Genomic DNA, 144,179 nt, shown 5'->3' on the forward strand with positions numbered 1-144,179 from the left:
TCGGGACGCATCACCTGTTTTGTCCTCGGTGACGTACCGATCACTGATGTGGCCGGCCAGCAGCTCGCACTCCGCTGTTTTTGTGGTTGGTAGATCTTTTAGAACTGCAGTTCAAAGGTAACTCATAAGGTGAATATATCTGGACCCAGGTAGCAGTTTCTCTTTAGGATTGAGAGGAGATGCAGGAAGATAATAAACAGGCAGGACAGAAAAATAGTCAAATAAAAACAAGTTAGTTTTTGTACCTGCTGGTTGCAACAAACAGACACCATTGAAGGTAATCAGAAGTGAGGAACAGAAAATGAAATAATTATTTTAATGTTTAGAGCAGCAGGAACTCCGAGAGGCTGCAGGCGCATCAGTGAGTTTGCGGCCGCTGCGCAGGGGGAGGGGGGAGAGGGCTGAAGCAGGGGGAGGGGGGAGAGGGCTGAAGCAGAAACTACCGTTGTTAAAAGAAATGTGTTTAACTTTGAAAATGTGGACGCAATTTTAATCGTGAAAAACTCCAGCGAACCATTAGTTCATTTTGCTCAAATAGAAATAGAGGCCTGCCTCTAATTCTGGCCCTCCTTCCAATAAAGGCCTGGAGCTTGATGAGCTCGAGTCAAATACAGGCCCGGGCCTCTATTAGAGGAGTTACGGTATTTTTAACGAGAGGGTGATATTGTGCATGCTGGTATTTGTGTTAAATATGTTGGACGTAAGATTACTGGTCAGTTTACAGATAATGAGAATAGCAGTCTTGCAGGTGTATGCATATCTTTGCTTGTTGTACTTGCTTGTATTCCGTTTACCATTGGGTCAGTCATGCAATCAGAGACTGTAAGTTGCAGGGTACTTTTTAAAAAGTCTCGCTGGAATAGTGCTGGTGAACTGTTCTTGACTGCTGAAGCCAACTCCCTTCAAGCTATTGTGAGAAATTATGTTGCATAAATTCATCAACAGATTAAAAGCATCTACTATGTGTTGATTTTTCTGTTGTCAAACATTCACTTATTGCCCTCCGCTATCAGTCTAAGCTCAGTAAACAACTGTACAGCTGTCGTAGCACATGCAGGTTATCTTTATGTGTTTTATATAGTACCTTTGTAGTTTTTATAGGTTTATATAGTCACTTTCTTTAAATATAAACTGAACCTTGAGTCTGCAATAATGATTATCTACCTATCTACATTAAGGATTTGTGTTTACAACTGCACATCCTTTAATGCCGTAGACAAACATAATAAGTGGAGTAAGTGATCCCTATCGTAAAACACCCAAGAGTGCTAACACCAGATATAACTGACAGATTCATAACTGGCAACAGCCTTGAAACTCACAGAACGCCAGTGAGAAAGTGATATTTTTGCTTAAAAATGTGGACTGTAATACCCACATTTGACCACAGGATGTTAGTCTTCCAAACTGCACCTTTAAACGTTTTATTTACAAAGTATTTTTGCTTTAAAGTATGTTACTGTGTTATGATGAACAACTGAAAGCAGTTGCATAACCTAACAAATCCCAGTGCTAATGCTGAGTTCAAATATACACTTGTGTTAGATGGTGCAATTATCTCTGACCTGTTCAATAACCATTTTATTACTTTGGTTAAAGAACTAACGTGCCAATTCACCAGGAAGACGACCCCTATATCAACAGAGGATGACCTGTTTGAGAAGAGGGAAGTGGCTTCTGCCACCCTTTTTAAAGTTATAAATAATCAAAATCTTGCTAAAGATATGTGCAACCTAGACTCTGCATTCTTAAAAAAGAATAGTATTGTCTTTGCCACCCCCTTACTCATATAATTAATGTATCCATCCAAACAGGTTAGTTCCCGGATCGCTGGGACCAGCCGCTGGTGAAACCCATCTTTAAATCTGGGAACACACAAGACCAAACTAACTATAGGCCTATCAGTCTCTTACCAATCATGTCAAAAGTCCTGGGGAAAAAAAATTCTGACCAGCTCCTAGAATATTTATTAAATCATAACATGCTACACCCTCTTCAGTTTGGCTTCAGACAAAATCATTGAACAGAAAAATCTGTCTCTTATTAGAACAGTTCAAACAATCACTTGATGAAGGAAATAATGTATGTGTTGTGTTTCTGGAATTGAAAAAAGGCCTTTGACAACATATGTCAGGATCTGCCCCAAGCCCTCTGACTCTTGGTCTCGTTTACCCCTAATGAGTTGTTTGTTGGACTCAACTGCCCCTTGTTATCCTACTCATGTGTTTCTGGCTATCCTTGTGTATTTAAACCCCCTTCATTGCACTTGTCCTTAATCAGATCATTGTTGTGTTTTCACCCTGTTACGTTGCTCCTGTCGTATTGTAACGTCCAGAAAGGGTCGATTTTGACCTATATATTGACCTACATAGTGACCGGTCATCTACAGAAACAATTCCCCAATCTAGGTGGATTTTCTATTCGATCTTCTAACATCCAGAAGATTCTGCAGTGCTTGTTGACATTCCATGAAGACAAGATTGTCAAACTAGGTCTCCAAACAAATGCCTGTCCTCTTTTCTCAGACTGCTGGATTCCACACTCTGAATAAAAAGTGAACTTTTACAACTCATAAGTTAAATAATCATATGGTTGAATGAACCAGATGTTAAATGAAATGTTTGAATAATCTGTGCCTAATTCAGTGAAGTTGAAATGAATATTGTCTTAGAATGATCCATTTATATCTTATGATCAGTACTGGTTATTTAACAAGTTCGTCATTATCTACACTCATACACGATGTTCATTAGATGCAAATTAAGGTTAAGGTCGCCTCACATAAAGTTTATAGATTCTTTATCCACAGAACTAGAACAGCTTGTAACTGGAAGGTGCGGTTTTCTGAGGGATGTTTGGTAAAGCCTACAAACATATCAAATTCTGATTTGCCAGAATCATAACAAGTGGATTATTAAAACGAGAATGACTTCCCGAGTTATTCAGTTTGGAGCGGAACTCTGAAGTGGCCGATTCAGAACCAGCCTCCTAGAGACACCTTTCTCTTTGACACACAGTCAAACCTGTTGGCACACCGCCAGCTGACACAGCCATACGGCTCCTTAAGAGCACATCCGTGTTAGATGCAACAAACCGTCCTGCCTGTTGTGACCTGGAGACTTCTCAAGACCGGACTGGTTGCACTGCGGTTAATCTACAAACTTCGGTGCCTTGAGGTCCACCCAACTTCCTGATATTCCGGATCAGACCGGGGATCTCCGATCAGGGTTTGTAAACACAACAGATTGCGTCTGATGTTGTTTTATTAATAATCAACTCTCTAGTTTATAGCAGACAACAAATTATTTTACACCCAGAATTCACAATCTCTTTCAGATACAAAGGTTCTGATACACATTTACTTTACACCACACCACCTAAAACTCACATTCCATATACACTACATCACATATCATTATTCATAGCTTGTCTTGTATTATCATTAGTTTAGAAAAGAATAAAATTCCTTTTAACTATATACTTGACTCTGCCTGAATTAATACGAAGTGTGTTTATGGTCGCTGAACAAGCAAAGAATCCTAAACTCTTCTGGTTAAACATTCGAAGATCAATCAGGTTGATCTTTCACATTTATATGGAAACATCACATCTTATTGGTCATAATTAAATATGCAGTCGTTGCACTATAAAGTGTGACTGCTACAGTGTCATCCTACCTGCCATTATTCATTAAATCCATTTTTTTTACTTGATCTGGCATTTACTGGATTTCTGCCTCCTGGTCCAGCTCCACCGCACATGGGTCCACCACCATCTACACTGCACCATGACACCATATACCATAGTATATTCATATCAAAACTCTTCTCTTTCCATTTCTCAAAGCGCTCGGCCTCTTGGTTTCAATCATATTTACAGAATTGGGAACAATGTGCCATTATCAATAATTGTAAGTCTAATCTTCCAAAAATTGAAACTGGCATCCCACAAGGAACACTACTAGGTCCTATTCTTTTCAATTTATATATCAACAACCTTCCAGACGCATCTCCTGAGGTCAGTCTACAGATGGATGCAGATGACGCTACTGTCCGTGTATCTGGCAAAGATTGCGACAGTTTAACGACGATTCCGCTTGGCTACAGGATGAATTCTTAACACACAAAAAAAATTGTATTTGCTCCTCCATAAAAGATTCTGCCACAAACATCTTGAAAACTTCTATAAATGGAGAATTAATTGGAATAATTTTAGACTCTCAGTTAAATTTTAAGTCATGCAAAAAAAAAAAAACTGCAAGGTTTTCAGAAAAAATGTTATCTATTTTAAGATCATAAGATACTGCCAGAAACCAGAATGTGCACGGATGTTTTTAAATTCTATGATCTTCTCTCATTTGTCTTGCGGAGCTACGGTATGGTCACAGACTAACCAGACCACACTTAAACCTCCGGAGAGCCTTCATAACAGGGCCCTGAAGATTCTAGACATAAAGTGTACCATCATCGTAACATACTGTTAAATTACAGCCTTTTAACATTCATAAATTCTATTCATTTTGAGTTTTTTTTTATGAATTAATGGAATGGCACCAAAACCCCCGTGTGGCTAAGCTAACGAGCTGCACAAGAGCAGCCTGAAAATTGCAAGGTACCGTACCGTAAAACCACCTTTGCCCAGACTACACTGTCAGTGAAAGGTGTAGGGCATTGGGATATGCTTCCCATCAATTTGAAATCCCTCACTAGTTTTTACTCTTTTAGAAAGCAAACCAAATACTGGCTGTCCCGCATTTCATAGATTTAACTGTTATTTGCCTTTTCCTTTGCTATAATTTTTCTGTCTTAAACTGATTATTTTATTGTACACATTTGTTTTATTTCTTCTTAATTTATGATTATAAAAGTCGATCTAGGGACAAATGCTGCAAATTAGTGTGAGCGAAGGTCATTTTGCTACAAATGGGGCTGGGATTTGACTGTTTGTTTGTACTTGTATCTGTCCCTGTTGAAGCAAACGAAATTAAAACAAAATTAAGATAAAATAATATAACTAATTCTGCATATTATAACATTTCGATTCTATGTTATATTTGTATCAAAAATTAGGCTATTAAGTATTTCATTCTGGGGCTTCTCTATATCAGCTTAAATATCCGATGTTTCTTGGTACTGAAGTGTTTGGATTTTGAGCTAAAAGGATGATTAAAGATGATGTGGGGCTTTTTATCTCTGGATTGACATTATTATCTTTATCAGAGCTCTGTAAATTGCAGAGTTAAAAAAATATGAAGTACTTGCACAAAACACACGTTTTTGTGGATTTCAGATGAATGAAACATCTAAAATCCTGACTTTTATTTAAATTAAGCTTTAGAGTTTGATTTTGTTGTTAAAATGTGTGTGTGTGTGTGTGTGTGTGTGTGTGTGTGTGTGTGTGTGTGTGTGTGTGTGTGTGTGTGTGTGTGTGTGTGTGATTGGCTTTTTAGGTGGAAGATTAAAGAGCGGATAACACCCTGAACATTGACCCTGGAAAGTCAGCATCAGAAGATCGGTTAAACCATAACCTGTAGACGTCAGGACCCTAAAAAGGATACTTCCCTGTTGATGCTGACAACTCTTCAAAAGAAGCATTGTCATGACTTAAGCTGAGGATATTTGTAAGTCAAGTCCTCCTCCTCTGAAGACTAGAGACACCAGGGTAAGCGGTTAGAAGCATGAGGTCAGCTGGGCTCATCTGGATTCATCACGATGCTGCACTGATCAGCTGAACTTCCTAAATTTTCCATGACCAACTTTGACTTTAACAATATGCCGCTAGTGAAAGGAAACAGAGCCAGGACCTTCGCCATCTTGTCCTGTGGCATTACTTTTACAATGCTCGTGTTTAGCTACACTTTCAGTGATCCCTCACTCGATTTCTTCAAATACGCTTCTCGGCTCTCAGATAGCTTCTTCTCCAAAGGACTGTGTGCCTGTCAGCAATGCATCGCAGAACTGGAGGGTGACCCATGGTTTGCAGAGCACTTCAATCAGTCCATCCACCCTCTGATGACCAGGGAGAACAGTATCCTCTCAGAAGAGACCTTCAGGTGGTGGCAGGTGAGACTCAAGAGGTGTACGTTTTAGATTAGCAGTGTTGACATACGGAGGATAAAAATAACAGAACATGTAGGCTCAGCTTTGAAAACAGAATCTGGATCTGAGTTAGAAATACCATGAACTGAGGAGATCACATGCAGATCCAGTTCTTCAGAGAGCATTTTTGTTTATTTTTGCGACATTGATTGTTTCAAATCCATAGGATTCTCACCAGGATCAGCTTGTGAACACAATGTCCGCACACATTTTATGTGTGTTTAGCAAAAGTAATGGAGGACAGGGAACTGGATGTTTTTTTCCACCACCTCTTTTTCTGTAAATCTGCAGAAAAGTTGAGATATGTTTTCAATCACAACTCAAATCCTCGAGTAATGCCAAAGAATTTCAGTCACTTAAGTTGTTCGGCAGACAGGCTGCAACCTGAGGCCTAAGTGAGACAGTAAGAGCAAGGAGCTGTTTTTGGTGCTGTCAGATCCTGCAGAGGAGATTATAGAGCACAAATTGTTAAAAGAACAAACTTTCAGAAGGTGCAGATTGCTGGTCTGAGTGCACAAGGTGGAAAAGAGTTGCTGAAATCAAAATGTATTATGCACGTGTGCGTCAGAATTATGGGAGAATCACAATGGTGCAATGGAGTGAGTGGAAGGCAGAAAAGTCACACAGAGGGAAATAAGTGTGTCTTTGTTGACAGTCTTCTTTGGCAGAAACTTTTGATTTGCAAAGGGCTAAAAGCTGCTTAAGCAAATCTGCAAAACAAGCTAGCTTTTAAACACAAATGCAGTCACGGATCCCCCCACACACACAACCCCATGGCCATTTTCATGCCTGTACGTCCACTGGATACCAATAGGGAGCATAAGTCTCCTCCCTTTCCAGTCGGCCCATGGGTCCCCAGAAGAATGAAAAAATGAATGCAAGTCAACTAGAGCTATTTTCTAATTTGCTTTGCCTTACGCCCTGGATCGCACACATGTTGTACTGCAATTTAAATGAATTTAGTATTTTGACCACGCCAGTCACGTACTTTGAGATTTAACAGCTTGTAAAAGTTCGTAATTAGCATGACTACACACCAGAAATCAGTATGTCGCATATGTAACATCACCACAGAATCTCCACTCCTCTAGCATAGCTGCTACTTACCAAATGGCCAGATTCATGGTGGTTCTTTCCTCCTGTGGAAAGGATTTGAAGTTTGCTGAACTTACAGCCATTATCCCTATGTTTTCTCCCTGTCTGATTTGATAACATCACTTTTGTGAAGCGTATTTGTACACGAAAAAGCTTCTGTCAAATTCACGGACATGGTATGTGAAATCCATGGAACATAACATGCGGATTTATAGCCCCATTGACTTTCATTCATTTTTTCATTCTTCCAGGTACCCATGGTCCAGAAGTAGATGGGCGTGACTTAGGCTCCCTATACCTGTACTGCCAGAGGAAACGAGATAGTGATAAACACCAGTCGCAACAAACATCTTTTGTTGTCCGTGACTTCAAACGGTGTTTTTCTTTTTGGGACTCTGGTAGTTTGTCCTAAAGTTGAAGTGGTAACAGCCATCTGTTTCTCCTTCTCTGATATTATTGAGCGAACCTCTCACACCAGTGGTGTTCTGCTGCTAGATGAGCCTGCGTATAATGAGTGGAGGACCCAGGTAAATGTGGAAGTGCAGTGGTTCGGTAAGACGGACAAGCGTATGGTCCAATCATTGTTTTTGGACCAAGCCGTGTTATAGAGCTCTGGACGTCACGTGACTCTCAGAGAGTAGACGCCATGTTGGCAGGCAACAAAGGTAAACAAAATGAACGGGATTGGCTTGGATTTTACTCCGTCGGAGTTTACTTCACACTTTAAAACCGAAGAAATTGTTTTATATAGTCAGAAATTAAATAGACTAAACATCTCCGACCCTTACCGTGCCCCTGGGATACTTTTTAAAAACGCCAGAAGCTGTCGGAGCGGACTTCTTACCGGACCTGGCCGGGGAACACCTTGGGATTCCCCCAGAGGAGCTGGCCCAAGTGGCTGGGGAGAGGGAAGTCTGGGCCTCTCGACGCTACTGCCCCCGCGACCCGACTCCGGGTAAGCGGATGAAAATGGATGGATGGACAAATAACACAGATTTACACGTTAGTAGTTTAAATAGAATGCTGTGCTGTTTGAATGCATAAACTGAACGCCAAGAGAAATCACTAGTCAGATTTTTTTTCCGTGAATAAAATAAATATGTCAGGCAGGAGCGTCTCAGGATCTGTCTGAGATCTGTCTCGGTGAGACAGATAACAGCAATCCAAAGTGCTTTTTATGTGTGATCTGACAATTGATCAACCATTGCTTAAAAATGAAATACAGCTTAGCCGGTTAGTTGCTGTGATCATAAAACACGTAAACGGCAGCACGCAGAACTCACGAGGCAACGTTTTACGTGACGTTTACTTGTTGCTATGAGTAATAAGACAGAAAAAGCCACGCCAAAATAAGTTTAGGAAGCCCACTAAGAATCATAATAAAAGCATTTAAAATCAATACCATACACAGCTCCATATGATTCTACTGATGCATCTTCTGTAGTTGAGGGATCACTTCGTGTGCTTGATTCATCCTGCCTGGCTGCTATGGATATTGTCGCTCCATTAAAATCAAGTCAAAAGAAATCCAAGCCAGACCCATGGCTGAACTAACAAACTCGTTCCTTGAGGCAAAATTGCAGGAGACTGGAACGTAAATGGATAAAAGAAGGCTTACTGTATCCTTTGAGGCCATGAGAGAGGCTTGGTCTCAGTACCAAAGAGCAGTCAGAGGCGCGAGAAATCGATTTTTTGCCAACATTGTCACGGCTAATTCAAACAATCAACATGTGTTATATAAAACCATAAATGCAGTGCTTTCCCCAGTTCAAAAACTATTTTCCTCTGCGTCCAGTGACTTGTGTAGCCAAATCCTGCAGTTTTTCTTAAATAAGATTACTGTAATCAGAGCTCAGATTCACCAAACCAACCATGTTGCTGATTCATTTATCCCCTCTCACGGGCAACTTCAAAGCTTTCAGCCCATCTCTCTGGCCTATCTAGAAAAAAACTGTTGCAGCCATGAAACCCTCTGGCTCCCCAGATGATGTTATCCCACCTCGTCTCCTGAAAGAGGTGTTTCCTTTAATTAGCCATAGCGTGCTAGGCATTATAAATAGTAGCTTGACATTGGCTGAAGTTCCTCGTGCCTTTAAACACGCTGTTCTACAACCTATCCTGAAAAAACCCGGCCTTGATCCCACCAATTACTCTAATCTCCGACCAATTTCCAAATTACCGTTTTTATCTAAGGTCCTTGAGAAAATAGTCTATGCACAGTTGGTGAACCATCTAAATGAATATCAGGTAATGGACATCTGTCAGTCTGGTTTCAGAAAACAGCACAGCACTGAAACTGCTCATGTTCGGGTGTTTAATGACTTTTTTCTGGCTTTAGATTCAGGTTTCCATGTGGTTCTGGTACTTTTGGATCTATCTGCAGCATTCGACACGATCGATCATGACATTTTGATCACAAGACTTCACACTTGGGCTGGCATTTCAGGCACAGCCCTAGATTGGTTTAGGTCATACTTTTGTAACAGGTCTGCTAGGGTCATGTTGGATGGCTGTTCATCCGAGTCACAGCCTCTACGTTGGGGTGTCCCACAAGGTTCAATACTCGGCCCGTTACTGTTCAACCTCTATATACTGCCCTTAGGAGCCATTTTCAGAAAGCACGCTGTCTCATACCATCTTTACGCTGACGACTGTCAAATCTACTTTTCATTTAAGCCAACTCAATCAATGAAAGTTCTGTCTGATTGTATCCTTGAGGTCAAGCAATGGCTTGCTGACAACTTCCTCCATCTCAATGACTCCAAAACTGACTTAATCGTTTTCAGTCCTAACAGTACCATGGCGACTCATCAACCTGACCTCAACTATCTCTCACCTAATGTATCCTCTGTAATCTCCAACCTTGGAGTAAAAATGGACCAGGCTCTGAAGATGGATGCCCAGGTCAATAACACAGTTAAATCATGTTTTTACCAACTAAGACGCATCTCAAAACTAAAGCACATCCTGAGTATCCGTCTTCTGAAATCGGTGGTCCACACTTTTATCACTTCAAGGCTGGATTACTCTAACTCCTGCTTATATGGCATCAGTAAAGCAGCTCTCTCTAGACTTCAGCTGGTCCAGAATTCAGCAGCTAGGTTGCTGACTGGAGCTGACAGAAGACAACACATTTCTCCAATTCTGAAATCTCTCCACTGGTTGCCCGTGCAGTTCAGGATAAATTTCAAAATTATGCTTCTCACTTACAAATCCTTGAACCATCAAGCTCCTCCATATCTGTGTGAACTTGTCCATTACTACAACCCGCCGCGTGCTCTCAGGTCTGAAGATAAGCTCCTCCTAGCTGTTCCGAATGCACGTTTAACAAGCCGTGGAGAGAGGGCTTTCTCTGTCTGTGCACCCAAGCTGTGGAACGCATTACCACTGCTAGTGAGGCTAGCACCAACAGCTAGCATTTTTAAATCACGCCTGAAAACTCACTACTTCAACCTAGCTTATACAACATAATTATGAACCTCACTTACATCTGCATTGTTTAAAAATGGACTTTACAATATCAACTTCCGTATTATTGAGGTTCTTTTTAAAAATGTTTTTCTAATTTTTATTCTCCCTGTGTTTTATTGATTTTTAGCTGTTAGTTTTGGGAATTTTGTTGTATTTCTTTTTTATCTTTTATCTGTGTTCGACATGTTTGTATATCGCCTGTTTAATTAACCAACATTTTTAGTGTACAGCGCCTTGTTTGGTTGTAATGCCTTGTTGAATGCGCTTTATAAATAAAATTGGATTGGATTGGATTGGATAATGTATGGTCTCTAAAATGATGCAAAATGTGAAACCGTGCACATTCATCACTGTCTCACAAACTACGGTGCCTATTTTCAATCATTCCCACTTAAAGTGGCTCTGGAGTTGTGGCTGTTTCTGACGCCTGCCTTTGCTCTGTTGCCAGTGGTTACAGTCGGAGACGCAGCCGGCAAACTTCAGCGAAGTGGTGGAGGAGCTGTTCCAAGTCATCCCTGATGAGGTACTTTACATGGACGCCAGCCCTGATCGCTGCAGGACCTGTTCTGTGGTGGGGAACTCTGGAAATCTGAAGGGGTCCCGTTATGGCCACCTCATCGACTCCAGTGATTTCATTATAAGGTCATGTAACTCTTGCACTTGCAGCCCGATTTTAAAAGTTAACACAGTTGCAGTAATCTTTGGGCTGAGATTTCTAAGTTTGTCTGTTTCAAGAACATTTAAATATGGTGAAATTCGGAGACTCTGAACGTGAAACGGGCCTTTAACAAACTCAGATAGGATCTGTTGATCCGAATGTTTTGAGCTGAAACTAACCCCTCATGGTTAGCACTCATACCGTTGGTTTTTGGTCATTGTGTTTGCAGATGTATTTTCAGGTACAACTTTCAGTGTAGCCAACCTTACTCTTACTCATTATTTTAAGTTACATCCCAGATGTTGTTGATGCGTGCTGATTCCTCTTTGCAATTCAAGACCTCTGGAACAAGTTACCCCCACAAAAGTGCATTTAAAACCCCGCTTTTAACAAGTAGAAACTGACACTTTTTCCTTTATTTTAATGGTTTTTTTTTTAACTTTGTGCCTTTATCCTATTGATTTTATTCACCTACATGTTAGATTTTGTTTCCTTGTTTATATTGGCATTTTTCTTTGTGATTGTAACATTATTATCCTGACTTTTGTGCAGCTTTGTTGTTTTAGAAATTCTGACCTTTGTGTAATTGAAATTTTTAAATAGTACAATTTTACTTCTCTTTTGTGTCACTGCAGCACATACCGAAGCAAAGTTAAAGTTAGATGGGACGTAGCAAAGAAATAAAACTGGCTTGCTAAATCCTTCAATTAAGGTTCATGTGTAGAGTGGCACATACATAACAAGTTGTAATTTCTAACAAACAATTGCATGGATAAGCAAATGTGACTCCGTCAGGCTTCATTATGATAGCTAATTGACATAAACTGCACAGGCCTTTTGAAAATGTACACACACTCAGGGTTTGTGAAAGACAGCAGTAACCATCGACACAATATAAGCAGTAACACCAGAAGACTGACAAGCATGAATGGAAGAGAGAGCACTGAAATACTGCTGACCTTTAAAACGTTAGCTGGTTATTACATGCTGTGTGATCTAGCCGCACACTGAAGAGCACGGCTGTCTGACGAAACACCACTAATGTTTGGAAGTTTGAAGTAGAAATGAAGTAGAAGAAATGGAAAAGTAAATTGTGTTTACAGGAGTGTTCTTCTTTTTTTTTTCAGAGCTAACACTTCATTTAATAGGACATTCAATATTATATTTTTATTACCAGATGCTAAAATTAGAGGAATTTTTAGTTAGAAATTGTAGAAATGTACTCATGCACAGTGAATCCCAAGTGATTAAGTATACAGAATTGTCATTGAGTTAAAGGTACAATAAGTAAGAATTTTACAGTGAAATAATTATGAAGCAGTCCAAATGTCTCAATCATGGTGGAAGGAAGGTTACATTTAAACAGGTTTTCTTTTTCTCTTTTTAAAAAGGCAGAAGGGTGACATAATCGTTGTTTACAGTTGGTCCTGCCTCAACACTCTCTGATTCCATAGCCATACATGTGAGTCTGAGGGATTGCCAAGTCTGTGTTGGCAACCATGCAGCACTGGCATTTGGATTTGGAAATTGGCATCGGCCATCAAAAAGCAGCAGAGTTGTGGAAAAAAACATGGTAGCTAGTAAAAGGAGCAGCCCAGAAGTTATTTCTTGTATGCCTAAGAAGTCACAGCATCCTTTTCCTTTTACTCTAATATCGGACTATATATATATATATATATATATATATATATATATATATATATATATATATATATATATATATGTATGTATGTATATATATAGACCCGAATATAACACAATGTTTTTTTTTCATTGAAAATAATTTTAAAATGTGGGGTTGTCTTATAATTGGGTCTAACCATTACATGCCCGTAACAGCAGAGGACACCAGGATGTATGTTCTTAACAGGAGAAAAAAATGGAGACGAGAGGTCCGGCGCAGAGCGGACCAAAAGTGGGGCAAGTTAACAAGCTATGAGGCAGAGTTATGCGAGTTTTAAGATGACAGTGGCCAATTAAGCAGAGGCGTCAAACATTGCATGCATGGATGTGTTGGATGTCAGTGAGGATGACGTTCTGGGAGGAGTCGGCAGGTGTAGCGATCAGATAGTACACCCCACAGCAGCATGAGTGAGAATGAGAGTGAGTTGTAGGAGTTGGTAAATGTAGTGCTTTAAAAGCTTAATATATTATCTTTACTTATGACCAATAAGCTGTGATACTCTATATAAATGTAGAGTATCAACCTGCTTGGTCTTTGGATGTTTAATCAGAAGATTCTAGGATTCTTGTTTATTCAGGGGTTGTAAACACTTCATCTTGATTCAAGAAAAGAGTCAGGTTTATAAAAGTATGGATTTATTTTCCAAACAATTAAAACATGACACGTTAACTAATATTTACTGTGATGGATGGATCTAGGTGGATGAAATATGATGTATGGTGCTTATGTGTGAATATGATGTTATCCGAACTTACTTATCTAGAAGAACTGAGTTCTGGGTGTAAAAGGGAAGAATTTGGTTTGCGTTAAGCTATGAAGTTGATTCTCATCAAAAAGCATCAGACGCTATCTGCGTATCTACCTCACCCTTTAGAAGACCCCCTTGTGGATCCGAAGGTCAGAGAGGTCGGATGACCTCTGGCACCGAGGTTGTAGAATACCGTAGCACCGACCCTCCAGTCCAGAGATGTTTTCCGGGTCACAACAGGTGGATGAAACCGTTGCGTCTAGATGGACTCTTAAGGAGTTGGAACAACTCTTTTATATGGACTAGAGGCTAACTTTGAGCTAACAGTTCTAACAGTGAATTAAATAAACATAGATCTAAATAAATCTCAAGCTACTTTTTTCAATTAATGTGATATTACAGTGAAATGTATTTATCTACCAGTTTACTGTTAAGTAAGTACATTTTATTTATACAGCACTCATCACAGACAGAATCACAAAGTGCTTCACATAGATCAAAACAAAGTCATAAAACCATATTGATCTTAAAACAGAAATAGATTAAAACCATAAAAATAAAGTCATAAAATAACTAAATATCATAAAACAAACCTTGGATGACTCATCTTCTCCCATCAGCTAGCATCTTTTGGTGCTGATCCATATCTGGCTGCAGTTGTTCGCGGACTTGTTTGTTTTGATACATGGACTGTAGTACACTAATTAGACCAAATGATGTCACTCTTACTTCATACACCTGTAATCATTGGAATTGTTGTTCTGGAGAATAATCTTGTCTGTCAGACTGCTAAAGTTTGGATAAATACTATTTTGGAAAAACAAAGACGCTCCTCCTTGAACCGTCACCTTATTGTGGTGGAGGAGTTTGCCCTAATGATCCTAGGAGCTATGTTGTATGGGGTACTTTGTGCCCCTGGTAGGGTCTCCCATGACAAATTGGTCTTAGGTGAAGGGTGAGACAAAGAACGGTTCAGAGGACCTTTCATGGATGAACTATCAAGGAGTCAGAGTACCCGGCCCGGAGGGTTACCGGAGTCCCACCCTGGAGCCAGGCCTGGGGTTGGGGCCTGTGAGCGAGCACCTGGTGGCCGGACTTTCGCCTATGGGGCCCGGCCGGGCCCAGCCCGAAACGGATACATGGGCTCATCCAACTGTGGACCCACCACCCGCAGGAGGAACATGAAGGGTCCGGTGCAATGTGGATCGGGTGGCAGACCAAGGCGGGAGCCTTGGCGGTCCGATCCCCAGACAAGGAAACTGGTTTTTGGGACATGGAACGTCACCTCGCTGGCAGGGAAGGAGCAGGAGCTTGTGGCAGAGGTTGAGCAGTACCGGGTAGATATAGTCGGACTCACCTCGACACATAGCGTTGGCTCTGGAACCCAAGTCCTTGAGAGGGGTTGGACACTCTCCTTTGCTGGAGTTGCCCCGGGTGAGAGGCGGAGGGCTGCGGTTGGCTTTTTGTTAGCCCCAAGACTCTCTGCCTGTGTGTTGGGGTTTACCCCTGGGGATGAGAGGGTAGCTTCCCTGCGCCTTCGGGTCGGGGAACGGGTCCTGACTGTTGTTTGTGCTTATGGACCAAATATCAGTTCAGAGTACCCACCCTTTTTGGAGTCCCTGGGACGAGTGCTAGATAGTGCTCCATCAGGGGACTCCATTGTCCTGCTGGGGGACTACAATGCTCAAGTGGGCAATGACAGCATGACCTGGAGTGATGTGATTGGGAGGAACGGCCCGCCTGATCTGAACTTGAGTGGTGTTTGGCCATAACGAACACCATGTTCGAACATAAGGATGCCCATCGGTACACTTGTTACCAGGGCAGCCTAGGTTGCAGGTCGATGATGGACTTTGTAGTCGTATCATCTGACCTGTGGCCGTATGTTTTGGACACCCGAGTGAAGAGAGGAGCGGAGCTATCGACTGATCACCAACTGGTGGTGAGTTGGATCAGATGGCAGGGGAAGATGCCACGTAGCCCTGGCAGACCCAAACGCATAGTGAGGGTCTGCTGGGAACACCTGGCAGAAGAACCTGTCAAGACGGTCTTCAGCTCCCACCTCCGGCAGAGCTTTGACCGCGTCCCGAGAGCAGTGGGGGACATTGACTCCGAGTGGGCCTTGTTCCACACTGCGATTGCTGAGGCGACTGTTGCTAGCTGTGGTCGCAAGGTGGCCGGTGCCAGTCGTGGTGGCAACCCCCTTACCCGCTGGTGGACACCAGAGGTTCGGGGAGCCGTCAGGCTGAAGAAGGTGGCCTACAGGACATGGCTGGTCTGTGGGTCTCCAGAGGCAGCAGACAGGTACCGGATAGCCAAGCGGGGTGCAGCAGTGGCAGTTGCCGAGGCAAAATCTCAGGCGTGGGGGGAGTTTGGTGAGGCCATGGAGAAAGACTATCGATCGGCTCCAAAGAGGTTCTGGCAAACTGTCCGGCACCTCAGGAGAGGGAGGCATCAACTCGCTCACACTGTTTACAGTGGGGATGGGGAGCTGCTGACGTCAACTGGGGCTATAGTCGGATGGTGGAAGGAATACTTTGAGGAGCTCCTCAATCCCACCTATGCGCATTCCGAGGAGGAACCAGAGCCGGGAGACCTGGGGATGGACTGTCCAATCTCGGGGGCAGAAGTTGCTGAGGTAGTCAAACAACTACACAGTGGCGGAGCACTGGGGGTGGACGAGATTTGTCCTGGGTATCGCAAGGCTATGGATGTTGTAGGGCTGTCGTGGTTGACATGTCTCTGCAACATTGCGTGGTCATCAGGGGCAGTTCCTGTGGAGTGGCAGACCGGGGTGGTGGTCCCCATCTTTAAGAAGGGTGACCTGAGGGTGTGTTCCAACTATAGGGGGATCACACTCCTCAGCCTCCCTGGAAAGATCTACTCCAAGGTACTGGAGAGGAGGGTCTGATCGATAGTTGAATCTCAGATTCTCAGTGTCGGAGTGGGCTGCAGCCCTGTACGACAAAAGGAGCAATGTGGTTTTCGTCCTGGCCGTGGAACTGTGGACCAGCTCTATACCCTTGCAAGGGTGATGGAGGGGGCATGGGAGTTTGCCCAACCAATCCACATGTGTTTTGTGGATTTGGAGATCACCGTGTCCCCAGGGGCACCCTGTGGGGGACGCTTCAGGAGTATGGGGTGGGTGGCTTTCTGTTAAGGGCCATTCAGTCCCTTTACCAGAAGAGCGTGAGTTTGGTCCGCATAGCCAGTAGTAAGTCGGACCTGTTTCCGGTGAGGGTTGGACTCCGCCCGGGCTGCCCTTTGTCACCGGTTCTGTTCATTACCTTTATGGACAGAATTTCTAGGCGCAGCCGTGGTGTGCAGTGTGTCGAGTTTGGTGGCAGGAGAATCTTGTCTCTGCTTTTTGTGGATGATGTGGTCCTCCTAGCTTCATCCAGCTCTGACCTTCAGCTCTTGCTGGGTAGGTTCGCGGCCGAGTGTGAAGCGGCTGGGATGAGGATCAGCACCTCCAAATCTGAGACCATGGTTCTCGACTGGAAAAGGGTGGCTTGCCAACTCCGGGTCGGGAGAGAGGTCCTATCTCAAGTGGATGAGTTTAAGTATCTTGGGGTCTTGTTCACGAGTGAGGGTAGGAGGGATCAGGAGATTGACAGGCGGATTGGTTTTGCGTCTGCAGTGATGCGGACGCTGAGCCGATCTGTCGTGGTGAAGAGGGAGCTGAGCCAGAAAGCCAGGCTCTCAATTTACCGGTCAATCTACGTCCCACTCCTCACCTATGGTCATGAGCTTTGGGTAATGACCGAAAGAATGAGATCGCGGATACAAGCGGCCGAAATGAGTTTCCTCCATTGGGTGGCTGGGCTCAGCCTTAGAGATGGGGTGAGGAGCTTGGATATTCGGGAGGGACTCGGAGTAGAACCGCTGCTCCTCCAGATCGAAAGGAGTCAGTTGAGGTGGTTTGGGCATCTGGTCAGGATGCCTCCTGGACACCTCCCTGGGAAGGTGTGTCGGGCATGTCCTGCCGGCAGGAGGCCCCTGGGTCGACCCAGGACACGTTGGAGAGGTTACATCTCCAATCTGGTCCGGGAACGCCTTGGGGTCCTGCCGGAGGAGCTGGTGGAGGTGGCCGGGGAGAGGACGGTCTGGAGCTCCCTAGTTGGGATGCTGCCCCCGTGACCCGGACCCCGATAAGCGGAGGAAGACGACGACGACGACAAAGAAGCGATGGATTCACCAAAGTGTCGAGGTCTTGTAAAAAAGCCCAAATAAATCAGCCCTCTACCTACCGGTTTGGTTAGAACTAATCTAATTACCTCAAAACCATTCAGAGCAATCTACAACATGTATGAAAGTAAATTTTTATAACCTTTCCACTTCAAAAGATCTGAACAACAACTTTAACATTTACTGCGCTAACTGAGGCCTGTAGAGTCCAGGATTAAGCCTTATGGGGTTTTTTTTCACTTTCTCCGAGTAAAAAACACATTCAAGCCTTTCAGTGAACTTTACAGAAGTCCACTAATGGGAAGATGAGATTATTTTGATTTTTTTTATTATCATGAACTCATATATAAAACAGCTTGAATGTGGGGTAAAATAAATTTTACCAGAGATTCTGCTTACAACATCTTTTTTCCTCTACTGTCATGAAAGATGAGTGCATCATACCATGTGGGAGTCAGTGTCTTTCCCACTTTGTCAAGTGACAGAAGGTGGGAATTGAACCACAGCTCATATGACTACAGGGCTCTCAAATTTCATCAAAAGTTATGAGTTATGTGGGAGAGTCAGTCTGCTGGCGTTGGAGTGACACATTATTTTATGCATTTTGGCCACAATGGCCCCTCTGCTCCACCCGACACTCCTAATTATTTTTACCACCTTAAATCTTTTCAGTTTTAGTTCCTGACTGTAACTGACCACCAGACAATGTATTACTCTGGCAAAAGATAAATTAAGCTAAATTAGACCCATTTCTTTGATTTTACAAACACATAACAGCCTGTATATTAGGCCAAGGCTAACTCTGGTATGATGCATGCAATGGTGACATTTATGTTTGAAATTGTACATGGTCCTTAAAGGTTTATTATGCAAAGATAACCTTTTTCATACATTTGTGCTGCTATGTGGGTCTCTACTGCTTCGATAAACACTCCAAACATGAAAAGAAATGTCCATCCATTTTCCATCATTGTTGGATTTTAGGAATGAAGTACTTAAAACAAGCTACTTCAAAAAGTCCCTGTTTGTGATGTCATAAGCAAAGAAGGTGGAACACAACCCCCTCTCACCTGCAGGAGAGCAGCTCTAGTCCAAGCCCCTCCCAGATGACACTTCTCATTATAAAGCAGCCTGAGCAGAGATGGGTGGGCGTGGCCAGTTTTTCTTAAAGTAACAGAGCCCTGAAATGGCTCATTCTGGAAGGTGCTGAAAATGCCAAGGATCAAAGTACTGGAATCGCCTTATGTGAGAGGGATTTAGTGCAAAGAACTTCATGAACATGTTTGGTGTCAAACATAAGACTGTTAAAACTTAAGAAAAAAGTCACAATATGTCCCCATTAGTAAAAGTAGTAACAGAATGGATCAAAATATAAAGTATTTGACCCCAAATAGGCCCTTGAATAGCACTGCTCACATTTTATACAGGAGAATAAGGACCCCCTCCTAAATGATAGACCTTGTTCCATTTGGTGTACATGTGGTGGTCATCCATGACTCAAGAATTTTTTGGTATTTAGTTATTCTGTTTAATAAAACAGTTGTGTGCATTACTAATCATTTGGTGAGCTATTTGAATGCAACAAACCTGCATGAAGACATAATACTTAAATCCAAACAAGCCAGCCATGTTTGTGGTAATAACAGCTGAGCATATGATGAATAGTGAGCTGCAGTACCCAGTCAGGTCTGTCAAACCATCAGACATTTGCATAAGGATGCCAATTAACCAGCTGTGGAATGCTAACCTAATCAAATGAGGCCTGATAATTAAAGTCTGTGCTTCAGAGATTATGCACTAATGGATTTTTTGTTATTCAAAGACACTTGTGTTCTAGCTTTGACATGTTGGCGCTATTCACCATTATTCATCCGTCTGAATTAAACTCTTTTACAGAAAACAATTCATCAGAATATACTCTGAGTTTCGTGTTAGGGCCTCTCAACGCCTCAGCCTAAATCTGATAAAACAAATGGAAACAGAAAAGCTTTCACTTGAGCTGAAGATGGATATGGCACAAAAGCTCAGGCCTAAATTAAATAGCTCTATAAGACCTTGCTGGTCTATTCTGTTTCCTGACTTTTTGGATATTCTGTGCATAAGTTGTCTGGTTTGAGTTTTAGAGAACCAGTGAATCTGTTTTAGTTTGTGGTGAATCCATTAGGTATAAATCTTCTAGTGCCATAGAATAATATTGATCCAACCAATGTGAAATATGTACCTTCTTGGAGAAGTTTACACAAACTCCTGTGTGATTAAGTGAACAAATCATCAACCAGTTTATTTGTTTATTGTCATTATAGGTGGTAATTGTGCTACCATTTATCCCTGTTGTAGGAAAGACTATAATGTGAAGATGTTTAGTCATTAGATGTTAAATAAAGACAAAAAATTGTATGTCTAAATATCTGAATGTGAGACTCCAAATCCTGTCTTCTGAACATTATCCACCACCTGACTTCTACATACTCAAACTGGTGCACCTAAGCTTTTTTTCCCCAGAGAATGACTTACAAGTCATTCATTTCTACTAGGGACTACTGCAAATGTAATAAAATACAAATAAAGTTGACCTTTAACTCTTTTAAATATCTTCTTTGTTTTTAGACCTCTGCTCTGTCTCGTGGAGGAGCTAATTTGTGTGCATCTGTGTGAAACACACCGCAACTCGGCTCCCATCGTTCATGTTTATGAGCCGTTCTAAAGAATTGGTTCATTCGCGAACGTCACAAATCTACTATTCATAATTTGTGTAAAACTGTCCTTACATGGTATGCTGTTTTAGTGACCTTCTCATTTACACCTCGTCTGGAACAGATAAACACCTCGTCAGTTCACAGCATGGAAACTGGAAAACATCCATTCCAAACTTGATTTAAATGAGTAGGCCTATTGGTGTCACGCTGCCCCCTTCACAACCCTCGTCATCCTTCGGGGAAGGACCACACACCCACTCAGGCCAACCGAACTCCACTACCCAGCATTCCCAGTGCCAGTCTTCCAGCCCACGTCACCCGCCACATCTACAGAAGGAAGTACAGCTCAACGCCAAACCACTCAGTCATCATTCTAACCGAACTGTGCTCCGAGTTCCGACCAGATCCAACCCGATCACTCAGCCCGTTCTGACCAGATCAGCACGTGCTACTCACCCTGCCGACTCAAAGTAAGTCAGCTTGTTACCTTTTGGAGCCCCCATGCTCTCCAGTCATTATATGGTTGATTCCTAGATCAAAACCGCGTGTCAGTCTGCCCGGCGTCAGTCACTCTGCGCTTGGGTTTAAAAACACGCTACATCCCGAACTTTCGCTCAGGTTCAGCTCAGCTCGAGTCAAGCCTTACAGGATGACTGAGTCTCGTATTGACCCAGCGGAGTTTGAGTCCTTGCGATCGCAGGTGGCCCAGATGGGAGTTACTGTGGGACGCCTAGCTGACAAGGTGGATTCCATAGCCACAGTAGTTCTCCAGCTTTCCGCTGCGCAGCAGCAGCAACCCTCCAGGGAACGGGAGCTACCGATTCTCAGCCTCCCGGAGAAGTGGGGCAGGACGCACAGCTCCCCTGAGGGAATGTTAGCCACACTTGCGATGACTTTTGAGTGTCAGCCCCACAGCTATGCCACAGCTTGCTCCCGCGTGGCGCTACTCACCTCCCTCCTCACCGGCCGAGCTCAGGAGTGGGCTGCAGCCCTGTACGACAAGAAATCAGAGGCCTGCAATGACTATGACGTTTTTGTGGCCGAACTGAGGAGGGCTTTCGTTCCCCCCAGCGGCGAGATATCGACGGAGGCCCAACTCCTTCAGCTCCTACAGAGGAGTCAGACTGTAGCCCAGTACACGTCCCGGTTCCGAACTACGGCTGCCAAGTTGCAATGGGGGGGATGATGCTCTGAAAGCAGTCTACCTTGAGGGCCTCTCCCCTCGTATCCGAGACGGGATGATAGGGAGGGAGACCCCAGAGACCCTGGACGAGGCGGCCGACCTCGCTCTTCAGATGGACCTGCGTCTTTTTACCCGTCGATCTGCTGAACCGCCTGTAACGACGACCTCAGCACCAGCCCGTCCTTGCCCAGTCAGCTTGTCCCCTGATGAACCCATGCAGCTGGGACACCTGAACCCAGAAGAGAGAGAGAGAGAGACGCTATAGGGAGGGGCTGTGCGCCTACTGTGGTGCTCCTGGCCATCGGCGTATTACCTGTCCCCTCCGGCCGGGAAACGCAGACTCCAAGTAGGCAGCAGCAGAGGGGTCCTACTTGGAGTAACCGGAGCCCCCTCGACCCGCACCATGCTCCCCGTCACTCTTCATCTTCCCCAGGGACCTGTCGAGCTGGAGGCACTCCTGGACTCCGGAGCAGCCGACTGCTTCATGGATCAAGATCTAGCCTCTCGACTTCACGTCCCCCTGTCCTCCCTCCGCCAGACCATTCCCGTCACCTCCGTGGATGGAACCCCTCTCAGACCCTATCCAATCCGCCAAGAGACGGTCGATCTCCGCATGGACATACTTCCCCACTCCGAGACTCTCCGGTTCCTCATTGTGACAGCTCCTTTGTCCCCCCTGATCCTGGGTCACTCCTGGTTCCTGCGCCATAATCCCCAGGTCTCCTGGTCGTCTGGTCGGGTGCTTACCTGGGGTGCTGCCTGCCATTCTCATCGACCTCCTCAACCCGACTCAGAGCCTGGCCACCCAGTTCCTGAGGACGTCGACAGTTCACAGTTCCCTTCCTGTTACCATGACCTGGCCCAGGTTTTTTCGAAGAGTCCTACCACCATATTGCCTCCTCATCGCCCTTATGACCTGGAGATAAAACTCCTGCCCGGTTCTGTTCTATCGCGGGGCCGCTTGTACTCCCTGTCCCCAGCAGAGACTCAGGCCATGGATGCCTATATCGCAGATGCTCATCAACATGGGTTCATCCGCCCTTCCACCTCGCCAGGAGCCGCGGGGTTTTTCTTTGTGAAGAAGAAGGAAGCGGGTCTTCGACCCTGCATTGATTATTGGGGTTTAAATTGGATCACGGTCCGAGATCGTCACCCCTTGCCCTTGATGATCACTGCCCTGGAGGTAGTATCCCAGTCCACCATCTTCACCAAATTGGATCTGCGCAGTGGTTACAACCTAGTCAGGATAAAGCAAGGTGATGAGTGGAAGACCGCCTTTATCACCCCTACAGGCCACTGGGAATACTTGGTGATGCCTTTTGGCCTATGCAACAGCCTCGCAGTTTTCCAACGCCTGATCACGGATGTCTTGAGGGACATGTTGGGCAGATTGGTTTTCTTATATCTCGATGATATGTTGATTTATTCCCGAACCCTAGAGGAGCACATCACACACGTCCGAGCAGTCCTTTCCCGGTTGTTGGAGAACTCCCGGTTGTTGGAGAACCGGCTCTACTGTAAGTTGAAGAAGTGTGCCTTTCACCAGGAGACCATCTCCTTCCTGGGGTTCGTCGTCTCATCTCATGGTTTCTCAATGGACCCCCAGAAAGTCCAGACGGTGGCCCAGTGGTCGATACCCACTTCCCTGAAACAGCTTCAGAGCTTCCTGGGGTTCTCGAATTTCTATCACCGCTTTATACACGGTTTCAGCTCCATCGCAGCTCCTCTCACTGCCCTAACCAGATCGTCCAACCAGATCCACCCATTCCGTCTAACTCCTGAGGCCACACAGGCTTTCCACACCCTGGTCCACCGCTTCACCACTGGTCCCATCCTCGTGCATCCGGATCCAACAAAACCTTTCGTAGAGGAGGTGGACGCTTCTGAGGTGGGGGCAGGGGCGGGCCTTTCCCAACACGGTCCCGACTCTAAGCTTCATCCCTGTGCCTACTTTTCTCGTAAATTCTCTCCAACCCAAAGTAATTACAGGGTAGGCGACAGGGAGCTCCTGGCCATTAAATGGGCCTTGGAGGAATGGCGGCAGTGGTTGTTGGTACGCCGGACCCATTTACCATTTGGATGGAGCACCAGAACCTCATCCACATCCAGAACGTTCGACAACTCAATCTCCATCAAGCCCGCTGGGCACTGTTCTTTGAATCATTCCACTTCCACCTGGCCTACCATCCTGGTTCAAAGAATCTGAAAGCTGATGCCCTTTCCCGCCGTTACACCCAATCTGCAGCCATCAGGGAACAGCCACCCATTCTACCAGCCCAGAAGTTTATCACAGCTCTCCACTGGCCAGTGGAGGATGCCATCTGGGCGGCCTTGCCCACCAATCCTGCACCTGCTAACGCGCCCTCCGACCGGCTTTATGTGCCTTCCACCAGCTGCTCTGAAGCCCTGGCCTGGGTGCATGCCTCCCGCCTTGCTGGTCACCAAGGTGAGACCCGAACCCTCCAGTTCCAACGACGTGCACTATGGTGGCCCTCTATGGCCAAAGATGTCCAAGAATATGTGGCCACCTGTCCTACTTGCGCCCGCTCCAAGACCCCAAACCAACCCCCGACTGGAGATCTACACCATCTCCCAATTCCACACCGACCATGGTTCCACATCGGCCTAGACTTTGTCACGGGGTTACCTCCTGTCAACCAGCTCGAGACCATCCTAACCATCGTGGGCAGATTCTCAAAAGCGGTCCCCCTAGTGGCTCTTCCTGGCCTGCCCACGGCCAAGCAGACGGCCGAGATCCTCCTGGAGCAGGTCGTGCGCCTCCATGGGTTTCCCCAGGACATTGTCTCAGATCGGGGACCCCAGTTCATGTCAAGATTCTGGAGGGCTTTCTGTCGGCTGGTTGGTGCCAGCAGTAGTCTCTCCTCTGGCTACCAGCCCCAAACTAATGGGCAGTCAGAGCGTGCAAATCAGCAACTTGGTCGGTACCTCTGCTGCTTTGCCTCCTCCCAACCAACCACTTGGCCCAAATACCTCTTGTGGGCGGAGATGTCCCACAATCTCCACGTCTCCTCGGCCACTGGTCTCTCCCCGTTTGAGTTGTGTTACGGATACCAGCCCCCTCTATTCCACCACCAGGAACCAGAGACGGAGGTCCCCACTGCCCAGACCCTGGTCCGGCGTTGCTGCCTCGCCTGGGTTTGTGCTCGGGCGGCCATCAAGCGAGCAAACACCGAATACTCTCGCCAGCATAAACGCCGCCACCGGACTGGGCCACCGCTTCAACCTGGCGACAAGGTATGGGTGTCTACCTGGAACATGTGCCTGCCCTCTGGCTCCTGGAAGCTCGCCCCATGATTTTTGGGACCCTACCCTATGGAGAGGGTCATTTACCCGGAGGCGTATCGTATCCGCCTGCCCAAGCCTCTCAAGGTCCATCCCGTCTTCCATGTGTCCCAGCTAAGACCAGTACGGACCTTTCTCCTCGCTCCTCCTCTGGATCCCGAGCCTCCGCCTGGAGGGGTTGGCAAAGATGGGCTTTTCACTGTGCGGCGCCTGCTGGACACCCGTCGCCGTGGCAGGGGTTGGCAGTACCTAGTGGATTGGGGGGATTACGGCTCGTAGGAACGCTCCTGGGAGCCAACGAGTGCAATCATGGACCCCTCGCTCATCTCGGACTTCTGGGCCCGCCGCCCTGGGACTTCTGGGGCCGTCCCTCCGGTGGGGGATCCTGTCACGCTGCCCCCTTCACACCCCTCAACATCCTCCGGGGAAGGACCACACACACCCACTCAGGCCAACCGAACTCCACTACCCAGCATTCTCAGTGCCAGTCTTCCAGCCCACGTCACCCGCCACATCTACATAAGGAAGTACAGCTCAACGCCAAACCACTCAGTCATCGTTCTAACCGAACTGTGCTCCGAGTTCCGACCAGATCCAACCCGATCACTCAGCCCGTTCTGGCCAGATCAGCCTGTGCTACTCACCCTGCCGACTCAAAGTAAGTCAGCTTGTTACCTTTTGGAGCCGCCATGCTCTCCAGTCATTATACGGTTGACTCCTAGATCAAACCGCGTGTCAGTCTGCCCGGCGTCAGTGACTCCGCGCTTGGGTTTAAAAAAACGCTACATCCCGAACTCTCGCTCCGGTTCAGCTCAGCTCGAGTCAAGCCTTACAATTGGGTCTTGTCTGTGAGGAGCATGCATGCTCTCTACCTTTGAACACTTTTGATAGCTTAATAACATTTTATTAATCATGAATGCATGTTTTATTGAGACTACATAGTAGTAGTGTTACGTCACAGCAAGGTTAGTGGTTAAAACTGACTACAGCCCTGCAGCACAGAGTTAGCATGGTGCATGTGTGGTATTCTCCTGGTTTTCCTCCCACAGACCAAAAACATGCATATTAGTTTGATTGGCAAATCTGAATTGTCACTAGGTGTGAGTGAAAGTGGGAATTACTGTGACTCATGGGTTTCCATGTGTATCCCAGTGATGAACAGACAATCTGTCAAGGGCGTCCTCCACCTCTCACCTGGTGACTGCTGGATTAAAAATACCAGCTCCCTGCGATGCTTAACAGAAGAAGCGTCAACCAAAATAATTAACATTTTGTTTGTGATGCAGTCCTGTTTCTTTTTGTTTGTTGGTTGTTGATCTTTTCATCAAGCTTTTCTTCAAGCTGTAAAGCATTGGTCTAAACCACAACCGTAATCGTCTACACAAGGATGGTTTCAGGAATGTCAATGAATTGTGACATTTTGAACTTGTCATCAGCGATAAATAGCCTTTTGCCAATAATGTTTCTTGCAAGGGGCTGTTCTGACAGCCCCTGGCTGTAAATGTCATGTTGTTTTATAGCCGTCATCCCACGCTCGGTAATGAGGAAGATGATGCTACTCAGACTGCATGCACATATGAAAGGCTTTCACTTAGGAAGGGGTCAGACTCATGACCCTTTCTTGTGCCACTTCCCATTTCTGACCAGAGTTAAATGTTATTGTCAAACTGTATTCTCAACATTTACTGTTTCAGTTTAAAAGGAAATTGTTGGATGGTAATAGGGATGCCTTTGCTAGCCTGCCATGTTGTAATAGTTAGGCAGTAGATGCTTGTGGATTTTAGAAAATTGCTTTTTGGGATTTTGAAGCATCAGAAGGCAGTTTGAGTTTTTTAGATTTTTTTGCACTTTAGAATGATGATTGGGCCTTTCCATCAAACACGTAACTGGGCCTTTCCACTGGTTGTGTCAGCGTTGCGTAACATCGGCAAAGCGTAGTTCGGAAACTTTTTTTTTAAATGTAATGTGCAGATGTTCAGATTCTTAATTAGCAGAGGTGTGGACTCGAGTCATTATTTTAATAACTTCTGACGACTTGTTAAAATCTATAAAGACTTACAACTTGACTCGGACTTGAACACCAATGACTTGTGACTTGAATCGACTTGCATCTGTTGACTTGATGATGACTTGAGCATATTTGATATTTCAGCACAAAAGTGGCCCGACATGGACAAAAATCATAAATCGTTATTGGTTCTGGGTTTGATCTTGTACTGCTAAATGCAGCAGCACTTTGTTTATTATCTATTTCCGTTGCACTTTCTGCTTGTTTGAGCAAATAAATGAAGCTTTAAGAAGCTTTATTTCTGGGATTTATTTATCATCATTGTCAATAAATTGAAGGTTGACAGATGACTTGATTATGACTTTAAAATTCAAAGTTAAGGACTTGGACTTGACTTGGACTTCCACATCATTGACTTTGGACTTGACTTGGACTTGGTTGTCTTTGACTTCGACTTGACTCGAGACTTGACTGGAAATACTCGTTACTTACTTGTGACTGGCAAAGCAGTGACTTGGTCACACCTCTTTTGATTAGTTAAAATTGTACATAATTTCCTGTGAAACCTCCATAGCTGAGGTAAACATAACAGACAACTAAACCACATACATGCTGTTGTCTTTCTCGTTGGTTGTTATCACATGAGCTGCCAGAATCACGAATGATCTGGCAATTCTACAGTCATTTCGTCACATTGTGGGACAAGCTACATGGAGTGCTCCTGTTGGCAAGGGGGCTTGCAAGTAAAACGCATCTGTTATTCTCCACTAATGGATCCAGTAGAAAGATGGGGTAAAACACGTTACCTTTTTGGTGACATTAAGACGAGGCAATAAAAGCAATTGTACATGTGACACAAAAATGACATACCGTAAATCCTCTAATACAGGCCCGGGCCTGTATTTGACTCAAGCTCATCAAGCTCCAGGCCTTTATTGGAAGGAGGACCAGAGATAGAGGCAGGCCTCTATTTCTATTTGAGCAAAATGAACTAATGGTTCGCTGGAGTTTTTAACACTTAAAATTGCGTCCACATTTTCAAAGTTAAACACATTTCTTTTAACAACGGTAGTTTCTGCATCCTACTTCAGCCCTCTCCCCCCCTCCCCCTGCGCAGCGGCCGCAAACTCACTGATGCGCCTGCAGCCTCTCGGAGTTCCTGCTGCTCTAAACATTAAAATAATTATTTCATTTTCTGTTCCTCACTTCTGATTACCTTCAATGGTGTCTGTTTGTTGCAACCAGCAGGTACAAAAACTAACTTGTTTTTATTTGACTATTTTTCTGTCCTGCCTGTTTATTATCTTCCTGCATTTCCTCTCAATCCTAAAGAGAAACTGCTACCTGGGTTCATATATATTCACCTCATGAGTTACCTTTGAACTGCAGTTCTAAAAGATCTACCGACCGCAAAAACAGCGGAGTGCACGCCGGCCGCATCAGTGATCGGTGCGTCACCAAGGACAAAACGGGTGATGCGCCCCGATCCACAGCAGCGAAACGCATCAGGCACAAATAAAAGAATAAAAGATGGAAAACATAAAAGGAAATGAGCCGACATGAACGATTGCGCTTTAAATTAGATTTTGAGGTGGCGACACCTGATTTGATAATGTTACTGCGGCCGTGCTCAGGACGCAGATGTCTGGAGCGTGTCAACAATCAGAGCTTTGCATGCGCAAGCTGGTTAAGGTTAGGATGGGGGTGAGGGGAATGTTAAATTGCAAGAGGGTAAAGGTCACAATTTGGTTAAATGTCCGTTTTACGGCGGGTGTCAGTACCGACGCTCTGGCACAGCGCGTTGCCTCCCCGACGTGCAGGAGCTTGTCACCTGCTGACAGCAGGCTGCTGTCTTTTCCGTTGACTGCATCTTGCCGGTTATTATTACGTGACAGTGACTAGTCGATGACAGGCATAACAAGTCACTATAGAGCGGTGAAGTCGACTAGTTCATACAACCCCTGCTACTGCTCCCCAGAGTGTTCTGCAGCATAATCAGCACGTTCTCTTTGAACTTGATATAAAAATTTTGCCTCCTCTTCGTCTCCGCACGGTTAAAGTTACCCTCGCGGTCTATCACTGGCAAATCAAAAGTGAGACGATGACACAACCGCCCCCCGTACTTGCTTGTTACCACATTCCACCCGGCCACAATAAAAAACCGGCCATTATTCACCTCCGCCGACACCGGCCAAAATATGATACCCGACAGTTAATTAAATACAGGCTAATATTAGAGGGTTTACGGTAAACTCTAAATGTGCTACCATTTCCATCCCTGCAGAATGAACCAGGGTCCTACACGTGGCTTTGAGGAAGATGTAGGAACCAAAACAACTCATCACCTCATGTACCCAGAAAGTGCCATCAACTTGGACAATACCACCAGTCTGATACTGGTCCCTTTCAAGACTCTGGATTTGCAGTGGATCATTAGTGCTCTGACCACAGGCACTATAAAACAGTAAGTGTACTACAAGACCAAATAAAGTCAAACTTTTCAGTTTTTTTAATCTTAAAAGGAAACAATAATGTCCATTTCAAAACCACGAAGAATTAAAGTATAAAAGTAATATAATAACTAGATTTCTGAAAGGTGCAGCACATGAGGAAAGTATCTTAGTTCTTTAGCAAGGCGTGATAGATAAAACACCAAAGGTGTATTCCAAAAAGAAGGATCAACTAACTTTTGTTCTACTTGTGAATTCTGAGTTTACTGACTTCAATGTGCTCAGTCTTAAAGTATCTTTACCTTGAGTTGATTCCATCATCAATGAATGCCACATACCTTGATTCTTTGTCACAACCACATGAAAAAGGCAAGAACAGCTATGAAAAATAAAGTAGCATGCATAAAAACAGCCCTAAGGAGTGAAGCTGCAATTGCTGCATGAATCAAAGTTTGAATGCACAACCTCCATTGATTTCTTTATCTACACCTCCAGTGAACTCGTGGTGAAAATGAAAAACGTGGATTTTCATGAAGGTGTAACCCCTCAGGAGAATAGCAGACTTGGACCCTTTTTAAAATGAAGTATAAAAATACAATTCAGAAAGATAAAACTTGGTTATCTTTGACCCTCAAGACTCATCAAAGTTTGAGAGTCAGATTACATTTGTTGGTGCACGAGTGATTCACATTTGTGTTCATTTAGTCTGCAGCAGCACCTCTTGTCTGTCCACTTTTTGTTACACTTTTCTATTTGAATTTTCATTCTGATCAAACCAGGACAGATCAATATAATTGGTTATTCAGGTAAAAGGTAAGTCAGCTTTTCTGGGCAGACACCTCCCCTGGCTCTTTGTTCTAACCTTAACCCTCCCACTGTCTTTATGGGTCACGCCAGGAGTGAGCACCACCTCACTCTTGCCACATGGACCTCAAGGGGTAATCCATCAACCCTGCTCAATGGTCAGCTTTCCTCGCGGGGTCACACCCATTAGGACAGTGGGAGGGTTAAGGACACTTATGTAGTTATGAATTGTTAATGTTAACCCTAACCCTAGTTAATAGCTAATGTTGGGAACGTTAATAAATGGATCCTTTGTTGATTAATGTTTAATAATGCACTAAGTAACTTTAATAAGGAAACCCTTATTGTAAAGTGTTATCAATCAGTTTTTTATATAAGAGTAAATTAAAGTCATTATGGAATACTTTTGCTTCAATATCAGTTGGGTTGTTGGGAAAAGTGCAACATACTTTAAACGCCTTATTATTATAATTACCAGTAGTAGGAGTAGTAGGAGTAGTAGTAGTATCAGTAGTAGTAGTAGTAGTAGTAGTAGTAGTATCAGTAGTAGTAGTAGTAGTAGTAGTATCAGTAGTAGTAGTAGTAGTAGTATCACTTGTAGTAGTAGTAGTAGAAAAGATAGCGTATTAAAATTAGTACCTTCATTAAAACTTGCAGTTTACAGTCCTATCCATTTGTACTGCACCGTACTGGAGAGCCAATGGGCGGCAAGGGCCAATTTTATTTATTGACTGCTGTTATATTGTTTTTTTTTTTTTTACAAAATAGAGTTCCGTTTAAAAAAACTACATTTTTAAAGGTTATTTTGTATTTTAGGTTACTTCAGACCCTCTTCATGCTATAATCACTTTTAATTTTTCCCCTTTAGCTGCTTCATTTCCAATTAATTTTTAGCATTAGCTTGATTACTGGACATCCAGCAAAAAATAATGTAGCCAAATAATGCCACAGCCAATAAATCCATCAACTACAACATGCACGGTGAAAGTCTCCAGGCAAATGTTTGCCAGTAATTGTGCAGCTGTCCCTCTGCCAAAGCAAGACATGGACAGAGTAGCATAAATAACCACAGCACTCACTACTGCTTTCACATATTTCTATCAATTCCTTCAAATAATACAGAACATGTTATTATTTATCACCAAAGTGGCATAAACCATAAGGGCAAAATGATGCCTCTTTATTTTTCCTACTGCGAACTGAAGGCATACCTGGAGATATTTTTATGCTAAGTATGGGCTCCCCTCAGGTGCTTCACATACTTCTACTTAAATATTTAGTGTCTTCCCTAACAGCTTCAGATGCTCTCGTGTGAGGGAGGGTGGAAAATGTAAAAATGAGAAGAAAAAGTAACAGATTATTGGATGACACCAAATACCTTTTATGTTGCAGCACATATTTACCTGTTATGTCAAAGATAAAGGCAAACAGAGACAAGGTGAGGACTTCACACACATGCACACACACTTGTATTTATATGTTTGGTGGATCTCCATTGCCTTCCATTCATTTTAGTGACTCCACTATGCAACCCAAACCCATATCCTAACCTTAACCAATGGGGTTCCATTCCCAACCCTAACCTAAACTGAAAGTTGATTCACATCATACCTCTAAAACCAAACTTTAGGGTGCTCAGCATTGTGTGGACCAGCAAAATGTCCCCGCAATGCAGAAATATCCACATTTTACAGGTTAGAGGTCAAATTAGTCCACTTAAACATATGAAAACAAGTACACACACACACACACAAATACACACTGTGTTTCTATCTACATAAAACTTCCTGTCATAATGTCACAATGAGGGTTTTTGTGCTATATTTATAAGCAATTCACCACATGGTGTTGCTGTTGAAATTAAAATGTATGTTTTCCTTTGTTTACAGGTGTTGATTTACAATCCAACATTTTTAAAATATGTCTACGAGTCCTGGCTTGAAGGTCATGGACGATACCCTTCAACTGGCTTCCTGGGTTTGATGCTCGCTGTTCACTTATGCGATGAAGTAAGCTTGTTTTTCCACTAACTGCTCAGTTCCTGCTTGGATAACAAAAGGCCTGTTTCTACTATCGGACCTTCACAACTTGCGCGTGTCTCCATTTTAGCGAGCCGACGTAAAGGACCATTTTTACAGCATTTGAAAAATTGTGTCTGGTGAAGCGGAATTGAAGGAAAACAAAAAGCAGAGTTCACTCTGCTTTAAAATCACAGTTACTAAACTCCTAACACCGAAAAATGCGGTGGAAATTCCCTTAAAACTATGAAATTCACAGGGCTGTGTTGTCTTACAGAGGACCGTAATAAAACAGCACTTCTTCTGGTCATTGAACACCACATTTTACATCCCACAGCCGCTCAATCGGTCCTCCAATTGGATTGAATTATGGTGTATTTTGACAGAATAAAACTATTAATGGTATCAATGAACGTGGACACTTTTTGGTGCTGATCAGTGACATCACTCACTACCGAAGCATTCTCGATATGCTGACGTCCTAGCAAAGTCTTGAAAGGGGCGATTTTGTATGGAGACGCAGCAGCTGATAAGATTGACCCATCTTGTCTCGCTGTCACTTTTCTCCCTCCCAGAAATTTTCTGGAACTCCTTTAGTTGAAACACAGCTTAAGAAAGTTCTGATGTGTAAACTAGTGGCTGAGAAGAAAAGCTACATTTGTGGTGATCATAGTAACTGTTTTTGTTAACCTCGGTGGGAGCCCTCTGCCCCAGGGGCGGTGGTCAGCTGTGGCAGCCTGGGTTCTTTCTGGGTGTGCCTGGGTGGAGGTGGGGGTGTCCGCCCTCCCTCCCCTGGGCGCCCTGTGTCGGTGCCTCGGCTGCTGCTGCTGTGGATCTGCTGTTGTCGGGGCAGATGGCTCCCCTGATGGCATTTCTTTAACTTAGCTTGTCTGGCTCATCTGAGCTCAGCCCAGTGTGTTCGGTTTTTCATCTTATGTCTTTGAGTGTGTGTGCTTGTCAGATGATGAGTGTAATGGGGGATATTATTGTTATATTGCTTTTATATTTATGGGGAGGGAGAGAATGTGGGTATATGGGGTCATTTTAATTTGTAGAGCACTTTGAGTTGCATTTATTGTATGAATGGTGCTATATAAAAAAAGGTGGATTTTTTGATTGATTTGATTTGTCTCGCACAGGTCAGTGTGTTTGGATTTGGTGCTGACCAGTATGGAAACTGGCACCACTACTGGGAGAAGAACCATATGGCTGGAGCTCACAGACACACAGGAGTCCATAATGGAGATTATGAATATAATGTCACCTTGTTACTGCAGGACAAGCACAAAATCCAAATGTTTAAAGGCAGATAACAGCAAGCGAGAGACAGCAACTGGAAATGAACTTTTTTTTTACTTTTTTGGTGTCCTCAGATGTTTTTTTAATCCAATTTCCTTTTAATTGCATAAATTGCTAAATAACAAATGTCATTTTCATTACATAAATCTTTATCATCAATAAAACAGTTCAGTGAAGTGGATATAGGAGCACTGCCTCTTTTCAGAAATCTAAGATGCATCTGGAATTAAGTAAAGTAGGAATGAAAAAACGTGATCTTTGCCAGGAGGCATTTTGTAATTAAAGGTTGTGGCACTGTGCCCATTTAAGGCTTGTTAGCTAATGGTCACTAAAAAAAATAAAAAGCTCTTCTGTCAGCAGCAGAAAAATAAAGTGCCACATTATGCTTTTAAAATAGAGAGTGGGAGTTAGTGCTGAACGTAATACCTAGGTGTTTGACTAATGGGATTACCTTTAATCAGATCTACGTTGGGGAAGGTTGTTGTTGATTTAGCATCCAGCTAGTAGAAGCTAACCATTAGCATTAGCATCTCCACCACACATCAGAACATTTTAAGGCTTGTGTTATTTATTGAGATAAAACATCACTGTTGTAAAGAAAACAGAGTTAGTGGTAGGGTCGTGTTGCTGTTACCCCGGCTTTCCACCGGAGCCGTCAGCAGCACGTTACTGCAGCAGCACGTCAGAGCTGCTGATAGGGACCGCTGTGGTCAACAGAACCTTTTCCACCGGAGCCGTCAGCAGCACGAGTCGGCCGCGTCTCAAAAGCAGCATGTCGCGGCCCTTACCCCGGGTTTCCACGGGAGCCGTCAGCAGCACGTTACTGCAGCAGCACGTCTTGCTTGCGTAAGCTGCTGCTTGGCCCTTCCCACGAGACGCGAAGCAGCAGGGGAGCAGCTGTCACCGACAGAGCACGAAGTCACACGAGTGACTTCATCAGTAAACACAACAACAAGCAGGAGAAAACTACAACATGGTTTGTGTTTTATGTTCTGTCCGTTTTATAATCGCCAATATGGACCTGAAAAACAAAGGAGACCGCTAGCTAGGTGATAACTTCTCACGGGGACGCACAGTTAGTAACCTTTTTTTAAAAGTAAGGCAACCGGAAGGCAGTACGTTCTTTATTCTGAAAATCTCTGTAGCTTCTCTCCATTTCCGCGTCAGATTTCCTGTCTTTCCTTCCCCAAAAATGTCGAACTTGACCCGTTTCAGAGGCGTCGCGCTTAGAAAATAGAACCGGCGCGTAAAGGCCGCGACATGCTGCTCCTGAGACGCGGCCGACTCGCGCTGCTGACGGCTGCCGACGGCTCCAGTGGAAAAGGTTCTGTTGACCACAGCGGTTCCTATCAGCAGCTATGACGTGCTGCCGCAGTAACGTGCTGCTGACGGCTCCGGTGGAAAGCCGGGGTCACGCGCCGGTTCTATTTTCTACGCGCGACGCCTCTGAAACGGGTCAAGTTCGACATTTTTGGGGAAGGAAAGACGGGAAATCGGACGCAGAAATGGAGAGAAGCTACAGAGATTTTCAGAATAAAGAACGTACTGCCTTCCGGTTGCCTTACTTTAAAAAAAGAAGTTACTAACTGTGCGTCCCCGTGAGAAGTTATCACCTAGCTAGCGGTCTCCTTTGTTTTTCAGGTCCGTATTGGCGATTATAAAATGGGCAGAACATAAAACACAAACCTTTTGGTGCCATGCTGTAATTTTCTCCTGCTTGTTGTTGTGTTTACTGACGAAGTCACTCGTGTGACTTCGTGCTCGGTCGGTGACAGCTGCTCCCCTGCTGCTACACGTCTCTGGTGGGAAGGGCCAAGCAGCAGCTTACGCGAGCAAGACGTGCTGCTGCAGTAACGTGCTGCTGACGGCTCCGGTGGAAAGGAGGGGTGAAGCAAGATATCTGAATATCAGGAAATAAGACTAAATCCTGCTGTTTTCTGCGCCCCACTCCTCTGGCTAACTTCTACTTTCTGAAATAGGAGCACAGAAGTTTTTTAAAGTGATCCTTTAAGCAGGCATTCATCCATATCAATATTGGGGAAAAATGAGTGAACCTGGTCTTTGACATTTTTGGCTTTGAGGGATGGGGAAAGTCTAGAAGATGTGAAGCGCAGTGAAGGAATCTTTTCATTAACATTTCAAAAAGACACATTTAAAAAACACTACAGGTTAAATAAATATGGGATGTTTTTGTTATACAGTTTATTATGAACACCTAGCATGATATAGCCTACACACGGATGCCTTACAAACAAAGTGCACGTGATATATGGGCACTGCGACAAACATTTCATGGATATAAAGTGCCTTTACTGATGTTATTATCCCATCCAAATGCACTGTATTATATTTTTTTGTATTAAATGTATTTTGCAGTTAGCAATGTTTACTAATGTATGTTTGTTTCCAGGCTATATGTTTAGAGAATATTTTTGATGATTAGTGCAGTCTAGGCCATTTTAAAGCTGCTAGCTAATCTACAGAACAAGCTAGGTTTTGAACACAAACACGGAACGCTCACCCCTCCTCTCGGGTATCTTTTCTGAGATGCTTCTGCCGGAGCCAGAAACCCACAATGCCAGAGGAAAAGAGAGCGCTAAACACAATTTTTTTTTAGGTCCAAACGTCTTTTGATGTCCATGACTTCAGATGGTGTTTTTGTTTTCGTGACTCTTAATAGTTTGTCCTAAAGTTGAAGTGGTAGCAGCCGGCTGTTTCTCCTCAATATTATTGAGCCGAGAATGTCTCACACCAGAGGTGTTCTGTTGCTAAATATTTATGTAATAATGTGAGGACCCGGGAAGTGCAGCGGTTTGGCGAGACCAACAATCAGATGGTGTAATAGTTGCTTTTGAGCTACCGGTATGTTATTAACGTAGGTTTTTAGACAAATGCGGGAGAACTACTTTTTTTTTGTTTAATCTCCACAATATTATAGCTGTACTGTGTTAGAATGTTGTTAATAGGAATGAAAAAATATTTTAAGCTAATCTTTTTCCTAAATTTGTTTTTCATATTTCTATAGCAGCTTTAAGTTCATTTTAGTTGTAAATGAACGCCACTATGTGTGAGTCAGGCTTGAACATGTAACTTGCTATTATTCAGTGTGTGGTGCAATACCTGTTTCCACATTCCTATTTTTACCTATGTATTCTTGGTATTTCAAAGTTGCCTTTTTGCTTGGGTGCTGTAACCTCACAGGCCAATGGTTTGATCCACGTGCCTTGAATATTTGTCATAATCCAGTCTGAGAGAGTAAAACTAGACTTTAACATTTGACCTATTTTATCTGCCAAAGGTTATAGTATGCCCAAAAGGCAGCATTCATTTTTTCATTTGTTTTACAGAGACTGCTGTCATCTAGTGGACAGTAACGTGATTTTAACACACATAATGGTTTTTTTTGCTGCCATATGTTGAATGAACAAAGGTGCAAATTATCTTAACCAGTTAAAGGATGCACAGTGGCGTGCCATTCTCAGTGTTGTCTAACTTATCGCTGTTGTTCACTGTAGAAATAAAATATTTTCCCCTTTACTATAGTTGTTATTGAGCACCTTAATTGTGTTATTTATTATTATTTATGTTAGGAAGTCATTCTGAATGGCATAACAGGCAATGTTAAGATGAAAAGTTCAACGTGTTGGCCAATCAGGCCAATCAGTTTTCTTTACATCAGCATTAAAAATAGCTTTAATTTAAAACAATATAGCAACTGTTGGTGTAGCAATAGCATTTCTTTTTTTATTTTAATTTTCATCTTTTTAAATCCACAGTTATTGGTAGGTCTCTTATTTCTAAATGGCACTAAGCAATGTAACACTGTAAACCAATGACTGACATTAAGGGTTATTATGAGGTAAATAATGCATATAAGACTGCAGGATTCTATTCATACCTGTTATTTTTATAGTTAAGCTTCCAGGCAAAATACATCTCTCATAAAATTTTCAAGAAGTCTAGTCTACCGATTATATATGTACAAGCTCACTATAAAAGTGACACGTTATGTTTTTTTTTCAGAGTACCCATTTGATTTAATATTCTTCATATAGGTTTCTTTTTTGCACATTAGATATCACGTTCATAATCCATTATGCAACACAGACAGGGAGGTGTCTCATGCATGACTAATTCATGCTGGAGCTTGGCATCAAGCCTGAAAACAGAGCCTGAGCTACAGGGAGCCATACATGCCAACAGAATGAACAAAGAAAGTTCTGCAGCATATGGCATCATGGAGCTTTCATCTCAACATCATGAAGTTGGCCTGGAATCATCGGAAGAGGTGGAAAACAATTCAAAACTGAACATCCTTCTTTGGATGCTTGGAAAAAGTTTCTTGATTCTATAAAGTTCAAGTCTATAAACACAGTGACTGAATCTGAAATATTATGCTGTAAATAAAATTCATGAGAGCAACACTCTTCAATTCATGATGAACAGCCTGTTCACAATTCTTTGGAGATAAGTGGGGCATCTGGGACCTCGTTGGTTATTTGTTCAAAGCTTCCTTCTGTCAGCCAGGAGCCTGGGTTCCTGAGAACCACCAGTTCATTGCTACATGAGATGGTCACAGCCTCATGTGAGGCAAGAAGCAAGAAAAATATATCTCAGCTTATTTTCTCATTCTTATGCTGAGAAAAACCAACCCCAATAAATTCCAACTCTTTGCCAAATCAAACACAAGGACCCAAATCAATATCCCTCATCCGTTTATGAGTGTAAATGTGCTTATCTTTCATTTACAATTTCCTGTTAACTAAATTATCATTAGTAGTAAACAAATAGCTGCATTTTGATTAGTAGCTTAAACGGCCTACGTTCCTTTTTTACGTAAAACGTTAAAACTGATGACGCGTCACGTGACACGACGTTCACCTCGCAGCAGCAAAACACGGAAGAAGTCCGCCCATCTGGGAAAAAACCCCCGATGTCTTCCTTTTAGCCCAGGTAAGTTGCGTCCTAAAACCACCTAGTAAAGGTCTAATTAGCGTATTCTGTAGTTGAAACAGACATGTTTACTTTAACACGTCATGTAAACAAACAAGAGCTACAGGTTTCACTTTCGACAGCAGCGCAAACCCACGAGTTCAGTTCGAACTGTGGCTAAACTACACCTTAAATGAAACTGCGCCACACACACGGGTTTGATTAAATGGGTCATGTTTCCCGTAATCGTTAAAAAATAACGGTAAAAGTTTAGTAGTAATGGAGATTCGAACTTCCTGTAAGGCAGCAGCACCTGCTAGGCCCGCAGTCCTGGGTTACCGCTAATAACTTCATGCGCTTTAATCAAAATATCTGAGTTTTAGTTTGAGATGAAACTGATTCTGAAATGACGAATAAGTGTTTATCTGCTGACTTAATTATGGACAAAAGTAAACTTGTCTATTGCAAGTCAAGGTTCAGTTCATTTATTTATGAATAATTTTTCACAATAGAGAACAAAAAGAGTCCTATGCTCTTTCCTCCTCTGGTGTTTGTGACAGCTGTCATCTGGTGACAGGCTGGGGACACCCTGGACACTGGACAGGTCTCTAGTCCCATCACAGGGACACTCAGAGAAAAACGACCGGGAACTGCACCTATAGGGACAACTTAATAACAGTTATCCTAAAACTGGGGTTTGCAGGCCATAGATTGGTGTTTGTGAGAAACTTAAAGCATTGGCGTTCCTAGGGATGGGGCACAGGGGCACTGGCCCTGCTGATATCTGACTGGTGCCCTAAAGTGCCCCTATCCTGTCACTTATATGTCTTTTGCCCCATGATCAGATTATAGTTGGATGCAATTTCAAGTTCACATGCCAGTGGTGCTAATGAGGTAAATACTCGTTTCCAGCTGGAAATACTGTGTAAGAATTTTGGACAAATATTTGGCCCCTCCATAAATTTGGTGGCCCCTTGATGGCTCCATACCCAGAAAATTCTTAAACCTGCTAGTTGCGTAGTGGGCGGTGAGGACACACTGCGTATGCACCTCCTGGGTAGGGTTGAGCATCGACTGGAACAGGGACTAACGGTCAGTTTTTCCCGGAATCTTTTAAAAAAAAATTATTTCAATTCCTAGTTTTGATTCCCAGGCTGCCGGACGGAAGATACATCTGCGGCTGATCTCCGTGAAGAAACATCTGCAATGTAAACTTTGCATCCTGCAGCGAAAAATATTGCATGGAGGAAGCTTGTTAAATTGCATCAACACAGTGGATTTACCACGAGTTTTAAAGAACAAACTCCGGGCGGAGTGAGGTGAGTTTGGCTCACTGCAGAAATAAAAACACAGAGCATCAACTGTCAAATGCAGCCACTCACCAGCACCCGTCTGTGTGAGCGTGAGCCAGAAGGCTGGGCAATAACCTGTAAAATAATCAAAGGTGGAATATGGAACATTTAAATAAAAAGCAATATATTTTAAACGATTTGCTCCACGGGGCATTTAGAGGTGTGCAGAGTGAATGTAGTTTTTCTATTAAAAGCTATATTTAAAAAAAATAAATTATCAAATTTTTATTTTGTCAGGCACGACACTGGGTTAATGTTTATCTACCAGCCACTAGAGGGCACCGTTGTGCTATAGAGTGGAAGAATATTAATTTTAAATAACAAAAATAAATATTTGTACATTTACAGGTAAACGACTTAGATGAGCTACGATAATCACACAATAACATTTGTAGGGCCTGCTTGAAAATATATTTATGCTTTGCATAGTCCACACTCTTCCTTTGAATTGTCAATGTTGGTAAAATGTGTCCAAATTTAACTCATGTCCTCACCTTTCTGTAGCCTGTTTTTTCTCCCCTTTCACACCCTCCTCCCACTGCTCTGTGGGTTTACACCAGTACCTGTCTGCATGCGCCGCTCCTCCCCTCCTGCTCGCTGCAGACCAGGAACAGAGCCAGGGCTCATCAAGGAGTTGACCAATCACGGAAAGAGAGAAAGGGAGCGCAAAAGGAAACAAAAGTCAGACTCGGCTCCTCCGAGACGGAGCTGGCTCTGATTGGTCACTTAAAATTACCGGCTCTCTGTTTCATTCGCCAACGACACATCACTAGTTCTAACAGTAAATACTAGGGATGCGAATCTTACAACTCACGATTCAGGTCGATTCCGATTCTCTGAGTGACGATTCGATTCAGAATCAATTCTCGATTCTCAATCAATTCTCTTAGTAACAGGTCCACTAGAGTGTAGACTAGAGTGTGTGTCAGTGTGTCTGAAGGAGCGGTTAAAAGAGAGATATGTGAAACATTTAAACTAATAAACAGGTTTTCTAGCATACAGTAGCATGTATTCACATAAACCAGTAACATTTATCACTGAACACAAGACTAATAGGCACTAATTCGTCTTAACAAGCGCCAATTATGCACGGTGCTGCCGGCATAAAACAACACACAAACTAAACAGGATAAAACCATTTCAACATTATAAAACATAATGGAACTTACTTTGTTCTCATAAACTGCACACAGGACAATAATAAAGGCAGTTAATGCCTGAGCAATGGTGCGTTTAGAGATGCTCGGAAATACGACAGTTTGCATAACGGCAACCAAACTAAATAGGATTACTATGTCAACATTATAAAACGTAATGGAACTTACTTCTTGACTCTTAAAACACATACTGAATAATAGGATAGGTAAGACTGTCGTATTTCTACAGACTGCAGTGCAGGAGCACACAGAGCAAGCAGCTAATGCTAGCGCTGGCTCCAGCAAAGATGTGTTCAGGATCACTCAGGAATATGGCAGCTAACATATAGGCTTTCCGACAAAATCCATTCTTGAGTTTTATGAATCGATTCTGAATCTTTATAAGTAGGAATCACCATTCTGATCTAAATAGATTTTTTTTCAGGCACTTCTTGTAAATACTGTTGTAAAATAAACGTATTAGTAGAAATTAGTCCTTACCCTGTACTGAACATGATGCTGGCTCGTCACTTAACGTGTCAGCAGTGGACCAACACCCCGACAGCTGGAAAATGTTTCCTGTTGTTGCAGCTACACCTCTAAATACTAGATGTCCCCAGAGTGTTCCTGTTCTATATTCCACCTTTCCACAGTTCTCATACTTGAGCTGAGAAACAAACACACTGATTGTGCTGCAAGTCTTTTTCTTTCTTAAAAACATGTTTTAGTCTAAATGAAGGTGATGTTATTGTTCATAGAATTAAAATTCATGTTGAAGTTCAGATTATTTCATCAAGTGGTTAGCTAGCTCATTCAAAACATGTCAAGTTTTGGGATCCTGTCACTTGAAAGAATTGGAATTGATAGAAAGTCACACAGTTGCTGCAGATTTGTCTGCTGCACATCCATGATGATCTCTCGTTCCACCCTGTCCCAAAGGTGCAGCTTCTGAGTACCTGCTCGGGGGTAGGTACTCCGAACGGCCCGATGGAGTAGCTGAGTGAATCCTTCAGTTAACTGACTCTGATTGGTTGTAACTCGGTAGGAAATGACATCAGCAGATGTCGTCCAAGACAGTCAGCATTAGTAAAATTAGCAGAGTTGCTGGTGAAGCAGAATGGAAGAAAATGAAAAAGCTGTTACTAAACTTTCGACACTGGAAAAAGCAGGAAATTCCCCCACAGACTTAACTCATTCACTGCAAATGACGACTAAAGTCGTCATTTGCATTTTTTTACTGTTTGAGCATCGGAACGAGCCCCCGCACTGAGAGAACAAACATCTCAGCCCTGAAGCCGATCTTCATCCGCATACGTCACAGATCACATGATCAGGAAGCAACACATCCATGTGTTTGGAGATCGTTTTGGGCCGTTCCTGTAAAAAAAAGTGAGGCGCGAACCGGAAAAGCGTCTGCCGATCACAATTCGATAACGGATTATGAAAGAACGGATAACGCTCGAAAAACGCGGCTTCTTCCTGATGTAAGAGGTGAGTCTCCTCTTTGTTTTGGTTGTTTTGGCGTCGACATCATCCTAGCGCGCAACGTCCTGTGACTCTTAAAAAAACAGTAAAAACAGTGAGAAACGCTGGCAGCGAAGGCCGTTAGTGATCAGGAAACGGCTGGCAGTGAATGTCTTAATTAACTGGGCTCTGTTGTCTCAGAGCGCTCTAAAAAACTGCGCTTCTTCTGGTCATTGAACACCACATTTTGCATCAGACAGCTGCTCTCATCCTCTTGGATTAAATCATGACATACGTCGATAGAATAAAAGCTTTTAATGTTATTAATGTTACTGCGGACACTTTTTAACGCTGATCGGTGACATCACTCACTGCCAACGCAGTCGCGATGTGCTGACGTCTGTGAAAAGTTCTGAAAGAGCTGAATTTGAATGGAGACACAAGAGCTGAGGGGACTGGGACGTCCTATTTCTTGGTCAAATTTCCTGTCCCAGGAATTATCCTGTAGTTCCGGTAATGGAAACACAGCTATTGTCATGTTCAAGAAACCAGTCTGAGATGAATCGAGTGTTATGACATGGCGCATTATCCTGCTGGAAGTGGCCATCAGAAGATGGATAGACAGTGGTCACAAAGGGATAGACATGGTCAGCAACAACTCTCAGGTAGGCTGTTGCAATGATGATCAGTTGGTGCCAAGGGGCCCAAAGTGTGCCAAGAGAATGCCCCCCACACCATTACACCACCAGCAGCCTGAAACATTGTTACAAGCCAGGATGGAGCCATGTTTTCATGTTGTTGACGCCAAATTTGGACCCTACCATCCAAATGTCACAGTAGAAATCGAGTCTCATCGGACCAGGCAGACTTTTTCTAATCTCATATTGTCCAATTTTGGTGAGCCTGTGTGAATTGTAGCCTCAGTTTCTTGTTCTTAGCTGACAGGAGTGGCACCTGGTGTGGTCATCTGCTGCTGTAGCCCATCGGACTCGTGTTGTGTGTTCAGAGATGCTCTTCTGCATATCTTAGTTGTAACAAGTGGTTATTGGAGTTACCCCAAAATTCCACTATCTCCGCTCCGCCCCCTGCTTTCCGCTGCCGCTCGCTTCCGAACTCCAATTATACTGGTACCGGCTCTACAACGGCTCCGCTCCGGTGCGGAGACCTGAGGTGCGCAAACAGGCGTGCGCGGGATTTTCGAGATCTTGCGATACAGTCCGAGCAATAAACGCGGAAGTTAGATCCAAACACCCGTTGTGTGGGAGAAGCATCGACATGAACTGTTTAATCTGCCCATCATTTGTGTTGAGAGATCAGCAGTGTTTGGATCAACAAAGGGTGACTACTTTGATAGTGGAAACTGTATTTATGGCTTACTTTTGTGCATTTAAACTTCAGCCGCCATTGATAGTTGTTAAAAGTTGTTAAACCTGTGCATATGAAACAAAAAACGCCTTTTGTTTATCGATTTATTGTGAAAAACGGAAATTGTGCTTGCTCCCTTTCCTGTTGGGCCGTTGTGATTTCTGTCCATTGACTGCGGAGGTGCTCCGGCGTCCGGCAAAAATAGAATCGATCCTATTTTTGCCGCACGGCCGCAGCAGTGGAACAGCTCTGATTGACTACAACGGGACCGATTGTGCTGCGGAGTTCGTGCCGGAGCGGAGCGGAGATAGTGGAATTTTGGGGTTACTGTTGCCTTTCTATCAGCTCGAACCAGTCTGGCCATTCTCCTCTGGGTGGATTACTGATTGTGTTGTAAAGCACCTTGGGGGGGTTGTAGAATCCTAAGGCACTATACAAATACAGGCCATTTACTGTTTAAAGTACCCAAAAAAACAGAGAATACTGTAATAACTGCAAACTTTTTTTAAACCAATGTCCTTTCCTGGTGGTTTTTACTCATAAATCAGGATTTTAGTTGTGTTAAAGTACAGTTTTAATGTTGAAACCAGGTAAAGTAAAGTGGTTTGACTGAAAGATTATGTCTCTGTGTTTCTAAGGATGTCTGTAGAAAGCCCAGAGGACAGGACGGTGGAGGTCCTGCAGCTGCCTGAAGGATTAGACGAGGAGCTGCTGTTCCTGTACTTTGAAAATAAGCGGCGCTCCGGGGGAGGTCCGCTTGAATCGTTGAAAAGAAAGGACAATCATGCTGTACTGGTGTTTGAAGAGGCAGAAGGCAAGTCACATTTACGACATTTTTTAAGTGAAGTCAAATGTGATATTTTTATTTGACATCAGAACACACACAGCCATCCCTGGGATGTAATATTCCTACGCTGCAGTGGTAGGAACAGAACACTGAGTAACGGCGACAAGAATGTTCATTCACCTTGCATTTCCTTTATGTTTTGCTTCACATGGCTAACGTTTATTACAAAAAGTGTCGTTTTTGGTAGATAAAGTTCTTAATTACAAAATGGATTTTTGAATTAAATAGTTGCCAGTGTCCAAACGGATATGCAGGCAGGGCCAGATCTGCTTTGCCCTGCGTCTGATGATGATGTCACACTACAACAATGCCACTTGAACAAGCTATGGTCCATTCCTGTGAGTACCCGACCTCGCCAGTCCACATAGGAGTGCTAAAGCCTGCCGCACACCAGAGCACAAAACGCTTTCTCCGCTCACATGATTCCAAGATGTATTCAGATGCAGCCCCTGCCCTGTCTGCGTGTCAGAAAAATAAACAACACGGTACCTTGTGGATTGATGGGCCCACTGTGTCCACTACCCTCTCAAAGGGTTAAGGATCCAGGCGGTGGTACTGTTGGAAGCATTCAAGGCGCATCTCTTGGAGTACATTGGCATAAACTCCTTGCCTAGCTTCTTGTTTGCAGCCACCGTACCAATACTTCCCTAACTTTGAAATGACGATGGCGGAGACGCCTCATCAACAAAATAAGTAGAGGCATTTCCTCCGTTTCCAGCTCTGTTTTGTTTATTTTCTGATATGCAGACAGGGGGCTGCCATCTTTGGGTCATGTGAGCAGAGAACGCGCTTTGATTGGCCACTAGAGTATTTCAGCTCAGCCAGCAGCTCACGGTGAGTTTTTACTCCGTGTGAGGTGGAAAATTTCAAACCGTTCAGATATTCACCTCAGCGTCTCATGAGGTGGAAAACTCAGTGAAAATCAGGCACACACGGCGAGGTATCTGCTGAGCAAACGGTCATCTGAGGCCGTTTGCTCTCGTGTGCGGCAGGCTTGAGACTGGACATGAGCAGCTGTGAATTCGGATGGTCTAGCCATAGTATTTATTTCTACCCCTACCTCAGCATTTGTCTTGTCGCTTAGCAACCGGGACGGTACTAAACTAAAAGGGACTCTTACCATTTCAATTGAACCTGCTTTTTAATATACTTACATTTAAATTTGTAATCCTTTTCCACTTCATCCGCCATTATTACAAGAACAGGATTCTCCTGTTTGGCCAACAATGAATTCTGGGATTCTGCTAACAAGGACACACCAAACCTGTCCATGAAATTCGGGGGAAACCAGGGCACATTGATGAGAGTGTCCTTCGTATTTGGACGGCCTTGTCGTGTCACTGTAACGTAATCAGCCTTAAAATGCTGAATGACTCTCAAAACAACTCATACTTGTGAACTTGTGCATGTATGTATAAAGTCATTCCTCTGGTTGTTTGTACAGGTGTTGAATTCTTCTGTTTACCTCAACTGTTATTGTGTTTTACTGATGCTAGTTGTTGAATGATATTATTAAAATGGTGTCAAATAACCCCCAAAATGTATTTTCATGTGAGAAAATAAATGTGCATGTATAGATTATTTAGTTTAATTTATGGTGAGCAGTCTAGGATTTGTTATTGGACCAAATGTCAGTTGCAAAGGTAATATAAGTCACCCATGCTTTCTTCTAAAAGGAGCTACAACCCAGAGCAGCTCTGGTTACCAGAGTTGCCGGATTACATGCTAACACAACTCCCACAGTCTTCAGACCAACAAAAATCGTGCAGACTTCCAGCCGGTTATGTGAAGTGATGTCATCGACAGGCACAACAGCCCGAGCAGATCTGGTTCCTGCGTCGGTAAAGCGCCTGTAGAAGGTGGTTTTGTCACCGCTTGTGGCTGTTTTTCAGCTGATGCTGAAGGGAGATCTTGCCCAAATTCATGAAATTATGAAGGCAGAAAGGTACTAACATGTTCTAGTCTGCTGTGCATCTCAGAAGTTTGACTTGAGCATGACATTGTTTCCAAATTAGCCAGTGCAGTAAAAGTGAGTCTGGGTGGAAAGTCCTTAAATGGAACAATGTCAGTTGTTGCATTGGCCCTTAGAGCTCAGCCCATTGACTTGTCCATCCATCCATCCATTTTCATCCGCTTATCCGGAGTCGGGTCGCGGGGCTAGTAGCCTAAGTCAAGAGGCCCAGACTTCCCTCTCCCCAGCCACTTGGGCCAGCTCTTCTGGGGAAATCCCAAGGCGTTCCCTGGCCAGGTGAGAGACCTAGTCCCTCCACCGTGTCCTGGGTCTACCTTTAGGTCTCCTCCCGGTTGGATGTGCCTGGAAAACCTCACCAGGGAGGCGACCCCTGTATCCGTGATCTCGTTCTTTAGGTCACTACCAAAAGCTCATGACCATAGGTGAGGGTAGGAACGTAGATCGACCGGTAAATCGAGAGCTTCGCCTTCTGACTCAGCTCTCTCTTCACCACGACTTGACTTGTATATTTCTAAAGTATAAACTCACACAGGATGGTAAAAACTTTTAGCACACTAAGTTAAAAAATACCGTCCACGTTTTAAAATTGCTAAATGGTCTTTCAAACTCCTCTTTTCTGATTTTCTTGAATTGAAACAGTGCAGATTTTAACTACGTGTGCAATTTCTTTTGTTTCTGCTCTGATGATCTTGGCAGCTGCAGCCAGAGTGCTGTCTAAAGGGCACCATGTTCTGCTCAACACTGAGCTGAGCGTCAGAAAGTCTCCATCGAAGGACAAGCGCAGACTGCTGCTGCGGGGAACCAACCCCGACACCAACACGGAGATGATAGAGCTCTACGTGGAGAACATGATGGACCTGAACGTCACAGACTACACTCTGGTCACCTGGCCAGGGAGAGATTTCATCCTCATTCATTTAAGCCAGCCCTTCTCAAAAGGTCAGTGAGTGAGTGAACACCATATAAGGTGTAATGAATTAGATTACATGTTATTTAATGAACCATAAGGCGTGGAATTCCATAGGAAATATGAAATCCACCTTACAGATCTGTGAGGTTATTTAAACCAGAAGATTGGAACTTTTTACAGATGATGTTTACAATAATACCTGGTATTTTTCCCTCATCTGCTACCAGATGGTAACAGTAAGTTTGGCCTACACTGACATGATTGCTCTACCCACTGGTAAGACCACCCCCAGTTCACAGATTCCCTGACAGAGTAGTACAAAAGCAGATGCCAGATGAACCACACACCCACCCCAGCTCCAGGATACCCAGACAACAGTATTGCCCTAACTCATTAGTAGTGATGCACCGATATGAAATATTTGGGCCGATACCGATATCCGATATTAAGATCACTGTTATGGCCGATAACCGATATTTGCCGATGTCGATATACTAACATTAAGGCTTCTAAAATCAGCAGATGTTGTAGAGAATGAAAACTATTAAAGGTGAATTTACGTTTTTATGCACACACACCACACACATTTACGCTTTTGAGATGATTTCATTCACTGTTCACATGACTAAACAATTACACATCACCCTCTGAAACAGGCAAACAAATAAAGACGAGATGGAAAAAATACTGGTTGTTAAAATCGGCCCGGTTTTTTTAATCGAAGCAATGCCGATATGTTTACAAATGACTAACATCGGCCGATACCGATGTTGATGTCGATATATTGTCCATCCCTATTCATTAGTGATGTTCCGTTCATGAATTGTTCATCTTGTCTTCCAGTAACAAGACAGATTGGATGCTTGAATCAAGCCTAGTCTATACATAGGATCAAAAATGGTATTTTCAACTGTTCTCATTAGTGATGCATCGATATAAAAATTTTGGGCCAGTGCCGCTATTAACACCACTGTTATGGCCGATAACCGGTATACTGACATTAATGCTTCTAAAATCAGCAGATTTCGTATAGAATGAAAATTATTAAAGCTGAATTTATGTTATTATGCACACACACAACACACACATTTATGCTTCTGAGATGATTACAGTCAGTGTCACATGACTAAACAAATACACATCACACCCCCACACACTCTCTGAAACAGATAAACAAAAGGAAACGAGATGGAAAAAATATTGGTTGTTAATATCGGCCCAGTTATTTTATCAGGCCGATAACGGTATGTTAAATAATTACTAACATCGGCCAATACCGATATTGATGCCGATATATTGTGCATCCCTAGTTTTCATGGGACTTTTCTTCCTTGGGAGCGCATCGATTTTTATGTCGCTAATTAATTTTAGACTCATTGAATCTACTGGGATTACAATTCTGAAGTTTGGAATAAATCTTATTGGAGAAGTTTGTGCTGCGGTCATCCAACACTGGTAAAATGGCTTTAATTTTTTTAAACAACTAAATCTTCCCTGAGTTCTCAATAAGTGGATGTATGATTTTTGTTTTTCAGATTTCCAATCTCTTAGCACAAAAATCTCCAAGAGAACACTGGATGGGGCGATGGTAACTCTTGAACAGATGGAACAAACTGACTCCATTATAGTGGAGAACCTCCACCCTGGCACCACACCAGACCTGCTTACTTTGTACTTTGAGAGTGAGAGGGGTGGGAGTCAGATGGTGAAGAATGTCACTGTGCTTTCAGAGGGCACAGCAAAGGTGTCCTTTGCTGATTATGACTGTAAGTTTGTGCACTTTGTAACCTTAAGAGCTTTTGTTTTCCTGACATTTCTGTTTTAAACAAATTGTGTTCCTGTTCGACAGCCGTGGACAGTGTCCTGGATCTTCCACATCAGCTGAACAACGCTGAACTCGTAGTGAAGCCTTACTTTGACTTTCTCCAGGCTGCACAGAGTTCAGCAGATCAAGACGTAAATATTGACTCCCAAGAAGTTCTAGAGGACAACTCTGAAGAAGTCAACAATGTTCAGATGCAGACCAGTCCCCTCCTAGCTGGTGCTGACCAGTCTTCTCTAGCTTGGACATCAGACATCTTTGACTCAGCCTCTCCAACAGCCTCAGAAGCTCTGGCTGCCGATGTGGCTGCAGAACAGGAAGTAGTTGAAGTGATGGAGGGTCAAGATGAGGAAACCGAGACACCCTCGTGCCACATTCCCATCACAGACCCAATAAAAATGGCTTTGTTCCAAAACAGCTCTTTTCAGCAAGACATGCAGAAAGCTAACCCAAGTGTTAGCATTGAGATTAAAGATGGTGGCTTGCACATTGCAAGTCCAGACAGAGGTCATCTCCAACAGCTAAAAGATACAATCTCACAATTTATCAGAGACATGAAAGAGACTCAGTTTACCCTTGAAGTGGAGAAAGCTGAGTTCCTTGCAAGAAAAGATGTGAAGGAGCGGTTATTACAAACCATAAATACAACCGTTTCACGTACGTTGTATTCTGTGTCCGATTCTACCGTTACTGTGGCATCCCTGTCCCAAAACACCGCCGACCAGGCATGTGCCTTTTTAAAATCCCAAGTGTGCCACTTCAGCGTGCCGGTGGATGTGGAGCAAAAGTGCATTTTGGAATGTAGAGAGTGGAGTGCGTTTCTGCAGACTTTGTGTTTCACTTCTGCAAAGATGTCAAGAGAAAGAGGGACCATTGATGTCCTGACTCTGAAAGGAATGGAGGATGAGAAGCAGGCTGCAGTTCTGCAGTTTTTGACTACCCCCATTGAAAGGGATACTGTCCTGCCGATGGAGCCAGGCGTGCTGAAATACATTCAGATTCACTGTCATCAGCTGTTGGCTGACATGGAGCAAGTGTCGATATTTCCACTAGAAGCTGAAGATGCTTGTGGATTAAAGGTAGGAGCGTCAAAGTATTACTTTTGACTTTATTTCCAAATTGCAAGTCAAGTTTTTTGATCAATAAATTTTTTCTGCTACCAAATCTGATAGATCCATGGCCCCGCAGTTGCTTGCCAAGTAGCCGAAGAAGTCTTGCAGGGTGTGCTCTCCTCCATCTGCACACGAACCATCACAGTGAATGTTCCAGGAGTGACTCGGTTTTTAGATGAAAAGGAGTGCAGGAGCATAATGAATGAGATGGAGACCAAGTTTCAGGTCTACATCTGTCAGAAGTATGTGCCCTGGGAGCCCATAGCAGACCAGGTAAATGAATCATGAAACTAAACATTGGTTTGTAATTGTGGGTTTTGCAGTAAGCTGCTCCTGGCTTTCCCTCAGCTGGCCCGGAATATTGTTTGCCATTCATTATAATGAGCTGTCTGCCTTCAGGCCTTTTTCATTCACTTTAGCTTCGGGCCAAAAAGGACTTGCCGTTTTTTGCAGTTGTTTGTTGCTTATATTGGTCCTAGCATCGTCCAGTTGCACGAGGAGACAGTTTGACCAACAACCGTAGATTCCGCCCCACGACTTAAAAAGCAAATTGCAGGTTAAATTTTTTTTCTAATTTATATAAAATGTTGTCCAAAAATACAATTTGAAATGCTTATTGTGGATAATTCATTTTCAAATACATAACAGCAGAGCTTTTCTAGTAAAAGTGGCTTTTCTCAGCAAAGCTTCTAAAAAGGCTCTTTTTTCTAAATGTGAACCTCTGACGTAACTAAAGGGAGTTAGAAGTAGAGCCCTGCACTGAAGCCCTAGGCCCTCGGGTCGGCCCAGCCCAACGGGCCGGGCTTCGGGCCAACAACTGTGCAATTACCTCGGACACGGGCCGGGCCGGGCGCCTTTATTTTTAATCGAAATCATTAAAAAAAATTAAAACACTTAAACGCAGCAGTAGAGCCCTGCGCGGGACTGTTTTCTTCATCCCGCTCCTGCCCGCTCCCCCTGAATTTCTGACCATTACAGCCTGCAACCGCAACGTGTGTTACACTCCCGGCCTCACCTGCAGCGTGCATGTCTACTCCCGCCCGCAACCGCAAAACTCGGAGAAATTATTACCTCACAATAAAAGAGATGTATTGAGTTTGCGTCCTCAACGTGTCATTTTATAGGTTATCCGCTTTCACCGCAGCTCTGCGCTCCGTTTCAATCAGGCTGTACAGCAGGATTTCCCTTCGTAGCGATATTTTCTCTAACTCTGATTGCTTCATGCTATAGATCGCTGGAAAGCTGCTTTTATGTACTTTTATGAACCGTTGGAATTATTTGAATCTGATCAACCATTCAAAAGTTATAAAACGGAGTATTTTGAATGACAAACTCGCACGTCTCTGAATCTGTGTTGTGATTCGTTGCGCTCAAGACAGGGAATCCCGGTGGCTACCGTAATGTACTGTATGTGCACGGAAAGCCCAATTTTTTATCTTTTCAGCACTTTTGGAATTTTAATGATATTTTGAACTAGAGCAGGGATCGGCAACCCGCGGCTCTTCCATCCATCTGCCGATGTGCTTGTAAAATAATGAATGGATATTTAAATAAAATGCTTTATATTTTACTGAATTAATTTTATATCTGTAAGTCAATTCTATGTAAAGATTGTCTGTGTAAACCTGAACAGGTCCAACCCAGTCTTACTGTGAGTCCGTGTTGGGTCACTCTTGTGCGTAATCATAGGCGCTTATGAGCTGAAGAGGATGTGAGATTCTGGGCTTCTCCTCAGACGGCTCCTGGATGTGTCGCCACATTGGAGACAGGAACAAGCGCTATTCAGCCAAAGTTTCATAATCAGGGAACATTTTCTAAGTGGCAAGTCTCTCTGAGAGACAGGGTTTGGAAAACACTCGCTTCAGTGGGAGGAAGCTTCCCGCTTGCGCTTCTGCGACGCTCGGATCCTGCACGTCTTTTAACACATTGGTCAGGATTGACGCACTTTGTTTTCATTTAGTTGGCTAAAAAAAAGTCGGGCTCGGGCCGGGCCAGCGAATCCTGAAAACCTTTTCGGGCCGGGTCGGGCTGTGGCTCCACCCCCTCGGGCCGGGCCGGGCCGGACACGGGCTCAGATTTTAGGCCCGTGCAGGGCTCTAGTTAGAAGCTAGGCGCTGCCTCAACTCAGTGTGGAGAGTGGCTAGTTTTAGAGTAGAGGGGTCATGTTTTCCAGTCATTGTGTGTGTTTACTAGTTTTGGATTGTGTTCATGTTGACAAACTCTAGTTTGTGAAGGCTGTACCAACTCCAGCGTCTCTGGACATCGAGTCCACGGGTTTCCAAATAAGAGAAACAATGCTTCTATGTTCGTGCCTGAGGGCGTTTTGTGACTTTTGTAGCCCACATCGGTCGGTACCGGGTCAGGGAGGTTCACGCTGGGCTCCAGAGACCCGTGGTGGGGTTTAGATAATTAAATGCATATTTCTGGAGCTCGGATCACTGTTAGAACCAGGTCAGAACCGACCACCAGAAGAGACGCACGGCTCAGCAGGCCAGTCGAGCTGGTTTCTGAGTCGGATCCAGCTCACAGAAGCTCGCATGAGCTCCAGAACCAGATGAAAGGTGTCTCTCTCCCTCTCTCTAAGTGCTAAACTACGTCACATGAATGGATATTAATGAGTATGAGACAGCTGACAGACGCTCATTAGTATTAATATTATATTAACTGACCGATACTATTTTAATTGTCTGGTACATGATAGTAAATGTTTTAGTAAGTAAATTTTATTTATGTAGCACTCCTCACAGACATAGAATCACAAAGTGCTTCACATTGATCAAAACAAAATAAAACTAAGTCATAAAATCAAAATGCTCTCAAAACAGAATCAGATTAACGTCAGAAAAAATAAAGTCATCAGTGTTTCCCTTACATAGGCGTAGCCGTGGCGGCCCGCCACGGCTGAAATCCCAGCGCGACGCCTACAAGATCCCAAGTTGTATTTTTTTTTTTTTTATTTGCGCCGTTTTCCGAAGAAGCAGCGGGAACTACAGCTGGGGATAAGCCGGACACTCGTTTCAGGCTAGTATCCGGTATGGATAAAGCATTTTTGACGAATACGAGCATGAAATGAGTAAAACTCGTAAATATCTGTAATCGTGCTGAAGGAAAATCCTCACTGGGTAACTGACTGCCTTCACGCTCTGTGATTGGCCAGTCACATAGAGCGCCCGCCCCTCCCTACGCGCAAAACTGCAGCCGGGAGCTCAGTCCGTCTGCCCCCCCCCCCCCCCCCCCCCCCACACACACACACACACACACAGTAACGGATCTCTCTGCTTGCTTAACTGTGGCTCACGTTTCTTCAGTGCTCCCTAGGTTTTCTTCAGCTCGCCTCTTTTTCGGTTGAATATTTAAAGTTACTTTTTTCGTAACGTACGTGGTGCATTTGACAAGACAGAGCTAAAAACGGCTCATGCTGCATCGGTCACTGCCTGCGCTCCGGTCGGGTTTTTTTTATTTATTATTATTTTAACTCTCTGTCCCTCTCTCTCTCACACACAGACACCTCAACATCAACATATAAATATTGGATAATGGGTTTCCATAAGCTCCAATAACACGTTTTTGAAGATAAATGGGAGGTGGCCACCACCGCCATTTTGACCGTGTCACAGGTTCCATCAAGCCCAGACAATTCCACAAAAGGGAAGAGAGGTGGAGTTGATGGTGGGGCTGTAAGGCTGGGATCAACTGACGACACCCGGTCGAACTAGCTACAAGCTAACCTGAAGCTAACCCAAAGCTAACGTGGAGGTGGGAGCTAAGCTAACGGAGGTAGCAACCTAGCTACAACCGGAGTTAACTGTGCACAACACCAGAGCTTCTGAGTCAGAGATACGCCGGGCTGACCGCTGGGTAAAACCGGGTGGAACACAGAGGTCTCCCGAAAGCTGCTGAAAGCTGGCAGCCGCACAGCAGACAAGCGCCGCTGCGATCTGAGATGTGCAGAGCTGCCGCTGGGGAGAACCGGCTTGAAAGGTTTCCATCCCAGAGCTCCACAAGCCGGCAGCCCGCGCAGCAGACAGAAGCCGCGATCAGACAGAGATGCGCCGAGCTGCGGGGAGGGGAGAACCGGTTGGAAAACCGAGGTCTCCCGAGAGCTCCACAAGCCGATAGTCGGAACCCAGCTCCACCATCATTTTATATTTCAACCCATTTTCTAAAGTGCAGCATTGTGTTAAATGCACTGGGTTTTACCCTATTACATTTAAATTTCATGGTTAAAGAGCAAGTCACTCCAAATCACCATTTCTTTTACTGATAAACTATATAAATGAGTGTTCTTGGGATCACATAGGCCAATGCGCACTTGCGAACTATGGAGTCTCGTACATTAATGTTCTAAAATAAAATGTTTTATTTTATTTTAATTACCTTAAAAGACTCAAAGTCTCTTTTTACACTTTATATTTATTTAATCAGGATCGTTGTCAAGTCGACGCCAGAAACAATGAAACACAACTTGAATATTAGAGGAACAACAAGGCTTTATTCAACCAGCATTCATACAAGTTATCAATCATGAACAAAACATTTCTCTTACCGTTGCTTATGGGTGGAGAGCTGAACACCCCAGTTAGAAAACGTAATCCATGATAACACATGTAATCCAAGAACCTCGTCAGGTAGAATCCTTCAAAACAGCTCTAACCGCTCTGAGCTCTGCTCTGCTCCTTATACATTCCCTGATGTGCGTGCAAAGCTGCACACCTCCACCAGGATTACCTTGATTACATCCTCATGATCACATTATGTTCGGCTCTCCTTGATTACATCCTCATGATAAGTGTGATTGACAAACAGTAGTGATCAATAACTTGTATAAAGCAATTATACAACAGATGACAAGTTCATTTTTATTACATTCCACTCTTGAACTTTTCATCTAATTTATGTAACATATCCATCACCATTTCCCCATCAAAACCAACGTCATTTATAACATACCTTGTAGTTCCACTTTAATTTTCATCGTAGTCTTTGCATTATTACCCAATTTATTTCTCTTCTTAATCGAATAACATACCAACAAATAATAAGATTACACAATGTTAGAATGCTGATTATAATTAATGCTGCAATCATAGGTGGAATTAGCACTTTATTAGCGGTACTCGACATGCCTGTAAATATATCCCACCAATGATGAGCGGAAGCCTGTTCAATCAATGTAGCAACATGTTTTATTTCCCCTTGTGCCACAAGAGTAGACGCCATGAGCCTGGAAAGGTTGGACCTATGAGAGTCAATCAATTTTGCCACTTCAGTGGAACCATCCAATGCGCATTTGAATCGTTCCAGTGAGAGTGTCCAAGGGGAGTGTAAAACCTCCCATTGTATCTTAGTCAGCCGACTAGATACAGTGTAATTACTCAACCAATAGGTCACGTTATTCCATTCCCACATATGTATACCCTTGAGACAACCTGAAAAGGGAACTGAAGGTACCTGTGGGGAATTGGTCATTGTAGCCACGCATAAGGTGTTAGGACCCACCTGCCAAAACTGTTCCTCTGGGGGTGTGACCGTCCAATCACAGAGTACGACCCTTGAATCAGTGAAACATGGATTGCTATGTCCTTTTACCAATGGGCAGGCTAAACCCTTATCAGTCTCATCACAGTGTTTTACTTCATATGTTCGATTTGTTTTAACATCCCACCACTCTCCACTAACATGGAGATACCAAAACCCTTTAGTGGTTATCACCGGCAGTATCTGATATCTACACACAGTCATTACTGATGTCATATTATACTGATCCCAGTATCCAGTACACATAGATTTATTACAAATCGTCATTTCTGCATGTAGCTGTAGCCATAATGAACTACTGATGTTCCATAATGTTCGCCATGCATGATAGTTATTACTCATTACCTGTATTTGAAACCTATTTCTCTGTGTCTCAGCATGAATAGTCTGCAAGGAACAGACTGTCCAATTACCTATGTGTGACAAATTATGCAATGCATCATAAGTTTCATTCCAAAGCTTTAGATTCCATTTAAATACACTTTTCCACACATCACTTCCTTCTAGCTGACTAGATACAGTCGAAGGCATCCATCTTGCAGTCTTGGTGACAGCTTGTGCGGTGTATTCTCCAGTGTTGGACAGCATAGTTCGTGTTACCTCATTGTTTGCTGTGTTAGCCAGACCATACAAAGTTCCAGTTCCTCCTAGCACGGTGTCATACCATGCTCGCCTCCTCCTGTTGCAAGGCGGAATAGGAGGGAATTTCACAGTCCATCGCACATATTCGGCTACCCTTATTTGTCCCATTTGTTGACAAGTGTGAACCAGGGGAGCTACAGCTGTCTGCGTAGCTCTAGCTGTGTCGGGCAGCACCCAGAATATGTACAAATAGGCGCGTCCTCCTGTGATTACAGTTCCATTCCTGATCCGGAAATCGCGATCAACCTTCATACTCCAATTTGTGCCATTTTGTATGCAAGTACCATTCCCCTGATGGTATGCACAGATGCACGCTGCAGAATTAAAGGTTACTGTTGATCCTTGAACCAACACCCCCGGGCTGATCACCCTTCCTCGGATTTTAAGACATCCTCTGCACCGGTACATCTTACCGGTAGATGTTAGGTTTCCCAAGTAGCAAGCGTCATTTGCTCTGCATGTGAATGTGCCTTGAGTGCGGTTGGACATACTGCTAACCAATTCCAGATGGCCCATGACCCCTTCTTCCAACACTTGTCCTTCCGTGAGCCCCCAACAGAAATGTGCCCTCAGTGCGATGACAGCGAGGACATGGAGGACGATGACCAAACATCCGACACCACCAGGTCCGCGGAGCCCATCCATCGCCTCGACAAAGGTTCAATCCTTTTGTAGGGGAAGGGGACCCAGTCAACCACCGTCACTCAGACACCCGCCTATGGGATACATACAAAACTGCAGATAGAATGACAAGCATTAATTTTCTCTCCTGTAACATTTGTTTATCGGAATATTAATCCATTTTTCCTCTCCGGGGAACAATACACTTACCACAGCATCTTTTCCCTGTGCAATAATCTCTCCAGCTCTGGGAGGACCATTGAGCTGCTCCACCCACACTTTTGCCCCCGCAGTAAAGTCTGATGATTCAAACCCAGTTTCACCCCTCTGAGTGATAGTGGTAGGTTTAGTAATCTCTTCAACTTTGGACATTACACACCGTTTGATTACTAACTGAGCTATCTTGTCTCCTTTTTCCAGTACCAACGGTTCTTTACCTGTATGCTGACACACCACACCTATTTCCCCTTGATAGTCTGAGTCTATTACCCCAGCTAAAATGGTTAGACCCCTCAAAGCTAAACCACTTCTTGGACACACATGAGCATAAGTTCCTGGTGGACATTGTATTCCCAATCCTGTTTTTACCACTGTCACTTTATTGGTTACTAAAGTGATGCTTTCCAAGATTTTAAGATCTAATCCCACAGAGCCCGCAGTTGCTCTAACAGGGAGTTCTGCCTCAGAAGTTAGTTTCCACATTCGTATAGGAGGGTCAGTAGAAGTTGTTTCCCTTCCTGCCCTGGCAACCATTAGCATCAGTGGAGTAACTCCATCCCCCACGGGTCTGTTATTTAACTGATGTACTGCCCTAGTCAGATTTTCTCTCCATTTGTCCAAAGAATTAATAACCGATAGTTTCCTTAGTTTCTCTTTCAGTAACCCATTCATTCTCTCAATGAGTCCACTAGCTTTCGGGTGATATGCTACATGATAGATCCATTCTACCGCGTTGTTCTCTGCCCATTCTTTGACCTTATTTCCAGTGAAATGGGTACCATTATCAGTCTGAACCTGCAAAGGTAGTCCATAATAGGTCTCTATTAATGACAGACATTTCAATGTAGCCTCCTGATTGGCGTTATGACACGGATGCACCACCAGTACCCCTGACACCGTATCCACGGCTGTGCATGCATACTTACAGTTTTTACTTTTTGGCAATGGTCCAATGAAATCAATCTGCCAACACTGTCCCGCTTGTTTACCTCGATGTATCTGTCCCTGTATATGTCGAGGGATTCTCTTTTTCTGATGTTGACAAGGTTCACAATCTTCTATGGCAGTTTTAATATCATCAATGATGAGATCTATTCCTCTGTCCCTCGCCCATTTCAATGTTCCCTGCACACCCCAATGTCCAGCAGTAACGTGAGCCCATTTGGCTAATCCAGGACTTGATTGTCTTACAGCCTGAATTTTCACTATCTTATCTACAGTCTGATTATGCAGGGATTCAGGATCATTGTTATTAGTATGAGCATCCACATGTAATACTGACACAGGAATATTTTGGCATTTCTCCCAAATGTCCTTCCATAGGTCAGCTCCCCAAACCTCTTTTGAATGTATCTTCCATTGTGTAGCATGCCAAGTTGGCATCCAAGTTAACATTCCTTGGGCTACTGACCAGGAGTCAGTATAAATACTTACTCCCTGCACCCCAGCCGTCATTATTACCATGTGTACTGCTTTCAACTCCGCCCATTGACTACTCTTTCCTGTCCCTGTGAGTTCCATAACTTGTTGTGTACCAGGGTTAAATGCCCCAGCCTTCCATTTCCTGGTTCCTGCCACATATTGACAGGAACCATCAGTGAACCAGGCTCGCTCCTGCTGCTCTGGGGTGAGTTCGCTCCATCTTACCCCCAGTTTCACAGGAGAATCCTGGATTGGTTTTACCTCAAAAGGCACTTCATCCATTTCTGGAACGTCTGCCACTTGCTCGTGGAGCATTGATACTCCTTTTTCTACAATGTTTCCCTTTATTTTATCAGGATTGCCATGAATTACCGAGGCCTCCGCCCCAGTGTCAACCAATGCCATTACTGTCTGTACTGATTTTTTCCAATAAATCTGTAATTCCACATGTGGTCTGATATCATTTATTGACCATCCTGAGGCACTGGCAACAACCTGAGCTTGACCTTCATCCTATTCATCATCATGTTCCCTTCGGTGCTGTTTTTTCTTTCTACGCTTCACTGCCGCCACCTGATAACACTCATCTGAACTCTCCTCCTCTGAAGATTCCTTGGGAGGGGCGGAAGGTTCAGCAGGCTTCGACGCCACCTCCCTGATCACATTCTGCAACATTCCAACCAATTCTGACACAGACATCCTGTCGTCCTTTTCAGGACAATGTCTGAACTGACAATGGACCTTCAGTCCCATTTGGCTGCATTTCTCCATCAATGCATTAGTGGGCAATCCATCAATCTCCTCAAACGGCACTCCCGCTTGTCGCAGTGCCCTCCACAGATCTGTTCTAGAGGGGCCCATTGCCCCCCCTTTACGACCCCTTGAATGTGGATCAATCCTGGGTTTATTTTCAGTTCTAGCTCCCTCTCTCCTCGTCTCAGACCAATCACCCAGCGTGGTGAGTTCGCCAAGACGATCTTTTATCGCGGCAAAAGTCTGGTCTGCCGCGCCAAACAACAAGCTGGTCACCATGGGTTTATAATGTGGTGGGGCATGTCTGATGAGGTGATCTCTAGTTGCCTTAGAGATGTTACAGTCCACCACTCCAGCTCCCCCGTTTTGAGCCACTTGCTCTCTAATAGTGAGTCTGGTGAGCCGCTGAATGGCATCTCTCACTGTCTGCCATTGCCCTTTAATCTCAGACCAGTCCGCCGTGGTAGGATAGATTACATGACATGCCAGAGCATATGCATCCCCCACATTGAAATCTTCATCAGCTGGCAATGCCCGGACTGTAGCCCGGTATTCAGCATTTATCTGTGCATCAGTACTTAATCCTGAAAATCTCATGGCATCACCGGCATCTATGGCTATATCACACGCGCCATCCTCCATAAGGCGATTAAGCCAGGAGTCAGTTGGTTCGCCTGGGCGCTGTTTCAGCTTCCCATTCATGTGATTTAACTCATCTTGTGAATAATCCTCTAGCGTTGTTAGCAGCCTAGGGGCGGGTTGTGGCTGCTGTTGTAACATCCTTCTTATATTACCCGCCTCATCGAGTTCCGGCCGTCCCTGATCATCCACCATATCTACCAGTATTGGTGGAATAATTTGCTGTTCTCGCCGACGCCTAGTAATAGGTCTTTGTTCTGACATCTTTATCCCCTGTAATGATGGATACAAGGGCTGAGGTGGTGGGTCAGGTTTAATCGCCCACTCCTCCTCCTCATCATCCCCCCAAAGATCCCCGTTCCATTTCTCTGGGTTCCAATCTTCACCAACATTCTTTACAAACGCCCGGATCTGAGCAGGACCTGTTCTACGAGGTCGCTTCTTTTCCTTCCTTTGCGCTCGAGACACAAAAGTCAGCGTTTTATCCAAAACATTCTGAGCATGCTTTAGCTCTTTCCCCATCACACACACTCTCTGCTCAAACTCTGAGCATGATTTCTCAACTTCTTCAGCATGGATTTTCTCCTGCGCCGCTCGCTCTCTACAACTGCTCAATTCTAACTCCTGTTTTTTCCATGCTTCTGCAAAAAGCCACATCATATCTCTCACTCCTGCCAGCGGCGCTTTTTTTTTAACTTCTATCCGCGTCAAACGGTCCAGCACCACGGCGGGGCTGACCACTCCATTTAACTCTCCCCACGGCCCAGGGCGTCCACCGCGCTGCCTTAACATATCACCAATGGATCGGAACTCCTCCGTTTCCCAGCCGGGAATCGGCACGGGAATCGGCGTTCCCTCCCCAGAAGCACTCGGCTCCTTTTTGCTTCTCCAAAAACACTTCATTGTTGCTGGAATAGCTTGACTGATCCTGTTCGTGACGCCAAAAATGTTCTAAAATAAAATGTTTTATTTTATTTTAATTACCTTAAAAGACTCAAAGTCTCTTTTTACACTTTATATTTATTTAATCAGGATCGTTGTCAAGTCGACGCCAGAAACAATGAAACACAACTTGAATATTAGAGGAACAACAAGGCTTTATTCAACCGGCATTCATACAAGTTATCAATCATGAACGAAACATTTCTCTTACCGTTGCTTATGGGTGGAGAGCTGAACACCCCAGTTAGAAAACGTAATCCATGAACCTCGTCAAATAGAATCCTTCAAACAGCTCTAACAGCTCTGAGCTCTGCTCTGCTCCTTATACATTCCCTGATGTGCGTGCAAAGCTGCACACCTCCACCAGGATTACCTTGATTACATCCTCATGATCACATTATGTTCGGCTCTCCTTGATTACATCCTCATGATAAGTGTGATTGACAAACAGTAGTGATCAATAACTTGTATAAAGCAATTATACAACAGATGACAAGTTCATTTTTATTACAATTAACCGCGTGCCCATGAACTGAACTGTATGGCCGGCGGAGATATGCCCTTTTATCCCCTCACGGGTGCCCCTGTTAAGCCCATGGACCATGGACTGCCTGATCCCTGTCCCCATGGACTGCCTGATCCCTGTCCCCTTGTGGACTGCCTGATCCTTGTCCCCTATTGTCCCCTTTTGTCCCGTCATGGAATCAACCGCCCGCCGGCCTCCCTCCTTCTACACTGCTACCTCCTGCATGGACGACGACATCATTGCGTACCACCTGCGTGGGTGGCTCCTCTTCGTTATGCGCGTGGGGACTATCCCGTTTCCTGTCCCCTCTTGTTCTTTTGCCTGACCAGGATCCAAGACCAAGACAAAGACCAAAGGCGACCAGGATCCAAGACCAAAGACCAAGTCAACCAACGTTCCTGAGGGACGAACCCATCTGTGCTTCCGACGATCGAGCTCTGGCGCGATCCCCGAAACCAAAAGGGGGAATGTTGAGGGTCTGCCCTCATGAGAATATTACTATGCGGTGATTTCTCCAAAAGACTGTGTCATCTGCGCTCTGAAAAAGCAGATAAAAAGAGAATAAAAGAAAGCACCAAAAGAGACTTCATGTCCCATGATTCTTTGCACCCGGAAGCAGCGTGATGACGTCACCAAAGCGGCGTCGAACCCCGGAACACAAGTTCTGAACATGAGCTGGAACCCACACAGAGTCCAGCCCGCCGGACAGCCGAGTCTATAAAAGAGAGACAAAACGAAACTCAGTTCTCTTTTGTTCCAGGAATTTCTTCTGGTTTGGACAGAAACGCTCGCCTTTTGCCTCCGGACACGTGGGCGCAGGCCGAGCTGTTTGAAATCAACGGAGAATGTCATCTAATCCGTTTGAACGACGAGGGACGTCTGGTTCGCTCAGAGAAGAGTTTTTTCCTTTTTTCTCTATTTCTCCTCTCCCGTTTTCTCATAGCCAAACAAGCGGTCAACCGCGTGATCTGCTTCAAAATAAGAGACGGTTTTTTCTATTTCCCGTACCAAAATACGCCCATCGGATCATCTTAAGAGTAAGCCGTTTTGTTTTTGTCATCGTTAATATCTTAAGTTTTATGCTGTGGCCAGGCTGACAAACTAAATACGCACATTTAATAAAGATATAGGCTACGCATTGCAGACAATAAAAACATAAAGTTGTAAGCATTAGAATTATAATGAACACATTAAAGAACATTGAGAAATGTTCTTTATTTGTCACTAGAATCTCAAATCTTTAAATTAAAATGTAACTGCTTTTTATCCATTTTCAGCCATTAAGACACTCAATATAAAATAAGACTACTTATAAAATTATTTATATATACAGGTGCTGGCCAGTAAATTAGAATATCATCAAAAGGTTGAAAATATTTCAGTAATTCCATTCAAAACGTGAAACTTGTACATTATATTCATGCAATGCACACAGACCAATGTATTTCCGATGTTTATTACGTTTAATTTTGATATTTATAGGTGACAACCAATGAAAACATCAAATCTGGTATCTCAGAAAATTAGAATATTCTAAAGGCCAATGAAAAAATGTTTGTTTCTCTAATGTTGGCCAACTGAAAAGAATGAACATGAAAAGAATGTGCATGTATAGCACCAGGGGTGGACATTAACTTCAAAACCAACCGGCCAGCCGGGCCGGTAACTCTGAATATTTACCGGCCCTGCCAAGAATCTACCGGCCCGCTGGTCAGCTGCCAAAACGAGTCAAAATAACAACTGAACCGTTTTAAATGATAATGATGAGATTCAACTGGCAGAAACATTTGGTTCACACCATAGGCTCTCTCTCTCTCTCTCTCTCTCACTCACTCACTCACTCACTCACTCACTCACTCACTCACTCACTCACTCACTCACTCACACACACACACACACACACACACACACACACACACACACACACACACACACACACACACACACACACACACACACACGAGAGAGAGAGAGAGAGAGAGAGAGAGGAAAAGAGCTGAGGAAATGGAGGAAAAACTACAGCTGAGCCGAGGCGCGCCTCGACTGGGGGGCGCGCCTGATCCGAACTGAGCAGCGGCCGAATTTCGTGAGCGATTCGCTTCTCAGCGCTTCCGCGGCCGGTGTGTCCCCGGCGTAAACGCCGGCTTTCAGCCACTCCCCCTGCTGCTTCCGTCTGCTCTCGTCTGTTTTCCAGGCGAGCTGCTGCTCAACTCGAACACGGTCATTCTCTGCGCCTCCCGAGAGAGGATTATAAGACACCTTTCGTCAAACATTTTGACAGGTCTATTGTTCTTTGACCTTTCATTCCTATTGTTCATTTGACCCTTGACCTTGCCCCCCCTTCCTATCATTAATCAAATGGACAGGTGTATTGTTCAATCTTTGCCCCCCCTTCCGTATCATTAATCAAATGGACATGTGTATTGTTGATCGTCCAGATGGTTTAGACCCCCCACGCCGCATCATCAATGGCGTATTGTTGAACGTGTCCAGATGGTCTAGATCCCCCACGCCGCATCATCAATGGCGTATTGTTGAGCGTCCATGATATCCCACGTCATAGGCTAATGTGTGTAATGGTGTGTGGTTTCTTTTTGTGATAGCCCATCGGTTCCCACAGCCCCTCCCTTCTGAGTGTAATCCTATTGTGTTTAACTCTTTAAAAGCTCAGATCTGTCCGAATGGTGAAAAGCCGAGCTCTAAGAAAAAATGATGAACCACGAGGAGCTGAATGAAGCACCAGGCCGCGCTGAAGAAGTGTCTACTACATCAGACGCTTCAACTTCAACTCAAAAAGTGAAAGAAGAGAGCGTGGATATACCGCTGTCAAAAACCATGCTTTGTGAAAAATCCATCGCTATACATCAGATGCCGGCTGGAATTGGTGCCCCCCGCAAATCTACATTTTACATCTGCAGAGTGCAGGTTCCTCCTTTCGGCGGTAAAGAGATCTTGGAGCAAATATGGCAGTTGGAACCTTATGGCTATAGCGGTAGTTTTGGATACCGGTTCAGCTACGACACTAAGGAACTGTGTTTAATCCAAGATGTGGCTGAGGGCGAACCTCTTAAATCCTATTTATCAAACTCACCAGCGGTTCTCTCCTACAACGATTGGGCTGTGCTCAGGCTGGCTGTTCCACGCAAGGTGCACAGAGATGATCCTGAGAGACCTCGTCCGCCAGTCAATCGCAGCGGGCCGCAAGCTCTTCCAACGTTGGATGAAATCCAGAACGCTGTGACAGCATTCAGCGCTTCATGGGAGGGGGAAGAGGATGCTGATGGAGAGTGGATGTTCAAGGCCTCGGTCCGTGTGAGAGGATTTGAGCTCTTTTTTGTGCTGGAGAATGTGCATTCTGTATGCGGAATTTACCGCCTTCTACAGGTTGTACCTTTCGAAGCCTGGTGTGAAGAGAGAGGATTATAAGACACCTTTCGTCAAACATTTTGACAGGTCTATTGTTCTTTGACCTTTCATTCCTATTGTTCATTTGACCCTTGACCTTGCCCCCCCTTCCTATCATTAATCAAATGGACAGGTGTATTGTTCAATCTTTGCCCCCCCTTCCGTATCATTAATCAAATGGACATGTGTATTGTTAATTGTCCAGATGGGCTAGACCCCCCACGCCGCATCATCAATGGCGTATTGTTGAACGTGTCCAGATGGGCTAGACCCCCCACGCCGCATCATCAATGGCGTATTGTTGAGCGTCCATGATATCCCACGTCATAGGCTAATGTGTGTAATGGTGTGTGGTTTCTTTTTTGTGATAGCCCATCGGTTCCCACAGCCCCTCCCTTCTGAGTGTAATCCTATTGTGTTTAACTCTTTAAAAGCTCAGATCTGTCCGAATGGTGAAAAGCCGAGCTCTAAGAAAAAATGATGAACCACGAGGAGCTGAATGAAGCACCAGGCCGCGCTGAAGAAGTGTCTACTACATCAGACGCTTCAACTTCAACTCAAAAAGTGAAAGAAGAGAGCGTGGATATACCGCTGTCAAAAACCATGCTTTGTGAAAAATCCATCGCTATACATCAGATGCCGGCTGGAATTGGTGCCCCCCGCAAATCTACATTTTACATTTGCAGAGTGCAGGTTCCTCCTTTCGGCGGTAAAGAGATCTTGGAGCAAATATGGCAGTTGGAACCTTATGGCTATAGCGGTAGTTTTGGATACCGGTTCAGCTACGACACTAAGGAACTGTGTTTAATCCAAGATGTGGCTGAGGGCGAACCTCTTAAATCCTATTTATCAAACTCACCAGCGGTTCTCTCCTACAACGATTGGGCTGTGCTCAGGCTGGCTGTTCCACGCAAGGTGCACAGAGATGATCCTGAGAGACCTCGTCCGCCAGTCAATCGCAGCGGGCCGCAAGCTCTTCCAACGTTGGATGAAATCCAGAACGCTGTGACAGCATTCAGCGCTTCATGGGAGGGGGAAGAGGATGCTGATGGAGAGTGGATGTTCAAGGCCTCGGTCCGTGTGAGAGGATTTGAGCTCTTTTTTGTGCTGGAGAATGTGCATTCTGTATGCGGAATTTACCGCCTTCTACAGGTTGTACCTTTCGAAGCCTGGTGTGAAAAAATAAATGAAGTGGAGGATCGTATTACTTCATTTTTTCGTACCAGCCGCTGTTGGAACGACATTCTGACAGTGCGAAAAAAGCTGGAGTTCTAAGACCTGCCTTAGGAGGAGGAGGAGGAGGAGGTTGCATCATCATACCACGCCCCCCATCCAGCACTAGTTATAAAGAGCTTACAGTTAGAAACCATTTCATCCAGACGATCTAAGCATCAGCATGACGGGGTTCTACAATCAGACGACCCTTAAAGACCTTTGGAGCCCACCACCGAGCTGGGTACTAACGGATTCATCACCACCGAGATACAACACCAGTCCGAGGTCCAGATCGCTACCATCACCACCACCGCCGAGATACAACGGCAGTCCGAGGCCCGCATCGGCCCCATCGTGTTTTCCAGAGGATAACCTACCACGACTCCCCACCATCATGGAGGTTCCGGAGAACGTACCATTCAGGCCCTGGGTCGATGGGGCTGATCCACCTTTGGTGACATCAAACCCTGAGCCGCCGCCAGGTCATGAGGAGGAGGAGGATGTGCAACCCCTCGACATCCAGAGCACCGATGAGGAGCCTCACCGTCTGCCTGACTGGGTGTTTTCAGAAGACAAAGTAGACCGTGTGAAAATGGGTCTTCTTCACTTGGTCAACATGGCGATCAAAGCTCACTTACCAACCATCTGCCACGGATGCAAGATCGATCACCCCAGTCAACGGCAACACGAATGTCTTTACGTAGCTGAAAATGAATTATTTTACGATTTTCACTTTACGGACATTATTCGCAGGGTTTTAACACCTAAACTGATTCCGGCTCTTCAAAGTTTTCTCAGTCTGCACGGCTTCCAGCCTCTGGACACTGAGATTCTGTTCACCATGGCTGTGACGCAGCTGCACGGATTCAGGGCTGTGATGCCCATTCACAAAGACATTTTTCCGGTGTACGATCGCCTGTCCAAAGCTGACCTGGACGCGCTGTCCGGGGTGGTGATGGAGTGAGCGAGCTGCGGAGGGTCTCTTCTACAACTTTATTATTATATTTGACGACAGTATGATTAGATTTTAGCTCTGACGGTAGCGTCATTAGATTTTAGTTCTGATTAGACTGTGTGATTTTATTCATTATATTTGACGGCTGTTTTTTACGGTATGATTTTATTCATTATATTTGACGACTGCTGTTTTTTACAGTATGATTAGATTGTGTGTACAATTTATGAAATAAAAAGAACTAATGAAAACAAATATGCATCATTTTTGCCAACCATTCATCAGAGATGGAGGAGGTGATGAAAAAGGTTTATTTTACACCAGAACATCAGGGTAGTTACGGTGGTGTGGAAAGGTTTAGAACCGGTTTACAACAAGATATTGGGGAGAAAGTTTCATCGGATAAGGCTCGCGATTTTCTCTCAGAACAAGACGCCTATACACTTCACAAACCTGCAAGAGTTCATTTTCCGAGAAATAAGGTTTTTGTCTCAGGGCCGCTAAAACAGTTTCAAGCTGACTTATGCGACATGCAGGCCTTGTCAAAATCAAACGACGGCTTCAATTACCTATTAACCGTCATAGATGTATTTTCAAAGAAAGCCTATGTACGAGCCCTGAAAAACAAATCGGGGAAAGATGTTACAGAAGCTTTTGCTTCAGTTTTGAAAGACAGCGGTGTCCCTAAAAAATTGCAAACGGATTCCGGTAAAGAATTTTTTAATAAGAAATTTGAAGCCCTCATGAAGAAACATGAAATTGTGCATTTTGCCACAGCCAGCAGCGTAAAGGCCAGCGTTGTGGAGAGATTTAACAGGACTCTAAAAGGTAGAATGTGGAGATATTTCACAGCCAAAAACACCCATCGCTACATAGATGTAATTCAAGATTTGGTGAAAGGTTATAATCATAGCTACCACACTTCTATCAAAATGGCCCCCTTTGAAGTTAACACGGAAAATCAATGGCAAGTGTTTCGCAACCTTTACGGGACCACCGCACCGAAGCCTGCAAAGAAAATGAAGTTTAACAGGGGTGACGTTGTGAGAATTTCCAAACTCAGAGGTGTTTTTGATAAAAAATATGAGCAGAGTTTCACGCACGAGCTGTTCACAGTAGACCAGTGTCTTCATCGAGCACCGCCGGTTTATAAACTCAAAGATTTTGATGGGGAAAAAATTGAAGGGTCATTTTATGAACCCGAATTGCAGAAAGTAAACTTATCGACCGAACGATCCTTCCACGTTGAAAAAATTTTAAAGCGCAGAACTTACAGAGGCCAGAAGCAAGTGTTTGTTAAATGGCTTGGATGGCCTCAAAAATTTTCCAGTTGGATTAAAGCCTCAGACCTGCACGACGTTTAAAAAACAGATACAATAAAAAAATTGATCTGAGACAAGAGGAGGGTTTTTATATCACATTGCCCTAACGCCAGTAACGAGGTGTTTAAAAATAACACGATTGCCAGTTACAGAACCGATCTAGCCCGTCACATCAATCTCAATGGCAGGTGGCAAGTGGGACTGTCTGAAATCACTTACGTGCACTCGTGGTTTAATTTACCGAACGATCGTGCGTTTGTTGAATGGCGACGAGTGAAAGAACCTAAGAAAATCAACAGAGCTCCGATTACTCCCGGATATTATAAAGCTATCCAAACACTTAGAATGGAATGTGAGACTGCTATGAGAAAGATTGATCCTGATTTCTATCTCATTCACAGATTCCCCGACCCCATTCTCAAATATCAGATCGGTGATGAAATAGAATTTAGATTTTTAGCGCCTCTGGCCTATCTGTTAGGTTTCAACGCGGGTGAGTGGTTGACGCCTGAAGGTACTTCAGGCTTCGATGAACCTATCAAATCGGCGCCTCACCCACCCGATTTAACAGGCGGTCTATATCAATTTTACTGCTACACGGATGTCGTGACCGAGCAGTTGGTCGGGGACGTCTTTGCGCCTTTATTACGTACGGTGAAAGTTGAAGGGACCTTCGGTCACACGGTCACTCATGTGTTTAATCCTGTGGATTACATCAGCGTTTCTACGAATCATATAGAAAGCATTCATATCGAAATAAAATCTGATCAGAATGAGCCGATTCACTTCTTATACGGAAAAACAACGGTGAGGCTTCATTTCAGGCCCGCACATCAGAGAAATACAATAATATAACGCTCGTGAAACAGGGCGAGAGAGTCAGTTACACTCGTACGTCTTGCAGACATGATTTATCACCTGCAGAGAAACGATCCCAACCGTTTTATCAATTATTACGTCACTCAGGCCGGTCATGGTTTACCAGGTTTTAGCGGTGTTCCTTATATGTACGGACGTGGCTTTGGATCGATATTTTCAAGACTGTTTCGATTCATATCACCTTTTGTTAAAAAAGGATTTGCTCTGGCTAAACCGCATCTCAAAAAGGCCGCTACAGGAATCATGTCAGATGTGTTAACGAGAGCCGTCGGTAAAATCAATGACCCTAATGCCCAAGAGGGGTCAGGCCTCATGGTTCTGTCGAGGCGTGTTCGCAAAAGACCCCCCGGCAGGCGTTTAAAGACATCTACATCACGAAGCGACCGACGCATCAAACCTCCAGTTACAAAACGCAAGCAAAAGAGGAAGAAGTCTCGCCAGACGGGCTCTGATATTTTTTAATCATGTCACTGCTCCACAGCAAATCGTCAGAATGTACGCTGAGTGAACTGGATCTCTTCACCGTACCCATGACTCAGTTGTCTATCGAAGATAAGATCTACAGCGAAATTTTACCCATAGCGGCCCTGACGGACGGCGGGCCTGTAGAATTTTTTGTCCCCGGAGATGGAGAAAAATATTTGGATTTAAACGACACTCTTCTATTTTTGCGGGTGAAAATTACAAACGATGACGGCAGCCCGCTAGATGATGGTGCTGCCACCGGTCTGATTAATTACCCGATAAACACGATTTTCTCACAATGTGACGTGGTTCTCGGCGATCGTCTGATTTCACAGTCCAGCGCCACGCACCCCTACAGAGCGATCATCGAAACCCTGCTGAACTTTTCTGAAGCGAGTTTGAATTCTCAATTCAGCGCGGGATTGTTCTTCAAAGACACCGCAGGCGCGCACGATTCCACCGTTGTAATTAACGGACGCAATTTAGGCCTTAATCAACGAGCGACTTTTACAGAAAACTCCAGAGAAGTGGATCTGATAGGACCCCTGCATTCTGATATATTTTTCTGTGAAAGACTTCTTTTAAATTCCGTCGATCTCAGAATTAAACTGACACGCGCGTGTGATGCGTTTTGTCTGATGGGGGCGCGTGATTCCACCTACAAGCTGAAACTCCTGGGTGCATCGCTTTTTGTGAAGAAAGTTAATATTTCACCCGCCGTACGTTTGGGTCACGAGTCTGCTTTACTAAAAGCAAACGCCATGTACCCGCTCTCACGCGTGACCGTCAAAACTTATTCCATTCCACAAAATTCGAGGATATGTAATCTGGAGAACCTCTTTCTCGGCGCCATTCCTAAATATATCGTCTTAGGATTAGTGGATCACGAAGCTTACACAGGACGTCGAGATCTTTCGCCTTTTAATTTTCGCCACATGAATGTGGAATATCTGGCGTTGTCCAGAGACGGAAAACAGATTCCATCGAAAGCCTTTCAACCTACTTTTTACCAGGGAACATCGGTCAGAGAATTTTATAATCTGTTTACAGCCACTTCAAGACAATTGAAAGATTTGCCTCTATCGATTAATAGGTTGGAATATCAACAGGGGTATACACTCTTTGCCTTTAATCTGAACACAGCGGATGACTCGGAGGCGCTTTCAACCGTTTCCACCGGCAACCTGAGGATGGAGATGCGCTTTGGAGAACCTCTGAGAGCCACGGCTACACTCATTGTGTATGCGTGTTACGACTCCATTCTGGAGATAAACTCAAAGAGAGAGGTATTGGTGGATTATTATTAATGGATAATCACGAATTGGACGGCATATTATCGAGCCTGCTGGGAGATTATTTTGGTGGTGTGTACGCGTCTGATCAGCTGTCTGCCGTCCCAAAAAACATTCGACTACCAGCCTACTTTGTGGTAAACACTCATCCTGTCCATTTACCCGGTGAACACTGGTTGGCGCTAGCTGTGGAACAAAATGGCCTCGGAACATTTTTTGACTCTTACGGTCTATCGCCTGAATTTAAATATTACCCTGAAAACATCCTGAATTTTCTAACAGAACGTTGTTCACGAATACAATATCAGGATCGTCAGCTACAGAGTTTTGCATCCGACCGTTGTGGCCAGCATTGTGTTTTTTTCCTGTGTCATAAGGCTTGTGGACTTTCTCTGAAACAAATTATGTCTAAATATCATAAAAATGTAGATAAAAATGATGCTATGGTTTATCATTTTGTTAAAAAATTTTCAAATTGCATCAAACGTCATGATGTATACTACACACAGGTGAATTGTACTCTTGAAATGTTTAAAGAATGTCACGGACTGTGAAATTTGTTTTGAATAAAGTTTTATTGAACAAACAAGAGAGTTAAGGTGTAAAGCTGATCCATTTCTTCAAAGTGGGGACATCGCTCCAGCTTGGTGATAAAATGATATTTCTCCTCGGTTTTTTCTTTTTTTTCTTCAAAACGTCTTCAGAATCCGGAAGTACAACCCCTCCGTTCCTGAGTTGCGTAATCTGACGTTTCGCTAGCGGATTGGACACGATAGATAAGGGTACATTTTTTTCTACTAGAGTTTTTAGGAAAGGAGTCCAACCCGTCGGTTCTGATTGTGTATGTTTTTTTAACGGGTTGCTGATGCTTTTAATCAAGTCAAGGATGTGTGATCCTTTCTGCACATCGCCTTTATATTTAAATTCCCCCGTCGGAGTCCAGTTTAATCGTGTCATTTTCAGCAGGTACTCGGCGTTTTTTCTTCCGCGTACAGGAAGATTCTGTAGCGTTTCATTAATGAGTGTGTCAGCTGCTGTTTCTACAGCTGACGTAGGCTCAGCCGTCACAGTGGGCGGTTCAGTGGGAGGTGCACTTTCGTGTAGACCGGCTCTCATCAACTTCAGATAACGCTGTAACAGCGCATTGTATTTTTTAATTTTCTCATACGGCGTTAATCCCGTCTCCTGCATAATTAATTTCATTTCAGAGTCAAGATTCTCTTCAGCCACGTCCCGTATCGTAGGTTTAACAAGCTGACGTAATTGTTGGGGGGTCACCATAAACATTTTTTGAGAAGCCATCGTTTATTTCCTTATTAAGCCACCTATCAGTTCGCCGATCAGAGGCGCAGCGGCTGCTAAGAGTATGGGTAGAAATCCGCCTTTCTGACCGACTAAAAGCTTCTTTTTTTTAAAAAGGCTAGTTTTGTTATGAGTCAACTGTCTGAGCAATTCTTTGCTTTTAGACAACTTTCGAAATTGTCGCGGCGATAGACGTATATTTCCTTTGATCACGTTTAAAGCTATTTCGCATAAAGCCTTCAGAACGTCATCGGAGCACCCTTTTAAAAACTCCTGACGTTGGTGAGGTTTCATACGTGACAAAGCACGTAGAATCTTGGCGTTGCGTTTTATACGGGCTGACATGGCTCTGTTTTAGACAAATACACCGCGGTGAGTTGATCCGGAAGTAAACCCGTACGGAGACGGAAAGAGTCTGGCGTTTCCGCTTTTAAATCCACAATTAAATAACCGTACGGTTCTGACGTAGCGTCTTGAAAACTCTCCATGAAATATCTTTTTTGGTTAGGATATATTTGATTTGCTAAAACATTAATTTGCAATTTGTCTCGAGGGTTTTTAAACAAAATCAAATAATTGGTGTTTAAGCTGATGGAACGACTATGTTTTCCTTGATGAAAAACATTTTGAGTGATTAAAATGACGCTCATATTTCTGTGATGTCTCAGCTGGGTAAATAATTTTAACACTCCAGGATGGCTGGACGTTTGAGACATCATGTCATCCAAGATCACCAAGTGGTTTTGACCCGATGGAAATAAATCATCATCCTCGAATGAAAGCGGGAGACCTTGAACGAATCGAATACTTTTATTACAAAGATCATCATACATAGGTTGATAAGATGTAAAAAACCACACAATGTTTTTTGGCATTTCAGTTAAACATTGCATACAATTTTCCAAAATACTTTTTACAAAAAAGGTTTTTCCACAGCCTGACGGACCAGCAATTTGTACACTGAATGGAGACTTTAGTCTAGCGTCAAAATCAGTTTCCATTTTTAATACCCAAATGGTTCTGTACAGCCGTCAGCAAATAACCTCCGCTTATCAAAAATCACACGAAACCTTTTCACAAATGAAACATTCGCGAGAGTGAGACCTTTTTTATCCCTCTTGATGACATCCTGTTGAGTTTGCAAAAATCTTCCCCTTTCTCCAGCCACGTACCCCTCAACCAGCAGCGCTAAGCTGTCAAAATTGATGTGATCAGATGAAATGAATGACTGTGTGATACCCTTAGCCTTTATCACCACCTGCTGGCGGTCCCGGGTTTTGTAAGCATACGTTTTTGGACCGGCTGATGAAAATTCCGTGATGGAATCACCTCCAAGTTCGTCAGTTAGATCCCCCAGCAGCGGTCCTGTTGGTAAAACACACTCATTCTCTTTGACAGAATAAATTATAGAATCTGTATCGTAATAAATGACGCGATTTCCCAGTTTGTTCAACGCATTTAATAATTTCAATCTGGCATAAGTTGTGGTGAATGCAGCTATAAAAATGTTGTTGCTTCTGCCAGGAGTCGTTAGGCATTTTTCTGCCAAACTGTGTTGCACCAGAACAGCTCCTGAAGTGAGAAAACTGAAGAATTTAACATTGTATCTCCCTGAAAACAGAATGTCAAAAAATTCATCAGGTTTTTGAACAAATGTGGTTTGTACAAGATCATCTCTTTGGCCAAACTTTCCCCAGAGTGAATTGAGACATAATTTTGAAATGGCACGCTTAGCAGGATTGTGCTGAATCTTGGACGCATCTAATAGTATTCCCTGACGAAGTTGGTAGTCCTGAATGTATTTTCTTTTCGACTCATCATCAATCAATCCTTCAGGAAAACCAGACGCTTGTTGTTTCTGCTTCAAAAACGTGTTAATGTAACCCGCGAACACATCTTTACTGCTTTTCTCAAAATCCCAGACTTCAATCATTTTCACCAGACTGTAACCTGAATCCAAAGCGTAATTGAGCTCTACACTCACCCAAACGCCCGTCAAAGCACGTTGAGACGCGCTGTGTGAACAAGAATCAGATTGATTATTCATTTCAGCGCATGTGCGACACAGTGTAAAAACGAGTTTACCTTTGGATGTTTTAAAAGGCAGAACAGGGAAAAACAGTTTTCTGGGTGGCAAAACGACAGCTTTAATCAAGCCAAAATAGTGACTCGGATCTCTGAAATTTTTAACATGAATTTTGGGATGGCCTATGGGGTAAGCCTGTGTGGCATTTACATAAGGGTACAGGCTCGTAAAATCCACATAGTGGATTTTTTCACCGCTCTGAGCAGAATGCCTCAGCCGAACCGGACAAGTTCTGCCACCATACAGGGCTTCACGAGGTAAAAGAGGAGCGGGCGGGGGGTCAAATCTTGAGACAAACTGTTTCACGTCCGGATCAGTTTTTACCATCTCCTGCCAATCATGTTCCCAAATGACATTCATTTTTAATCGATGCACAGTTTCCAACGACTGAAGCTTTTCGACGGTTTTGTCATAAATTTCACCAAAAGTGATTTTTCTCAGAGGACATATGGATGACTGTAAGAAACATTTTGGACAGCCGTGGAAAAAACAACCCATATACTCAAACCCTTGTTCGACGCCTGAAATCACAGCATATCCGTCGAGATAAAAATCTCCCACTTTATACTCCCCCAAAGGCGTTAAAGCGTGTTGAATGTCTACATTTTGACTGTGTGAAACCCATTCCAACCACACGATGCTTGAACTTGAAAATGGTTTTTGTTGCGGTCGATAACCGAGCGGACAAGGAATGGCCAATGTGTCTGGTTTTAGGAATTTTGATCTAAACACGCGCATGCAAGCTGAAGCGATCGTGACAGATTTCAGCGGGTCGATACCTGTTTCATTAAAAAACTCCTCTCTGAAAATACCGCATGCTTTACGCAGAATTTCCACATCGTTTCTACAATAAAACACGGCCTCCTTTCTGAAATCAAACAGCTGCTGTTTAGACACATCGGTGTACCATTCTAAAAATATTTTTTTATGCTCCGGAGACATTTGTTCAAACCCATAATGGCTGACATCTGGGTAAGGTCCTTTATAATTCAGATGTTCAAGCGATGAAAATCTGTGAGGAAAATAACCTTTAGTTTTATCTGTAAAGCCCAAAGCAGCTGGAAGGTTGGCTAATTTCATCATGAGAAAACTTAAGGAATCAATGAATCTCAACCCGAAATCTGGATCGTGAAAACTCAGGATTTTACAGCCTTGCATGAGTATATTTTTGGGAACAATTTTTAATTGACACATAGCGCTCAGAATTATATAAGCATCAAATCCACGCGCATTGTGTGCAACAAATGTATAATTGCTGAATTTAGGACGACGCATCTGCATAATAAAATCTTTAATGCAATCTAAACCAAATTTCTCCCAAACGTCGCCTGAATCGGATTTTGCACAGATTAAAAAAGGTGTATGCACACCGTTCTGATCCGTAAACGTTTCAGTGTCGTAATAAATAACCTTTTCCGTTAAACCGTCATCTTTTTTTTCAAGCTGAATAAAACAGCGATGATCGTCCGTGACCACCGACTGTTTGCAAACGATGCATTTGGTCGCTGAGCAAACGTGCTGTGAACCATTTCCACCCATGGCGATGTAATAAGTTTGTTTACAAATGGTGCATTTTTTAAACATTTCGCAAGGAGAAACTAACCTGTTTGCTTGAGGCCTGAAAACAGGTGTTTTGTGAGTTTGAAAACATATTACATTTTGGCATATTCGATTACAATCAGAACATGTGATGAGAGACGTTTCTGTTCGTTTGCATAAATCGGTATTACACACGCGACAGAACCATTTACAATGATGTCCGTTTATGTTATTATAAGCGGAAAAGCACCATGAACAAAAATATTTGGCTCCTAAGAAACCTTTAATATTTTTTATGCCGTAATAATGTTGATTGAGTAGCAAAATGAACAACGGATTTGTTCGATCGCTAAAATCTGTTTCAAATTTAGAAATGATTCTGTCGGATCTGTAAAAAATGATTATTTTTCTTTGAACAATATTTTCAAATTGAATCACGTCGCTAAATGAAACGGTTGATTGCTCCTGAAGCCCTGCCTGTTGATGAATATTTTTAGCCACATTCAATAATTCTGTATCTCTCGCTGAGGGATTTAACAGGCCGGCTATGCTTAGCGCAAAACACAACGGCTGATTGGCCTCTGGAGGGCAAATGAGATGGTTTCGTTTTTTATTGACTAATTCGTGATCCAGAATGGTTTCGATTTTTCGTTTTCCGCCGCCGGACGGGTTATTTATCACTTGCAGTCTGAAATTAAATTCGTTGTCGGCCTCTAATGCTTCATTTGATTGGACTAACAGATCCAGTAAATACTGAAGCTGATTTAACATATTTGATCCGTCATAATTAAAATTAACGTGGTGCGTCGTGTGTAAAGTATTAATTTCAAACTGGACTCTATCGTTGGGACGCGCGATCTGGCTTCCTCTTTCAGCAAACCTGTTTAATATTTCCATCAGATTAATATAAAACTCGGCTGGGTCGTTGATTGCTTGAAAAGACACTCTCTCTCTAATTTCACGCTGGTTAAAAGCTGCGTTTACGCTCCCTCCGATCTGCCGGTGTTCTATTTGTCTCAATATTTCGTTTATTGCTTCTGATGAAGGCTCATCTGAATTTGCTAGAATTTGATCGATCTCGTTTACGCGCTGCTGGTGTTCTATTTGTCTCAAAATTTCGTTTATTGCTTCTGATGAAGGCGAATCTGAATTTGCTAGAATTTGATCGACCTCGTTTACGTGCTGCTGGTGTTCTATTTGTCTCAATATTTCGTTTATTGCTTCTGATGAAGGCGAATCTGAATTTGCTAGAATTTGATCGACCTCGTTTGAAACGGCTTGGGATGCTAAGATCTCACTATCTGAAGCTAATTCATCTACTTCACTCAGTCCGCTTAAATCAAACCAGTCATTTAACACCAAATTATCGGCCTCATCTGAGGGATTTTGGCTGGCTAAAATTCGATCTAACAAATCTACATTTAATTCACCATCTACTTCAATCAAATCTGAAAGGTCGTCAAACCAATTTTCACTCATGATACAAAAGACATTAATAACCTACTAAAAATGAAGAAAAAATCTGCGTCCTCCTTTTACAGAGCCAGCACTTGTTGGACCACTTCGACCAGGCCTGAGTTGACCTGCAGCAATAAGTAGGCCATTTTCATCCTGTTTAATCTCTGAAGTGGTGAAAGACGGATGTTTTTCTTTTTCTTCAGTCGTTTTTCTGATGAAAAAAATAAATAAAAATAAATAAAATGAACGAGCTTTTAATAAATTATATATAAAATTTAACTTACTCTGTACAGGTGCAGGAGGTGGTGCGTTCTCTTCCTCTTCATCTGAAAGGATAAAAACATATTTTTTACTTCAAATTTAATATACTATGCGGAGCTTTTTGTGAAACAGCTTACCGGCTGGCTGCTCAGGACCACGTTCAGCGGTTTCAGAGTCGCTGTCGGATTGTTCTGAAAGAATAAAAATAATGAAAAAATATGAACGAATCATCTTTGAAGTAAATAACCACCTTTTTATATATCTCTTACCCTGTGCAGGAGAAGGGGGAGGAGGAGGAGGAGGAGGAGATGGAGGAGGTGTGGGCGGAGATATTGAAGCGGCAGTCGAATGTTGTTCTGAAAGGATAAAAAAACAACGGTAAATGTGTACGAGTCATCTTTGACTTATTAATCAGTTGTTTTTTTATCGTTACCATCCGTCCGCGCATGAGAAGGGGCTGGAGGTGGTGGGGGCTGAGATATTGGGGGTGCGTAGGCCGTCGGACGTTGCTCTGAAGAATAAAAACGATAAATATGAACGACACATCTCTGACTTATTAATCGCTATTTTGTAATCACTTACCAGCTTCGAGGATCGTCTGCGGCGTGACGGTCCTGTAACGAACAGCTTTCACGCTCGCATTCCCGTGTGATCTGACGGTATGGCTGGGCTGATACGAATGTAAGACGGTTCGGCTGGTGGATGGAGGCGTGGTTGGGTAAAAGTTATCACTTCCGGGGTAAGGTTGAACCCCCTCCTTTTCTGTAAAATGAGATATTTCTCAGTTGAAGAAAAGAACGTTACGTATATATTTATAAAATCCACTCACTCAGATTCTCGACCGCGCGATTAATTTTAGACAAATCATCCAGGGGGACCGGTACCGGAGTTTTACAAGTTAATTCCTCAATAGGAATTTCTTCCCACTCGCCGTCCGATATGACAATAGCGTCTGAAAATAAAGATGTTAAACCAGAAAGAGAAAAAAAAGATTTGCGTCTTGAGTTAAAAACTTACCCGTCATCTTAGCTTGTTACACCTCAAATCACGACTCCGAAAATGCGCTTTTACATTTTATACAGCTGTTTAAAAAAATCATGAATAGAAAACGGTTGCGATTGGTCGAAAAAAAAAATGTTTATAAACAATACAGAGTCATTTGCTTTGTTGTATAGGTAGACAAATGTATGAATGGTTGTTTAGAGTTGTGTGTGTGTGTGTGTGTGTGTGTGTGTGTGTGTGTGTGTGTGTGTGTGTGTGTGTGTGTGTGTGTGTGTGTGTGTGTGTGTGTGTGTGTGTGCTCGTATCCATTGCTTCGTCAAAACTCCCTGGAGCAGAAATAAAAAAACCTTTACGATCCAAAAAATAATACCGGACATTTCTTCCTGAAATCTCATCATGTCTCAATTCGAACGTTGTTTTTAGCAGAGGAAGGCTATATTCAAAACACGTATCCATCGCTTCTTCTTCTTATTCTTATTCTTTGCTCATGTTTTGGTTAAAATGTAGCAGCTCTTTCACTCGTGTGTAAATCCGTTTACGGCATGCATGTGCCTTAGTTTAACTATTCTGGGAGGTATGTCATTAAAGGTTTGACCAGAGGTACGTCTGCTCTGAGACTTTACTAATCCACCCCTCCCAAAAAACAAACCTCATAAACAGCTTTTTATTTATTTCAGCTGTTATAGGTCCTACAAAATGGATCAAATCTTTTCTCTGAGGCAGGAAGCAATGTGTGTGTGTGTGTGTGTGTGTGTGTGTGTGTGTGTGTGTGTGTGTGTGTGTGTGTGTGTGTGTGTGTGTGTGTGTGTGTGTGTGTGTGTGTGTGTGTGTGTGTGACAGTGAAAACAAAATGTGACACTAAAGGCAGGAGGCGATGGTTAAGCTTTCACCTAAATAGCTCTTTGAAACAATAGCAAGTCATTTGCTTTTGTGAATTGTTACCATGCCGACTTGTTTAGAATGAACCAGAACTTTGTTTTTAAAACTTTCCCGCCACTCTTTCAATTCAGCCCACCTGCAAAAAAGTAAGTAATTTGCTTTTTGTGTGTTGTTTCTGTGACGATTTGGTTCAGCCAGATCTTTGTTTTAAAACTTACCGCCACCTGCAGAACAAAAAGGAAGTCATTTGCTTTGTCAGAAGTCGCTGGCCGTGTAAAATTGTTTAGAATGAACTTTAAGAAAGCTCAACAGATCTTAAAAAGCATCACGCTGAGGTAAGGATCAACTTTTGTTCTTATAGGCTTGAGTATGCAGGCTGGTTTACAACAATACCCTAAATGGTTTAGGATGGTAAACCATTGCTTTGTGAAGTGATAGAAATGTTTGAATGGTTTAGTCAAAGACAAATGTTTGAATGTAATCCCTTTACTTCTTAGAGAAGTGTGTGTGTGTGTGTGTGTGTGTGTGTGTGTGTGTGTGTGTGTGTGTGTGTGTGTGTGTATGTGTGTATGTGTGTGTGTGTGTGTGTGTGTGTGTGTGTGTGTGTGTGTGTGTGTGTGTGTGTGTGTGTGTGTGTGCTTACAGCCATTAATTTGATGTGCTGCTGGACAGAGAGTTTTACACAATAGTTTTAGTTCTGGTCAAAAAGTGTCAGTGAGCTGCATGTAAATAACACATTTAAACACAAAGTTTAAGACTGAACATACGAAATCCAACGTGAACATCTCAAAGAGAGTATTAATGACATAGACAAATGTGTCACTCTGAAGAGTTTGTGTGTGTTCAGCAAAAGGCTGCAAAAGTTCATGCATTGACTTCAGCTTCTGCCACTCACTCAAGAGCTAGCAGACCATACCATCTTGTCTGCTACTACAAAAACAGATTCTTTAACTTTGAGGAAACGTACAACCATTTCATAGGTACTTGACAGTGTGTGGGGCTGTCATTCACAACAGTTAGGCCGCACTCATCCACTGTCAGTGAGCCATGTCTGTAGGCACCTCTTCAGCGCGGCCTGGTGCTTCATTCAGCTCCTCGTGGTTCATCATTTTTTCTTAGAGCTCGGCTTTTCACCATTCGGACAGATCTGAGCTTTTAAAGAGTTAAACACAATAGGATTACACTCAGAAGGGAGGGGCTGTGGGAACCGATGGGCTATCACAAAAAAGAAACCACACACCATTACACACATTAGCCTATGACGTGGGATATCATGGACGCTCAACAATACGCCATTGATGATGCGGCGTGGGGGGTCTAGCCCATCTGGACACGTTCAACAATACGCCATTGATGATGCGGCGTGGGGGGTCTAGCCCATCTGGACAATTAACAATACACATGTCCATTTGATTAATGATACGGAAGGGGGGGCAAAGATTGAACAATACACCTGTCCATTTGATTAATGATAGGAAGGGGGGGCAAGGTCAAGGGTCAAATGAACAATAGGAATGAAAGGTCAAAGAACAATAGACCTGTCAAAATGTTTGACGAAAGGTGTCTTATAATCCTCTCTCTCCCGTCTTCTTTAAACCGCCAAGAATCATTCCACGTACGCACACGCTTCTCTGCTTCATACCGTTTCGAACTGTCTCGCTTCTCCTCACCAGTTTTAAAGCGTTTTGCCGGAGATTTCATCAAGAAATCCCATTCCTGTGCCGGCGGCATCTCCCTGCGTGCTTGTGTGTTTCTAGCGTGGTTCCACTTCGTCTTTAACAGTGAACTTGTAGTTCACGTGACTATAACTAGACTCGTGCAGTACGTGCACGAATTGTACAAGTGCAGTACGTGGCTAGAGGCGCGCAGGTTTACGCGCGCGAAACGAAAACGGCAGCTTCCTACAGGGCGGGGCCATGATGCAGGTGAAAGCCGGTGTGTAAATGACAAATAAAGCTTGGGCGCCACCGGGGCGGTAAGTCGTCAAGTATTTACCGCCCGACGAGAAAATTTAGCGCCATTGGCGCTCGGGCGCTTTAACGGTCCACCCCTGATAGCACTCAATACTTAGTCGGGGCTCCTTTTGCCTCAATAACTGCAGTAATGCGGCGTGGCATGGACTCGATCAGTCTGTGGCACTGCTCAGGTGTTATGAGAGCCCAGGTTGCTCTGATAGTCGTCTTCAGCTCCTCTGCATTGTTGGGTCTAGCGTATTGCATCCTCCGCTTCACAATACCCCATAGATTTTCTATGGGGTTAAGGTCAGGCGAGTTTGCTGGCCAATCAAGGACAGGGATACCATGGTCCTTGAACCAGGTGCTGGTGGTTTTGGCACTGTGTGCAGGTGCCAAGTCCTGTTGAAAGGTGAAGTCTGCATCCCCATAAAGTTGGTCAGCAGCAGGAAGCATGAAGTGCTCTAAAACTTCCTGGTAGACGGCTGCATTGACCCTGGACCTCAGGAAACAGAGTGGGCCAACACCGGCAGATGACATGGCACCCCACACCATCACTGACGGTGGAAACTTTACACTGGACCTCATGCAACGTGGATTCTGTGCTTCTCCGCTCTTCCTCCAGACTCTGGGTCCTTGATTTCCAAAGGAAATGCAGAACTTGCTTTCATCAGAAAACATAACTTTGGACCACTCAGCATCAGTCCAGTCCTTTTTGTCCTTGGCCCAGGCGAGACGCTTCTTGCGCTGTTTCTTGTTCAAGAGTGGCTTGACACACGGAATGCGACACCTGAATCCCATGTCTTTCATGAGTCTCCTCGTGGTGGTTCTTGAAGCGCTGACTCCAGCTGCAGTCCACTCTTTGTGGATCTCCCCCACATTTTTGAATGGGTTTGTCGTCACAATTCTCTGCAGGGTGCGGTTATCCCTAGAGCTTGTACACTTTTTTCTACCACATTTTTTCCGTCCCTTCGCCTGTCTGTTAATGTGCTTGGACACAGAGCTCTGCGAACAGCCAGCTTCTTTAGCAATCACCTTTTGTGTCTTGCCCTCCTTGTGCAAGGTGTCAATGATTGTCTTTTGGACAGCTGTTAAGTCAGAAGTCTTCCCCATGATTGTGGTGCCTTCAAAACAAGACTGAGGGACCTTTTAAAGGCCTTTGCAGGTGTTTTGAGTAAATCAGCTGATTAGAGTGGCAGCAGGTGTCTTCTATATTCAGCCTTTTCAGAATATTCTAATTTTTTGAGATACCAAATTTGGAGTTTTCATTAGTTGTCACTTATGAATATCAAATTTAAATGTAATGAACATTGGAAATACATTGGTCTGTGTGCATTGCATGAATATAATGTACAAGTTTCACGTTTTGAATGGAATTACTGAAATATTTTCAACCTTTTGATGATATTCTAATTTACTGGCCAGCACCTGTATATATATATATATAAATAAATATAAATATAAATATATATATATATGTTATGGATGGATGGATGGATGGATGGATGGATTATATTCTTTTAATGGTGTTTTAATGAGCTGTATCATTTTTTAAAACTTTTTTATAGAAATAAATAAGCTAGCAGCTCTCCTTGTGTGTGTGTGTGCGTGCCTGATCGCTTGTCCCTCCGTCGGCCGTGACGGATGTGTGTGAGTGTGCGTGTTGGATGGTAAAAAGTGCAGGGGTCAAAACTTGTCTTTGGAAAAAGTGGGAGAGACATGTCCCCGCTGTCCCTCCCCAAAATTACGTCCATGGTGACGGGTGTGTGTGTGTGACTACAGATAAATGCATGAGAGAGTTAGCAGCCTTGAAACAGCTTGATGAACAACTCTCCCCACATGTTTTAAAAATGCTAATATAATGTTTCTGCTATGCTAAATAATGATTTCTCTATAGAACTACAAAGTCCGACTGGGGGAGGAGAGTACAGGTCTGCACTATGGAGGGGGGCGGAGTTTACAGCTCCTCCTCCAGATTTAAAGAGACAGTACCCAAAAACGGCTCGTTCTCAAGACTCTCGTCAGAACAGGGGTAGATGAGGGTCTGTAGAGCAACAATAATGAGGAAATCAGACCAAAGAACTGCAGCTCGTCTGTATTTAGACCCCAACTGAAGGATTTGGATGTAAAAAGGAATAACTTAAAAGCATGTTATGTCTCCTTTAAATCTGCCATCGCTATTGGCTCAGAGGTACACTATGATGTTAGATGGTACATTATGATGTCACAATGTTGTGTGTGTGTATTTGTTAGAGGCTCGGCCCTCTCGGTCTGCTAGGCAACAGCATTTGTTGCATTTTTCAAACAGGAAGTGGGAGTTGAGTAAGAATCTGGCAGGGGGTGACTTGCTCTTTAAACAGGACATGTTAAAATCTAAGCTCAGCTCGGCAGTGACCTAAAATACATAAATATAATTTTACTTACCGAAAAAAAAATTCACCCCCCTCAGAGTTGTCATGAGTGTAAACTAGATCATTTAAACCTAAAACATGTTCTGGTACCAGGCAGTAAACATGTTTATTTCTGCTGTGAAATTGGTATTTTTAACATGGGAGTCAATGAGGATTTGCTCGCTTCTGACACCAGCCCCTAGTGGATGAGGGTGGAACTGCAATTTTTGTCACTTCCGCGTTGGCCTCAATTTTTCACCCGCATTGTGGGGGCTTGCACCTCAATCAACATTGTGTTGTTTAACTGTGTGTGGGAAAAATGCCAACAACGTTAGGAAAAAATCAGTTTAATCAAATTAAAATAAAATGGTTCTAGTATTTCATATTTCCTAGTTCCTACTGCATGAGTTCAGATGCATTAATCCATGCACTTAAACATTAATGTTCTGATTTTACTGAAAAACTTGTTCTGTAATAGTTCCTTTACTATTGTGATCAAAAATATTTAATCTCAGTTCTGAGGCTGCTCTGTAAATAGTTTTCAAATAAACAATACACATAGCAACTTCTGATCAATCCATATCAATTTCAGATTTAAAATAATGTATTGATGTAAACCACACCCACTAATTTCCAAATAATAAGGTGCATTCATCTGTGTATCTCCTTTCATCTGCATACTGTAAGTGTTATTTTCAGCACCAGAACAATGAAGCAAAGAAACAATTCCTGAGTTTGTTAGTAATTTTATTTATTAGGTGCATCTGACCTGTTCTATTTTTCTCTGAAATGAGGTCAAATCAGTGCTTCTATGGGTTGTCTCCTCTCTGCACTAGAAAAATTTACATCATTATAATGTTCACTGTAATGCATCTTGATGTTCTTAACAAATAAATTAAATCAAAGATATTGGTCAATAATGCCAAATATGTAAATTTGTATTTCAGTCATTTTTATACTGGCTTAAAAATACTTCATTAAGTCTACTAAGCAGGGGTGTAGAAGGTGTTTAACAGGACCAGTCCAGTAATGGTCTTGGACCAAAATAAAGGGGGGCAGAAGGAGATGTTTTTCCAGACGCCAAGAAAAATTAAATGCCAAATCCACCCTGCAAAGTGTGTCATTAAGAGTTTAAAACAAAAATTATTTTTGTGCAAATATTGGTGTATTCACCTTTAATACTAGTTATTAAAATGCAGCAGTTGCTGCTGGAAGGAGCGATCACCTCGACTTTTGTATCTGGTCTTTGGAACTTCTAGAAGGTTCTGGTGGGTGGACCTGAGGGCTCGGGTTGGAGCATAAGGCTTTAACAGTTCAGGGAGGAGCTTTACCAGAGCATTGAAAGTTACAGTCAGAATTCTAAAATGGATTCTAAAGTTAATGGGTAACCAGTGCAGAGGCCACAGTATAGGAGTGATGTGTCAGGGTATCCGCGGGTCCTTAAAAAGTCTTAAATTTGCTTTTCCAAATTTAAGGCCCTAAAAATCCTTAAAAATGACAAATAATCCTTAAATACAGTTTCCCAAAGGTACCAATGACCCAAATAACAAGATTCTTTGATTTATATAAAATGTTCGTTAATTTCTAATTAGTGTTTTTTGTGTATGATGTTGGCGTAAGCGGAACAGTACACATTCAGTTGGTTGTGAAAGGGTACTATTTTTAGATGAGCACATTAGCTAGTTTAGCTAGCGGGAGATTGCGCCATGGGGAAGTTGAAGTTTAATGGTAACTGGATGGCTAATCCCACATTCGCAACGCAGTTAGCACCGGTTCCAGGCAATGGCTGGAAATTATAGCTTAAATTTAATTTAAAAAAATAGCTTAAATTTGGTCAAAGTGGCCTTAAAAAAGGGCTTAAAAAGTCCTAAATTTGGCTCCCTGACACCTGCAGATACCCTGTGTGTGCTCTTCTGTTTGCTCCAGTTAGGAGCCTCGCTGCAGAGTTCTGGACAAACTGAAGGCGGTCTAGGGCTTTTTTGTTAAAACATGTAAAAAGTGTGTTACAGTAATCTAGACGGGAGGAGATAAAGGCATGGATAACCATTTCAAGTTCATGTTTTGACACCAACCTTCGCAGTTTTGAGATATTTCTTAAATGATAAAAACAGTTTTTGAGTGGCCTTCAAGAGACATTGATTGGTCAAAAATAACACCCAAATTCCTTAAGTTTGTCTTGATGGCAGAGGATAAATGACCAAGTTTTTGACTAATCAGGGGAACCGTGCTCTCAGGGGCAATGATCTGACATTCATTCTTTTCAGAGTTTAACTGAAGGAAGTTATCTTCTAGCCAGCTAGTGATCGCTGAAAGACACTCTAGTAATTCAGACAGTTTGTAGAACTCAGAATCCTTTAAGGAGCAGTACAGCTGAATATCATCTGCATATAGGTGATAAGAGACATTATGAAAAGAATCAAGTATCTGTCCAAGAGGGTACAGCAGAAACAACAGTGGACCCAAAACAGAGCCTTGGGGTACCCCACAGAACAGGGGCCTCATTTGTCAAGCTTGCTTCTGCACAAACCGGGGTTGGAAAACTGCGTAAGCAACTTTCCACGCAAACTTTGGGATTCATGAAAGAAAACTTAGTGGAAAAATGTGCACAACTTTAACCCTTTTAGTACTGCCATTGTTCAAGTCCGCCTGGCCATGTTTGTCTTTATCTTTGAGTAAATCTGTCAAAAAAGGTCCTATCTGAACAAAAACCTTTACCTCATTATCAGGACAAGCTTAGCTTTTTATATCTGTAAATATTTTGCAATTATTTTGTTTGAAATTATCCAGAACAATAATGTAATAACAGAAAAAACAAAAAACGGATTTGATTTTTCTTCAGAAATTTATGGATAGAAAATACAAATGTACATGAATAAAAAATCTGAAATAGCATAAATGTAACCTAACATGGATTACAACCTTGTATTGATTTTTTACATGTACAACTTTCAGTGTCTGAGTTTCAGGTGATATTATATGTCAATGTTCAGACGTTTTTAGCTGCTGTGGTCTTCTGCAGAGCAATTCCTGTCCTGCTGCAGACCCTTTCTTGCACTCGTTGCACATCCAGGGAGTGTGTTTTTTTGCACTGAGGGTACCTGTTTCATCCATGAGGGGAAGCTGATAGCCAGGGGTTCTTCTGGGGATAAATCTGGGTGGCATGGGTCAACGGTACCTGGGTTTGACTTTGTTGTCCAGGAATCCAGAAGATGTGGAGCATCTCCAGCAAGATCCTGTCTCTGACATTGCCTGTTGCTGGTGATGGTGGATGACTCTTCATCAGAAGAATCTCTAAAATTAAAAATATATCAAATTATATAACATTTATTCAAGCAGTAAATACTAGAAAATGAAAACTGAAAAAATAAAATACAGAACTAAAGCTAGAAATATATTTGAACTTCAGATAAACTTACCTCAGCTGTGATGGGAAATCATCTTCACTCACACCTGAATCCTCAACCACAGATGTACATGGAGGTTTTGTTTTCCTGGAAGTAGCAGTAGTAGTATAATAGTATAGTAATAGTGTTAGCAGAAATACTGGACAACAAAAACGAACGTGCTTAGTGGAAAATATTTAGTGCAGAGAAACTTACTGCATTTGTGATAGAAAAACAATGTGGGCACATCTTGCTCCTCATCAACAAATCTTGAGGGAAATTTCCTCTTCTAGAAGATTTCCTGATTTCTTTCATTATTTAGAAAAACAAATCTAACAAAATAATAAAAAGCCTCCGTGAAAAACGCAGCTGAAAAAAAATGAACTACGGTTGGTAAAACGAAAACAAACACGGCAAAACAATGTTAAAAATGACTCAGTATATCCTAAAATTACTATATACAAACAAATATATTTACCAAAAACTTTTATTATTTATATCAGTAGAAGGGACAGAAGTTGAAAATACAGTGGGGCAAAAAAGTATTTAGTCAGCCACCGATTGTGCAAGTTCTCCCACTTAAAATGATGACAGAGGTCTGTAATTTTCATCATAGGTACACTTCAACTGTGAGAGACAGAATGTGAAAAAAATCCATGAATTCACATGGCAGGATTTTTAAAGAATTTATTTGTATATCAGGGCGGAAAATAAGTATTTGGTCAATAACAAAAATTCAACTCAGTACTTTGTAACATAACCTTTGTTGGCAATAACAGAGGTCAAACGATTACTATAGGTCTTTACCAGGTTTGCACACACAGTAGCTGGTATTTTGGCCCATTCCTCCATGCAGATCTTCTCGAGAGCAGTGATGTTTTGGGGCTGTCGCCGAGCAACACGGACTTTCAACTCCCTCCACAGATTGTCTATGGGGTTGAGGTCTGGAGACCGGCTAGGCCACTCCAGGACTTTCAAATGCTTCTTACGGAGCCACTCCTTTGTTGCCCGGGCGGTGTGTTTGGGATCATTGTCGTGTTGGAAGACCCAGCCACGTTTCATCTTCAAAGCTCTCACTGATGGAAGGAGGTTTTGGCTCAGAATCTCACGATGCATGGCCCCATTCATTCTGTCCTTAACACGGATCAGTCGTCCTGTCCCCTTAGCAGAAAAACAGCCCCAAAGCATGATGTTCCCACCCCCATGCTTCACAGTAGATATGGTGTTCTTGGGATGCAACTCAGTATTCTTCTTCCTCCAAGCACGACAAGTTGAGTTTTTACCAAAAAGTTCTACTTTGGTTTCATCTGACCACATTCTGACATTCTCCCAATCCTCTGCTGTATCATCCATGTGCTCTCTGGCAAACTTCAGACGGGCCTGGACATGCACTGGCTTCAGCAGCGGAACACGTCTGGCACCGCAGGATTTGATTCCCTGCCGTTGTAGTGTGTTACTGATGGTGATCTTTGTTACTGTGGTCCCAGCTCTCTGCAGGTCATTCACCAGGTCCCCCCGTGTGGTTCTGGGATTCTTACTTACCATTCTCATGATCATTTTGACCCCACGGGATGAGATCTTGCGTGGAGCCCCAGATCGAGGGAGATTATCAGTGGTCTTGTATGTCTTCCATTTACTGATAATTGCTCCCACAGTTGATTTTTTCACACCAAGGTGCTTGCCTATTTTAGATTCACTCTTCCCAGTCTGGTGCAGGTCTACAATTCTTTTCCTGGTGTCCTTCGAAAGCTCTTTGGTCTTGGCCATAGTGGAGTTTGGAGTCTGACTGTTTGAGGCTGTGGACAGGTGTCTTTTATACAGATAATGAGTTCAAACAGGTGCCATTAATACAGGTAACGAGTGGAGGACAGAAAAGCTTCTTAAAGAAGACGTTACAGGTCTGTGAGAGCCAGAGATTTTCCTTGTTTGAAGTGACCAAATACTTATTTTCCACCCTGATTTACAAATAAATTCTTTAAAAATCCTGCCATGTGAATTCATGCATTTTTTTCACATTCTGTCTCTCACAGTTGAAGTGTACCTATGATGTAAATTACTGACCTCTGTCATCATTTTAAGTGGGAGAACTTGCACAATCGGTGGCTGACTAAATACTTTTTTGCCCCACTGTATGCGTCGAAAACAATTCCTCCGCTCCTCGAGGAAGTGTGATCATTTCCTGGTTCTTGGGCAGGGACTTGCGTAATGTTACGCAAGTCCCTGCGTATACGTTGTATACCACTGGAAAGCGTCGAAGCTCAGCTTTCAGAATCCGTTGGAATTACGTTGATTGCGTAAACAGTTGAAGAGTTATGGTAGTTCAAAGTATGGAAGCCGTTTTCTGTCTGCGCTGACACAACCGCAGTAGAAGCGTTAAGTTGACTAAGGACCTGGCTTACGCACATGTTGGACATGGAGAGCACCTGCAGTGCTGCTGCTGAGAAGATACAATTATGAAATCCTGCAGCATTATCACTTGTACTGCTTCGTTGTCACACAGAACAAGACCCCCCACACGCACGTACACACATGCACGCACACTTGTACACACACGCACATACACACATGCGCGCACACTCACACACAGCCTGAAGCGCAGAATACGGAATGCAGAATATCAGCAGGGGGACAGATTGAGACAGAACGTCATGCGTCTGTGACAGGGTGTGTCCTGTCACTGTGACCTGATTAATCATGCACCCTGGCTAGTTGGTCAAGGGAGATCTCCGTTTGGGTGACTGGTTAGCGTGCGTGACGTTCACCCGGGAGTCTGGGGATCGAATCCCGATTGGACCTTTTTTTTTTATATCCGCCACAGATCTCTCTGAAGAATTCACAACATTGACGGCTTCAGCAACGCTGTGCCACTCCGTGGATTTTCTCTTATTTGTTTTTCAAAAGCACTTCCTTTTAATTTCTCCACCTCACCCACAGGTACCTCAACTTCTGCTTGTGAAATAGCGCTTCCTTGATCTGCTGTCGTGATCGAAGCGCTGCAACAAGCCGGCTTATGTATATGCATGAGATCCACAAGGCACTTTGCATTGACCATTTATGGCAGTAAGTGGGCGTGGTGAGGGCGGGATGTGACTAAAATGCAGCTGCAAAACATTCTCGTTAGTCTACGATTTATGAAGCGGAGATTGCGTGCTGCTGTGCGTCCTCCATGTTTGATAGGTCACAAACCTACTTGGCATAAGTACTTTTTTTTTGCTGAGCTTAAGTACGGCTTTAGTAAGGATTCTACGCCATGTTTGATAAATGAGACCCCTGATCAGTAGAATCTGACATGATTTGGTTCATACAGACACTGGAACTTTGTTAGAAAGGTACGATCTAAACCAGTCTAGACCAGTTCCAGAGATCCCCACCGAGTCACCAAGTTTGTTAATTAAGGTGCTGTGATCAACAGTGTCAAAAGCTGCTGATAGATCTAACAATACTAACACTGTGAATTCCCCGTTGTCTGCAGCCATCATGATGTCACTGGAAACCTTAAGCAAAGCTGTACCTGTTGAACGCTTTTTCTGAAAACCAGACTGGAATTTATCATAACTGTTGTGTAGTTCCAGAAAAGTCATCAGCTGATCTGCCACAAGCTTTTCCAATATTTTAGAGATAAAGGATAATTTAGAAATGGGTCTGTAATTTTTAGGCTGAGATGAGTTCAAACTTGTTTTTTTAAGGATGGGTTCAATAACTGCATGTTTGAAGACAGATGGTCCAGAGCCAGATTGTAGGGATAAATTAATAAAATCTACAATGCATGGGCCAATTTGGTCAAACATCCTGATTAACTATTAATGATAGTAATCTGTACAATATTGTGACGTTAGCACACGAGTTTAAGCTAGCATCCTTAACTCACAAGGCACCTGCTGCTCCTCCCGTTGCTTCTCCTCACATCGCAGCACAATCTCTCTGCTATGGCCGATGGTTTCTCCCTCAGGCTTGTCTCTGCTCTCTGGGGCGAGCAGCAAACTCAGAACTTTATGGTTGTGGTCCATCAGAAGTAGAATTATAAACATTTAATGTTTCCTCTGTGTCAGAGTCGGCATTAGAATCCATATTTTTCTCTGGATTAAGCTAACGGGACTCCCTCAGCTGACGTCACTTGGTTTGGCAACAAAAAAAACTTTCTCACAAAAATGACTAAAAGCCTAAATAATTTTTGTATGTGTAAAAAAGTGTTTAAAATGAGAAGTGGTCAAACAATTACCCCAATATTACTACCAAGCAATGAGGAACGAAGGCCGCAAAATCCGCGCCTTGCCATGCCGGCAGGGCGTGTTTATTAGGCACACTGATGCAGCACACATATTACGCTGATATGTCGGCACGGTGTGTCTTGTAAAAAGGGCGAACCGCTCATGGCCAGACTATATATTTACATTTATAGGATGGCTTGCCTGCATAATGAAAATGTGATGTAGTTCAGGTTTTCTGGGGACTAAAACAGTTACTTTGACATTGTTCTTGTTCTTGATGTTCCAGGATATCTTTGAAACTGCATGGAAGATGGTGTCCCAGAAAAACTTCCAAAAAGTGTCTGAAGATGATTTAAAGCAGGGGGCTTATGATGGAGCTTCAAACAGAGGTAGTAGCTTCCTCCATCACCCATTCATGTGTACTTTCTACAATCCTTAACAGTTTTACTCCCTCGCAGGTCTCTTAGGAGAGGCTAAGAGGATTGTCTCGACCATGAATGAGGTCGCAGCACCCTCTCCAGATGAGCTGGATGACATAAATGATGTAGATCTGTACACAGCTGAGGATTCACAAGACCTGAAAGACCCAGATTCTGCCTTTACTGAATCGTCTCAGCTCTCAGCCGATCAGAACGCTACATGCGTCTCGCTCTTTTTGTCTGATGGAATTGTGGATCTCAATGACAACCTGGAAGAAGAGGCCCAATTGTCTTTGGCTATTCAATATTCTATGGAGTCAAGCCGATGGTCTCTGAAGGATGAAGAGGAACAGCTTCAAAAAGCCTTGGAGTTGTCTAAGAAACTGATCCAAGAGGAACACTCCTCCAGTTGGACTGAGATCCCCAATCTAGACCATCATAAGAAGGGAAATTTTAGTATTTCCTTAGAGGACGCAATAAAAGCAGCCAACATCCTCCAGTTAGATGTTTATGCAGGTTATAATAGTGACCTGATTCGGGTGGACATTGCTTTTGGTAAGAAGGTGAGCCAAAGACAGGTGGAGGAGAAACTGGAGCATAGGAGCGTAAGGCACATGTCGGACTACCACATGAAATGTTTGGACTTGATCAAACGGAAGCATGCAGTGGACATTCAGATTCAGGGGACTATTATCGCTGTCTCTGGCTTTAAAGACTATGTGACCCAAGCACTGTTCGACGTGAAGCTGCTGCTGGAGAAGATTTCCAACTCTGTGCCCAACAAGGAAATCCTGAAGACTGTTCGGTGGGTACGACATGGCCCAGCCTCCTCGGGCATGACTCCCTATTCTGCAGATGTGACGGTATTTATTGAGAACGCCTGGAGGATGAAGCTTAAAAATACTGACATCTTGCTTGAGAGTCAACCCCACGTTATCAACTTTGAGAAGATGCGAGAATATAACGTAGCTTCTGGGAAGTCGGTGAAAATCTCCAGGAAGTTGCTTGAAATAGGGGATGTGACCCAGGATGTACCCGGTAAGTGGATATTTGTGGTTATTTTTTATGTCTGTGGAGCCTTGAAAGCAGTCATGGGAATAACGCTGTCCTCTTTCATCATAATGCCGTTTCCGTTACCGATAAGAAAATGTGTGCGTTACTAATTCAGCAGCGTGGTGTGTAGAAGCTGTCATCAGCTGATTGGGAGCTAGAGAGGCAGATGTTTTCATCCAAGAGCATCACGGCCAGTGAAAAACGAGGAAGACGTGATGAATAGTCTACGGCTGCAGGCCCTCAGATTCACTGCTGCAGGTGGGAACCTGCAGCCATGCTCTTCTTGGTGTGACAGCGGGACGTCCTGAAGGTCCGCTCACCTGTTCACCGCTCAGACGTCCTGATCTTCTACCTTCCTAGATCATCCAGCTGTAACCTGTTTCTGATCATGTCTTTAGTCCCGCTGTAACACTGATGCATCAGTCTCAGACGTCATGGAGCTCAGGTGTTATTAGAACTACCTGTGTGTGTTTACCACCCAGCTTCAGCTCTTCTGTGTTTGGGTCTGACCCAAGTTAGTAAATGTAAGTCCTCCATCAGATTTGTGCCTCTTCTAGTGTCATTTTAAAGGATTTTTATTTATTTATTCAACCATGACTAGATTACCAGCAACAGAAATGCTGCTAAAACACAATTATGTGAAGCTGGAAAAATTAGAATACTGTACAAAATTACATTTATTTCAGTACTTTAACTAGACTGAGAGACCATTTAAAGGCTCAGGAACCTTGTGATTCTATTTGCAATTTTAAATTTTAGCTGATCGGGTTCTTGTTAAATAGCACACTGACATTTGAATAGTCTAGATTAGTGTAATGTGCCTGTTTGTAGTTCCTACTGTTAAATACCCATTATTCAGTTTTATAAAAAACATTTGGACATACATTTTATTATGTTCCAGTCATTAGTCATTTATATTTCAGTATTGTAGTAACTTATAGTAAATTAAATACCGTAAGATTAATTAGGAGGGGGACGCATTTTTCTTGCACTCCTTAATGAAAAAAGTAACAAAATATTTATTTTTCTTGGTAATTAGTTACTTTTAGTAAGTAAATTAGTTACTTTTTTTGACAAAGTAGCCAGTAACTATAACTAATTACTTTTTTTTAAAGTAACATTCCCAACACTGCTCGAAAGTGACAAACTCGTAAAAGGTCAACGGAGGAGTCGGGCATTTAACTCAACAGAACTTAGCTGCAGGCAAAGTGATCCTTGGAAATGTCAAGTAGTTATTAAAGCAGGCCTGCTCCTATTCTCAAGATGTAATCTTTATTTTCAAGACCACCTGTCTTATATCGGATTGCTTTAGTTGAACTCACTAGAGAATACCAAAAACATGTAGCTTTAGAAAAGTTTTTAGACCTTGTTAGTTAAGGAGACTGAGGAGTGCTCCAACCGACAACAGACCTTTTTAAGATGGAATAGATGTTCCTTCTGCTTTTCAAGCAAGCTACTTTTACAATATACACAATTTAAAGGTCGAACCAACTGTTGGCACCTTTTCTGCCATCATTTTTTAACGTAACACACTTACGTAACCATATAACATTTGCTGCATGCTAGCTAATATAGTGTGGGGGCTTTTAGTGAAAAACAAGGCCGTTGTTAGCTTTTAGTGGTTTAACATCCCACTGACAACAGGTCAAAAGTTCCAGAACCCGCCTCGGACCTCCTACCACTTCCCTCTCTGCTGGCTCACCAACCACCCAACACACACACACTCACACACACGTGTGTGCTGCTAAGGCAACAAACACAGAAACGGCTCTGCTAGTTGACAAAGGACGGGCTGCGTTCACAGAAAGTGTAAAAAAACAGCATGAAATTTGCAAACATGCCCGGCTCTGGCTTCACTTCCTGTTCAGCTGCTCAGAGCCAAGAATACATACACGGTTCGACCACATGCAGGGGAGATGCTCAGAGGGCAGTTTGATGGATGGATGAGACGTTCACAAATAGGGATGTCCCAATCAGGGTTTTTTTTGCCCTCGAGTCAGAGTCCAAGTCATTTAATTTTGAGAATCTGCCGATACAGAGTCCCGATCCGATACTTTCGATACATTAAAAATAATAATAAAGAAAAGGAAGAAACAGTTCCAGAATGTTCCTTATTTTTTATTTAATTGTTTGAATGCTGTAAAACATTCAATCTATGGTGATCCTGTTTCTCTTTATAGTTAGTTTATTATTCTGCTTCCGTACGTTTTTTGGCATTTAATTACTTCCACAATTCTTCAACTATTTACACAATTTTGGTATCAAAACGTTCAGCTCATTCAGCTTATGCCGGCAGTGACTTTTGGTATTAAAATATTTTATACTTTCTGAGATATTCAGCTTTTTCTGTGATTTTTGGTCCCATTGAAATGAATGGGATTGCTCAATTTTCAGCTAAATCCTATCACTTTTTTGAACTCTTATAGTTTAACTTTAACCTAGAGACTTCATTCAAATTTCAACAAATGCACAAGACTTTCAGCTATTACTGGTTAAAAAAATCTTTTTAATATCTATTACAGTTTTTCTAAAATCACAGGTTGAAGTTGAGGTACGGCTTGAGATTTTCTGAAAAAAATCACAAAAATTATAATGGGCAGAGATGGGAGCAGTGACCTTCCTTTGCTCCGTTTCTGGCATTGTCCTGAGAAAACTGTAAATCCGATTGAAATGAGCCGCACGCTGGCTTGCAGCTAACTGATATACCTTCATTTTGAGCTATAAATCATGAACGTACTCCAAACATTGTGGCCGTACGGTTCATTTCTTTGACAATATTCAAAATTTAAAAAATGTTTTTTCCACTCTAAACTGAAAATTCCACACTAACTTTTGATCTTCACATTTTCTGGAAACAACTCTTTCCATCACCCTGACCGTTTGGAGTACCGAAACAAATTATATCTCAAAAAGTAGGAATTTATGTCAGCTTTTCAGAATGGGTTTCATTTTGTCCTTGTTACATTTCTTTCTCTACAAGCCTTAAAAGGAGAGACGCTGATTCTGTCTCATTGAAACCCATGTTTTTTATTAGTTTTTTTTATCTTTTATTTTATTAAAAATGTATAAAATAAACAAACAAATACAACATACATTAACATACTGAAAAATAAAAACATTTGAATGAAAAGGAGCAGATAGAAGAAAAAATCTTATGATTTCTGCCCCTTTTTACGAAATAAAATTATCCGTCAAACAAACACAATATAACCTCAGTCACTTTCTAATATTTTCATGTCTAATCTTTGACATTATAATTCACCTTTTCATAATACGCTGGCTCTGCTCCCGCCGGACGGACGGGCCCACGGAGCGGCACTGACGCCGTCTGCTTCTCCGCCTCTGCTCACTCGAGGTTCGACCCAATATACTGTAGGTTCATTTGAATTTGCTATATCCACACATAATATGACATTAGAAATATAACCAGGACAATGACCAGGAAAACGCTTTTTCCATGTGGGCTCACAGTTAGAGCCTTAGAAGTTCTGTTAACATCCATGTTAAAGGAACAGAGATTTTCTCTTCCGATCGGCTTCAGACAGCTAAAATGTTCTCGTCATAGCTTCTAGACAATTCATGATAGGCACATAAAAATTCGCACAGATGATCATTAAAGCCTTCTGCTGCTCACACTTTTTGAATTTGTCCAACACGTGCAGCAGTTTTTGAATGGCGATGAGACGTGTCAGAGGTCTGAAATGACATCTGAGCAGCTGAGCTCTGTTAAATGCATGATTTATGAAATCTTGAAACAAAAATTTCCACCGACCACATCTTTTATAGTACACAGGCGTGGACCGTTAAAGCACCCGAGCGCCAATGCCGCTAAATTTTCTCGTCGGGCGGTAAATACTTGACAATTTACCGCCCGGGTGGCGCCCAAGCCTTGTTTGTCATTTGCACACCGGCTTTCACCTACATCATGGCCGCTCCCTGTAGGAAGCTGCCGTTTTCGTTTCGCGCGCGTGAACCTGCGCGCATCTAGCCACGTACTGCACTTGTACGATTCGTGCACGTACTGCACAATTCTAGTTATAGTCACGTGAACTATAAGTTCACTATTAAAAACGAAGTGGAACCACGCTAGAAACACACAAGCACGTAGGAAGATGGCGCCGTCACTGGGATGGGATTTCTTGATGAAATCTCCGGCAAAACGCTTTAAAACTGGTGAGGAGAAGCGGACAGTTCGAAACGGTATGAAGCAGAGAAGTGTGTGCGTAGGTGGAATGATTCTTGGCGGTTTAAAGAAGACGGGAGGCACAGAGAATGGCCGTGTTCGAGTTGAGCAGCGCCTCGCCTGGAAAACAGACGAGAGCAGACGGACGCAGCAGGGGGAGTGGCTTAAAGTCGGCGTTTAAGTCGGACAGATTTCCCTACATGTGTAGCTCAGGGTGACGGTGGCTGAAGATATCGCGTTAGCATTCACACTTGTTCAGTTTTAATTCTGGTGCCTGTTAGCAGCTGAAACACATCCTCACGAGCTTGTGGATATCATATATTCTATATGGAGACATGACTGTAATAATAAGTAAAGGTTATCAGCTGTAGCTTCAGTGTGCTCATAGGAAACGTGACAAAAGAAAACAAAACACATTTCATGGCCTATATAGTTGTCATCATCAACATAACATGATTTACAGAATACATGTGAACAACTAACATTTCATGTTCTACCACCGGATGTTTGGATCAGAATATGAACCAATCAGATCTTAGATCAGGTGAGAGCCAGGCGTTTCCCATCATCCTCTAGGTTTTGCAGCCGGTGGAGAGCAACTGCAGCACCTTGCTCCAAAATCTGCGGCCGCCTTGATCTCACGAGGTTATCGTTGCCTACGTATGCATGACGTCAGAGCAAGTCGGGGTCAAGTCGGACACAAATCTAACCGGCATGCACTGCTCGCCGATCACCGGTGATCTAATCTGCGCAGAACTGGCTCATCTCGAACACAGCCAATGGCTCGAATACAGCAAAGCGGAGTTGGTGATGTACTGCGTTGTATGCTGGAAGTATGTGACGACAAAATCGAGTTTTGTTGAGGGAACAAACAAATTCAAACTTGAATACGTTATTATGTTTGTGAATGTGTACAAAATAAAGGTTATTACATTTAAAACGGTTCAGTTGTTATTTTGACTCGTTTTGGCAGCTGACCAGCGGGGCCGGTAGATTCTTGGCGGGGCCGGTAAATATTCAGAGTTACCGGCCCGGCTGGCCGGTTGGTTTTGAAGTTAATGTCCACCCCTGTTGTAGGCGTGGCGGTGGGATTTCAGCCATGGCGGCCCGCCACGGCTACGCCTATGTAAGGGAAACCCTGTTCAGAGAGGTCTATGCTGCTGCCCACCGCTGCCCAGATCCTTGACCTTCAAGGCATTCGAGAGACCCTTCCATTGCGCACTCAGACAAGATGTGCAAACTCTGCATGGCTCGTGTGTCTCATTCGAGATCTCCGTGGGTGGCAAACCTAAGTTGAGGTACAAGGTCCGCAACGCCTTCACCGCTACCCGTATCGACCTAGCCGAGCGCAGCTATCCTGTGGAGTCCTTGCAGCGGAAGTACAGACACCTCAGAGGCCTGCCTCTCCAGGCCTTTAAGAAGGTCAAACCCCTCCTTCTCATTGGCAGTGACCACCCACAGCTCATCACTCCAACTGAAGCTGTTCGTCTCGGTCCACCGGGTGGTCCCGCTGCTATGCGCACCAGGTTAGGGTGGACACTACAGGGCCCCTCCAGCCTTATCGGTTCCTTTTCGCTGCCACAACAGTGCCTATTCATAACCGCCATCCCTCCTCAGATGAGTGAGTTACTCAAACATGTGAAGAAGTTATGGCAGGTAGATGTCGTCCCAGTACCAGAAGGCAAAGTGGTTGCTCGGTCAAGAGAAGATCACTATGTAGTTAACCTGCTGGAGCAGAAGACAGTTCGTGTGGATGTTGAGGGCACCCACTGCTATGCCACCCCCCTACTTCGCCGCCAGAACATGCCACACCTTAAAGCTAGCCCTAACATAGTCGTTCCCGGTTTGAGGAGTGTGGAGAGAAGGCTCCAGAAAGATCCAGAGCTGGCTAAGATCTACGGCGCGGAAATAGAGAAGTTGGTCCAGGCCGGTTCGGTGGTTAAGGTGGCCCCCTCTGAGGTTGCTCCAGCAGATGAGTCATGGTACATCCCTAACCACCTTGTTAGTCACAATGGCAAAGATCACCTTGTGTTCAACTGTTCGTTCCAGTCCCAAGGCCAAGCCCTCAACGACCATCTTCTACCTGGGCCGACCCTGAGCGCCTCACTCTTTGGTGTCCTCCTTCGCTTTCGTGAGCATGCCGTAGCCATTAGTGGTGACATAAAGGGTATGTTCCACCAGATTCGCCTCCTTCCCGTAGACCGTTCCCTTCTGCGGTTTGTGTGGTGGGATCTGCACCCTGAGGCACCTGTGGCTATCTATGAATGGCAGGTCCTCCCCTTCGGTACAACCTGCAGCCCATGCTGTGCAACCTTCGCTCTGCAGCGCCACGTCAGAGATCACACTGACAGAGATGATCCAATACGTCACTCTGTGGGACAGTGTTTCTATTTTAATAACCTCCTTCAGAGTGTACCAACCCCTGAAGAAGCTCGGGACCTAGTGGACTGGCTAAGAACCCTCCTGTCTTCTGCTGGATTTGTCCTTCGCCAGTGGGCCAGTAATGAACCCAGCACCATTGGCCACCTACCTGAAGACCTCAGATCCACAAGTGCAGGACCTTGGCTCACTCAAGACAAATCAGACACCTCCGAGCCAACTCTGGGCCTTAGCTGGCACTTCCCCACGGACACTTTGGGGTACAAGCACCGCAAAGTCAGTTATGGCGCCCCCACTATGTGGAACATTTATAAGGTTCTCGCAAGCCAGTACGACCCACTTGGCTTCATCCTACCGTACACTACCCGAGCCAAGATGCTGGTGAGGCGCCTTTGGGATCAACAGAGAGGCTGGGATGACCCGCAGCTTCCGCCAGAACTGCTACAGCAGTGGGAAACCTGGGAAGAGGAGTTGTCGTTCCTTGTACAAGTCCTGCTTCCTCGCCCTTATCTTCCAAAGCACATCACAGAGTCAGTCAGTGAGAGAGAGATTCACATCTTCTGTGATGCGTCGGAACAGGCTTATGGTGCAGTGGCCTATATGAGAACAGTGACGGGTGATGGCAGCTCCCATCTGGCCTTCCTGATAGCCCGCTCCTGTGTTGCCCCTAAATGCATTCTCTCCATACCCAGACTCGAACTGTGTGGTGCCCTCTCTGGAGCGCACCTCTCCCGTCTCCTTAGAAATGAGCTCACCCTGGACATGGAGAGAATAGTGCTGTGGTCTGACTCCACCACTGTACTCACCTGGTTGAGGTCCGAGTCATGCCACGTCAAGGTCTTCGTTGGCACCCGCGTGGCTGAGACCCAGGAAGTAACTCAAGCGCGCACCTGGCGCTATGTGGATTCAGCCCAGAACCCCGCGGATGATATAACCCATGGGAAGACCCTTTTGGTACTGGCCAGACCCAACAGATGGAGTCAAGGGCCTCCTTTCCTGCTCCTAAGTCCTGAACAGTGGCCTCCAGAGCCGAGCGGCACCCTGGCTGAGCCACCAGGCTCACCTGAGCTCCGCAAAGAGAACTTTTGTGGAGTTTCTACCACCTTTGACCCCGCCACCTCAAACTTCAGCAGATATGACACCTGGGCGGAGCTGCTGGAGGCGGTTATTACGCAATTGCATGGGGCGGCCGGAGGCGGGTGAACTTCATCAGCTCAGGACTATATTCAAGCGGAGAAGCACATTTTGAGAGAAGCTCAAAGGGAGAGCTTTCCTGAGGAGTATCGGCTTCTTAAGCAGGGGAAGTCTGTCCGTCGCAGTAGTCGTCTCCTCGCACTGTCCCCTGAGTTTGACCGTGAAGATGAGATTATCCGTGTAGGGGGACGTCTCCGCCGCTCTGAAGATCTTGCGTTTACCAACTCGCACCAATTAGTTTTAGATCCGACACATCCGGTCACCAGCTTGCTCATTCAGGATGTCGACAGTCGTCTGCATCATCCAGGGCCAGAGAGAGTTTTCACGGAGATTTGGCGCAGTCATTGGATCCTGAGAGGCAGGGAAGCGGTTAGACTTTTCCAGAGGACCTGTCTTGAGTGTCGCAGATGGAAAGCCCGACCAGCGGTTCCCAAGATGGCTGACCTGCCAGTGGCGCGCCTTCGCCTTTACAAACCTGCCTTTTATTCGACAGGTATGGACTGTTATGGACCCTTTGAGGTCAAAATCGGGCGCCGTGTGGAGAAAAGGTGGGGCATCATTTTTAAGTGCCTTACTATCAGAGCGGTCCACCTTGATGTCCTGACCTCCGTCGACACAGATGCCTTCCTAATGGCACTTCGTTGGTTCGTTGCCAGGAGAGGGACCCCAGCTGAGTTGTACTCAGACCAGGGAACCAATTTCTGTGGAGGAGAAAGGGAACTCCAAGTAGCTTTCACGGCCATGACCGCTGACCTGCAGAAGATCTTCCACTTCAATCCACCAGCGGCTCCTCATTTTGGGGGAGTGTGGGAGCGGGAGATTAGATCTGTCAAGACGGGGCTCTACTCTACACTACAATAGGATCTCAACCCCTACAAGAGGAAGTCCTCCGTACGGTCCTTGTGGAGGTGGAGGGCATCTTAAACTCCAAACCACTAGGTTATGTCCCGTCAGTGATCCTGATCCAGTGACCCCCAACTGTTTATGATGGGGCGGCCTGATGGGGCGCTTCCTCAAGTCGTTTACCATAAAGAAGAGCTCCTGAGTCGCCGCAGATGGAAACACTCTCAGGTGCTGGCTGACCACTTCTGGTCTCGATTCATCCGACTGTACCTTCCGAGCCTACAGCTTCGCCCGAAATGGCAGTCATCCCCCGCGGACGTCACCGAAGGTTCGGTGGTGATGATCATAGATCCTCAGCTACCCCGCACTTCCTGGCTTCTGGGTCGCATCTCCAAGGTCCACCCCAGTCCCGATGGGCACATCAGGTCTGCTGACGTCAAGGTGGGAGACAGGACCTTCACCCGACCTGTGGCGAGGCTGGTGGTATTGCCTGCCCTCCTGGACGAAGACAAAGGACAATCACAGTGACTTTATTAGAGAAGTTACCTTTTGTTGTGAGCAAATGTACTTCATACATTTGGGGGCGGCTGTACAAAAGGCACCTTAGTTGTGAGTTCTCCTTTCTATTCTGTTCAGTCGTTCACCTGTAGTTGCTTAGAGTGACCTGTAGAGGTCACCCCACCACTTTGGATGGGAGAGGTTTTTGGACAGGTGGATACGTGGGTGAGATCTATTTGAGTGTGTTCGCTCCCGCTTACCAGCAGAGAAGTGGTCATTTCGTGAGACGTGTGCGTCACTGAGCAACAGACCACACACACACACCTGTACCTAAAATTGTATGTAACACCTGCTCCTCCGATAAGCCTGTTACCTTTGACTGTGTGGAGGCAATACAAGCGTTTAAATCATCCTCGGTGTCTTCGGTGTCTTCATCCTGAATCGCCATCCGGGCCTAGAGTAGTGTTCTGGCCGACACTCCGGGGAGTGGCAGCTGCAAACCGGAATCAACACCTTACAGTCCTCCCCTTCCGTGTTATCTACCCAACAATAGTCATATAGTTACTTTGCTGTTTGTTTATCCATTATTGAGTTTTCTTGAATACCTCTTAAAGCAGCTGAGATCCAAGATGTACAGCTAGTGCCCCTATAGCATGAAACTGTACATGGTGTCCCTTTAGTTAAGGTTCACCTCTGCAGCAGCAGTATTGCTGATTCCCACAATCCTCTCATGATCAATTTTTCATTCGGACAGAAATTTCTCTTCCTTGTGGGTAGTCAGGGTCACTGTTTTTTCCTGTACCCTCAGCACTCTTCTTTCAGGTTACTTGCTTTTTTTAGGTGGTTGTTACTCGCATGTTGGCTTATAAAGGGTTTGGGAATGGACACTGATCTCTTCGTGACATGATTTATAGTCCAAAAAGTCAGGACTAGGTGAGATTTAATGTTTAAATGTTCAGGTTTTGACTTGCTGGCCTTATTTGTCATTTGTGGGGCTCCATATCCATGTTGATAATTTCATTGATCTAATAACTGATCCTAACTAAAGCTTTTCTTAACAGAGGAGGAATACTCTCTGCTGGCAAACTTGCCTGAAGCAAGTAAAGTCAACGAAGAATCCGAAGAATTCCAGGATGTGGTGAAGAATTTCTATGGCACTATACAGGAATATCACAGCAAAATACGAATAATTCAGGTAAAACCAGGAATATATGATGGTAAAACCAGGAATATATGATTCATTTTTATGTGTGTGTGTGTGTGTGTCTCTGTACCGTAACGTTATGACGTTTCTTCCCAGGTGGAAAAGCTTATGAACCGTCTGCTGTACAATCAGTACAAGCTGAAGAAGGCGAGTGTGCTGCAACAGTCCACCCACCCGGTAGCTGAACGGACTCTGTATCATGGCACAAATGACACTAGTGTGAAAGAAATTTGTGTTCATGGGTTCAACAGAAGCTTCTGTGGAAAAAACGGTACGTTTAAACTCATCTTTATGTGTTTAGAGGAGCAATATGTAAAATTCTAGTGAAAGTCGCTTTTGGCTTAGAAAAATATCCTGCTGTAACCAAATTTGACCACAGAATGTCATTCTTACATGTTGCACCTTTAACGTTTTCTGTTGACTTGAGCATCAGCTTCTAATTTTAGATTTTTTTTTTCACCCTGCCCAGCCACTGTCTACGGTCAGGGAGTGTACTTTGCTGTCAATTCTGCCCTGTCGGTCCAGGACCAGTACTCTCCCCCAAATGTCGATGGATACAAGTTTATTTTTGTGTCGAAGGTTCTAACAGGAGACTTCACTAAAGGCTGCCATTCGATGAAGACGGCACCTCTAAAGGAGACTGGTGACATTCCCCTCAGATACGACAGCGTGACCGATGACATTACTAAGCCAACTATGTTTGTCATTTTCAACGACACACAAGCTTTTCCAGAATATCTCATCACATGTCAGAGAATCCACCATTGAAAGGTTGTTTTTTAGGGGAATAAAGGACTCTATATTAAAGTTGATCATGATTTAATGATCATGCATTTGCTCATTAAAGGGTTCTGTATCAGTGCACTCTGATCCATGGTTTGTCAAGTATAATAATAAAAATTCTTAAAGCAATTTAAAAATGTGATTTGACTTCAGTGTGAACAATTCAAATTATTATACATGTATGTGTGTGTGTATATATATATAAATACTACTTGTGACCAGTGGCAAACACGAGTAATTAACCTTACTTTTCTTTTTTGTCTATATATGAATAGAAGAGATGATTTGGACGTTTCACAGCACCATTTGCCACATTTAGTTCTGTTAACAAACACGACTAAACAGCAACGACCAGATTAGTTCGTGTTAACATTCACAATCAAATCAAAACGAAAATCAAGCTCATTTCTAAAGTCTGATGCAACTCTAAAGAAAATAGAGGGTTCTTTTTTTTTGGGGGGGTGGAGAAAGAACATGTTGAGGATTGTTTTTTTTGTCTAAATGCAACCAAATTTTCTTTACAATTTTTTTATTGCACTTTGAAGAACTGTTTTTTTAATAAACTATTTCATTTCAAACTAATTTGTATAATCACAGACTACAGCAATGTTACGTGAATGAATTACTATTGAACTCTACACTCTACTTTGTAAATAATTAACTTTTTCTTAATATCAGATTTCAAGCATTATATTTTTATGAAGTTTTGCAGAATCTTTGGTGTTATGATGCAAGAAAAACAAAAATTAAAATTTTAAGAAAGAGGTGAGAAGTTTTTTTTCCTCTAAAATGTTTTTCGGAATTTTGTAGAAAATTACTGAAGACATTTTTTTTAAATGACCAGCCCGCTGGCGCAAGACAGTGGCTACGCACTATATATATATATATATATATATATATATATATATAGAAATTTGATATGTATTTTTATTGGACTTTTAAAAAAGTGATTATGCAGGTTAATTTATATTAGAAATGCTTAAAAATACATTTCAATTTTGAAAAATGCACCAAGAGAAGGCATTGCCTGGCAGACCAAGAGGGCGGAACTGCAGCAGTGATGAAGACGGATGGCTAAAGGGGCTATGCTAGCTCTTTTGACTGAGCAGACATTTGAAGGGGAGGACTTGTCTCCCCCTCCTTACCTAGAGGAAAGCGAGGAAATGGATTAAGGCTATTTGGAGGAGACAAGCGGACCTGAGCCCTATCGTTTTGAGCTTGTGAGTTGTCTGAAACCACCAGAGCCGACCCAGCAGAACCAGCTCTGAATGGTAAATAGCAGTTAAAGAGCAAGTCACCCCCAAATCAACTTTTTTTTGCTGATAAACTATATAAATGTGTCTAATTGTGCTGCAGACACGTGTGGTCAATAATTTGGTACTTCAGTGCATCTTAGTTAAAATGTAAATATTCTGCCTGAAATTGTCAGTGTTGCGCCGTCGTCAGGTAAAAACTGCACTGTATTTGAATTTAAATCTGCCACAGCTATTGGCTAAGAGGTATGCTGTGATGTAAACTGGTTTTTATGATGTCACAATGCCGTTGTGATTTTGTGTGTGTATTTGTTAGCGTCTCCGCCCTCTCGGTTTGCTAGGCAACAGCATTTGTTGCATTTCTCAACCATGAAGAGGGAGTGAAGTAAGTTTCTTGTAGGGGGTGACTTGCTCTTGAACTTTAAAGTAGCTGCAGAGCTAGGCACCGCGGTCCTAGAGCTCAGAGCTCCCAGCAGATAAACTCTAAACTTGCTGGATCCCATTTTATCTGCTTCAACACACCTGATCCTAATCAGCAGCAAATTTAGCTTGACTGTCGAGCGACAGGAAACACAGAGCTCCACCACTGGAGAGGTCAGGCTGGAGTCTCGGCTAACGGAAGAGCTGAACCACCAACCGGATCTCCTGCAGGTTCAGGCAGATTTGACTGAAACTAGTAAACATCCAGCTGCATTAGTAGCTAAACAGGACAGCATGAACAACAGTAAACGTTCTGTCATGTCAACTAGGAGCTCTGCAACCAGAAGCGTAAGAGAACACACCCGTCTCTGTCTGGGACTGAATCACAGACACCTGTCTCTCAGATCCAGGGAGGTAATTCCTTCTGTTCAACAGCGGACTCTGAAAAGATTCCAACAAAAAGAGCAAAGAAGACATAAAGGAGACTAAAGTAATTATTGGTTACTGGTCACTAAAAAGCAGGAGACGTTTTATGACCGTCTCGCAGGGATTCCCAAAGTGTGCGCGCACCCCTGGGGGTGCGCGAGGTGAAAAGTGTAATGGCTGCGGAGCTCAGAGAAGTCTGTCATATGCTGAAGTTTATGTACAGTCTATGGTCACATGTCACCATTAGCGTAGAAACTCATTTGTGGGTGGGCCAAAGAAAAAGTAAGTGGGCACAACAAATGTAATTGAAAACAAGTATATTTTTGCGCGCGCGCGCGTGTCCTCCGCATGCGCCCTAGCTTCATAATAACAATGCGCCGAGCTTCAGCACTCTGGCCTGCGCACGCCGATATGTTCCGTATTTGATCATTTTTAACGGTGTTGGAGGAATCTGAAGGTGGTGAGTCATTCTGGCAGATTGTAATTAACACCTGTCTCATGCAGGTGTTCTGACGTTGTAAACCTCACACACAGATCATTGTGGATGTAACTAAATAAATCAAGAAATGATTCCCATTCAGGCTATTAACTGCGCGCTGAAGATCTGAAGTTCAGAGTGCGTCTGTCACAGATCAGACTTGTTCTGGCTGAACCACGGCTCACGGGTGCACAAGTGCGCACATCTGGGCTGGGCAGAAGTCATTTTACAACATTGGTTTAAATAGCGCGAGACGCGGTGACTGTAGCGGCTGTGCCGCGCGCGCGTGCGCACACACACACGCACACAGATTCAATAAGCGCACACGCTGCTTTAACTCCGGCGCGCCGTCAGACTGAAGGCAGAAATGAACGCTGCCTCCACCACGATAAAAACTTTTAAGAGGTTATTTTTCATTCAAGGTCAAATTAAGATATTAGCTTCTGGGATGAGTCGGATCCGCTCCAGCCAGTGACTCCTCATGAACCTGACCACAACTCATGTTACTGCAGCATTTGTTTTTCCGGTCCGCGTGGCAGCGGATCACAGATTCAGCCACACCATAAAACAGCAATAAGTCGGTCTGAGGTAAAAGTGAACATCATGGCTACATCTGGTCCCCTATAGACATTTGATTACACACAAGTAGGTGATCAGGTTTGCGCAGAGCAGAAGGAAGGAGAGCGCTCTGGCCGCACAGGTTAAACATTCCTACTTTAAGAAAACCGTTAAATTGCATTGTTGATGTGCTACCTGGGCACTCTAAATATTTATTTAAAATGAAATCAAAGGAAATTGTAATGGTATCGAATGTTTATTAATTACTATTTAAAAAATGAAAGTGATGGGGAATTTTTTTAACCCTGTCTGTTTAGCTTGACATCTGATATATATATATATATATATATATATATATATATATATATATATATATAGAGCCATGCCCCGATGTGGGGGCGGGGGGTGGGGGGGCGTCGACATGGTCGGGACATAGAAGGGGGTGCGCAGCTAAATAAGTTTGGGAACCACTGCTCTAAGGGATCAAAATGTTTCCGTTTATTAGAGCTCTAGGCCTTTTTGTGGGAAAACATTTAGAAAATGAAATGCCCACAGTTTAATGAGTGTATTTCTGTAACTACATGGTCTATTTGGTTACATTTGGTCTCATTTTAAAGAGAAATCTTGTGGGATTTATTGAAATGTGTAAATTTCGGTATATGTGTTACTGCTGAAGTGTAAATGGACATGGAAAATTGTAAAAAAAAAAACTAGATTTTTTCTTTCTTTGCTACCTGAAATATTAGATTTCAGGATGAATACCTCTTTGGAAAAAGGCAGCAGTAGATTTAGATCATGATGACTTCATAGTCGAACATCTTGACATTAACTGTATGAAGTTTTAGTTTGATGAAGTGAAAAACAAAAAAAATTACGGAGTTTTATATACAGACACTTCAGGCGAGGCCTCAAGTGGCACAGTGGCTCTGTCTGTAACAGGTAAAGATATTCCACTGAATAGTTTTGGTTGTCCAACATTTTAGCCGTCTTTGTCAACACTGTGTTGCTCTCTGGCTTTCACCTCTGTGAAACTTACAGTGGGGCAAAAAAGTATTTAGTCAGCCACCGATTGTGCAAGTTCTCCCACTTAAAATGATGACAGAGGTCAGTAATTTACATCATAGGTACACTTCAACTGTGAGAGACAGAATGTGAAAAAAAATCCATGAATTCACATGGCAGGATTTTTAAAGAATTTATTTGTAAATCAGGGTGGAAAATAAGTATTTGGTCACTTCAAACAAGGAAAATCTCTGGCTCTCACAGACCTGTAACATCTTCTTTAAGAAGCTTTTCTGTCCTCCACTCGTAACCTGTATTAATGGCACCTGTTTGAACTCATTATCTGTATAAAAGACACCTGTCCACAGCCTCAAACAGTCAGACTCCAAACTCCACTATGGCCAAGACCAAAGAGCTTTCGAAGGACACCAGGAAAAGAATTGTAGACCTGCACCAGACTGGGAAGAGTGAATCTACAATAGGCAAGCAGCTTGGTGTGAAAAAAATCAACTGTGGGAGCAATTATCAGTAAATGGAAGACGTACAAGACCACTGACAATCTCCCTCGATCTGGGGCTCCACGCAAGATCTCATCCCGTGGGGTCAAAATGATCATGAGAACGGTGAGGAAGAATCCCAGAACCACACGGGGGGACCTGGTGAATGACCTGCAGAGAGCTGGGACCACAGTAACAAAGGTCACCATCAGTAACACACTACAACGGCAGGGAATCAAATCCTGCAGTGCCAGACGTGTTCCGCTGCTGAAGCCAGTGCATGTCCAGGCCCGTCTGAAGTTTGCCAGAGAGCACATGGATGATACAGCAGAGGATTGGGAGAATGTCATGTGGTCAGATGAAACCAAAGTAGAACTTTTTGGTATAACCTCAACTCGTCGTGTTTGGAGGAAGAAGAATACTGAGTTGCATCCCAAGAACACCATACCTACTGTGAAGCATGGGGGTGGGAACATCATGCTTTGGGGCTGTTTTTCTGCTAAGGGGACAGGACGACTGATCCGTGTTAAGGACAGAATGAATGGGGCCATGTATCGTGAGATTCTGAGCCAAAACCTCCTTCCATCAGTGAGAGCTTTGAAGATGAAACGTGGCTGGGTCTTCCAACACGACAATGATCCCAAACACACCGCCCGGGCAACAAAGGAGTGGCTCCGTAAGAAGCATTTGAAAGTCCTGGAGTGGCCTAGCCAGTCTCCAGACCTCAACCCCATAGAAAATCTGTGGAGGGAGTTGAAAGTCCGTGTTGCTCGGCGACAGCCCCAAAACATCACTGCTCTCGAGAAGATCTGCATGGAGGAATGGGTCAAAATACCAGCTACTGTGTGTGCAAACCTGGTAAAGTCCTATAGTAATCGTTTGACCTCTGTTATTGCCAACAAAGGTTATGTTGCAAAGTATTGAGTTGAATTTTTGTTATTGACCAAATACTTATTTTCCACCCTAATTTACAAATAAATTCTTTAAAAATCCTGCCATGTGAATTCATGGATTTATTTTCACATTCTGTCTCTCACCCCGGCTTTCCACGGGAGCCGTCAGCAGCACGTTACTGCAGCAGCACGTCTTGCTCGCGTAAGCTGCTGCTTGGCCATTCCCACGAGACGCGAAGCAGCAGGGGAGCAGCTGTCACCGACAGAGCATGAAGTCACACGAGTGACTTCGTCAGTAAACACAACAACAAGCAGGAGAAAACTATAACATGGCTCCAAAAGGTTTGTGTTTTATGTTCTGCCCATTTTATAATCGCCAATACGGACCTGAAAAACAAAGGAGACCGCTAGCTAGGTGATAACTTCTCACGGGGCCGCACAGTTAGTAACCTTTTTAAAAGTAAAGCAACCGGAAGGCAGTACGTTCTTTATTCTGAAAATCTCTGTAGCTTCTCTCCATTTCCGCGTCCGATTTCCTGTCTTTCCTTCCCCAAAAATGTCGAACTTGACACGTTTCAGAGGCGTTGCGCGTAGAAAATAGAACCGGCGCGTAAAGGCCGCGACATGCTGCTCCTGAGACGCGGCCGACTCGCGCTGCTGACGGCTCCGGTGGAAAAGGTTCTGTTGACCACAGCGGTTCCTATCAGCAGCTATGACGTGCTGCTGCAGTAACGTGCTGCTGACGGCTGCTGTGGAAAGCCGGGGTCACAGTTGAAGTGTACCTATGATGTAAATTACTGACCTCTGTCATCATTTTAAGTGGGAGAACTTGCACAATCGCTGGCTGACTAAATACTTTTTTGCCCCACTGTAGGTGTAAGATACGTAGCTAGAATCAATAGAGTCATGGTTTTAAAATACGTGAGATATAATTTATGCACAATTAGATTTTTAGCAGCGTTAGAGACAGAAATGTGGCTTAAACACTTTTAAAGAGGTGGTGCATGAAAAGGGATCTCCGATCACTCGTTTGGTAGTTTTAGGCCCTGTCCACACGTAGCCGGGGATCTGCCAAAACGTAGATATTTTTCTACGTTTTGGCCTGTCATCCACACAAACGGAGTTTTTTCACACGAAAATGGATCTTTTTAAAAACTCCGGCCAAAGTGAAGATCTGCGTTTTCTCCGTTTTGGGTGTCTGCGTGTGGACAGACAAAACCGGAGTTTTAAGGTCCGCAACGTCACTTTCCATGACAAAAAAATGCTGACATCACGTGTGCGACCTGTGTTTACACTAGCCGACAGCATGGATGCCCTCAGAGCTGCGCTCGCTTTATCAATCGTCCAAGCGCTTTCTGCTTGTTTGTTTTTGCAAGTGGAATTACTGCTCCTTGCGGAAGACCACAGACGAAGGACGTAGTTAAGAACGGGGGAAGTACTGCCGCCTACAGGTCTGGCATGTCCTTAACAATGTATTTATCCGGGTACGTGTGGACAGAGTTTCTTTTTAAAACGAGGTGGTGTGGATGCACATTTTTGGAGGGGCGGATATTCGTTTTTTTTTTTAAACGGCTACGTGTGGACTAGGCCTTAGTTGTGTTTGGAGCAGGTAAAAAAATATGTCTATATACATGTAGCCAAGGGTCTGAAATTTAGATGGGGGTACAGCCTGACGATATTTATTGATAGTTAAGGCACGATCTTAGCTATTTTCAGACTAATTTTGAGATATGTGGGCAGTACTGTTTTGAGCCCGCAAGGTATTGTGGGATAATGACGCAAATTGGCCATTTTTCGATCCGTTTTGCTAATAATGTCGCCACGGTAAACCAGATTGCTTAAAACAGTAACGACACACTTCCTATAGTTGTTTTTCGATGCGATTTGCTAATAATGTTGCCACGGTAAACCAGATTGCTTAAAACAGCAATGTAACGGTATGAAATGACTGTTTTCCACCAAAAGTCATTTTCCCCCTCTCCTCTGACACAGGACTAGACTGCATGAGATATGGCCTCAAGGTCTCATGCATTTGTTATGAACTGCTTCTTTCCAGCTCAAGAGAAGAATGAAGAATGGACTCTCTCCTATTAATAAATCAAATAACTCTGTAGCGTAATGGTTGTTGGCTCTTTTGTGAAAGAGGAACCATTCTACATAATAATCTGGAATATTAATTTTAACAAATTAATAACCAAATGTTATAGAGATAAGAAGACTCAAAGGTTGTTTTCATCGATAAACTGACGATCATATCCATTTGTCTGTGTTTCAGTTCAATGAAAAGACAAGTTTAAATTTTAAGAGTTTTAATTCTTCAATTTAAACTAACGATTTGAAATGGCAATCATAGGAAAAACAATCAACATTGGCAACCTTGTTGGACAATCCATGCTTTCGTTCTTTTTTAAACACAGAAACAGTTTTGTTTACCTGTTTGTAGCTACAGTTTCGCCGACAGCTGCCGGCTTCTTCAGGCTGACGCTGATGGTGGCGCGTCACTTCCTTCTCCGTTTTGCATACCGGCAGATAAAGGAAGAACCACAGTAGTTATGGACAGAGAAAAATATAAACAACAGATGAACCAGATGCTAGAGGACAAAAATACATATGAAATACTTAAAAAAGATCCAACAGAAAACATTAAGAAAAACATGAAAAAATTACTGAAGCCACTGCACGAAAAAGGCAAAATAACAGAAAAAATGTACAAACACTGGATTCCCACAGCAAACATAACACCAAGAATATATGGAACGCCAAAAATACATAAACAAAACACCACTTAGACCAATAGTTGACAGCATAGGTACACCAACATACAACATGGCAAAAGATATCAGCAGAATAATCAGCCCGTTATTAGGAAATACAGACCAACACTGCAAAAATAGTATAGAATTGGCAAAAGAACTAAAGGAAATTACAATAGAAGACAACGACATACTCATCTCACATGACGTCACATCTCTGTTCACAAAAACACCAACCCAAAAAACCATAGACATAGTAGTTAACAGAATCAGACAAGACAAGACTTTACACAAAAGGACAAACCTCACAGCAGATGACATAGCACAACTGATAGGACTGGTAGCTAACTCCACTTACTTCACATACGACAACACAATATACAAACAACTGGAAGGCTTCGCCATGGGTAACCCGTTATCAGCCACCCTGTGCCAGTTTTTCATGGAAGACCTGGAACAAAAAGCCATAGCCACCGCCCCCCCAAACTGCAAAATAAAACTATGGAAACGCTACGTGGATGACATACTGGAAATCATACCAAAAGGTCAAACAGAAACACTAACACAACACTTAAACAATATTGACGACACGGGCAACATAAAATTCACTTATGAGTTAGAAACAGAAGGCAGCATAATATTTATGGACATGAAAATCACCAGACAGACCGACGGGACCCTAAACATAAACACATACAGGAAACCAACACACACAGACCAATATTTATTATGGACATCAGAACACCCCACCATACACAAAATGTCAGTAATCAGAACATTATATCACCGAACAAACATAATAACAGAAGAGAGAGACCGTAAACAAGAGGACAAACACATACAACACGCTTTAAAGACCTGCGCATACCCGACATGGGCAATAAACAAAGGAAAACAACAAACAAAAACAGAAAGCAAAGAACAACCCAAAAAAAGAACCAGAAACCCAGAAAGACAAGAACCAAAACCAGTGATAACCCTACCATACATCAGAGGCATAACGGAAAAAATAAGAGCAACAATGAAAAAACACAACAAAAAACACACCAACAAAGCCATACACAACAGTTAGAAACAGACTAGTGCACCCAAAAGACAAAATATCAGCTGAACAAAAATGTGGAGTCATCTACGAAATCCCATGCAAAATATGCAATAAAACATACATAGGAGAAACCGGACGCCAACTCAACACACGGACAATAGAACACAGAAAGGAGTGTGAGAAAGAGGCAAATCGTAAACACACAAGAGCAGCAAAAGAAGAAGCAGAAAGTACAATAAAAAAGTCAGCCGTAACAGATCATTGCTTAAGAGAAAACCATATAATGGACTGGGACAGCACACGGATCATAACCACTGAACAACAAAAATACAAAAGATGGATCAAGGAAGCAATCGAGATAAGGAGACGTGGATGTGGGACCATGAACAGGGACGACGGAGTTTACACACTGGACCACGCATGGGACTGCATCGTCGGAGAGGGGAGAGCGGGCAGTAGAGGGCGACAACGTCCTCTGCTGCCCGCAGATAAACGGAGAAGGAAGTGACGCGCCACCATCAGCGTCAGCCTGAAGAAGCCGGCAGCTGTCGGCGAAACCGTAGCTACAAACAGGTAAACAAAACTGTTTCTGTGTTTAAAAAAGAACGAAAGCATGGATTTACAAAGACACAGCAAGAACACACCTAAGATGTTCAAAGATGTGACCAATCTGTGAAATCCAAATATTAATTACTTTATTATAATCCTATAGAATATAATAAGTAATATGACTTTAAATGTTTCCACTAGGACTGATCTCACGTAGCGTTAAAAGACATGACACATTGCTTTCACTGATCCAATCAGAATCTGCCAGATCTGACGGAGGCGTGGTTTTGGTGGTGTTTGGTAAATCTGTCATCTTTTCATTCGACCACAAACCAAAACATCTGAAGTATAAAACTATGCCCACGTCATCTTTAACACCAGTTCAAAGCATTCTAGAGAAGTGTCGGAGTGGTGCAAAGATTTCTCTCGCCAAAGGTCAGTGGTGCAGGTCACAGGTTCAGTTTGTTGGCCTCCTTGTGGGACCACAGGGAGTGCAGCCTCAACTTAGCAGAATTCAAGGTGTGGCCACCATCACACCTCCTCCTAAGGGTGTGCAGCTACTCGCGCCAGTTCGTAGAACACTACGTTGACATAGCGAGACCTTTGACTGATCTACAGAAGAAGGGTGTAACGTGATGAAGGAGCTATTCCTCCAAGGTTATTTAACCTCTATCCACAGTTGCCTTTGACACAGCGCCCGAGTGCATGAGACAGCCTCAAGGTCATGTATTTGCTTCTAAACTGTTTACTTTCCAGCAAAAGAAGACAAGATGAAGAGACTCTTTTCTTTTATAAAATCAAAGAACTCTATTTTTAATAAAGCTAATCAAAACAACTGTTTGTCAATAATACAATGTGACCGATCTGTGAAATCACAACGTTATGATTAATATGTTTAATGAGTAATATGACTTAATCTAGTTATCTAGACACACTGACACACGTAAGGTAAACAACCGCATGACACGTTGCATTTGCTGATCCAATCAGAGCCTTCCTAGTCTGAAGCGTGGCATTGTCTCTGGTGTTTATAAATCTGCCAACTTTGATTCGACCAGAATTCAAAACATCCAGATTAATAAAACTAGTTCCAATGCCATCTCAATGAGATCTTGAGAACTGAACTTGAGTTCACCGCATGCTAAGCGGAGTAATCGGACCGGCCATCCGAACTTCACTTTTTAAGCTGAGATCCACCAAGCTGGGAAAAATCTGTTGTTTTTAACCAACCAAGCAACGGCTCCTTTCAGAATAAAAGCTGAACTCGCTGACCCAAGGAGGGTCCCCTTTTGACGCTGTGAACCACCTGTCGCTTTTTACCTGGAGACTATCCAAAGACTGGTTTGTCGTACTGTCGACGCTGTTTCATCGGCTCCAGTACCAGAGGAGGGTCTGTGGACCTGGCATCCGGATCTGTACGAAGGTCTCATTCTAAAGCTATGTGGATGCGACAAAATGGCGTCTCATGTGTTTATGACTACCCTGGTCAAACTCTGATCAGTTAGAAGAAAAACATCATCTCCCACTCAGACTTAGCCTCTCCGGATACGAGAGTTCTGAATGACACTCATTCACATACACCAACCATCTCACACCTCATTCAAACAGAACATCCATCATTAGAGAGTTAGTATTGTTTAAAATTATTTAGTAATAAATTATCTTAAACGTTTGAAGGTCTCTCTCTCTCGCTTCTCTTGTCTCTCAGTTAATAAAAAGTGTTATCTAGATCCCTGCATTAAAAAGTTCCAATCTTCTGATTTAAATAACCCAGTGTCCGTAAGATGGATTTCATACTTGATATGACATTTTAATGTCTTACGGTCCTTAATTAAATGTAAATTACTATTGTTACAAGGATGTGACTTTCAAGTGGACTGAGCAGCAGCAACAGGCCATGGATGACCTGAAGGCCCGTTAAGCTCAGCTTTGTGCTTGGCGCTCCCCGATTGCGACACGTCCACACCATGGTCGGACTTGCAATTCGATTGGGTGGGGCCTCTGACCAGGTCCAGCGGGGTAATAAATACATCTTGACCGTGACCTGTGCATTCACCAAGTGGGTTGAATGTCTACCAGCACCTAATGACACGGCGAGAATAGCTATTCTCTTGATGAATCACATATTCGCCCAGTTCGGTCTTCCCACTCGGGTTGACTCGGACAGGGGTACTCACTTCACCTCTGAAGTGATGGCACATCTTTGGAAACTGTTGGGTGTGAAGGCCAATTTCCACATTAGCCATCGCCCCCAGTCTTCTGGCCAGGTCGAAAGGATGAACCGGATGGTTGTCGGCATGTTGAGGAAGTACGTGTCCTCTAATCACCGAGACTGGGATGTGAAGCTTCCGTTGGTCCTCATGGCCATAAGGGCCACCCCTCATGAGTCTACTGGTGTCTCTCCGTTTGAAATGATGACAGGTAGACAAATGACCCTGCTACTTCACCTGCTGTACCAACCTGTTCAGTCCGAGGCCGACCCGGCTTACACGAGCGAACAATATTTGCAGGACCTGAAGAACCATCTGCCTGCAGCATTCTTGTTTGCACAGACAAATCTGGAGAAATCGGCTGAGGGCAGGAAGGCTTAGCAGCAGTAGCTCAGGTGGTAGAGCGGGTTGCCTCATGATCGGAGGGTCATGGTTTGGATTCCAGCTCCCGCCAGGGGTATCCTGCTGTTGTGTCCTTGGGCAAGACACTTCACCCAACTTGCCTGTGTTAGTGGTGGTCAGAGGGGCCGACGGCGCCAAATGGCAGCCTCGCCTCTGTCAGACCTCCCCAGGGCGGCTGTGGCTACAAGCAGCTTACCATCACTAGCAGTGTGTGAATGTGAGAGTGTGTGAAAAGCGTCTTTGGGTGTCTAGAAAAGCGCTATATAAGTTCAATGCATTATTATTATTATGATCAGAAGGCCTCACATTCCGAACTCAACATAGGTGATGAGGCCTGGTTCTACATTTTTGCTCCTAAAACTGGTAACACCAAGAACACCTCTGGGAAGATGGCTAAGAAACTTTTGCCGAAGTGGTCAGGCCCATACCTGATAACTGATAAGCTCTCTCCAGTCGTGTATCAGATCAAGATTACCCAAACAAACAAGGAACCCGTCTACAAATGGGTTTACAGGGACCAAATCAAACTGCACAAGGGTTCCACTAATTTGGTCAATGCTACCACCAACAACTTACCGACTTCGAAAGGGGGGTGATTTCGCGCCTCTTTGGTTCCATAGCTCTCTATCTCGAGTTAAACAAGTTTGTCTATTTTTGTGTGTGTACATGGTTCTCTTTCCTGTTTATACATGACGTGCAGACTTGGGTGATTTGAGATGAACGTGCTGGGGGTTCCTGAAGTCAGGTAATCAGGTAGTTAACAGTAGATGGGTTTAGTCTACATATTACTGTTATCCTTTTTTTTCTATCACTTTCACTTTCGTAATTCCTTATGGGTACATTCACATGTAGTTTGATTACTAACTTCACTGATTTACATTTTAGTGCTCTTTGACACTCATATATCTATCTTTTTATAGAACTTTACTACCATGATTAAGTTTGAAAACTTTATGATTAACATTGTTAATTTGCCATTATGGGCTACAACCATCGACATATAAATATTGGACAATGCGTTTACGTAGGCTCCAATAACATGTTTTTGAAGAAAAATGGAAGGTGGCCACCACCGCCATTTTGACCGTGTCACAGGTTCCATCAAGCCCAGACAATTCCACAAAGGGAAGAGAGGTGGAGCTGAGTGTGTGGCTGTAAGGCTGGGATCAAGTGGCGACACCCGGTCGAACTAGCTACAAGCTAACCCAAAGCTAACGCGGAGGTGGGAGCTAAGCTAACGGAGGTAGCAACCTAGCTGCAACCGGAGTTAACTGTGCACAACACCAGAGCTTCTGAATCAGAGATACGCTGGGCTGACCGCTGGGTAAAACCGGGTGGAACACAGAGGTCTCCGAGACCTCCACAAGCCGGCAGCCGCGCAGCAGACAGAAGCCGCGATCAGGCAGAGATGCGCCGAGCTGCAGGGAGGGGAGAACCGAGTGGAAAACATCGGTCTCCCGAGAGCTCCACAAGCCGATAGTGGGAACCCAGCTCCGCCAACATGTTATATTTCAACCCATTTTCTAAAGTGCAGCATTGTGTTAAATGCACTGGGCTTTACCCTATTACATTTAAATTTCATGGTTAAACAGTACATGTTAAAATCTAAGCTCAGCTCGGCAGTGACCTAAAATACATAAATATAATTTTACTTACCGAAAAAAATAAAGTGGAGACTCCTTGGACGCTCTATTAGTGCAATTAATGCCACAGCAAGTCATTTTGTCCAACAATTGCACAAAAAATATCCAAAAAAAGAATACACACACACAGAGACTCAAAATCCCAGAGCAGTTTCCAGGCCAGACCGAGGCTCTACTGAGGCCTTTCCACGGAGCTAGCTCTGTGGTCACGTGGGTCTGATGCTCATTAATTATACAGAATTTTAGGCTTTTAATACACTTAAACAGAAGAGTGAGAAAAAAAAATCACCCCCCTCAGAGTTGTCATGAGTGTAAACTAGATCATTTAAACCAAAAACATGTTCTGGTACCAGGCTGTAAACATGTTTATTTCTGCTGTGAAATTGATATTTTTAACATGGGAGTCAATGAGGATTTGCTCGCTTCTGACACCAGCCCCTAGTGGATGAGGGTGGAACTGCAATTTATTTCATTTCCATGTTTGCTTCAATTTTTCACCCGCATTGTGGGGGCTTGGGTACAACCAATTTTGCCCTTCATTTTGAAGACATTTTTACTTAGTGCAGTGATTTCTCCCATACGCAGTATAGGGTTTTATTAATTGTATTCTTTTTGCACCACTTTTTGCATTACACGTAGTGTATTGCACCCATTTCTTCGCTTAAATGCTAATTCACATAACTGCCTACACATAGTACATGCAGGTACTCACAGTGCTACATTTCTTTTTGTTTATTAATTTGCATTAGATGCCATTTTGTTGTGTCTACATTGAGGTGCCCTGCTGTGCTCTCATTCCTCTCCTGAGTTTCGCTGATGATCCTCGCTTCCCGGGGGGTGGACCTATGACTATATTCAGCTGCCCGGATAATAACCAAGACCTCCACTTTTGATCACATCACCCCTGTCCTGCAACAACTTCACTGGCTCCCTGTCAAATACAGAATTGACTACAAGATACTTCTTCATGCCTTTAAAGCTATCCATAATCTCGCTCCCCCATATCTTTCTAATCTCCTCCACATTGTCACTCCCACTCGCTCTCTCCGATCATCATCTTCACCTTCCCTGTCCGTTCCTCGCACTCGACTTAGTACTATGGGAGCCAGAGCTTTCAGCCACTCAGCTCCAAAACTCTGGAACACTCTACCGCCCGACCTCCGCAATATAAACTCCTTCTCAACCTTCAAGTCTCAACTCAAAACTCACATGTTCCGCCTGGCTTACTCACTGTAACTGTCCTCCATCCATCTACTCTTTTTAGTCTATTATCCATCGCACTGCTCCGACTCTACCTTTGGGAATTACTTTTAGCATTTATTTCTGTCAGAACCCAAGCCCCCAGACCGGCCTCTCCCAGCTAACCGGCCTCCATCTTGGACCACATTTCCCAGCATGCTCCTCGCGGGAACTCCCGGCATTCTCCCAGTCACACCCAAGCCTATATATGGAAGACGCCGCACCGGCTCTTCACTCAGTCATCGTTTCATTGAAACCCCTGATCAGAGTTCTCTACCGAATAATCCTGATATCAAACATCTTTACCAAGCTCATCTCCCGTACCCAGTCGACCATTGTGACAGGATGACTGAGTCCGTAGATCCAGCGGAGTTCGAGCGCATGAAAAGAAAGACGGAGCAAATGGAAAATGAACTCATTCAGCTCCACGCCCTGATCGATCGGCTCCACACCAAACAAAACTCCCAGACCGATCTCATCCTACAATTATCCACAGCCCTCCATGCTCTCCAGCAGCAAGCCCTCGCTCCACCAACAGAGGGGCCGCACTTTAGTCTCCCAGAGAGGTGGAACGGAGAGACGGGGAGCCCAGACGGTCTGCTCGCCACCCTCGACACGCAGTTTGAGTGCCAGCCAGGGCGCTTCCCCACTGCGCGCTCTCGGGTGGCGCATCTCACCTCCCTGCTCTCCGGACGCGTGGCTGAGTGGGCCGCTGCGCTTTATAATTCCAAATCACCGGCTTGCAATGACTATGCTGCTTTTGTGTCCGCCCTCAGAAAGACTTTTGCTCCACCCAGCAGCGAAGTGGGAGCAGAAACACAACTCCTAAAGCTCCGCCAGCGGGAGCGCACGGTGTGCGCTTATGCGTCGGAGTTCCGCACCATCTCCGCCAAGCTGCGGTGGGATGACTCTGCCCTCCGAGCCGTCTTCTTGGAGGGACTGGCGACCTACATCCGTGATGAGATGGCGGGAAAGGAACTGCCCCAGACTCTGGATGAAGTGGTCGATTTGGCGCTGCGCATGGATCAGCGGGTTCTGGTTCGGCCCAAGCCCTTCACTCGCCCATCCAGGGCGCCTGGACCTCTTCCTCGTTCCCCCACGCCTGCTCCCGGACCCGCTTCTACTGATGAGCCCATGCATTTAGGCCACCTTCCTCCAGAGGAGAGACAGCGACGGTGGCGCGAGGGTCTCTGTGCCTATTGTGGCTCCTCCCACCACAGACGCCTGAACTGTCCATTACGTTTGGGAAACGAAGGAACCCACTGAGTATCGGGGTCGCTCAGCCTGGGTCACCTTCAGCCCCCGCCTCTTCAAATCGACTCCTTCTTCATGTTACCCTCCTTCATGGTGAGACCTCACTTCAGATGCACGCGCTGTTGGACTCAGGGGCTGCTGACAATTTTATGGACATGGATCTGGCTAAGCGCCTATGGATCCCCATGACCCCCTTGGAGAGAGTTGTGCCTATGACCTCGGTGGATGGTAGGCCCCTCCAACCCTATCCGATCCAAAACCAAACCCAGCCACTCCAGATGATTGTCCAAGGCCACCGAGAGACCCTCCAGTTCCTGATCATATGTGCTCCCTCCTCTCCTCTAATCCTGGGATTTCCCTGGCTCCGTCTTCACGACCCCCGGAGTTCCTGGTCCCAGTGCCGCATTTTGGAATGGGGGACCCAGTGCCAGGCCCACCTCTCTCCTCCTACATCCATGCCAGACCGCCCGGACGGTGACACTGGCCAAACACCGCCCAATCTGCCACTGCCCTACCGGGACCTGGCTGCGGTGTTCGACAAGCGGCGCGCCACCACACTGCCGCCTCACCGCCCGTACGACATGGAAATCAAGCTGCAACCAGGAACCAGTCCACCCCGGGGGCACCTTTTTTCTCTCTCTCCCGCCGAGTCCAGAGCCATGGAGGAATATATTGACCAGGCCCTCCAGCAGGGTTTCATTCGACCTTCCTCCTCCCCGAGTGCCGCAGGCTTCTTCTTTGTCAGGAAAAAGGAGGGTGATCTCCGCCCCTGTATCGATTGCCGAGGTCTGAACAAAATCACAGTCAAAGACCGTCATCCTCTGCCGCTCCTCACATCTGCCCTGGACGCCATCTCCCAGGCGCGGATCTTCACCAAGCTGGACCTCCGGAGCGCCTACAATCTGGTCCGTATTAAAGCTGGAGATGAGTGGAAGACCGCTTTCATCACACCCACCGGTCACTGGGAGTACCAGGTCATGCCCTTCGGGCTGTGCAATAGCCCCGCCGTTTTTCAACGCCTCATAAACGATGTCCTCCGCGACATGTTGGGACGGTGGGTGTTTGCCTACCTGGATGACATCCTGATCTACTCCAAGTCCGAGGCCGAACACCTCGACCATGTTCGCGCTGTTCTAACCCGGCTCCTGGACAATAACCTGTTCTGTAAGCCCGAGAAGTGCTCCTTCCACCAGCGGTCCGTATCATTCCTGGGCTACATGATTTCGGATAAAGGACTAACCATGGACCCTCAGAAAGTCCAGGCGGTGAGAGACTGGCCCCTCCCGACAAGCCTGAAACAACTGCAGAGTTTTCTGGGTTTCTGCAACTTTTACCGCCGTTTTATTAAGGACTTTAGCACCATTGTGGCACCTCTCACTTCTCTCACCCGACCAAGCCCTCCCAGCCAACCGTTCCGGCTGACTCCAGACGCCGTTCGGGCCTTCCAATACCTAGTCGCCCGTTTCACGTCGGCTCCTATCCTCCGCCATCATCCGGGATCATGCAGTCCCCTTTGTGGTCGAGGTCGACGCCTCGGATGTTGGCGCCGGTGCCATCTTGTCCCAAGCCGGGCCCGACGACAGGCTTCATCTCTGCGCCTACTTCTCCAGGAAGTTTTCCACCACCCAGCAGAAGTACGGCGTAGGGGATCGCGAGCTGCTGGCCATAAAGTGGGCATTGGAGGAATGGAGGCAGTGGCTTCTGGGCACCACACAGCCGTTCACCATCTGGACGGACCACCAGAACCTGACTCACATCAGATCAGCCAAGCAGCTCAATCCTCGCCAGGCCCGCTGGGCCCTCTTCTTTGAGCCCTATGAATTCCATCTCGCCTACCGCCCAGGGACAAAGAACCAGAAGGCGGACGCCCTTTCCCGCCAGTTCACACATCCAACGCCCACGTCCGAGCCGGCACCTATCCTCCCTGAGCACCGTTTCTTGGCCCACCTGAGGTGGCCACTGGAGGAGGATATCCAAAACGCCCTCCGAGACGATCCCGCGCCTCCAGAGACCCCTGTGGGTCGGCTCTACGTCCCCACGGCCTGTCGCAGCGAGGCATTGTCCTGGGCCCACTCATCACGCCTGTCTGGCCACGCGGGCTTCTCACGGACTCTTAGGTTCCTCAAACGAGCTCTCTGGTGGCCACGTATGGAGAGAGATGTAAAGGACTATACAAGTGCCTGTGACGTCTGCGCCCGCTCCAAGACATCCAACCAGGCCTCGGTTGGTACCCTCAGACCTCTTCCGGTACCCAGCCGCCCCTGGTCCCATGTGGGGTTGGACTTCGTCACAGGACTCCCACCAGTCAACGACCTTAATACCATCATGACGGTCACTGACCGGTTTTCTAAGGCTGTTCACTTCATCGCCCTTCCGGGCCTCCCCTCGGCCAGACGCACAGCTGAGTTGTTCCTGGAGAATGTGGTGCGTCTCCATGGATTTCCTGTCGATGTGGTCTCGGACCGTGGTCCCCAGTTCACTGCCCGGTTCTGGAGGGCTTTTTGTCATCTGTTGGGAGCATCAGTCAGCCTATCTTTGGGCTATCACCCGCAGACCAACGGCCAAACGGAGCGGGCAAACCAACAACTGGGTCGGTACCTCCGCTGCTTTGTCTCGGCCCAACCCTCGCAGTGGCCTAAGTACCTCCTCTGGGCTGAGTTATCCCACAATCTCCACACCTCCTCGGCCACTCGGATGTCCCCGTTCGAAGTCTGCTATGGCTACCAGCCCTCGGTCTTTGCCCACCAGGAACCCGAAGCTGTGGTGCCGGCCGCTCAATCCTTGGTGAGGCACTGCAGGAACGCCTGGATAAAGGCGCGGGCCTCCATAACCCGAGCTAACGCCCGTTACTCTCACCAACACCTCCGCCGACACTGTCCTGGTCCCTCATATGCTCCAGGGGATAAGGTCTGGGTGTCCACGGCAGACCTCCGTGTCCGTGCCGGGTCCAGGAAGCTCGCTCCCCGGTTCCTTGGGCCTTACCTCGTGCAAAGGGTCATCAACACGGTCACGTACCGGCTGCGGCTGCCTGCGAGTCTCCGCATCCATCCCACCTTCCATATCTCCCGGCTCAAGCCCTACGTGGAATCCTCCCTCCTTCCGCCTCCGGCTCCGGCGCCTCCGCCTGCCCGCTTCCTCGACGGTGAGCCCATCTACACCGTCCGGCGCATCCTGGGCACTCGCCGCAGGGGACGGGGCTGGCAGTATCTGGTCGATTGGGCGTACTACGGCCCTGAGGAACGCTCCTGGGAGCCGGCCCGCTCCATCTTGGACCCTGCCCTTGTCTCTGACTTCTGGGACCGCCGAGGTCGCCCTGGGACTTCTGGAGCCATCCCTGGACCGGGGGGTCCTGTCAGAACCCAAGCCCCCAGACCAGCCTCTCCCAGCTAACCGGCCTCCATCTTGGACCACATTTCCCAGTATGCTCCTCGCGAGAACTCCCGGCATTCTCCCAGTCACACCCAAGCCTATATATGGAAGACGCCGCACCGGCTCTTCACTCAGTCATCGTTTCATTGAAACCCCTGATCAGAGTTCTCTACCGAATAATCCTGATATCAAACATCTTTACCAAGCTCAACTCTCGTACCCAGTCGACCATCGTGACAATTTCTTGTTGTTTGTATTGCTTGCTTGTTATATTTTGTCCTGTACAGTGACCTTGAGAGATTTGAAAGGCGCTTGAAATAAAATGTATTATTATTATTATTATTACTCATCATCAGATTCTGCTCCTCCTGATGGGTGTTCCGGCTCATAGGACCTAAACGTCCGTTTGTTCCGGCATGGCTGCTGGGATACCTCGCTCGCTGAGACCTGACCTGCCTGCTGCTCTTTCCCGCACTGAATCACAATAAGTGCAATTGCAAAGATCAATATTCTATTTTGGAAGTATTCCCTGCCCGTGGATATATAAAGTTTTGCTACTGCTTCAATTTATTACCTCCACATGTGTAGCGCCAATGCCCTATAAACTGGCACTACCTGGTAGCTGTTGCGGGTGGTCTTTACGTGTGCTTAAAGAAATGCAGCTTGAGTTTATTTCTGATGATGTTTATTATGTTGTCTTGTTCCAAAATGTCCATGATCCATTTACAGCAGTTAAAGTGGGTTTCAGTGAATGCGTTACTTGCCCCAATGACAGTCCGCAGAGTCCTTTACACCAGTAGTTCCCAACCTTTTTCCCAAGGGACCCCTTTTTTACCAGTAAAATTTTTGACGACCCCCTCCCATTCTCTCTTCCAGTACAAACAATATTAAGAAATGATAAAATTGTTCAAGCACATTTTAATATGCTTTGATTCAATAGATAACAGTAATAGTAGGCTCCAGTACAGAACAAAGTCATTAATAAAACCAAACAGAGCATAATGTGCTTGACAGTTTGTATTACTTTTCTGAACACATTGTTTCTTGTAAACACTGATAAATCAATCATTCCTTTCAATAAACGTTTGACACATAAAAAATACACTGAGCAAAATATACTTAAATGTGTATATTACTGTTTATGCTAGATTTTTTTCTGTAAACGCTGTGATTAATCAACCAGTCCTATCTTTAATGAACTTTTGACACTTGAAAATAAAACAGTGAGCTGAGCAAAATGTTCTTAAAAGTGTGTTACTTTTTCTGTACTAATTATTTCCTGCCTTAATATCAGTAAACTTTTCACTCATGAAAAAAATGTGAGCAAAATGTAGGCTATAAACAAGTAATAAATGAAGTTTTAACCCCTTAAAGTGGAGAGGTCCTGGCGACCCAATGAGAGGCTTTGGCGCCCCCTTGTGGGGGTCGGGACCCCCAGGTTAGGAACCACTGCTTTACACACAGCCACAGTCCTCGCCACACAGTAAAAAACTGTTTGTCCCATCCAGCCACACTTGAGTCCAATCTGCGTTGGCTTAAGTAGGCTGGTGCTTCCACAAGCAATTAACCAATAACATGAGGCAAAGCCTCCTCTCAAGTGCGCAAAAAGAAATGACACATATGGCTCCTACACGCCAGCCCCTAACTGCGCATGGCAGAAGACAAAGCGATTCCAACTTCCAGTTCTCCATGAGAGAAGTTCTTGCTGCATTGTGCTGCAAGTGTAACGTTTGGTTCTTTAGCTGCAGGTTTTAATCCTTGCAAAGTGAGGGACTGGCTTGGTGGAACAAAGACTCCAGTCTCTTAATAATCTGCTGACTCGTGTGCTTCCAAAGGGATTATCCAAGACTGTTGAAACCATAAACTGTCCTACGGAGTGGGATTCGTACCTCACCACTTTTGGCCTCTTCCTGGGGAACTGCACCGTCCTTTAGGACTCTGGTTTGTTCAACGCCAGGTGGTCTCTGTACGGACCACCGTACCATTGATAAGGGGGGATAAGTAACGGTATGAAATGACTGTTTTCCACCAAAAGTCATTTTCCCCCTCTCCTCTGACAGAACTAGTCTGCATGAGATATGGCCTCAAGGTCTCATGCATTTGTTATAAACTGCTTCTTTCAAGCTCAAGAGAAGAATGAAGAATGGACTCTCTCCTTTTAATAAATCAAATAACTCTTATTTTAATAAGCTAATCACGCAAAGTGTTAGTCAATAGATAAGATGTGACCAATCTGTTCAATCAAAATATTAATTACTTTATTATAATCCTATAGAATATAATAAGTAATATGACTTTAAATGTTCCACTAGGACTGATCTCACGTAGCGTTAAAAGACATGACACATTGCTTTCACTGATCCAATCAGAATCTGCCAGATCTGACGGAGGCATGGTTTTGGTGGTGTTTGGTAAATCTGTCATCTTTTCATTCGACCGCAAACCAAAACATCAGAAGTATAAAACTATGCCCACGTCATCTTTAACACCAGTTCAAAGCGTTCTAGAGAAGTGTCGGAGTGGCCAATCTGTAAATTTCCTCTTCAGCCGAAAGAACCAACGACAAGCTGGATAAAATCTGTTGCTGTTCCAACTGCTGCAACGGTTCCTTTCAGAATAAAAGCTGAACCATCACGACCCAGGTTTGGGTCTCACTAGATGCCAACAAAACTGTTGTGACCCGGGGGTATCTCAAGACGGGTGGTCGGCTGCCGCGGCTGTTCCTACAGGCTTCGGCTCCACAAGGTCAAGCTGGACCTCTTCACCTCCTGATCTAGACATGGGCCTTCCGCTAAGGGTATGTAGGCTGACAAGAATGGTGTTGAATGTGTTTAGAAATCTCCTAACCAAAGCTTAGTTTTGATTGTCTTCGTCTTCGTCTTCCTCCGCTTATCCGGTTCCGGGTCGCGGGGGCAGCATCCCAACTAGGGAGCTCCAGACCGTCCTCTCCCCGGCCTTGTCCACCAGCTCCTCCGGCAGGACCCCAAGGCGTTCCCGGACCAGATTGGAGATGTAACCTCTCCAACGTGTCCTGGGTCGACCCGGGGGCCTTCTGCCGGCAGGACATGCCCGAAACACCTCCCCGGGGAGACGTCCAGGAGGCATCCTGACCAGATGCCCAAACCACCTCAACTGGCTCCTTTCGATCCGGAGGAGCAGCGGTTCTACTCCGAGTCCCTCCCGAATGTCCGAGCTCCTCACCCTATCTCTAAGGCTGAGCCCGGCCACCCTACGGAGGAAACTCATTTCGGCCGCTTGTATCCGCGATCTCGTTCTTTCGGTCATTACCCAAAGCTCATGACCATAGGTGAGGATTGGGACGTAGATCGACCGGTAAATCGAGAGCCTGGCTTTCTGGCTCAGCTCCCTCTTCCCCACGACAGATCGGCTCAGCGTCCGCATCACTGCAGACGCCGAACCAATCCGCCTGTCGATCTCCCGATCCCTCCTACCCTCACTCGTGAACAAGACCCCGAGATACTTAAACTCCTCCACTTGAGGTAGGACCTCTCCCCCGACCCGGAGGTGGCAAGCCACCCTTTTCCGGTCGAGAACCATGGTCTCAGATTTGGAGGTGCTGATCCTCATCCCAGCCGTTTCACATTCGGCCGCGAACCTACCCAGCAAGAGCTGAAGGTCAGAGCTGGATGAAGCTAGGAGGACCACATCATCCGCAAAAAGCAGAGACGAGATTCTCCTGCCACCAAACTCGACACACTCCACACCACGGCTGCATCTAGAAATTCTGTCCATAAAAGTGATGAACAGAACCGGTGACAAAGGGCAGCCCTGGCGGAGTCCAACCCTCACTGGGAACAGGTCCGACTTACTAGCGGCTATGCGGACCAAACTCACGCTCCTCTGGTAAAGGGACTGAATGGCCCTTAACAGAAAGCCACCCACCCCATACTCCTGGAGCGTCCCCCACAGGGTGCCCCTGGGGACACGGTCATAAGCCTTCTCCAAATCCACAAAGCACATGTGGATTGGTTGGGCAAACTCCCATGCCCCCTCCATCACCCTTGCAAGGGTATAGAGCTGGTCCACAGTTCCACGGCCAGGACGAAAACCACATTGCTCCTCTATCTGAGATTCAACTATCGATCGGACCCTCCTCTCCAGTACTTTGGAGTAGACCTTTCCAGGGAGGCTGAGGAGTGTGATCCCCCTATAGTTGGAACACACCCTCAGGTCACCCTTCTTAAAGATGGGGACCACCACCCCGGTCTGCCACTCCCTAGGAACTGCCCCCGATGACCACGCAATGTTGTAGAGACGTGTCAACCATGACAGCCCTACAACATTCATAGCCTTGAGATACCCAGGACGAACCTCATCCGCCCCCGGGGCTCCGCCGCTGTGTAGTTGTTTGACTACCTCAGCAACTTCTGCCCCCGAGATCGGACAGTCCATCCCCAGGCCTCCCAGCTCTGGTTCCTCCTCAGAATGCGCATTGGTGGGATTGAGGAGCTCCTCAAAGTATTCCTTCCACCGTCCGACTATAGCCTCAGTTGACGTCAGCAGCTCCCCATCCCCACTGTAAACAGTGTGAGCGAGTTGCTGCCTTCCTCTCCTGAGGCGCCGGACAGTTTGCCAGAACCTCTTTGGAGCCGATCGATAGTCTTTCTCCATGGCCTCACCAAACTCCTCCCACGCCCGAGATTTTGCCTCGGCAACTGCCACTGCTGCACCCCGCTTGGCTATCCGGTACCTGTCTGCTGCCTCTGGAGACCCACAGACCAGCCACGCCCTGTAGGCCTCCTTCTTCAGCCTGACGGCTCCCCGAACCTCTGGTGTCCACCAGCGGGTAAGGGGGTTGCCACCACGACTGGCACCGGCCACCTTACGACCACAGCTAGCAACAGCCGCCTCGACAATCGCAGAGTGGAACAAGGCCCACTCGGACTCAATGTCCCCCACTGCTCTCGGGACGTGGTCAAAGCTCTGCCGGAGGTGGGAGTTGAAGACCGTCTTGACAGGTTCTTCTGCCAGGCGTTCCCAGCAGACCCTCACTATGCGTTTGGGTCTGCCAGGTCTACGCGGCATGTTCCCTTGCCATCTGATCCAACTCACCACCAGGTGGTGATCAGTTGACAGCTCCGCCCCTCTCTTCACTCGGGTGTCCAAAACATACGGCCGCAGGTCAGATGATATGACTACAAAATCTATCATCGACCTGTGACCTAGGCTGCCCTGGTACCAAGTGTACCGGTGGGCATCCTTATGTTCGAACATGGTGTTCGTTATGGCCAAACTGCGGCTTGCACAGAAGTCCAATAACAAAACACCGCTCGAGTTCTGATTAGGTGGGCCGTTCCTCCCAATCACACCCCTCCAGGTCAAGCTGTCATTGCCCACGTGAGCATTGAAGTCCCCCAGCAGGACAATGGAGTCCCCTGATGGAGCACTATCTAGCACTCGTCCCAGGGACTCCAAAAAGGGTGGGTACTCTGAACTGATATTTGGCCCATAAGCACAAACAACAGTCAGGACCCGTTCCCCGACCCGAAGGCGCAAGGAAGCTACCCTCTTGTCCCCCGGGGTAAACCCCAACACACAGGCAGAGAGTCTCGGGGCTAACAAAAAGCCAACCCCAGCCCTCCGCCTCTCACCCGGAGCAACTCCAGCAAAGTAGAGTGTCCAACCCCTCTCCAGGTCTCGGGTTCCAGAGCCAATGCAATGTGTCGAGGTGAGTCCGACTATATCTAGCCGGTACCGCTCAACCTCTGCCACAAGCTCCGGCTCCTTCCCCGCCAGCGAGGTGACGTTCCATGTCCCAGAAACTAGTTTTCTTGTCCGGGGATTGGACCGCCAAGGCTCCCGCCTTGGTCTGCCACCCGATTCGCATTGCACCGGACCCTTCATGTTCCTCCTGCGGGTGGTGGGTCCACAGTTGGACGAGCCCATGTATCCGGTTCGGGCTGGGCCCGGCCGGGCCCCATGGGCGAAAGCCCGGCCACCAGGCGCTCGCTCACGGGCCCCAACCCCAGGCCTGGCTCCAGGGAGGGACCCCGGTAACCCTCCGGGCCGGGTACTCCGACTCTTCGTTTTAACCGCCATGAAAGATCCTTCGAACCGTTCTTTGTCTCACCCTTCACCTAAGACCAATTTGTCATGGGAGACCCTACCAGGGGCACTAAGTGCCCCAGACAACATAGCTCCTAGGATCATTAGGGCACTCAAACTCCTCCACCACGATAAGGTGACGGTTCAAGGAGGAGTTTTGATTGTTAGTAATAAATCTTTAAACCTTTAAACTTGACTCTCTCCTGTTGTCTCTGAGTGAATACGAAGCTGATATCTAATCTGTAATAAAAAGTTCCAATCTTCTGGTTAAAATAACCCAACAGATCCATAAGGTTGATTTCATATTTCCTATGGAATCCTACGTCTTATGGCTTATTAAATAACATGTAATTTAAATTAATTACAGTAATGACACACCTCCCAAGGCTGTTTTTCGATGCATTTTGCTAATAATGTTGCCAGGTTAAACCAGATTGCTTTTAACAGTGATGGCACATCTCCCACGGCCGTTTTTTTTATGTGTTTTGCTAATAATTTCGCCATGGTAAACCAGATTGCTTAAAACAGTAACGACACCCCTCCCATGGGCGTTTTTTGATGTGTTTTGCTAATATTGTTGCCACGATAAACCACATTGTTTAAAACAGTAACGACACACCTCCCAAGGCTGTTTTTCAATGTGTTTTGCTAATAATGTTGCCACGGTAAACCAGATTGCTTAAAACAGTAATGACACACCTCCCACTGCCGTTTTCGATGCGTTTTGCTTATCATTTTGCCAGGATAAACCAGATTGCTTGTAACAGTAATGGCAAATTTTCTTCATGTTTATGTGGAAACCTTTGTGGTGAGCAGCAGAGGATGACCTTCCATGTAAAAACAAATAACGTGATAAATCTTCCTTTCTGGCACCCTAAATATGTGTCTGTGTGAAAGATTTCCTGCTAACGCCATGCAGAAATGTCACAGTTGGTGTTTACGTTTTTGATATATTCATCATGAAGCCCCAACTTCCCCTATGTTTTTGGCTGTTCCTGCAACCAAAACTATTTATTATCACCTAGTTTTTTCATTAAACAAGTAAAAAAATTCCTGAAGCGCGTCCACAAAAAGACTTTCTGGTTTTTTGGGACAATTTGGGAACTAAATGTGCCTGTCACGTAGCATTTAAAGCATTCTGTAATAGCTTCCACTAGGGACTTTGTAAACTGATCCATGTCTGTGGTTGTAAAGATTTGTAAATCACACAGGTTTTTAAAGATATACTGATGAAGGTTTTCAAACAATTTAGGCTGGATTTTAAATTTTAACATGCAAGCTTCTAACCATAGTCTTTTATAAATGATTTCCCAGATTGCTTCCACCTCTTCTGCAGTGACACATTTTTCGATTTCCTGAAAAGCTCTAAAAATGACCATTTTAATTAAAATACTTATTGACGTTTGACACTTTAATTGTCTTTTTCTTCGTTCTCTATTAAACCTTTCTCGAGAACGCCAGCTTGATGGTAGGTAATCGCCTGCTGTTCTTCTAAAAAGCTGTGTAACATTAGGTTGAATAGATCTCTCTGACAAGTTAAACTTTAAATCTGTGTCTGCCATTTTAAGGACTTATAAAATTATGCTTTTCAACAGTTGAGATCAAAGGATTAAGGTCGCACCAATAATGACGTATCAAACGAATGTTCGTGACGACATACACAACAATAGAACGCGTAGTCCTTAAGCCCCGCCCTTCTTGACTGACAGCTAACGTGTCTGCGTCATAGACCGTAGGTCTGCGTGCGCACGTGACTGTGTGCGCGCGCAGGTAAATGGACGAATGTGACAGCTTCAAAGGGTCTGATTCCCAGTGCTTTTGATTTCAGAAAAAAGCACCAAGGAGGCTTCTAGTGACAGATACTGCATAGGCGTCATTTTAACCCCGGACGCCAGCAAAATTTGTGATTGGCAGCTGTGCCCCCCCCTCCCCCAAAAGCCTGCCGATGGGGATTTTTTTTTTTTTACCAGCTCAGATCTTATACCTACCTCTGCTCCCAGCAGATAGTCTATAATATACTTTATAAATGTCGCAACTGGCATCTAATTATTTATACTTGAGCTTTAAATAAAAATAAAACCGTAATCAATTTAGATTAATTTGTAACATTTCTAAAAAACCGCCCTGCTGTTGCTGTGTACTGTACCATGCTATCCTGCAAGCAGGGGTCAGCAGTTGTGATAAACAGGAGAGCACGTCACCCACACAGCTCAAGAATCCCTTATTCTTCTTTAGCTCCAAGAGGTAAGCAATGTTATATTTTATTAAACACCAAAAGAAGGTGATATTTTAATGTGATTAATGCAGGGGTCCTTCAGGCATGCATACGGCCACCTCAGCTGTTAGCGTGTAGCTGGTGGAGGTGAGTACACATGAGCAGAATTATATGTTGTTAATAAGTCGATTTTAAGTTGAGTTAAGTAGCTTTTGTGACTTGTTTCTGACATGTGAGGGCTCTTGGGAGTGTTCTGTGAGAAGTTTAGCTGTAGCTTTAAAAAGAAAAGCAAGTTATATGGGTGATAATGCTTCGATTAGCGTGTTGCTAATAGAAGCTAACTTCTCGTGAGTGAGTGTTAAGTTACTTAGCTGTCTTTTTAACCTGAACAGAATGTGATGCTGGATAACACACATTAGCCACGTTTACATGTGCAAAATCTCCTCTATCTGATTAAAATCTTGGCTGTTCAGAAATCCCAAATATCTGTTTACATGGACACTAATTTATGCACCAAGCATTCAATTTGAATAAATAGGTTGAGCATGCGCAGAGAGTTGTCTTTCCCGGAAAAAAATGGTAAACAAACGCCATGAAACGAAATGAAAAATGTAATGGGCAGAATTTTTGATCTGATTGGGTGTTCAATCCAATTACTTGTGCCCATGTAAACGTGGCTAGTGATGGAAATTGTGTGCTCTGTTATACCCATCGACATATAAATATTGGATAATGGGTTTCCATAGGCTCCAATAACACATTTTTGAAGATAAATGGGAGGTGGCCACCACCGCCTCTTTGACCGTGTCACAGGTTCCGTCAAGCCCAGACAATTCCACAAAAGGGAAGAGAGGTGGAGCTGAGGGTGGGGCTGTAAAGCTTGGTTTATGCTTGATGCATTCACTTTCCACTTGGTGATGCGGCTCGCGGATGGAACGCGCTTCACAACTCGCAGCGTTTATGGTTCATGCGGCTTGTCTCTGCGGTGAGCCAATATTCTCCCAAACTGTAGGGGGCAGCATGGAGCTCTACGGCATGCATCCAACACTACACCATAGTAGAAGTAGAAATGACTGTTGTTTACAACATGGCATTCCAGCATTTTTTAACAGCGTCCTCGTCTTTTCCGACAGTGCGAGCTATTTCTCTCCAAGAATTATTAACAACATGTTGATCACGGTGATCTCTGAGAGCTGAATCATACAAATGTTTTTCCGTGTCCGACCGTCCGCGTGATTAGAAAACTTCCTAGGTGCGCGGTGCGGAAATTTCGGGCCGTGCGGAGACGTGGTGGAGGGGCGTGGTTGTTAAAATGACGCAATTTCACCGCGCTGAGCCGTGCGGACCGCGCGGACGCGTCAAGCATAAACCAACCTTAAGGCTGGGATCAACTGATGACACCCGGTCGAACTAGCTACAAGCTAACCCAAAGCTAACGCGGAGGTGGGAGCTAAGCTAACTGAGGTAGCAACGTAGCTACAACTGGAGTTAAATGTGCACAACACCAGAGCTTCTGAGTCAGAGATACGCCGGGCTGACCGCTGGGTAAAACCGGGTGGAACACAGAGGTCTCCGAGACCTCCACAAGCTGGTAGCCGCACAGCAGACTAGCGCCGCTGCGATCTGAGATGCGCAGAGCTGCCGCTGGGGAGAACCGGGTGGAAAGGTTTCCATCCCAGAGCTCCACAAGCCGATAGTGGGAACCCAGCTCCACCAACATGTTATATTTCAACCCATTTTCTAAAGTGCAGCATTATGTTAAATGCACTGGGTTTTACCCTATTACATTTAAATTTCATGGTTAAACAGTACATGTTAAAATCTAAGCTCAGCTCGGCAGTGACCTAAAATACATAAATATAATTTTACTTACCGAAAAAAATGAAGTGGAGACTCCTTGGATGCTCTATTAGTGCAATTAATGCCACAGCAAGTCATTTTGTCCAACAATTGCACAAAAAATATCCAAACAAGAATACACAAACAGAGACTCAAAATCCCGGAGCAGTTTCCAGGCCAGACCGAGGCTCTACTGAGGCCTTTCCACTGAGCTAGCTCTGCGGTCACGTGGGTCTGATGCTCATTAATTATACAGAATTTTAGGCTTTTAATACACTTAAACAGAAGAGTGAGAAAAACATTCACCCCCCTCAGAGTTGTCATGAGTGTAAACTAGATCATTTAAACCTAAAACATGTTCTGGTACAAGGCTGTAAACATGTTTATTTCTGCTGTGAAATTGGTATTTTTAACATGGGAGTCAATGAGGATTTGCTCGCTTCTGACACCAGCCCCTAGTGGATGAGGGTGGAACTGCAATTTTTGTCACTTCCGCGTTGGCCTCAATTTTTCACCCGCATTGGGGGGCGTGGTTATACCAGGAAGGCTCGATGTATGAATGTTGTTGAAGAAAAATGTATTTGTGTTACAAGTGTTGTTAGCAACTTTTGGTTATCCACCATAATCTGTTTTTATGTAAATTGTGGAAAAATAAACTTGAATAGTAATAATAATAACCACTATACAATCACGCAGTACAGTGACACATAAGTTGGTGGAGACCCCTGTGTGAGGCTGGATAACACACATTGATGGAAATTGCGTGTGTTCTGTTGGACCAGATTGCTGCCAATAAAAGCATGTTGAAGAATAATCTGGTGCCATAATCTGCTTTTTGGTGAATGTGGAGCACAAGAGTGATGACACAAATTGTCCAGACCACATCTACTGAACAGGTCAGAAGGTGATCCGTTACATTAGCCGCTCTCCCTTTATTTTGTTTGGATGCCTTGATGAGTCTTTTGAAGCTTAAAATAATATGAAGGATTCTTTAGTCAAAGATGGATCAGTTAACTGTTTTATCAACAGAACAAAAAGGAAAAGGGAAATAACCATTAGGTTTGAATGCACACAAATACAGATTGTGAACACACTGAGAACAGTAGAACAGTTAAATTAAATTTAGCTAAAAAAACAATTGGTAAACCAATATTAAATGCATATTGGACTTGATGTTCGAACTGTAATCTTAATAACTAATGCTGTTTGAGTGTGTTTGAGACAGTAAACAAGTGGATTGTGTATGCTTTATGTATTTTTCCAAGTCAGGTGGAGAGTTAATGGTGGCCAAAGATGTACACCCATCTCTCAGATGTACCAATGAAAGCTGCGGCTATTTCTCTTTTGTCTAGCCCAGGGGTCGGCAACCTGTTCCCAGCAAAGAGCCATTATTACCCGTTTCCCACAGTAAAGAAAACACTGGGAGCCACAGCAGCCGCGGCGTTGTGGGCGGGGCCTACCCTCAGACAGCAGAGAGCTGCTTTAACCAATCACAAAAGGTGACAGCAGCCAGTACCGGTCGCTCGTGTAGAAAACTTTTTTTCCGGCTCCCCTGGATGTGTAGGATATCCAGCTCCCCCATAATTCGATCCCTGCTCCTGGATGAAAAACCGGACATTTTCATCAATACAAGAACCCCCCCACCCCCCGGGACAGAGAGCGAAAAGTGGACATGTCCGGGGAAAAGAGGACGCATGTTCACCCTAGTTTAATATAAAGCGGGAGATTACAGATGCAGTACTTTGCTCGTGCCCTTGCTGCCCTGGGCCCTTTAGAGTTCGAGGGCCCTGGGCAATTGCCCAGTTGCCCATATGGTTAATCCGGCCTTGCCTACAGCGGTACATTTCCACACACACACACACACACACACCATAAAGCCCCAAACTAAAAGAATCCCTTACCTGTAGAAATAATCCTCCGTGCACCCAGTGTACAGCTCCGACACGCTGCCCCACCTGTCTGTCAGGACGCCAGGTAAACGCTCTCGCTCAGCTGGACACAATTGGGGCTTTTAAAGAGCCAGCATGATTACACGGGGAGGCAGAGCGCAACGATCATAGAGAACAATGGCCATCCGTCACACAATGTCAAAATGAGGCTCAGTGTGTGTGTAGCCTTCATGTGCATGTATGACCTTCCTGATGGTGGTTGGAGCGTTCGGCAGGCCTCACCTCTGTCAGTGCGCCCCATGGCAGCTACATCGTAGCTCATCCCCACCAGTGTGTGCATGTGTGTGTGAATGGGTGAATGACTGATTGTGTTGTAAGGTGCCTTGGGGGGGTTGTAGAACCCTAAAAATATGCTATACAAATACAGGCCATTTACCATCTACAACACCTGGGCATGCTCCTGATGAGGTGGCTGATGGTTTCCTGAGGGATCTCTTGCCAGACCTGGACTAAAGCATCCGCCAACTGCTGGACAGTCTGTGGCGTTGGTGGCTGGAGTGAGACATGATGTCCCTGGTGTGCTCAGTTGGATTCAGGTCTGGGGAATGGGTGGGCCTGTCCATAGCATCAATGGCTACATCTAGCAGGAACATCTGACACACTCCAGCCACATCAGAATCAGAAGGGTTTTATTGCCATATGTGCATGAAATCACAACGTGAGATGTGTTGACTAATAATTTGTTTGTTTATTTATTTTTACTATAAAGCTTTAGAACATTTTTGGGTTTGTTTAAGTGGTTGAAACGTGTGGAGGCAGCATTAACCTGTAGGGAGCAGCAAAGTGCCTTGTGGTGGTTCGCACTAACAACAAGAGAAGAAGAAGATCCGGAAGCGACACACGGCTAACCAGTTTATCTGGCGCCGGCTAGGAAACACTTAAGTCAGTATTACATGAAAAAAAAATTCATTAAAAGAAAAGTGAGGGGCTGAAAATAAATCGAAAAACTCACATAACGTATCGGGTATGGGAGCGTTCACAAGTTTTATTTAGAATTGGCTAAAACTTGCCTAAACCCAGTGTGGTGCGTGCTAGCTGGTTAGCTTTAGCATGTTGCTATCGCGAGCGGTTTTTGCCTCATTGAGCGAATGCGTTTCATACATTGGCTATCTGCTTTAGTTAGCTGTGTTCTACAGCTACATTGCTGCTTCATGAACAAGACAATGAACAGAACAATACCAGCTAATGATAGCTTACAAGCTAGCGTAAATTATTTTATTTGGTAACACGAAGTTACTTTGTTGTAAAGAACGGCTACTATAACATTAATGCTGGTTGGAATGAAAAGGATGTTGAGGTCAAATAAACACAAACGCGTGTATGAATGAAATATCGGTAAAAGTAACATTTGTTTTGGGATTATTTTTTAGTCTCTACCAAATGAAATCTGGACCGAGTTTAGTGATTTTGCTGTGACAACGCAGGTGCTTGTTGTTTTGTGTCAGATGCTGAGGGCAGCCCGTCACCATGTATGCTGTGTACAGACAAGCTCACACCCCCACTGCTGTGGAGTTCTCTGTCTATTGTAACTTCATCTCCAGTAAAGAGAAAAACTTAGTCGTAGCTGGGACTTCTCAGCTTTACGTCTACAGGATCATCCATGATGTGGAGGTACTTCCTATTTTAAACCCCCAGCTCCTAGATGTTTTCAGTAAATCATCTGATGTTCTGATGTTCATTTCAGAGTACGACAAAGACTGACAAGCCATCTGGTATGTCCTGGCATCTAATTTATACACAGACTTTATGATCTTTTATGTTTGCTGATCATTTGACGTGTCTGTCCCAGATGCCAAGACTCGTAAAGAAAAACTGGAGCAGGTTGCATCCTTTTCTCTGTTCGGCAACGTGATGTCGATGGCCAGTGTGCAGCTCATAGGTACCAGCAAAGATGCACTCCTGCTGAGTTTTAAAGATGCAAAGGTATTCATTCAAAGTGTGCTTTGCTCAAAAGTACTTAAGAGCTGAGTTTGATGGACTTGTGTATTTTTGTTCCCCGCCAGTTATCCGTAGTAGAGTATGACCCCGGAACGCACGACCTCAAGACCCTGTCTCTGCATTACTTTGAGGAGCCAGAGCTCAGAGTATGTAGTAAACAAAGAGAAGGCGATGAATGCGTACAAACTTTCAAATAACATTTTAAACTTTTCCTTTCCCAGGATGGCTTTGTGCAGAACGTGCATATTCCAATTGTCCGCGTAGATCCGGAGAACCGCTGCGCTGTGATGCTGGTCTACGGCACAAAGCTTGTGGTGCTGCCGTTCAGAAAGGACACATTGACCGACGAGCAGGAGGGCGGCATGGGCGAAGGGTACGGCTGAACTTCCCGCGTGTCCTGCTGTTGTGAAGGGGTGTACACTAACATCAAATCTCATGCAGACCCAAGTCCAGCTTCCTACCCAGTTACATCATCGATGTTCGGGAGTTAGACGAGAAGCTGCTGAACATCATCGACATGAAGTTTCTCCACGGTTACTACGAGCCCACGCTGCTCATTTTGTTCGAGCCCAACCAGACCTGGCCTGGGTGAGTCCGTGTCGTCTTCGGTTCGGAGCTGGTGCCGTTTCTCTTTGTTTTTACCTCCTGCGGTGCTTTTTCTTTCAGCCGCGTCGCCGTTCGCCAGGACACCTGCAGCATTGTCGCCATCTCCCTCAACATCATGCAGAAGGTCCACCCTGTGATCTGGTCTCTCAGTAATCTGCCCTTCGACTGCACACAGGTCATGGCTGTCCCCAAACCAATCGGTAAACCCGCAGACTTCATGTTTGATTGGCTTTCTGGTTTTTCATAAAGATAGTCGTCTCTGCAGGTCCCACATATGAATGTGTTCCAATGTACTCTGATTACTTTTTAAGGTGGCGTGGTGGTTTTTGCTGTAAATTCCCTGCTGTATCTGAACCAGAGTGTCCCGCCGTACGGAGTGTCTCTGAACTCAATGACAACTGGGACCACGTCATTTCCTCTGCGTAAGCGCCGCCGTGACTCTGTTTTCTTCCCCTCGGAGGTGTTGTGATGACGCGTTCTTTCTGCACAGGTGTGCAAGAGGAGGTGAAGATTACTCTGGACTGCTGTCAGTCTGACTTTATTGCTTATGACAAGATGGTCATCTCCCTGAAAGGAGGAGAAATGTGAGTTATGGTGATGGTTAGCTAAATGCACGTACGCTGGGATGACTTCTGATGAAATCTCTCTGGCTGGTGTTGCCTTTCAGCTATGTGTTGACCCTCATCACAGACGGCATGAGGAGCGTGCGATCTTTTCACTTTGACAAGGCTGCAGCCAGTGTCCTCACGACCTGCGTAAGCTCTGGATTTATCTGGAGTCACAAACTGATGATTGAAAAAACTTTTTTTTTATTAAGATTCCCACCTTTTCTAGAAATGCTGTTTTAGGCTTCCCACATGTGTTTTACTGTTATTTTTTCTCAGATGGTGACCATGGAGCCCGGCTTTTTGTTTCTTGGTTCTCGCCTGGGAAATTCTCTGCTCCTGAAGTATACGGAGAAGCTGCAGGAGGCGCCGATGGAGGATGGCAAAGACAAGCAGGAACATGAGAAGGAAGTGGAGAAGCAGGTAGGTCTTTGCTGTGAATGCAGCCCAGTGTAACTAAGTAACGAGTCTAAATCATCTCTTTTAAAGCTGCTTGTTAACGTCTGATCACGTTTTTTACTGATTTGTAGTTTTAAAGGGATATTCTACCTCTAAGTGAAGTTTAGTCCCCAGAGTTAGATCAGTGAGAATAAACAGCCCAGTCCTGACCTGATGCTGTTAGCTTTAGCTTAGCATAAACAATGTGACTGAATGGTAACAGCTAGCAGGGCTGAGCAGTAGTTAAATGACGACAAATATATATTGAGACATGTAATGCGATAGAGAAAAATGAGTCAACTAAACGTTTCCTTTTTATTTCCATTATAAATCAGGTAGCTTCACACTAGTCGTTACTCGCTCCCAACCAATCAGAGGCACAGACCCAGGCACTCTCCATCATTAAGCCCTCCCCTCTCAGACCTAAGCAGACAGCGTGTGACTTAAACAAGATGTCGCTTCAAGGAGAGGTGGAGGACGCTGTCCTGTAAAAGCTGTGCAGTAGTTCACCGGCATGGCGATGTTTTAGTTTTTACACGTCTGATTAAAAACGATGTTTGTTCATTCTGCTGTGAGTCGATAAAAACCAAATCTGGCTCCAAAGCCAACTTGTTTTATTTCAAATTACTGACATTAAATGACACGAGCTGCGCTTAAAATATACTTTTTACATATTATTGTAATCAATAATTATTGATATAAGTAAATATTCATTAGTTTTTATTAACGTGTTTTTTTCTGTGTTGTCTAGGCCTAACAGCTAGCATGGCAATCAGTCAATACTGAAGGAACAGCTTAGGAAGATGCACTGAGTAGGTGTCTCTGTGCCTTACAGCCATGTTTTTATGCTAAGCTAAAGCTAACAGGAGATCAAGAGAATGGCTGGGCTGGGTACACACTTATCTAGCACTGGGGACTAAACTTCACTTATGGGTGGAATATCCCTTTAATTCGACTCCTTAAATCTGCAGGAGGAACCGCCCACCAAGAAGAAACGCGTGGAGTCGTCCACCAACTGGACCGGTACGTCTACTCTCTGTTTGGAGTCTACACAGTTAATAGCTGCTGCTCCTCCTGAAGTGGGACGTTTTTATTTCAGATGAGGTGGATGAGATTGAAGTGTATGGAAGCGAGGCCCAGTCAGGCACTCAGCTGGCCACCTACTCATTTGAGGTGAAAATCAGATTTTTCTTTCCCTCGTTTGTTTGTGTTATTTGAGCAGTTAGGCGTGTAAACCGAGGACACGGTGAACGTTTCCGGCACATTTTATTTTTACAGGTGTGCGACAGCATTCTCAACATTGGACCGTGTGCAAATGCCTCCATGGGTGAGCCTGCTTTCCTGTCTGAGGAGGTACACACCCAACATTCTGATTGCCATGCTATAGCCCAAGGAATCCTTTGAAATCAGCTTTTTAAATTGTACTTTTCCCCCACAGTTTCAGAACAGTCCCGAACCCGACCTCGAAGTCGTGGTCTGCTCGGGTTTTGGTAAAAACGGTGCCCTGTCTGTCCTCCAGGTAAGTCCTCTTCTCTAGTTTCTCGCATGCTTCCAGATCCTACTATGGGTAATGTCTCAGCACCGTCCTAAAACTTGTGGTGGTGAGGGCCGTCTTCCGCAAGTCCAGTCGTGGTGCTACAGTGAAGTCTGGGTTTACCAGGGCTGCCTCAGAGACCCACGGAGTAGCCTGTAAACACCCCAGACACAGTCCGCAAGAGCTAACGCTGCTGTAAACCACAAAACCTGCACCTGTTCTTGTGTTTTTGTTCTCTTAGTTACACGTTTTCTGTCCGTTCTGTCCTCAGAGAAGCATTCGGCCCCAAGTTGTCACTACGTTTGAGTTGCCAGGTTGCCACGACATGTGGACCGTCGTCTCGAGTGAAGTCAAGGAAGATAAAAAAGTGCAACGAATTTTCCGCTCGGCAGATTAAAGTTTTTTCTCCATGGTTTCTCCTTTTACAGGAATGTTCTTTGCTTCTTTACCAGGTTTCAAAGAACGGAGAGTCGGAGGACGGAGCGAAGACCGACACTGAGGAGGAGGAGGGGGAGAAGGGCGAGAAGGGCGAGAGCGAACCAGAAAAAGATGAAGGGAAGACGGAACCTTCCATGGAAGATGATGCAAAAAAGCACGGCTTTCTCATTCTGAGCAGAGAAGACTCCACCATGGTATGAACACGGAGCAGGAGTACATGTTATGATTACTTTTGTATGTTTACTGCGTTCATTACTCAGGTGACAAGATAAATAGAAACAAGATGTTCATTTTCCCCTCTAGATCCTTCAAACGGGTCAGGAGATCATGGAGCTGGACAATAGTGGCTTTGCCACTCAGGGGCCCACTGTGTTTGCTGGTAACATTGGTGATAACCAGTACATCATCCAAGTCTCCCCCATGGGACTTCGACTCTTGGAAGGAGGTAAAATAAGACCTGAGAAGTTGTCGCTAAAACCTGATTTAGAGCTGCGTCCCTTTGATTAAGAAGGCGGTCGGTCATTATAGTGATACAGATGAATGTAAACTCCCAGCAACTGTTTTGTCATCTTCTTTTTTAATCATTTGCACATCCAGTGAGACAAATCCATTTCATCCCGGTGGATATGGGCTCTCCCATTGTGCATTGCTCCGTGGCGGACCCTTATGTCGTTATCATGACTGCGGAGGGAGCGGTCGCTATGTTTGTCCTGGGGAAAACGCACCGACTGGCTCCACAGAAACCACAGATTGCCACGGTGAGAGAAACGTGTCCTTAAAGCAACACTAAGCAGTTTTCAGTTTCTCCGCCCTACTGGTTGAAAGTGGAATTACAAATGTCGTAAACAACCCTGCTGCTGCCTGCCGTAGCTAATAACGAGCTAAGGCTAACACAAGCCTACTGATAGAAAATAAATCATTAAGCAAACAGATGCACACTGTTGGACATAAAAATGTTATTACTAAAAAGTCTAGTAGCAACAAAGCCAGGCCACCATCACTCCGGGATTTCGTAGCCTCCTTTTGCTCCTTCAGACGAGTGTAGGCCACACGGTGTTCATTTTGTTTTTAGCTCTATGCTTACAGGCTATGATGCCAACAGAAAAGCTAAATTCTTCTTTTTCTTATTCTTTTTATTGACGGTTGACAAAATGAAAAATCTAACTGCTAGCGTTTATATTAGCTAGCGTCAGAGCTAACAGCCACAAAGCAGGTAGAAAGCTCCATCTGGTGAACCTACCCGTCCCACAAAGCTGTTAAGTGTAGTTTCTGGTAATCAGATTGCTGGACAACTGAATTTTGCAAAGTTTCTGTCTCATAAATCACTGAAACCCACTTTGAGAACAATAGCTTAAAGTGTTCAAACGCTTTAGTGTCGCTGTAAGTCCTCGTGAACCTGAACTCCATACTATAAAGATGGCATGAAGCTGCTGTTTATTGTATTGCATTGTTCAATACCTGTGCTCAACAGCAACCTCGTGTGATCACAATGTGTGCGTACCGAGATGTCAGCGGGATGTTCACCACAGAAAACAAAGAAAGTCTTTCCATCAAAGAGGACACTATCGACATGGGGCAGTCAGAGGCAGAGACGGTCTACCAGGACCTTAGGTAGGAGCTGACACCAACTCATAACCAACAGCATCAGAAAAGCAGTCCACATCCACCAAAAGTGTCATCGGTGATGTTTGTGCAGCAACGCCGTGGATGATGAGGAGGAAATGTTATACGGAGACTCCAGCGCCAGCACTACATCTGAACGGGAGGAAGTCAGCCGCAGTTCTTCGGCACCAGCTGCTCCCGTTGGAGAGGCGAGCGCCGGCAATGCAGAACCCTCCCACTGGTGTGTGATCATCAGGGAGAACGGGGTGATGGAGGTGTGTGTTCCGTCTTTGTTGATTGGGGAGAGAAACATTATGATTCTTAAGGGTTGGGCTAAGTGCACATGCTAGCTCTAAGTAAATTATGTATACTTTAATTTTAACCAATGAAGTTGTTATAAAACAAACTAATGGGCTTTAATGCCTAGAAGAAAGACGTCCAGGCTTATGACAGACTAAGTAGATTTATTAAAGGGGTTGGTGTAATTCCACT

General features: G+C 44.4%; 3 protein-coding genes across 9 annotated transcripts in view; all 3 read left to right on the top strand.

The window, feature by feature from the left end:
- The window catches only part of LOC107395861 (CMP-N-acetylneuraminate-beta-galactosamide-alpha-2,3-sialyltransferase 1), a 183,454-nt gene extending 149,072 nt beyond the window's left edge, over positions 1-34,382 (top strand). The window contains exons 2-7 of the mRNA XM_070556171.1: positions 5,450-6,062; positions 11,113-11,306; positions 29,417-29,596; positions 31,779-31,824; positions 32,276-32,395; positions 33,544-34,382. Of these exons, the coding sequence (XP_070412272.1) occupies positions 5,748-6,062; positions 11,113-11,306; positions 29,417-29,596; positions 31,779-31,824; positions 32,276-32,395; positions 33,544-33,717 (1,029 nt within the window). The 5' untranslated portion in view covers positions 5,450-5,747 and the 3' untranslated portion in view covers positions 33,718-34,382. The remainder of the gene's footprint in view (positions 1-5,449; positions 6,063-11,112; positions 11,307-29,416; positions 29,597-31,778; positions 31,825-32,275; positions 32,396-33,543) is intronic.
- Positions 34,383-38,523: 4,141 nt separating this feature from the next.
- On the top strand, positions 38,524-104,595 carry parp10 (poly(ADP-ribose) polymerase family member 10). 3 transcript variants are annotated; one of them, XM_070556169.1, is made up of 12 exons: positions 38,562-38,656; positions 39,789-39,954; positions 44,591-44,766; positions 47,468-47,710; positions 49,217-49,447; positions 49,531-50,582; positions 50,676-50,888; positions 92,197-92,299; positions 92,369-93,367; positions 103,541-103,674; positions 103,780-103,954; positions 104,153-104,595. In XM_070556169.1, exons 3-12 carry the CDS (start codon positions 44,592-44,594, stop codon positions 104,449-104,451), a joined length of 3,624 nt encoding a protein of 1,207 aa, XP_070412270.1. In that variant the 5' UTR covers positions 38,562-38,656; positions 39,789-39,954; position 44,591; the 3' UTR covers positions 104,452-104,595. The 3 variants fall into 3 exon arrangements, with proteins under 3 accessions (XP_070412268.1, XP_070412270.1, XP_070412269.1); XM_070556167.1 differs by lacking the exon at positions 39,789-39,954 and having other exon boundaries at positions 38,524-38,656; XM_070556168.1 differs by lacking the exon at positions 38,562-38,656 and having other exon boundaries at positions 38,678-39,954.
- A 28,049-nt stretch (positions 104,596-132,644) lies between these two features.
- cpsf1 (cleavage and polyadenylation specific factor 1) overlaps positions 132,645-144,179 on the top strand; it is a 21,439-nt gene continuing 9,904 nt past the window's right edge. Inside the window, exons 1-22 of one of the 5 annotated variants that reach the window (XM_054734660.2) lie at positions 132,645-132,767; positions 137,972-138,137; positions 138,211-138,238; positions 138,316-138,449; positions 138,530-138,610; positions 138,686-138,837; positions 138,906-139,052; positions 139,131-139,270; positions 139,382-139,492; positions 139,561-139,654; positions 139,738-139,825; positions 139,955-140,098; positions 141,085-141,136; positions 141,213-141,286; positions 141,392-141,466; positions 141,552-141,632; positions 141,919-142,014; positions 142,100-142,279; positions 142,389-142,530; positions 142,683-142,843; positions 143,557-143,696; positions 143,782-143,962. In XM_054734660.2, the coding sequence (XP_054590635.2) occupies positions 137,994-138,137; positions 138,211-138,238; positions 138,316-138,449; positions 138,530-138,610; positions 138,686-138,837; positions 138,906-139,052; positions 139,131-139,270; positions 139,382-139,492; positions 139,561-139,654; positions 139,738-139,825; positions 139,955-140,098; positions 141,085-141,136; positions 141,213-141,286; positions 141,392-141,466; positions 141,552-141,632; positions 141,919-142,014; positions 142,100-142,279; positions 142,389-142,530; positions 142,683-142,843; positions 143,557-143,696; positions 143,782-143,962 (2,445 nt within the window). In that variant the 5' untranslated portion in view covers positions 132,645-132,767; positions 137,972-137,993. Of the gene's footprint in view, positions 132,768-132,840; positions 132,886-134,765; positions 135,474-137,015; positions 137,491-137,971; positions 138,138-138,210; positions 138,239-138,315; positions 138,450-138,529; positions 138,611-138,685; positions 138,838-138,905; positions 139,053-139,130; positions 139,271-139,381; positions 139,493-139,560; positions 139,655-139,737; positions 139,826-139,954; positions 140,099-141,084; positions 141,137-141,212; positions 141,287-141,391; positions 141,467-141,551; positions 141,633-141,918; positions 142,015-142,099; positions 142,280-142,388; positions 142,531-142,682; positions 142,844-143,556; positions 143,697-143,781; positions 143,963-144,179 lie in introns of those variants that run through there. The other 4 variants (XM_015940660.3, XM_015940661.3, XM_015940659.3 and 1 more) reach the window with 4 other exon arrangements.

This window comes from Nothobranchius furzeri, chromosome 11 (genome assembly GCF_043380555.1).
Source record: "Nothobranchius furzeri strain GRZ-AD chromosome 11, NfurGRZ-RIMD1, whole genome shotgun sequence".
Taxonomy (NCBI): Eukaryota; Metazoa; Chordata; class Actinopteri; order Cyprinodontiformes; family Nothobranchiidae; genus Nothobranchius; species Nothobranchius furzeri.

Coding starts and splice junctions, on each gene's coding strand:
- parp10 (XM_070556167.1), top strand. CDS start 44,592: ATGTCTGTAGAAAGCCCAGAGGACAGGACGGTGGAGGTCCTGCAGCTG. Junction 44,767..47,467: donor GGTGTTTGAAGAGGCAGAAG/GCAAGTCACATT, acceptor TGATCTTGGCAG/CTGCAGCCAGAGTGCTGTCT. Junction 47,711..49,216: donor AAGCCAGCCCTTCTCAAAAG/GTCAGTGAGTGA, acceptor TTTGTTTTTCAG/ATTTCCAATCTCTTAGCACA.